Source organism: Oryx dammah, unplaced genomic scaffold, assembly GCF_014754425.2.
Source record: "Oryx dammah isolate SB20612 unplaced genomic scaffold, SCBI_Odam_1.1 HiC_scaffold_2, whole genome shotgun sequence".
Taxonomy (NCBI): domain Eukaryota; kingdom Metazoa; phylum Chordata; class Mammalia; order Artiodactyla; family Bovidae; genus Oryx; species Oryx dammah.
The window spans coordinates 129,333,372-129,477,550 of record NW_024070186.1 but is presented as its reverse complement, the minus strand read 5'-3'; positions in this window follow the sequence as shown (position 1 = coordinate 129,477,550).

Genomic DNA, 144,179 nt, shown 5'->3' with positions numbered 1-144,179 from the left:
ATAGGACTGTGGTAAGTGTGTAATGATGGACTGCTAACTTTTGCTTTGGCTTGACCCTTCCAGCACCTGCCAGTTCAGCTCTCTCCAGCTCAGCTGAGCTCCTGACAGTGGGATGCAAAGACAGTAATGAGCTCCAGGGAGCTTCTTTGCAACTAAAAGATGCTAGTAAAAGGCGGTGCAAAATACAACCGAAAATGAAACATGACCCTGGCTTTGTTGCCTTTGCCATTAATAGACTTATGAGTCATGAAATCATAGCATCTTCAGCATATACATAAAAACTAAAGAATAAAGTTGAGGAATGAAAAAAAAAATGATGGAGCTGATCATTCTTTTATCTTCTGCAGTAAGAGAGGTACCCCACATTGCCTACGGCCATCATCCTTAAAAGTGTGACTTTATTTCGAGTTCTGGTGGTAATTTTCTTCTGCCTGGGTGGTGGGATAGGACATATATAATATAATGGTTACATTTTCTTAGAAAATAATTGAATCTGATATTTTACTATTTTAAAAGTCTAATAAGGGAAGTAAATAGATGCTTGGACAGAAGAGGGGAAGAGATATAATGATCTGGGGTGTGAGTGGACAGTCAGCCTGTACTGTCACGGTGTTTTGAGGATGGTTTGTACTTGGTAATCACTGTTTCACATAAGCTGGGAAATAGGCCGTGGCTCTAAAGCATTTGCCAATACCAAACAGAAGTCAGAATAGAGGTCCATTGAATTCAACCTAAACACTCTAAGCCAGCTGTTATTTTTTTGGCTGTCACTCACATTTGAGGTTTATTCAAGATGTAAGGTATACTAGATTCTTTACATGTCAAAGGGACTAGGGATTGGAGAACCCTGAAGTTGATTTGGGGTATGTTTTTATACCACAAAAAGAGGCAGTAGGGTGCATCTAAAGTTACGTATTTAAACTTCTGTAAGCCATTTATGAGTTCTTTTTACCATAAGCTGAGCAAAGATATTTATATTAGCCTTGCATGAATTAGCATGAGACTCACAATTTATAAATTCTTGAATTCCACCTGGAATTAAGGTATGTGTTTGTAAAACTGATATAATAGTTTTAAAATAGTTTCTTACTGAAAGTCATATGAGTGAGTGAGTGAAGTCGCTCAGTCCTGTCCAACTCTTTGTGACACCATGAACTGTAGCCTACCAGGCTCCTCTGTCCTTAGGATTCTCCAGGCAAGAATACTGGAGTGGGTTGCCATTTCCTTCTCCAGGGGAGCTTCCTGACCCAGGGATCAAACCCAGGTCTCCCACATTGCAGGCAGACGCTTTAACCTCTGAGCCATTCTAAATACTGGTTCCTGTTACACCTCCATAACAGTCATTTCACATCAGAAGCTGAGAGCAAAAGTCAATATTGCTTTGAGTAACTGAATAAAATACAAATTTAGATGTTAATATATAAAAGGAAGGCAGAATACTAATAATTGACAAATTTTAAAACTTTTGAAAGAAAAGGAGTCAAGTATTATTTAAGTCGAATCTTTAGTAAAATACTCCAAAATATATGCCTAAGATGAAAAAGAATTATTGTAGATAAAAATGTAAGATAGTACTTAAAATTTAAGAACACCTTTTTCTTGGTTTAATATCTATTCATACTCCTTCTTAATTATTGGCTAAATTTCAAAAATATATTTCCTATAAAACATTAAACACTATACTGGATTTAGAATTTTAGAGACTCAAAAAAAAAAGCTATTGTTATATTTTATAATTTATAATATATGATGAAACTCTGTACTGAATGTAGGAAAAATGACAAAGGTTAATAAAATAAAATTTTAAAATAACCAACTCATTTAGCAAACATTCTTTAAGCACCTATAATATCAGACATCATGCTAGGGCCTAATAACACATATTTTAAAAACATATTTTCTGAAAGGATCAAATTGAAGTTAAAATTAACTGGTGCTTTCTGATTAAAGTGTTTTTTTTTTTTAATTTTAAATATATCAGAAATTTTTTTAGGAAAATCAGTTTGCCATTTCCCATTAATTTAATAGATGCTTCAAAAATCAAGCTAGTTATAGATTCCATACAAAAGATAAGTTTGATAATCATAGCTGAAATTATAAAAATCTGTCTTACACACATATGACTTTTTGAATGCATCACTCTAAAAGTTATATAAGAACTAAATGTTTGATTTTAAAAAGGCCATGAAGACTATCTGCCAAATGCTAAGAAAAGCAGATTTTGACCTACTACAGAATGTCCTTTCCCATTCCTTCTTGCCTCCATGCCTTACACTTTTTTTTTCTGCAAAGAGACAGTCACTTTCAAAAGTGAGTTTTAAGGAGAAAAAAATCAGGAGAAGACCTGCATCAAGACTCAGAAAAAAAAAAAACAAAAACATGAAACAACAACAACAATCAGTTAAAAATCACCATAAGAGGTTCTTTAAATCAATCATTTTCTATAGCCTCAGCGAGGTTTCAGATATTAAAAACAAAAACACAACAACAACAAGAACCAAAAGGCCTTAAGGAAATATCAAGGGTGGGGGGAAGAAACTACAGAAAGAAGGAAGGAGGTAGTAGTGAGAACAAATTTCAACACAAAAGAAGAGGATCAAAAGTGAACTGACATGGTTTATGGGAAAAAATCGCTGTATTTCAAGGCGAAGAGGAAAGGTAGGGGAAAGAAGAGGGGGAGGATGGGAAGAGAGAAGAAGAAGAAATACAGCTTAACATAGATCTGGGGTACTCAGGCCTGAGGAATTCACACAAAACAAGATGAAAAAGGACAAAGATGCACAGTTACACATTATAGTGCAGCTGGATGACACACTTTTGAAATTTGATTGATTAGTTTTGAAAAAGAAATGTATAAAAATCAAAAGGAAAAGAAAAAAAAATTCAAAATATATAACATGCAATACATAAACTTTGAATAAATGAGTGCTTGAATTGACAAATTGAAAGGAAACATTTATTCTAGGAAAAATTTCTATGAAGGCATCACTTTGCAGACTTTTGCCTACAAATACCCTCATATTTAAATCATTCACACGTCACCTAACAGGGAGGGTGTGCTAATGACTGCATCAGATAGAGTCACTACTGGTCCATGATTCCACACCCTGATTTTTTCTAAAGCATTGATCACTGTCTGACATTAGATGGATAGATAGTAGATAAACAAATAAATAGATGTTTGTTAATTTCCTATCTTCCCAGTTAGAATGCATGTCCCAAGAAGGCAAACTTTTTAAACTACTATTTAATTTCCAGTAACTACACTGATACATTGAAGATATTTCATGAGTATTTACTGAGCAAATAATTAAATATTTTAATATATAAAGAGTCATTTATTAATATGGCCAAAAAAAGAGCAGATCATGTTCAAGAGTGAAAACTATTGATCTGAGTTCTCCAGAGTAGCACCCCTGCTTAAGAACAGTAGCAGTAAAACAGGAGTGTGTTGCCACGCCCTCCTCCAGGAGATCTTTCCAACCCAGGGATCAAACCCACCTTTCTTAGGTCTTCTGCATTATCAAGCCAGTTCCTTACCACTAGTGAAACCTGGTAAGCCCTCAGTGAAATCCTGATAAAGAATGGGAGTGATCTATTTAAATTCAAACATAAGGTTAAACAACCTTGTAGATTCTGAACACAGAATGAAATGGGAATGTTATAAACTTTGAAACCACCCATGTACACCCGTGGTGGATTCATGTCAATGTATGGCAAAACCAATAAAGAATTATAAAGTAAAATAAAAAATAAATAAATAAATAAATAAATAAAAATAAATAATTAGAATAAAAAAATTAATGCTAATTAAGATATAGGGAAGGGACAGTTTTATGCAAAGGCTCTAATTTCTATCATGCATTGCTGGGAACTGATATTATTTAAATTTGAAATATAAGGTTAAAATAATTTAGTTTTTAAAAGTTCCTTTTAATCTTATTTTCTTAATTTTAGGGGTGTCATTGGGATTGTAATAATATTGTATCTATTTATTTGTGAATGTTTATGTATCTCATTATATATATATATATATCTTTATTCTACCAATTAAATGTATTATTAAGATAGATGCCTCCATTTCCTCATCTAAGAAATGGAAATAAAAATAGTATGTATTGCACAGGGAAGTACAAGGATTAAACAAATGATAACTATTTAAGAACTTAAAACCTGATCTACCTAACATCTATTTGTATAATATTCATGTTAATGCCTGGTTGGATGAATCAAGCTGGAATCAAGATTTCTGGGAAAAATATCAATAACCTCAGATATACAGATCCTAATGGCAAAGAGCAAAGAGGAACTAAAAAGCCTCTTGATGAAGGTGAAAGAGGAGAGTCAAAAACTTGGCTTAACAATCAACATTTACAAAGATCATGGCATCTGGTCACATCACTCCATGGCAAATAGAAGGGAAAAAAATGGGGTGACAGACTATTTTCTTGGGCTGCAAAATCACTGCAGCTGGTGACTGCAGCCATGAAATGAAAAGACATTTGCTCCTTGAAATGAAGCCCCACATGGCTCAGATGGTAAAGAATCTGCTGGCAATGCAGGAAACCTGAGTTCAATCCCTGGGCTGGGAAGATCCCCTGGACAAGGGATGGCAACTCACTCCAGTATTCTTGCCTGGAAAATCCCACGGACAGAGGAGTGTGGTTGGCTACAGTCCGCAGGGCTCACAGTGAGCAGGACACGACTGAGCGACTAATACTCCTGACACTGCTCCTTGAAAGAAAAGCCGTGACAGACCTAGAGAGCACGTTCAAAAGCAGAGACGTCTCTTTGTCGACAACGGCCCACGTAGTCAAAGCTATAGTTTTTCCAATAATCGTGTATGGATATGAGAGTTGGACCATAAAGAAGGCTGAGCACTGAAGAATTAATGCTTTCAAACTACAGTGCTGGAGAAGACTCATAAGAGTCCCTTTGGGCTGTAAGGAGATCAAACCAGTCAATCCTAAAGGAAATCAACCCTGAATATTCATTGGAAGGACTGATGTGGAAGCTGAAGCTCCAATACTTTGGCCATGTGATGTGAAGAGCTGACTCACTGGAAATGACCCTGATCCGGGGAAAGACTGGGGGCAGGATGAGAAGAGGGAAACAGAGGAAGAAATGGTTTGATGGCATCATTGGCTCTATGGATATAAATTTGTGCAATATCTGAGAGACAGTGAAGGACAGGAAACCTGGCATGCTGCAGTCCATGGGGTCACGAAGAGTCGGGCATGACTGAATAACTAAACAAATACAACATGTTAAGAATGATACTTTATCAGGGAATGCTTTGATTATAGTGAAAATAATTCTTTTTTTTTTTAATAAAATGAGCACCTATCATTTTGAAGATAACAAGATAGCCTTTCTGGAAAAGGTCAGTTTTCATTCCAATTCAAAGAAAGGCAGTGCCAAAGAATGTTCAAACTGTTGTACAACTGCACCCATTTCACATGTTAGCAAAGTAATGCTCAAAGTTCTCCAAGCTAGGCTTCAACAGTATGTGAACTGAGACCTTCCAACTATTCAAGATGGATTTAGTAAAGGCAGAGGAACCAGAGATCAAATTGCCAACATCTGTTTCATCATCAAATAAGCAAGAGAGTTCCAGAAAAACATCTACTTCTACTTTATTAACTATGCCAAATCCTTTGACTGTGTGGATAACAACAAACTGTGGAAAATTCTTGAAGAGATGGGCACACTAGACCAAATGACCTGCCTCTTTAGGACCTGTATACAGGTCAGGAAGCAACAGTTAGAACTGGACATGGAACAACAGACTGATTCTAAATAGGAAAAGGAGGACATCAAGGCTGTATATTGTCACCCTGCTTATGCAGAGTACATCATGAGAAACGCTGGGCTGGATGAAGCACAAGCTGGAATCAAGATTGCTTGGAGAAATATCAAAAACCTCAGCTATGCAGATGACATCATGCTTATGGCAGAAAAAGAAGAACTAAAGAGCCTCTTGTGAAAGTGAAAGAGGAGAGTGAAAAAGCTGGCTTAAAACTCAACATTCAAAAAAAAACAAAGATCATGGGATCCGGTCCCATCACTTCAAGGCAAATAGATGGAAAAACAATGGAAACAGTGACAGACTTTATTTTCCTGGTCTCCAAAATCACTGCAGGTGGTGACTGTAGCCATGAAATTAAAAGATGCTTGCTCCTTGGAAGAAAAGCTATGACCAATCTAGATAGCATATTAAAAAGCAGACACATTATTTTGCCAACAAGTTTGGTCATCAAAGCTATGGTTTTTCCAGTGGTCATGTATCAATGTGAGAGGTGGACCATAAAGAAGACTGGGCACCGAGGTATTGATGCTTTTGAACTATGGTGGTGGAGAAGACTATTGAGAGTCCTTCGAACTGCAGTGAGATTAAACCAATCAATCCTAAAGGCAATTAATCTTGAATATACACTGGAAGGACTGATGCCAAAGCTGAAGTTCCAATACTTTGGCCACCTGATGCAAAGACCTGACTCATTGAAAAAGAACCTGATGTTGGGAAAGATTGAAAGCAGAAGAAGAGATTGTTGATTGTACCACCAACTCAATGGGCAGGAGTTTTAGCAAGCCCTGGAGATGGTGAAGGACAGGGAAGCCTGCTCTGCATAGTCCATGTGGTCACAAAGTGTCTGACAGGACTGAGTGAACGAACAACAAATTAACTAAGCAAGAGCTACTCAGGGGATAAAACACTATTTTATTGCAATTGGTGACAATTATGTCTATTCCCATATAATATCTGTCATAGTTTTAAAATACACTATTCTGTGTATTTTTTAAATAATTATTTTATCTCTAAATATGAATCTATTAGAATCCACAAAATCATTTTCCAAAGCTGGTTATGTACCTCCTCCCCCTCCCTTTCAATATTTCTTTGCTCTCTTGTACAGAAAGTATGGCATCACTGACTCAATGGACATGAGTTTTTGAGCTAACTCCAGGATATAGTGAAAGACAGGGAAGCCTGTGTGCTGTAGTTCATGGGGTTCCAAAGAATCGGACATGAAAATGACTGAAAACAACAACAGAAAATGTATTTGGAAAATATAGCATTATGCTCTTGCTATTATCAGTGTCAGTGACCATTAACTCTATGTAGAATTTTTCTTTAGTGATTTTAATGAGAATTCGAGAAGTAAGGAATTGAAGAGGACTGGCTATAAACAGTGGTGTTTGGGCAGGCTTCTAAAACGTGGAGATGCCGCCAGCTGTAAGCAGATTCCACTTCTCAGCAAGGATTAAGAAAGCTAACCCACACCACTGAACCGATCTTCCTACTCATGGTTAAAATAATCTCTGAGGATGTATAATGAGCAAATGCTTTTATTTCTTCAAAATTGAATTTCAAATTTACGACCAGTATCTCCTATGGGTTTTACTTTATTTTTCTTTAATCTAGAATTGTTTATATATATTTACAACTTAAAACACATATGGCCTTAAATAACTCACCCCATGAACTCATTACATATAAAATAATGCTTTTTTATTTGTTATTTATTCTAGTAATTATGGTAACTGAAAAGTGTTGATTACAACTAATTAAAAGCAGATAGAGGAACACCCATACTACTGTTTTAGAAATGAGACAGTATTCACTCACACCACATGTGCCTCATAAAGATAACAATTAATACTGAATGTGCTAAATATTAAAACAATGACATTTATTCACGGTAAAGAATAAAACTGGATATTTTTCCCCCTTTGAAACAAGTGACAAAAACCTTGGTACATGTTGCCCTCTAGTGGAATTTTTAAAATCCACAGTCAAATTATATTTTGATGCCGTTTCAGTATCTGCAGTAGAAAGTTTACTAACAAGAATGATTTTAAAGACAAATTAACTTATTTCTTTAAACTGTAGCCCACCAGGCTCCTCGGTCCATGGAATTCTCCAGGCAAGAATACTGGAGCGGGTTGCCATTCCCTTTCACCAGAGGATCTTCCGGAGCCAGGGATTGAACCCGGGTCTCTCTCATTTAAGGCAGATTCTTTACCAACTGAGCCACCAGGGAAACCCTTTAAAATGATTAATATTATAAAATGATTTTCCATTAATTGTTTGCAGTTGATAGTTTTACTTTCAAAATTTAAGAATTGGAAAAGGAAAAAAGTCTCTTCTAGCCAGTAAAGACCAAGAAGGTATGATTCATGTAGAATGGAAAGGAGAAGTAGAGAACTAGGTATATAATTTTATTTTCTTAGGATCTTTGGAAATAAATGTTATCAAAGCTGACTATAAAGCTATCATCAAAAATTTACATCTATAACTAGGATGACTAAAACTGTATTTTACTTTCTTGGTGGAAAGTAATAATTTGAAAAGCTCATAATTTGAACAGATAAGAAATACTGTTCACTGAAATAGAAAAAAAACAATTTTCAGAAACATTTGTGTTACATTTAGATTTCTTGCAAAAATATTTCATTGTGCTCTATTTCTGTAAATTAATTTTTCTTTTGTTTATAACTTCAATAGATATTACCAGATATATTTTTAAAATTTACATTATAGTACAGAAGAGTTAAATGTATCATGTATACAAAACATATTCTGTTTATAATAAGCATTTAGGATTATGCATCATTAATCCACCATTTTACATCACTGCTTGATTCCTATTTTATTACTGCTTGTATAATGAAGTTTCCCAGGTGGCTCAGCAGTAAAGAATCTGCCTACCAAAGAGGAGACTCAAGTTCAATTCCTACGTCAGGAAGCTCCCCTGGAGAAGGAAATGGCCACCCACTCCATATTGCCTGGGAAGTCTCATGGACAGAGGAGTTTGGTGGGCAATCGCCCATGGGGTCACAAAGAGTCAGACATGACTAAGCGAATAAACAACATCTTTTACAACACATAAAAGTTTAAATGTGCTTAGAATAAGAATTGTAGTTATGTACTTGTGTCCATTTCCATTCACTAAAAATTAATTGTAAAATATGGTACCCCAAGTAATTGTAGAGATGCCAAGATCTGTGATTCAACATACCCTAAGAAAAATTATGTGATGAGTGTTTGATCAATTATATTTCTTATTTATTCATTAACACTCCCATTCAAAAATAAAATTTAAAGGCAATTTAAGCTAGTGAACACAGTTATATCAAGAAATTATAAAGTCATTAAAAATAGCCCAGGATTATTTGATGAATGATAAATATATCTTAAGAAATCTGTATGTAGGTCAAGAAGCAACAGTTAGAACTGGAAATGGAACAACAGTGTGGTTCCAAATAGGGAAAGGAGAATGACAAGGCTGTATACTGTCATCTTGCTTATTTAACTTATATGCAAAGTACACCATGTGAAATGCCGGGCTGGATGAAACACACACTGGAATCAAGATTGCTGGGAGAAATATCAATAACCTCAGCTATGTAGATGACACCACCCTTATGGCAGAAAGAGAAGAACTAAAGAGCCTCTTGATGAAAGTGAAAGAGGAGAATGAAAAAGTTGGCTTAAAATTCAACATTCATAAAAACAAAGCTCATGGCATTCGGCCCCATCAGTTCAAGGCAAATAGATGGGAAAACAATGGAAATAGTGACAGACTATTTTCTTGGTCTCCAAAATCACTGCAGGTGGTGACTGCAGCCATGAAACTAAGAGACGCTTGCTCCTTGGAAGAAAAGCTATAACAAACCTAGACAGCATATTAAAAAGCAGAGACATTACTTTATTGACAAAGGTCCGTGTAGTCAAAGCTATGGTTTTTCCAGTAGTCATGTATAGATGTGGGAGTTGGACCATAAAGTAAGCTGGGAGCTGAAGATCTGATGCTTTTGAACTGTGGTACTGGAGAAGACTCTTGAGAGTCCCTTGGACTGCAAGGAGATCCAACCAGTCCATCCTAAAGGAAATCAATCCTGGGAGTTCATTGGTAGGACTGAATCTGAAGGTTCAATACTTTGGCCATCTGATGAACTGACTCATTGGAAAAGACCCTCATGCTGGAAAAGATTGAAAGCAGGAGGAGAAGGGGATGACAGAGGATGAGCTGGTTGGCTGACATCATTGACTCGATGGACTTGAGTTTGAGCAAGCTCTGGGAGTTTTGAAAGACAGGGAAGCCTGATATACTGCAGTCCATGGGGTCGCAGAGTCGGACATGACTGAGTGACTGAACTGAACTGAAATATATCTATAGCTAAAATTAAAGTTAAAAACTCATTTTTAACTTATAACAATGTATAAGAAAATTAGTTCAATCTGCAGGTCACAATCTGTAGGTCATTTTTTCTCTTTTAAATAATAAATGTCATTTTCATTTTATATTTTACATTATGATATACTTATTATGGATTAAATGTCCACAATCTTTCTCTTTGTTCAATTCATTTTAAAACAGTGAATACAAGGATAAAATAAATATAGATATGATTAGAATTTTTTAAAAAAATAAAGCATAGAAATGAATAGTTTTATTATGGGTTTTCTCATGGGACATGTTGAATATTTTCACTAGGTACCAAAGGTAGCTTTTGATGGAACTAGAAAGTTTTAATTTGTCCTCAGTGAGTAGTTGAACTTCATCTTGTCAGTACTTTGATCATTTTCCACTTAAACTGCTCCTATGAAAGACCTGCTCTTGCAAGACCCTCACCCTGCTGTCTCCCCTTCTGTGGATGCCCTGACTCCATGTCATCGTCTCTACTGAAATCTGACGTGAGTCATTTTTGCTAGTATGAATTAGAGTTCTATTATTCAAAGCATATTTTAGAAAACATTTCAATTTTTTAAACTGAGAAGGGCAGGAAGGGATGGTATTAGTGAGGTCTACAGGGACAGAGGAGCCTGGTGGGCTGCCAACTATGGGGTCGCACAGAGTCAGACACGACTGAAGCAACTTAGCAGCAGCAGCAGCAGCACATTCATATAAGATTGAGAAACTCCAAGTGCTTAACCATAGCTTTCTATTAATACTTAACATACTTTCAGAAAGGTTAAATATTAAATGGGCTAATATAGCCTCAATGTTAAGGTTCTATGCATTTTATACTAGGGGGCCTTAGCAAATGAGTAGGGCTCTAATGTGAAATTTCAAGAGATCAGGTCAAAAGAGCTGTGTAATACTGATATATTTAGAATATAATATGTGCATCTCATCTCCTCTGCTCTTCTCTTCCCTCATCCATCTTTCTCTCCTTCCTCACCTCTCACTACCCAGGTAGATACCCTAAATCGTGACATGCACCATACAGTAGTCTAACTAATTTTGGAAGACATCAAAGCGTAGGGCTTCCCCGGTGGCTCAGTGGTAAAGAATCCATCAGCCAAAGCAGGAGATGTGGGGTTTGATCCCTGGATCAGGAAGATCCCCTGGAGAAGGAAATGGCAATCCATATCCAGTAGTCTTGACTGGGATATCCCACAGACAGAGGAGCCTGGCAGGCTACAGTCCATGGGGTCTCAAAGAATTGAGCACAATGGAGCACGCAGGACGATGCCTTCAAGCAAGGTTTGGCAAAGCATGGATGGCACAGTTCTTCACCTCTTTTGGTGAACACATACCTATTGCAACACTGTGAGACTCTTTTGTTTATGTATTGCCCGTGGCTGCGTTCTTGTTACAATGGCAGATTTGAGAGGTTGTGACAGAAACTATGGCTCACAAATTCTAAAAGATTTACAGATAACATTTACCCCACTCTGTTCTAAAATAGTTTTGTTATCTCAACCAACCCATGAGGCTTTTCGTGGATGACTCTGTCACCGACCTGACACAGCTCTAGAGATCCTCTCTTCTCTCTGAACAGAACAGGGCAGATGTTAATTCAGGGCCTTGATGTCATCTGAGGGTCTCTGGAGTGAAATGTACATCTGACACCAGGACTACTAAAGCTGATAATGCTATTGACCCTTAGAATGGAGTCTCTACACCAATTCATCTACTCTGTCAGTGGACAGAGCATGTGTGTGTATGTGTGTGTGTGTGTATGTGTGCTCAGTCACATCTTTTTGCAACTCTGACAGATAGCCTTGAAGATCAAATGAAATGAAAGAAAAGCAGTCAGCTGTGTTCTCTCCCTTGCATCAGAACTTTTAGAAAAAAATTTCATGCGCTGAACTCAGTTAAAGGTTTAGTTTGTTAACCTAAACACATTTGCATTCTTTTTCATATTAGTTTTAGCCGACTCATTAGAAAAGAAACTGATGCTGGGAAAGATTGAAGGCAGGAGGAGAAGGGGACCAAAGAGGATGAGATAATTGGATGGCATCACTGACACAATGGACATGAGTTTGAGCAAGCTCCAGGAGATGGTGAAGGACAGGAAAGCCTCGCATGCTGCAATCCATGGGGTCACAAAGAGTCGGACACATCTGAGAGACTGAACAACAACAGAGGCAAGAAGTATTCTTCATCTTATCATTGAAGCTGTAAAACATTTTTTTTCTTGCAAACCCAACCCCTATATTTCTTAAGTTACTCGATGTATGTTTCCAAGGCTATAAGACTTTCACATATACCAATAATGCTCATTATTAGGTTTGAGTATATTCAACAATGGTTTCTCTGTAGTTGAGTTTAAGAAATATGTAATATGTAAAGTTGTTTTAGGTTACTATGACACTATGTTGACTTAAAAAGGTAAGGTTGGACTTAGCAATTTGAGTCAGAGAGCTCTAACTGTAACACATATCAACTCAGAGAAAGTACAGTCTTTTGCTTACTTTATATAGGATGAAGCTACTAGTAAGGTTTGAAGGAATAAAGCAAGATGTTGTCCATTGATAGAGCGTCTCTCAGAAAACTCAGGTCAATTGACGCTGGGTACCCTCAGGTAAGGTACTTCAATGTGTCTTCAGTTATCCCCTTTCTATAAATAACAAAATCATAAGCCCCCTCTAGTGGAGGCTATGCGTGTAGACGGAGTGATATGATATACTCAGAGAAAGAAATAAGTGAAAAAGCAGCAACTACCAAGTCATGTTTATAACTTCATAATTTTCCCTGGAAAATCTGTTTTCAGTCTTACTGTATAAAATCATGATGAATGGAAGCATGTTTTTCCCATCGTATTTTAAAACAATGGTCATTGTCTGGATTTGTCTAAAAAAGTCAGAAACTGCTGTGATTTATCCAACAAAGACTTCTGTCATTTGGGAAAAACACTGACAGAATGGCCATCCTACGGTTTGTGAAGGAGGCTTAGTGTTCTTATTATTTAAATTTATGAGCTTTACTTTCTCAAAACACAGGAAGAATTTGATCATAATTAATAGAATTTCCAATGTCCGGGCTCACTTTGAGGTTCTGTAAAACTGTGTCTTTACATAAGCCAACATGTGATGGTGTACTAAAAGTTCTAAGCTCGGGTCATATTCCTAATATCAAGGAATGAACAAAAATTATAAAAATCACATTTGAAAAGCTATAAGTTGAATTTATATGTAACATTATAATGTTATGGACTGATTATAATACTTCTAATGAACATTTATATTAAAATAACTTCATATATGTATATCTATATATCTATATCTATATATCTTTTTTATCTTTCCCTTAATTTTGTGAGGTAAAATTTATTGTACTTGGAGCATAAACTTTTGTGGAAATATTTTGTGCTTAAAAGTATTTGTTGTTCAGATGAGAAAATAATAGCAAAATTCATATTGCAATATAAATGCATAAATATGTTTTCAAACTTTTGTAAAAATATGAATGTACTATAAAATGGCATACATAAAAGGCTTATTTTCTGATTATTTTTGCCCTAAAGAATGCAGAGAACCTAAAACCAAAGAAATTGTAAAACTAGAATTTAAAGCTATCTTTTGTTCTGAACTTGAAAATTTGAAAACTACATGCAGAGTGGTTATCTTTTCTAAAGAAACATTTCAATGAATTAATTTAATGATTATTACAGATTATTGTATTTCAGTATTGTTTAAGTTAAAAATGAAAGGACCCACAATTTGAACTGATAACTTATTTTTTAATTGTCTTAGCATATTGGAATGGACAATACAAAATTTCACAGGACAAAAGCTAACAATTTTGTCAAGTGAGAACAGTGGTCATAGCAAACACTCTTATCCAACAACACAAGAGACAGCTGTACACTAAATATTCAATACTGAAATCAGATTGATTATGTTCTTTGCAGCCAAAGATGAAAAAGTTCTATATTGTATGCAAAAACAAGACCTGAAGCAAACTGTGGCTCAGATCATGAGCTCTTTATTGCAAAATTCAGGCTAAGATTGAAGAAAGTAGGGAAAAACCATGAGGCCATTCAGGTATGACATAAATCAAATTCCTTATGATTTATACAGTGGAAGTGACAAATACATTCAAGGGATTAGATCTGTTGACAGAGTGCCTGAAGAACTATGGACAGAGGTTCACAACATTGTACAGGAGGTGTAGATCAAAACCATCCCAAAGTAGAAGAAATGAAAAAAGGGAAAGTGGTTGTCTGAGGTGAAAGTTGCTCAGTTGTGTCCATCTCTTTGTGACTCCATGGACTATAGCGTCCATGGAATTCTCCAGGCTAGAATACTGGAGTGTGTAGCCAGTTTCTTTCTCCAGTGGATCTTCCCAATCCCGGGGTTGAATCCAGGTTTCCTGCATTGCAGGCAAATTCTTTACCAGCTGAGCCACCAGGGAAGCCCAAGAATACTGGAGTGGGTAGCCTATCCCTTCTCCAAGGATCTTCCTAAGGCAGGAATCAAACCGAGGTCTTTGGCATTGCAGGCAGATTCTTTACCAGTTGAGCTATCATGGAAGCCCAAGGAGGCTTTACAAATAAGTGAGGAAAGAAGAGATGCTAAACGCAAAGGAGAAAGGGAAAGATATACCCAACTGAATGCAGAGTTTCAGAGAATAGCAAGGAGAGATAAGAAGGCCATCTTAAATGAACAATGCAAAGAAATAGAGGAAAGCAATAGAATGGGAAAATCTCTTCAAGAAAACTGGAGATAGCAAGGGACCATATCATGCTAGGATAGGCACGATAGGGCTTTCCTGGTGGCTCAGCTGGTAAAGAATCTGCTTGCAATGGGGGAGACCTGGGTTTGTCCCCGGGGTTGGGAAGATCCCCTAGAGAAGAGAAAGGCTATCCACTCCAGTATTCTGGCCTAGAGAATTTCATGGACTGTATAGCCCATTGGGTTCTAAAGAGTCAGACATGACTGAACGACTTTCACTTTCATTTTCACTTTGGGCACAATAAAGGACAGAAACAGTAATGACCTACCAGAAGCAGAAGAGATTAAGAAGAGGTACCAAGAATACACAAAAGAACTATATAAAAAAGGTCTTAATGACTGGGATAATCAGGATGGTGTGGTCAGTCTAGAATCAGACATCCTGGAGTATGAAATCAAGAGGGCCTTAGGAAGCATAACCATGAACAAAGCTAGTGGGAGTGACAGAATTCTAGCTGAGCTATTTCAAATCCTAAAAAACAATGCTATTAAAATGCTGCACTCAAAATATCAGCAAATTTGGAAACTCAGCAGTGGCCTCAGGATTGGAAAAGGTCAGTTTTCATCCCAATCTCAAAGAAAGGCAATGCCAGGGAATGTACAAACTACCATACAATTGTGCTCATTTCACATGCTAGCAAAGTAATGCTCAAAATTCTCCAAACTAAGCTTTGACAGTACATGAACTGAGAACTTCCAGATGTACAAGCTGGATTTAGAAAAGGCAGTTGAATCAGATCAAATTGCCAACATGCGTTGGATCATAGGGAAGCAAAGGAATTCCAGAAAAACATCTACTTCTTCTTCATTGACTATGCTAAAGCCTTTGACTCTGTGGATCACCACAAACTGTGGAAAATTCTCAAAGAGATGGGACTACCAGGCTTAACCTGCCTCCTGAGAAACCTGTATATAGGTCAAGAAGTAACAGTTAGAACTGGACATACAACAACAGACTGATTCAAAATTGGGAAAAGAGTAGGACAAGGCTGAATATTGTCACCCTGCTTATTTAACATATATGCAGAGTATATCATGGGGCATGCCAGACTGGATGACACAAGTTGGAATCAAGATTGCAAGGAGAAATATCAACAACCTCAGATATGCCGATGCTGCTTCTGCTGCTAAGTTGCTTCAGTCGTGTCCGACTCTGTGCGACCCCATGGACTGTAGCCTACCAGGCTTCTCCATCCATGGGATTCTTCAGGTAAGAGTACCGGAGTGGGGTGCCATTGCCTTCTCCTGTTACGCAGATGACACCACGCCTATGGCAGAAAGTGAAGAGGAACTAAATAACCTCTTGATGAAGGTGAAAGAAGAGAGTGAAAAAGCTGGCTTGAAACTTAACGTTAAAAAAAGAAAAAAAGAAGAAGAAGATTATATCATTTGGTCCTATCACCTCATGGCAAATAGAAAGGGAAAAAGTGGAAGTTGATAGATTTTATTTTCTTTGTCTCCGCAATCACTGTGGACAGTGATTTCAGCCATGAAATCAAAAGCTGTTTGCTCTTTGAAAGGAATGCTATGACAAACCTAGACAGTGCATCTAAAACCAGAGACATCACTTTGGTAACAAAGGTCTGTATGGTCAAAGCCGTGGATTTCTAATAGTCATGCACAGATATGAATGTTGGACTATAAAGAAGGCTAAGTGCTGAAGAACTGATGCTTTCAAACTGTGATGCTGGAGAAGACTCTTGAGAGTCCCTTGGACTGCTGAGAATTCAAACCAGTCAATCCTAAACTAAATCAATCCTGACTGTTCACTGGAAGGACTGATGGTTAAGCTGAATACTTTGGCCACGTGATACGAAGAACCAACTCATTGGAAAGGGCCTTGATTCTGGGAAAGACTGAAGACAAAGGAGAAGAGGGGCAGCAGAGGATGAGATAGTTAGACAGCATCATCAACACAATGAACATGAATCTGAGCAAACTCCAGGAGATAGTGGGGAATGCTGAAGTCTATGGGGTTCCAATGAGCTGGACATGATTTAGTTACTGGACAACAGCAAAGATAGATATTTACAACTGCAAAAATTCTACCAATAATACAAAACCTTTAATAAGAAAAAAGAGCAGTAGTTGTGTGCATGTGTGTTCACCTTTGTCTTTTTTTTTTTCTGTGTTTGCATGTGTGTGTATTTATGCAAGAGATGCTTAATAAAGCATCTGAAAGTTCTGAATACTTTCTCTTCTCAGTAAGGTAAATTGTCAGGTGATGGTAATGAGAGGTATATTCCAATATAGGTCTTCAGACACTTCATAGGTGCTAGGAATGCCCCCCTAACAGCCTTTTAAATATTTAATTCCATGAAAATTGTGTTCCTATATTGAAATGAATTCCTGTGTAATCCATTGTTGAGGTGGAATTAGTGTGAATTTGCTGCATAAAGTGTCATCATTAATGGAAAAATTCATCTCCAGACAAAGACATTTTAATTTATTAAATTATTTCAATATATATTTCCTTTCTTTTAATTGACTTTCTTGTTTTGTTCAGATCCTTTTCAGTCTTCTAATAAAGAAGAAATATGAAAAAGGAGAGTGAGGTGAAGGAGAGGAAGAGGAGGAAAAACAGAAAAGTGGAGGAGGTGTTAAGTGAAGGAAAAGGAAACAGAGGGAAAAAGCTAGGGGATGGGGGCTTTACCTCAGCATGCAAAATTTTGTGATTTGGGGTGAAAAAAGAATTGCTGCCTAATAACAGGGAAAGCAACTCTAGCTCTGAGGAGTGTGTATCATCTTTTAAAAAAATGTATTGATTTATTTGTATGAGTCTTCATTTTGGTCTGTGGGCTCCTCAGTCTTCCTTATGGCAAGAGGAATCTTTAGATGGTGCATGTGGGATCTTTAGATGCAGCATGAAAACTCTTAGTTATGACATGTGGGAGCTAGTGACCCGACTGATTAAAGCTCGGACCCCTGCATTGGGAGCTCTGAGTCTCAGCCACTGGACCATGAGGAAAATCTCTCTTATGCATCAGCTTAACAATTCATCTATTAGAGAAAAGATGTAAGAGGAGCAATAAAGTTGAAAGAGAGATATAGATTATGCCTTCCATAGACTTCAGTTCAGTTCAGTTCAGTCGCTCAGTCGTGTCCGACTCTCTGCGACCCCACAAATTGCAGCACGCCAGGCCTCCCTGTCCATCACCAACTCCTGGAGTTCACCCAAACCCACTTCCATCAAGTCGGTGATGCCATTCAGCCATCTCATCCTCTGTCATCCCCTTTTCCTCTTGCCCCCAATCCTCCCAGCTTCAGAGTCTTTTGCAATGAGTCAACTCTTAGCATGAGGTGGCCAAAGTACTGGAATTTCAGCTTTAGCACCATTCTTTCCAAAGAACACCCAGGACTGATGTCCTTCAGAAGGGACTGGTTGGATCTCCTTGCAGTCCAAGGGACTCCCAAGAGTCTTCTCCAACACCACAGTTCAAAAGCACCAATTCTTTGGCACTCAGCTTTCTTCACAGTCCAACTCTCACATCCATACGTGACTACTGGAAAAACCATAGCCTTGACTAGACAGACCTTTGTTGGCAAAGTAATGTCTCTGCTTTTTAACATGCTATCTAGGTTGGCCACTACTTTCATTCCAAGGAGTAAGCGTCTTTTAATTTCACGGCTGCAATCACCATCTACAGTGATTTTGGAGCCCCCCCCCCAAATAAAGTCTGACACTGTTTCCCCATCTATTTCCCATAAAGTGATGGGACCAGGTGCCATGATCCATAGACTTACTCTCTAGTAAAGTAGCTCAAGGATTTTCTTGGTAGTTCAGTGATAAATAATTCACTCGCCAGTTCAGATGTGGGTTTGATTCCTAAATTGGAAAGAGCCCCTGGAGAAAGAAATGGCAACCCACTCTAATATTCTTGCCTGGGAAATTCCATGGATGGAGGAGCCTGGCAGGCTACAGTCCATGGGGTGACAAAGAGTCAGACATGACTTAGCAATTAAACAAAAACAACAAACTAGATCAGATGGGTAGACAAAGGATGATAACAGAAGAAAGATTTCTTTCAGTAACACACACAGTGATGGGTTTACAGAATCATAAGGTTATTTACTGTTGTAATTTTAAGATACAGTTTCAGGGAAGAGAGCATTTGAGGTATGTCTTAAAGGTTGGATATGACACTAGGTATGGATAACACAGGGGATTCCAGGACACAGGAGCAAGCGCATGAATGCACAAAGCGGGGACCACTAGCACTTGGGGAACTTGCCTCAAGTAGGACAAAATATAAACTAGAATAAGAGGGTGAGTGACTGGCAATACATTTAAAGAAGAGTTTGAAGAATGTCTTGTTGAGCAAATAAAGAATCTGTATTTTATTAAGACATAAAAGGGGGTTTCAGAAGGCTTTGTTTTTATTAATTTATTATTTTCATATATTTGTTCTTAATATGACGAGTGTGTTGAGATTTCACGATCAGATATTTGTTTTTCCAAAAAAGGTTCTTCCTCATGGCAGTGAGGAAGATTTGAAACAGAAAATGACTGGAGGTAGTAATAGTAATTAGAAGATTAAATATATGGATGACAAACAGTTACCTCCACTAATCAGCATGTAGTATGAGAAAAGAAGATGGAAGAGAAGTGATGCTAAAGAAAGATTAATTAGAATTTACCATTAGACTGAAAGTAAGAACAAGAAAAATGGGTTACATGTAAACCCACAAGATGCCAACACTAAGTTTCAGACAAAAGAGATAGGAAAATAACAAGACAAAGCAAATTTAAGGAAGAGCTGGTGAGTTTGATTGTGAATATGTTGAGTTTCAAGTGTCATGGAGATATACATGCACCGTTTGAATTTTATGTAAGTGAAAATATGCAACTTGTGAGTTAAGAGGAATTTTAATTTGCTCTGCATTAACCAAATATCTAAGGCTCACACCTGAGAAGTTACAGAGGCCATAGGCATTTATGTGTCAGGAGAGGACCCAGGGCCAGTACTTTATGTAGCATTTTCACCCACATTCTGTGAGTGTCAGTCATTCTCTCCATTCACTCAAACTTTCTAGAGCTCCCTCTTGAGACCCAGCACTGTTTTAATCATGAGACAAAAGCTTGAATTAGATCAAGACCCTAGTAATGTTTAGAGTCCATGAACCAGCTTGTTAAAAATAAGAGAGTGAGGGACATGATGGTGTACAGAATTAGGACTGTGTCACTTGAAATCTAATATGACAACTTGGAAGTGGGCCTTTTGATACAAATGCAGCTCATTATCAGCTATACCCCAATAGAAATAAAAAGTTTAATGTTAAAATATGAAGCTCAGAAGCAGCCACCTACCAAGGTCCCTACAGACCTTGAACACAACTGTGCAAGAGCCCCAGGTACATGTAAAGCAGGTTTTCCCAGACACAGTGGGCAGGGGAGAGGACTCTGTGCATTGCCAGCACATCATCGTAAGTCTACCAGTGGCTTCTGAGTTAGCCATTGTATGCCTATATTTAAGTTATAATTTAAGGTATTTTAGATGTATTTGGTCTTCAAGTATTACAAACACTATCCAGACTACTAGAAATAAAGAAGGGGAGGGGTTTACTTGCTTATCTCTCTGTTCAAATCACTGCATAGCAATGCTCCAAAGATAGGACTGAGCAAAAGGATATAAATTTGCAGGGAAAGTCTTCGTAACCTTTCAGTAATCTCCCCAAATATTCATCCCTTATACTGTGAAAATTAGAAGGGCAGAACAGTTTTACTAGTCCTTAAAAACACTTGATCAATTTGTCATATTGTTTGTCAGAGAGAAAAATTGGTTTCTTAACATGTTTAACATTGCATATCCGTGTACTGCCAAAGCTTGGTTTCTTTGCAACAAAGTGAGTATGATTCTACGAGGTAAGTAGGTAGTGTCATGGATTTACCAATCTATAATTTCTCTTTAATTAATATTGTTTAATAATGCTTATGAAGGTAGTTTACCAAAATCCATGGTGTTATGGGCTGAAATGCGTCCCCTACAAATTCCTGTGTTAAAGCCCTAACTGCCATTACCTCATGGAGAAGGAAATGGCAACCCACTCCAGCGTTCTTGCCTGGAGAATCCCAGGGACGGGGGAGCCTGGTGGGCTGCCGTCTATGGGGTTGCACAGAGTCGGACACAACTGAAGTGACTTAGCAGCAGCAGCAGCCATTACCTCAGAATGTGAGTGATAAACTCCTTAAAGGTGATTACACTAAAGCTTGGAGATAAAGTCTTTAAAGGTGATTATGTTAAGAGGAGGTAATACAGGAAGGGCTCTAATCCATATGATGAGTGTCCTCATTAGAAGAAGTGAGGACATAGATACAAACAGAGGAGACAAATGTGTATAAACCAAGGAAAGAGACCTAGAGGAAACAATTCTGCTATCACCTTGATCTTAGACTTCTAGCCTCCAGAACTGTAGAAAATGAATTTTCATGTTGAAGCCACCCAACATGTGCTCCTTTGTACAGCAAAGTACCCAGCAAATATAATATACAAATCCTAGCAAACGAATATACATGACAACAAAGATATACTCTTTGAACTACCATTCCCCAATAGAATGCAAGGAATATGATCAGTGTTATTATATTGTTTAAATAAAAGTAATTTCCACAGAAATATAGATTATCATTACCCTAAATGAGAATTCTTAGAAAATATGTTCAATTAAAACTTGTGTTAGTATAACAAAACAAAATGTAGTATCAAGCACTATTTCTATCTCTAAAAAATAAATCAAAATTATACACGAAGCAATTGGATTTAGCTCAACAAAATGAGTGAGCTTGCATTTAGCATAGTTTTTGTTGGAAGCTGGTCAAGAATTACATAGCATCCTCTTATTCAGTAAACAGCCAGTGATTCATAATAAATGTTCTTTATTGGCATAACTGGTTTGCTTTTATTAGAATTCAATTATTTCATTCAAGGAAGAAGCTGATAAAGCAAAGTGTAAATGTACTACAGCACAACTGAAATGAACATGTTAGAAAAAAGAGTAGTTATTTTTTCAGGGTACTTCAAATATCTTTAAGTATTTTTAATAATATATTCATAACTCCCTAGTAAATGTAACTTCTACATGTAGGGGCACATCACTAATTTACTACAAAAAGATAAAATGCTATTTTGGGGGGACTATTTTTATCATGGAATGAGAATTATCTCAAACCTGAAGCAATCACCTAGACTTGTCTTTGTCTTCTGAAAGAACTAGTCTAACATATCCTGTGATTATGGCTGGCTCTCTTTTACTTTTTTTCCAGGAAGGCAGCCAAATTTCAGTAATTAAAAATATTTATGGCTGGGTTCAATCTCACTTGCTGAAGTTTAAACACCTTTCTCTTTAAAGTCCTTATTTATGCTCATTTTAAATATGATCTCTTGTTTACATCAGAGATAGTATACAGGCTGTGTCCTGCCTGAAGAAACTCCTGGGAAAGTCTGAGGAAACTCAGACTTTAGACATTCAGAAAGTTCACTCTCCACATGATCATGTACAGTAAACGTTTAGGAATATTGTTGAATTTTCCACTATTTCTCATCATTTCCCCTTTATTGCATATGCAGATTTTAATTCCATATTCACTTATGAGATTATTTGATTACCACTTGTCTCCCTTATATACTAGATCACATATATTTTTGCTTAATCTTGCTCAAGACTTAGCTCAAACTGGATACATGACAAGCCCTCAGTACATCCTGGTTTCTAAACTAGCTTGTACAGTTTAATAAATAATGTTGAAGAAACTCTTCCTCAGTCTTAACTTCCCTCCATAAACCCCAGACTAATGTATTTCTTTGAAAAACAGACTTGGATTGTGGACATATTGGCAATCTTTCTTTTTGTTAATTATAAATTTAGTCTATTGAAGGATATTCACTTCAGGGCCATAATATTCTTTCCACTTATTGAATATTTACTAAATATCAGGCATTGTGCAAACCATGTATTATGACACAAAGCATCTGAGGTGTGAAATAGTACAATCCCTAATAAAAGCAAACAAATTAAAAGTATATTCATATTTAGAAGGAACAGGTAATCTTTAAGACCATACATGTAGGAAATAAGTACAAGATGGGAAGATAGGATCAACAATCAAATAGCCATGTCTGAGTACGTGGTTATTTTAAACATCCTTTATTATTATTTTTTTTAATATTTTGGATGAGGAGGGTTGGAGAGCATCTTAAATTCCTTTATTGTTCCAGCCATCCATAGCCTTTTGCAGTAACTGGGTCATTCCATTTTGGGAAAAAATATTGCCGTTGATTTCTAAATGCCCCCAACAGAATCAAAGGAGCTGGAGAAAATGAAATTTGTGCAAGATCTAAAATGTCTATGCAATATGAGGAATGAATCTGTTTACATCACATGAATATGTGGGTAGAATTTAACTTATGAAAAAGAAATGACTCCAACTGAAACTCCATTTTTGTGAACATGGCTAACATGAACTGAAAAGTCCCACTAAGATTTTATAAACTATGAAGAAGAGATTAAGCTTATTTAAAATTATTTTTTGATAACTAAAATTTTTTTGTGTTTTGTGATTATGCCTTAAATTGTGAAAGCAGAATACCTTACATATTTATTTTAGCTTACCTTTTTCAGGGGGTGTTTTTGTGTGTGCTAGTTGCTCAGTTGTGGTTGACTCTTTGTGACCCCATGGACTATAGCCTGTCAGACTCCTCTGCCCAGGGGATTCTCCAGGATAGAATGCTGGAGTGGGTTGCCATGCCCTCCTCCAGGGGGTCTTCCAGATCTAGGGATTGAACTAGAGTCTCCTGCATTGCAGGCAGATTCTTTACCATCTGAGCCACCAGGAAGCCCCCTTCAAGGGGTTTACCTATGTTAATTAACTTGGTTCTCGCAAACCCTTGATGTAGCTTGATGCTCTGGTTCTGTTTTCACAGATGAGGAAAAGAAATTCTGAGAATCTTGGTGATTTGCCAAAGATCAGTCATGCTGCTGCTGCTGCTAAGTCACTTCAGTGTGTTCAACTCTGCAACCCCATAGGGGGTGTTTCAGGCTTCTCTGTCCCTGAGATTCTCCAGGCAAGAACACTGGACTGGGTTGCCATTTCCCTCCCCAATGCATGCATGTCTGCTGAGTCACTTCAGTCATGTCCAACTCTGTGGGACCCCAAGGACAGCAGCCCACCAGGCTCCTCTGTCCACAGAATTCTCTAGGCAAGAGTATTGGAGTGGGTTGCCATCAAGATCATTCATAATAAAGGGCAATTAAGGCTTCTGCTGCTAGAATTCTTTACGCTATATCTCACTCCTTTTCTAAAATCTGAGTGTTATTGCTAATCAACCTTACAAAAGGGAATAAATGAAACAAATGCTAATGAAAATATCCTTTTCCTAAACAGGAAGTATTTTATCAATAGACTTTAATTACTATCATCACAATAGGATAATATATTCCATAACAAAAAATAAATTGGCATCACACTGAAGGAAGAGAAATAAACAAAAGACTGAGAACTTACAGGGAAAACCTGGTGCTAGACATTCAGAAATAAACAGTCCTAAGCTATAAACAGTACCATAAAAACAAAATATACAGTGCTGGATCTTAATCTAAGCCTTTCAAAGATTTCCTTAGAAAACATGATATGCCTTTCTTCAATAATGCAAAAAACAGAAGTTAAAAATGCCTGTTATGAATGAAAAGAAAGAAAGAAAATAAATAAAGAAATCATGATTTAAAGGCACTGCAAGCTGCTGCTTGTATCAAGTACTATGAATCAACACTAACCTGACCTTCACATGGAATATTTAATATCTAGCAGAGGACTTGGGCTTTGAACATCAAAATCTCATTTCAGATTACTGATCTGTGAAATTCTAGCAGACATTAGAAAATCCCATGGAAGATAACAAATAACCAAAAGGAAATATCAGCAAACAAACCAACAGTGTATTTAATGGAGCATAAGAGACTGTTTTGAAGTGTTCTGACTGATCTGTGGAAATTTGTCTCATATTTTATGAGAAAATATATTAAAACATAATAAAATGTTATATATTCTACCACTGAAAACTAGGAGATGACCTAAAGTAACCAGAATATGTAAAAATACATCTATATATCTACAAAAATATATTCAAGGTATTTCTTCTAGAGATATAATGCTCAGCCATTTTTAAATAACATAATTTTTAAGTTTCAAGAAACATCAATAAAGAAAAAAAACATTGCAGTAAAATGATTATTATGAACTCAGACCATATTGTCGGTTATAGGAAAAGTAATTAAATTACCAGTCTCCTGCAAGTCACCCCCTTTCCACCTTCTAGCAAAATCACAAGATTCACTATATAACTGAGAAGTAATTCAATTCATAATGACATCTTTATAGAATAATTAAATCACTTTTTGACCTACATAACCAAGGAGAATGTTGCCTTATCAGAGTCAGCATTTACATTGAAGAAAACTTAATAAGAATAATCTGAATTAACCATTGTACGAAAGAGAAATCCCACTCTTTGGGCCTGAGAGAGCTAATGGAGTTATTGGCTTGTCAACTTATGTTAGTAGAGATTTTTAAAGATAGTTGTACTATTTAATTTACATGAAACTTAGTAACAAGTTTGAATACCTCTCTGGCAAAATTATATTACTAAAAGAGCCCAAAGAGATCAGTAGTTTTTCTTTTGTAAATTTTACTGGAATATGGTTGATAGTCAAAGCTATGGTTTTTCCCGTAGGCATGTATGGATGTAAGAGTTGGACCATAAATAAAGCTGAGCACCAAAGAATTGTTGCTTTCAAATTGTGGTGCTGGAGAAGACTCTTGAGAGTCCCTTGGACTATAAAGAGATCAAACCAATCAATCCTAAAGGAAATCAACCCTGAGTATTCATTGGAAGGACTGATGCTGAAGCTTCAATACTTTGGACATTTGATGCAATGAACTGACTCACTGGTAAAGACCCTGATGATGGGAAAGATGGAAGGCAAAAGGAGAAGAGGGCAGCAGAGGATGAGGTGGTTAGATAGCATCACCAAGTCAATGGACATGAATTTGAGCAAACTCTAGGAGATAGTGAAGGGCAGGGAAGCCTAGTGTGCTGCAGTCCATGGGGTTACAAAGAGTCAGACACAACTTAGTGACTGAACAACAACAATAGTTGGTCTACAATATTGTGCAAGTTTAAGATATACACTAAACTGATTCAGTTATACATAGACAGATTATTCATTCTTTGTCAGATTCTTTTCTCACATAGATTATTACAGAATATTGAGTGGCGTTTACGCTGCTATACAGTAGGTCCTTGTTGGTTATCTATTTTATAAACAGTGGTCTATGTATATTAATTCCAAATTCCTGATTTATCCCTATCCCCCACATTTCCTGAGTTTTTTAAAATGGTGGTATTTCAGAATCTTTAGGGTAAAATCAGTTCAGTTCAGTCATTCAGTCATGTCTGACTCTTTCTGATCCCATGGACTGCAGCATGTCAGGTTTCCCTGTCTATCACTAACTCCCAGAGCTTGCTCAGATTCATGTTCATTGAGTCGGTGATGCCATCCAACTATCTCAGTCTCTGTCATCTCCTTCTCCTCCTGCCTTAAATCCTTCCCAGTGTCAGGGTCTTTTTCAATGAATCAGTTCTTTGCCTCTTGTGGCCAAATTATTGGAGCTTCCACTTCAGCATTAGTCCTTCCAGTGATATTCAGGACTGATTTCCTTAAGATTGACTGGTTGGATCTCTTTACAGTCCAAGGGACTCTCAACAGCCTCCTCCACCACCACAGTTCAAAAGCATCAGTTCTTTGGCACTCAGCCTTCTTTATGTTCCAATACTCACATCCATAATGACTGCTGGAAAAACCATAGCTTTGACTACAGACTTTGTCAACAAAGTAATGTCTCTGCTTTTTAATATGCTGTCTAGATTTGTCATAGCTTTTCTTCCAAGGAGCAAGCATCTTTTAATATTTCATGGCTGCAGTCAACATCTGCAGTGATTTTGAAGCCCAAGAAAATAAAATCTGTCACTGTTTCCATTGTGTCCCCATCTATTTGCCATGAAGTGATGGGATGAGACTCCATGATCATTGTTTTTTTAATGTTGTGTTTTAAGCCAGCTTTTTCACTCTCCTCTTTCACTTTCATCAAGAGGCTCTTGAGTTTCTCTTCACTTTAAATAATCCTGTACAATGGGCTTCCCAGGAGGCACAATGATAAAGAATCCACTTGCCAATGCAGGAGACATGAGGGACTCTGGATTCATTCCAGGGTTGGGAAGATCCCCTGGAGAAGTAAATGACAACCCACTGTAGTATTATTGCCTGGAAAATTCCATGGACATAGCAGCTTGGCAGGCTATAGTTCATGGGATCGCAAGAGTCAGACATGACTGAGCGCGCACGCGCGCACACACACACACACACACACACACACGCACACACACGCACACACACATACTCTAGTACAGCACAATAGTAGATACATAGCTTCCTGAGAGCTTCTTCCTACACTTTTCCTTAGTAAACACAATTTAAATAAAACCTTTATCCACCACCTCTCATCAGGATTCTAAGTACTTGCCCCTTATTCTTTGGGACAGAAGGATCCACAGGAAAGTGGGTCTGGAGGGTGAGAGATGCAAAGAAAGGTGCACTTTCTAGGATGCGAGCAGGGGTCTGGGAGATGGAAGGAGATAGGTCAAGGATGAAGACAGATTTCATAGAAAAGGCCTGCCTGCTCCTTTGGAAAGGAGAGGAATACATATTTGTGGCTTCAATCTCAAGGTGTCTCTTGAAGAATTCAGATAAAGCAGAAGTATGTTCAAGCTGTAATAGCAAAGTGGTAGATATGATTGGAGAAGGAAATGGCAACCCACTCCAGTGTTCTTGCCTGGAGAATCCCAGGGACGGCGGAGCCTGGTGGGATTGAGGCCGTCTTTGGGGTCGCGCAGAGTCGGACACGACTGAAGCGACTTAGCAGCAGCAGCAGCAGACATGATTGACCTGTTAAAAGTTCAGTTTGGCCAATTTCATGTTTTACTTTTTTATTTTAATATTTGGGGCCTGGACCTAGTCTTTGGTTTGCTGGGGTCCACATACCCTCTGCTGTCTTATACTTAGTCCTCTTCAAAAGGGCATGAAGGCATATGAGTTTGCAATCCTTTTTCCAGAGCACTTGACAAGGAGTTTAGTGTCTGAGGGTATTAATGCTAGAAACACTATTATCACTGGAAAACCTTTAATCTTTTGGGGGGTGTGTGTGGGGTGGTGGTGGTGCATGGGTGTGCGTATTTATGAACCTATAGTGATTTCCATGTAATGTTGAATGCTTTATCCCTAGAAATGTATAATACCAAGCAATAAAGAAGGACAAATTACATTTTTTACTTAATCTGTATATTTAGCAAATTCATACAGAGAGGCTAAAATGTATAGATTTAAAACATGCACATAATATTTTTAGCTACTCATTGAACTTTTACAGAATGTAAAGAATCACACTTTTGTTCTTAGGGTTCCTTCTCTCTGTATCACAGAATTTTCATTATTTAGCTAATTTTTCATGTTAAGCTATCACATTTTCGACTGCATTTCTCTGTAAGACAAAGGTTTCTGTATAACTCGTATAAATGCTCAGCCACAGTCTTACTATTCCTTCCTGAGTACTTTTGATTGCAAAACAGATTCCCTGCTACTATCTGTAAGCTTTTCCAAGCCTTGTTTTCTCACTTCTCATTTGAAGCCTAGAGATAGGATGCTTGGTGGCTGCAGTGAGCGCAAGAACCTAAAAAAATAGCCCAGGCCCGTCTTTCCCCGCCTCTCCCCTACTACCCTTGCCTCCTCGTGCATTATTAACGCCAGCGGAGCTTCCTGGACTGCTGAACAAAGCTCACCATCCTCCACCAACAAATTCTGTCCACAAGCTTCTGAATGTTTTCCAGTGCCCTGTGTTGCCTGCACATGGCAGATATAATTGGCAAACTGAATGAAAAATTTCCTATTCTTACCAGGCGGTATTTCCGATAGAAGATAAGAATAGCCTGAATAGCTAAGCTGGCATGTGAAAGCAGCTCTGCTTTTCACATAACACTTATTATGAAGATGCAAATTTCCTCTCAACCAGAAGAGGTATTTGTGGCTGCTCAGAAGACATTCCTTTAGCTAGTAGCAATTTGCATCCCCAGTGTCTTAGTTTTCAGTATTTTCCAACTCTGTTTTGAGACAATATAATAACATCATCTCAGAATTCTCTATAGACATAGATTGACAAACATCTGTAAATCATATCTAATCATATCCTCCGTGTTGTGTTGTCTGTTCAAAATGCCATAACCAAGGATTTGTCCTACTCCATGTTCACTTCACTGAAAGTTAAGTTAGTAAAACTGAATAAAATCATTGGTTCAGATGTACATTTTCATTATGTAACATTTCATAAAAGAGTTACTAAATATCTGTGCATCATTCTGGCCAATTTGTATGTAGACATTTTTTAAAAGTATCTGGCTGATGTGTTGATATGTGTTCACATAAGTGATTTTTTAGTTTCATTCCCATCAGTATATTTCATTCATTATATACTCTGTGCATATACACTCAAAAATAATCATTAAGCTTTTACAAGACTAAGAAAATATCCTTGGCCAAAATATTTGACTCTCACTCTCCAAATTTCTTCCGTTGGTATTTTCAAATACTTGGTTTTCCATCTAGAAATGGTCAATGCATATAAAGGAAAGGTCATAATTTCAGGATTTTATACTAAATTTCCACTTCTTCAGTTTTTCACTGTAACCAGTTTTGAAACGTGACAGTTCATATCAAGTTGACAACTAGATTTACTGTTAGCATAGTTGCTAAAGTTTGTTCTTAGATTGAAAGCAGACATATAAATATGAATCCAGTAGACACAGAAATGCTATTCACTCATTCTTGAACTCAATGCTCATTCAAGATCCGGCGTGTCGTATGCCAACTATTGCAAAGCCTTTCACTAAGCCTGCTGATAATATACAGTTCTACAGGTCACCCTCTGCTGTCCAGGATCTCACAGGCAGAGGACAGACACCTCTAACTGACTATCTAGCATGTCAAGTTTCTTTGTAGGTCATCTGGTCTCCCATCCCTCCCCTTCTCACTCCCCCTACAAGGCTTCATTCCTTCGTTCTCTGTCCCTGAGCACATGCCTTTCTCATCCTCGGTGTGGCGCTGTGTCCACAGGTAGGTGTTTCCTTCTCTCTTGCTTCTCTTTCTATCTTCCTTTACCTCTTTCCAGCTCTCTGACTCCTCTCTTCTCCTTCTGTCCTCTTCTGCTCCATCTTCAGAAACACAGCGTCTCTCCATCCTCTTCTCACTATTCCCACTGTCTGTCGCGTTTCCCACATCTGTACTCCCCTTTCTCTGCCTGCCTCTCCTTTCTTTGTAAGTAAATCACCACTTGCTGATCACACTCATCGCCCCCACTCCATCTCACCTGGTCGACTGCTACTTACACATCAAGTCTTAGCAGAAATGGTACTTTCAGAAAGCTATCTCTCTCATCCAGATTAAATAAAATTTAAACCCCTAATACCATACTCTTTCATTTTTTCTTCAAGGTTTCAACTCATTTATAATTATTTTTAATATATTTTTTAAATTTTTGAAAGGAAACAATTTTAAAATATAAAGGAATGAAGTGGAAAGAACCCACCTACCCATGTTCCCCACCAGCCAAATTTCCACACAATTTTCCATACCTCCATCCATCCACCATAAAAGGTGACCCTCAGTTTTAGTTACTTCTGAGTCTTTGCATAGCCTCTCTGTCTCTATACAAACAAAAATGAATATCTATTCTGATTCCATTTTCATTATACACGATGTATAGTCAGCTTATACATACCATCACTCACTATATTTTTATCATAAGGTGTCCTGGAAATCTCTCTATACTAGGAAGTATACAGCTTAGTCATTTGTTTCCTAAAGCTGTATTCTATTTTATTGTTTGTATGCATCATGAATTGGTTAAATCACTGACTATTGATAGGTATGCCACTTTACCAAATATGAACAAATTAAATAATCTTGAGTATGCATTGTTTCACACATGTGTGAATTTGGGATAAATTTCTAAAAGTGGATATGCTTAATAAAAGATGGTGTGCATTTTTAATAAGAAAAATGTCCCACTGTTGCCTTAAATGGAGGCTGTGAGAATTTTACACTCTCATGGACAATATATGAGAGAAGCGTTTTCCCCAAATTTTTGTTAAGAAAGCAAACTTAAAACATTTTGTCAGCTTAATGAGTGAAAAGCTGCATTGCAGTATATTATCCACTCTCTCCAACATACCATAAGACTCTCTGATTCTCTTGAATTTTTTCTCTTAGTCTAAAAATATGCTCAGCCTTTCCTTACATTAAACAAAGGAAAGTATCTCTAACTTGATTATTTCTCTGCCTAGCTATCTCTTTCTCATTTTCCTTCACTTCTTTACAACCATTGACTCTGGAATCCATTTTAATCTGACTAGTATTCTTATCACCCCACTGTTATTGTTACCAATAACATCCCAATTTTCAAATGTATGGAGGATTTTTCTACCTTATCACACTTGATTAAAAAAAAAAATATTTGAAACTAATCATCATGCTCTCCCTTCAAAAATTTCTTACCACTGACTTTTGGGGAAAAACTTTTCTGATTGTTCTAATATCTTTGGTTAATTCTTTCATTGTTCTGTGTCAATCTCTTTGATAGGCTTGTATTTAAACCCCTTTAACTTTCTGATAGCAGTACAATTTCTTCTTTCTCTTTTTAATTTAGAATTCCCCCTGGTACACCTCTTTTACATTCACTGCTTCCAATACATGAGTATGATAGGATCAGTGGCCCCAAATCTTTACCAAGGAGGTAAAGAGCATCTGCTTACACCCTGCTCTGGGTGACTGTATGATACAGCAGGGCACAAAGTACAAACCATTACTCAATTATGGACTTGTTACAAAAATGAGTTGTATACGTTATTAATAATAAGTAACACGGAGTACTTGGGACATGGCTGGCAAGAACTAAAGTATGAGTTGGAGACATTCTGTTATTATGCTATGAAACAGGTTACACAGCAGAGCCTCATATAAGCCTTTAATTATTGAGAAATAAATGACTGAATCAACATTCAGTATTCTAGAGAGTGATCATTTAGTCTCTTCCAGAAAAGTAAAAATGTGATCTTCTGGAAATACTGAGAATATATACTGTATATATAAAGTAGACACCTAATAAGAACCTACTGTATAACATAGGGAACTCAATACTCTATAATGACCTATAGGAAAAGAAACTAAAAAAAGAATGGGTATATGTATGTATAACTGATTCACTTTGCTGTATAGTATAGCAGAAACTTACACAACATTTGTAAATGAATTGAACTCCAACAAGAGTTAATTATAAATAAATATAGAATTTTACAAAAAGAAAGTATATACTGAAAGGATCGCTTGTATTTATTGAACTGGTAGGTTTGGAGAGCCACCTGGTGGTAAGAGAATATGTGAGGCAAGGTGGAGCTTGCACTGAACCTAAAAACACATGCCATGAGTGGTGTACTGCTTTATTAAGAGTGAGGAGGGCAAGAACTGTTAGGCTCTGCCTAGATTTCATACAGGATTCTACTCTTCCAGTTTTGCTCTACCAGCATGTTTGATTTTCTTTACACAGTTTCAGAAAAGTATTTATTTTTCTATGGGTTTAATTTATCAATCTGGCAGTAGATACTCAGAATTGGAAGAAAAGATGCATGACCCTGAGGTATGGATACAGGATTCTTGGGGCTGGTGCACTGAGATGACTAGGAGTGATGGTATGGGGAGGGAGGTGGTTCAGGATTGGGAACACGTGTACACCTGTGGTGGATTCATGTTGATGTATGGCAAAACCAATACAATATTGTAAACTAATTAGCCTGCAATTTAAAAAAATTTTTAAAAATGTAGACTCTTAACTGTTAAAAAAAAAAAAAAATGATGGTGAGCTTATCCCATCAGAGGGTTAGCGATGGAGGCAGTAATAGCATAAGTTGCTACTAAAAGCCTCCTTCTCTTCCTTGTTTCCCATCCTTCTACTGTCTGATGTGGTTTCAAAGTTAACTCTTGCCTAACAACATGCTGCTTCCTGGTGTATGCCAGAAATAAGTACAGAATTATTCATAAAAAAGTGAATCGAACACCCATGAGGATTGCTTTTAAGATTTAAGAATCAAGGGATAATAAACAAATAAAGAATTTTCTGATACATGATTCTAGAGTACTAAAAAAAATCTCCAAATCTTAGTAGTTCTCAATCATATACATTTGTCATTCATGCAACATGTGGATGGCAGCTTGTAGCTGTAGCTTTACTCTGATCCAGAATGAAGTGCTTCTCAATCCAGAACTCAGGCTGAAGGGACAGCTCTAATATGAAATAGGCTATTCCTGTGGCACAGAGATAGATCAAAAGATGTCAAAGAAACTTGCACTGACTCTTAAAACTTCTCAGAGCCAGGATTGGTCTCTTTAACTCATACCTCATTGGATAAAACATGTCACATGGTCAAACCTGATACTGATGGAGATGTAAGTATACTCTCACTTAAGAAGTAAATATATATTATACTAAGTGTAATATAATTTATTGTCCAAATCAGGACAATGTTGGGAATGAACATGTTTTTCAATAGTTGAGTCAGCATAATAGGCGTAATTTGGGATTGTCCTGACAAACTTGGATATATTGTCACCTTCTTATAATCCTCTTACAGGGGAAGAATGAACAGGCAATTGAGATAACTGAGTTGATCACAAGCTTCGATTAAAAGATCTGGCAGATATACATGGATGCACACACTCATGCTAAGGGACACAAGGGGAAATCAGACAGGAAGAAAGACTAGACAAGCACATCAAGAAGTCGGATATTATCCTTGGGCGGTGAGATCGTCCCTGAAAGAGAAGTGAAGACAAAGGATGATGAACCAGAGTGCCGTCCTGTACTGTGCTGCTAAGCATTCAGTCGAGTCTGACATTTTGCAACCCCATGGTCTGTAGCCTGCCAGGCTCCTCTGGCCATGGGGATTCTCCAGTCAAGACTGCTGGAGTGGGCTGCCATGTCCTCCAGGGGATCTTCCCAACCCAGGGGCTGAACCTAGGTCTCCCACATTGCAAGCAGATTTGTTACTGTCTGAGCCACCAGGGAAGCCCGATGAACCAGAGTAGTTCTATTTAAAAGTCCTACTTCTCAAAGAAGCATGCTGGCTGCGACGGATCGTGCAGAAGCGTGGCCAAGAGGAGCTACACCTCGCCCAAGGTCAGGGACGGCGGCCAAGAGGAGCTAACCTACGTCCGAGGTAAGAGAAACCCAAGTAAGACGGTAGGTGTTGTGAGAGGGCATCAGAGGGCAGACACACTGAAATCATAATCAGAGAAAACTAGTCAGTCTGATCACATGGACCACAGCCTTGTCTAACTTAATGAAATAAACCATGCCGTATGGGGCCACCCAAGACAGGCGAGTCATGGTGGAGAGGTCTGACAGAATATGGTCCACTGGAGAAGGGAATGGCAAACCACTTCAGTATTCTTACCTTGACAACCCCAATGAACAGTATGAAAAGGCAAAATGATAGGATACTGAAAGAGGAGCTCCCCAGGTCGGTAAGTGCCCAACACGCTACTGGAGATCACTGGAGAAATAACTCCAGAAAGAATGAAGGGATGGAGCCAAAGCAAAAACAATACCCAGCTGTGGATGTGACTGGTGAGAGAAGCAAGATCCGATGCTGTAAAGAGCAATATTGCATAGGAACCTGGAATGTCAGGTCCATGACTCAAGGCAAATTGGAAGTGGTCAAACAAGAGATGGCAAGAGTGAACGTTGATATTATAGGAATCAGCAAACTAAAATGGATTGGAATGGGTGAATTTAACTCAGATGACCATTATATCTACTACTGCAGGCAGGAATCCATGAGAAGAAATGGAGTAGCCATCATGGTCAACAAAAGAGTCCATAATGCAGTACTTGGATGCAATCTCAAAAATGACAGAATGATTTCTGTTCATTTCCAAGGCAAACCATTCAATATCACAGTAATCCAAGCCTATGTCCCAACCAGTAACACTGAAGAAGCTGAAGTTGAATGGTTCTATGAAGACTTACAAGGCCTTTTAGAACTAATACCCAAAAAAGATGTTCTTTTCATTCTAGGGGACTGGAATGCAAAAGTAGGAAGTCAAGAAACACCTGGAGTAACAGGCAAATTTGACCTTGGAACACAGAATGAAGCAGGGCAAAGGCTAATAGAGTTTTGTCAAGAGAACACACTGGTTATAGCAAACACCCTCTTCCAACAACACAAGAGAAGACTCTACAATGGACATCATCAGATGCTCGACACTGAAATCAGATTGACTATATTATTTGCAGCCAAAGATGGAGAAGCTCTATACAGTCAGTAAAAACAAGACCAGGAGCTGCCTGTGGCTCAGATCATAAGCTCCTTACTGCCAAATTCAGACTGTAATGGAAGAAAGTAGGGAAAACCACTAGACCATTCAGGTATGACCTAAATCAAATCCCTTATGATTATACAGTGGAAGTGAGAAACAGATTTAGGGGACTAGATCTGATAGATAGAGTGCCTGATGAACTATGGAGTGAGGTTCATGACATTGTACAGGAGACAGGGATCAAGACCATCCCCATGGAAAAGAAATGCAAAAAAGCAAAATGGCTGTCTGGGGAGGCCTTACAAATAGCTGTGAAAAGAAGGGAAGCAAAACACAAAGGAGAAAAGGAAAGATATAAGCATCTGAATGCAGAGTTCCAAAGAATAGCAAGGAGAGACAAGAAAGCCTTCCTCAGCGATCAATGCAAAAAAATAGAGGAAAATAACAGAATGGGAAAGACTAGTGATCTCTTCAAGAAAATTAGAGATACCAAGGGAACATTTCATAATGATGGGCTCAGTAAAGGACAGAAACGGTATGGACCTGACAGAAGCAGAAGATATTAAGAAGAGGTGGCAAGAATACACAGAACTGTACTAAAAAGATCTTCACGACCAAGATAATCATGATGGTGTGATCACTCACCTAGAGCCAGACATACTGAAATGTGAAGTCAAGTGGGCCTTAGAAAGCATCACTACAAACAAAGCTAGTGGAGGTGATGGAATTCCAGTTGAGCTGTTTCAAACCCTAATAGATGATGCTGTGAAAGTGCTGCACTCAATATGCCAGCAAGTTTGGAAAACTCAGTAGTGGCCACAGGACTGGAAAAGGTCAGTTTTCATTCCAATTCCAAAGAAAGGCAATGCCAAAGAATCCTCTTACTGCACAATTGCACTCATCTCACAAGCTAGTAAAATAATGCTCAAAATTCTCCAAGCCAGGCTTCAGCAATACATGAACCGTGAACTTCCTGATGTTCAAGCTGGTTTTAGAAAAGGCAGAGGAACTAGAGATCAAATTGCCAACATCCTCTGGAACATGGAAAAAGCAAGAGAGTTCCAGAAAAATATCTATTTCTGCTGTATTGACTATGCCAAAGCCTTTGACTGTGTGGATCACACTAAACTATGGAAAATTCTGAAAGAGATGGGCATACCAGACCACCTGACCTGCCTCTTGAGAAATCTGTATGCAGGTCAGGAAGCAACAGTTAGAACTGGACATGGAACAACAGACTGATTCCAAATAGGAAAAGGAGTACATCAAGGCTGTATATTGTCACCCTGCTTATTTAACTTATATGCAGAGTACATAAATGAGAAATGCTGGGCTGGAAGAAGCACAAGCTGGAATCAAGATTGCCAGGACAAATATCAATAGCCTCAGATATGCAGATGACACCACCCTTATGGCAGAAAGTGAAGAGGAACTAAAAAGTCTCTTGATGAAAGTGAAAGAGGAGAGCGAAAAAGCTGGCTTAAAGCTCAACATTCAGAAAATGAAGATCATGGCATCCGGTCCCATCACTTCATGGGAAATAGATGGGGAAACAGTGGAAATAGTGTCAGGTTTTATTTTTTGGGCTCCAAAATCACTGCAGATGGTGTCTGCAGCCATGAAATTAAAGGACGCTTACTCCTTGGAAGAAAAGTTATGACCAACCTAGATAGCATATTCAAAAGCAGAGGCATTACTTTGCTGACTAAGGTCCATCTAGTCAAGGCTATGGTTTTTCCTGTGGTCATGTATGGATCTGAAAGTTGGACTGTGAAGAAAGGTGAGCACTGAAGAATTGATGCTTTTGAACTGTGGTGTTGGAGAAGACTCTTGAGAGTCCCTTGGACTGCAAGGAGATCCAACCAGTCCATCCTAAAGGACATCAGTCCTGGGTGTTCATTGGAAGAACTGATGCTAAAGCTAAAACTCCAGTACTTTGGCCACTTCATGTGAAGAGTTGACTCATTGGAAAAGACTCTGATGCTGGGAGGGATTGGGGGCAGGAGGAGAAGGGGACGACAGAGGATGAGATGGCTAGATGGACATGAGTTTGAATAAACTCTGGGAGTTGGTGATGGACAGGGAGGCCTGGTGTGCTGCGATTCATGGAGTCGCAAAGAGTTGGACATGACTGATTGACTGAACTGAACTGAACTTCTCAAAAGATCAACAACGGTTAAACAAGCAAACAAACAAAACACAGAGTTTCTCTAGCCACAGTGGTTGAATCAGATGCCCTGGGGCTCAAAGTCTTCATAGGAGCAGAGAGGACAGGAGGCTATCAAGTATCCAGGTTTGTTGGTTCAATGATTTCAAATGTTTAATATGTGAAACAATAATGTTTATTCAAGTATATCCCCAAATGAGGGAAAAGAATCATTTACACTAGGAGAGACTGAAGAATTAAGATTAAAAACCCCCCAAATCTTCTCAGTCTAGGCTACTTTTTTAAACAATTAGAAATTCAAAATAAAAGAGATTAATTACCTAGAGAGTATATAGGTAGATATGGAGTAGAGTAGTGATAGGAGCCTGTGAGGGAAGATCAATTAGCCAGCCAATGAATTAGAAGTTAATATATTTCTATTGTTAAAATTTTTTTCTAATGAAATTAATGTTTCCTAGCTCTGAAATAATTTTAAAGCATAAACTCAAAAGCAATCCAGAGCCACTTAAAAACAAGTACCTTTTTGAGGCAAAAAATACTATTGAGTGAGAAGGTTAAAATCACATCTTTTGTTCTTATGTGGATGTAGGGCAAAAATATGTGGGTGAAAGACAAGACAAACAGTTAAATGAAATTCTCTAGGCTACAATTCATGGTGTTAAAGAGAGCATATGTATTTCAGATATTCTCTAGACATTAGCCTTTGTCTCTGAATGAACTCAGCTTTGATCTTGATGCCACTGTATCATTTTTCTGACAGCATTGAAATAGCAAGCCTAAACAGATGGTGGTCTTGGGAAAGCATCACCTCCCTTCAATTGCTCATTTACTAATTGCAGCATTTAATTACATTAGCTTTCTATCCTTCAATGTATCCCAGGAACTTAGAATTAAATTTGCTGTCCTTTCTTTACATGTCAAAGAAATCACTGTGTGTGTGTTAGTCGCTCAGTCGTGTAGGACTCTGCAACCTCATGGACTGTGGCCTGCCAAGCTCTCTGTCCATGGAATTCTCCAGGCAAGAATACTGGAGTGGGTAGCCGTTTTCTTTCCAGGGGATCTTCTTGACCCAGGGATCAAACCTGAGTCTCCCACAATGCAGGCAGATTTCTCACCATCTGAGCCCCCAAGGAAGCCCCAAAGAAAGCACTATATTACCTTAAATATCTACATATTTATCAAAAAACATATATTTAAAAACAGTGTTCTTAGTGATTCCTATTTATGAAATACTGGAAATTTCCTAAGGTAAAAAAATACTTTATTTGGAAATTGTTGGTGTAAAGAGTTTACTATTTTATCCACAAGGTGGCAGAATAAGCTAGGGGCTTCATGTGCCTTTTTCAAATTTCTCAAAGTGACTTCAGATGCCTAGTTTTACAAAATTCAGATGAAAAATGCTGAAATAAATGTACGACATGCCTTCTTTGACCTGGACACATGTTTAAGGCAAGTACCTATATGTAACAGTTTCTGAAACAACTTAAAACAACTGAATACTCTTTCATGTCCTCAAGGCAAACCTCATTCAAAAGGTATTTTTTAAAGTTGGTTTCTAGTGTAAACATTTGAGTTGGTTTCAAGTAAACACTTTCCCTTAGCATATTTTTCTTTCTTTTTTTTTTTTTTAACACCATGACCCTACTTGGCCTCCTGCACTGTGAACCCAGGGACTTGTTCTCTCCACAGTCTGCCCCTGGGGAGGGGTCACTGAAAGATGTCCTTGAACATCTGTGCCAGCAGAGCAAGGAGGTTACCTCTCTTGTGAAAACACAAAACACACACTTACCTTTGGAAACTCATCCAAAGGCAATAACACAGTCATGCTAAAATAATAAAAGATACTATAATTTATGATAACCTCCAAGATAGCCAAATGTATGAAGGTAACAAACAAGATGTCATCAGCTGGCATATTTCAGTGCATGTGAAGCACTGTTACTCTGTAGAAATCATAACTGAATCATTGTTTTGGTATAACAAATGCTGATTTCTGTATTTTAATGATTTGTTGGTAATTGGATTGCCAGAAGAAAATCCAAACTTCAAATGGCATCCAAGACCCCTGATTACCTGTTGTTCTTAGGCAATCAGTCTCTATATTTAACTAAACAGACTGAAATCTTTCACACCACTGTCTTGGGCAAGACTCATACTTCTTGGAATGTCAGCTCCTCCTCTGTTCCTCTAGAGCAGGTGAACCACATCTAGTGAGCCCGTACACTATAACTAGTGAGTCCGTGCAGTACAATTAGTGACTCTGCGCACCACAACTAGTGAGTCTACACACGACAACTACTGAAGCCTGCACGCTCTAGGGCCTGTCCACAAGCAGCAACTACTGAACCTGCCTGATGCCACTACTGAAGCGCATGAGACTAGATCCTGTGCCCTGCAACAAAAGAAGCCACCACTAAAAGCTAAATTGTATTATTTAAATTTCAAAAATCAAGAAATGCTTAAAATTAACATATATATATTGCAAAAAGAACTAAAAAAAGAGAATATCTTTTACAAGTTTCTATGCTCTTGGACAATAAAAAACAGAGAAAAGCTATACATGGGTTAAAAAGCTGTCTGTGCACTAGTTCTGTGACCATTTGGCAAGTGCCTATATGTGGCAGCTTCCCTCATAGCCCAGTTGGTAAAGAATCCTCTTGTAATGTAGGAGACCCTGGTTTGATTCCTGGGTCAGGAAGATCCCCTGGAGAAAGGGAAAGGCTACCCACTCCAGTATTCTGGCCTGGAGAATTCCAAGGACTGTATAGTCCATGGGGTCACAAAGAGTCGGACATGACTGAGCAATCTTCACTTTATATGTGGTAACTGAGACTTAGCAGGCACACATACACGTATGCCATGAGTTGGGTACAGTAACTCTTGCCTTGTATAGAGGATTGTTAAGTGCAAGAAAAAGTGAATAAAGTTAATAGCATAGTGCTTACCAGGTAGCAGGTATTTTTAAATGTGATAACAAATATCACAAGCTCTCTGTTACTAGAATATGTATGTCATTTGATTTCAGCAGTTCTATTCAGAAACAAAAGTTCAGAGATTATGGCTTACTTGCATTTAACAACAAATGAACACACATTTTGTATCCAGGAGTTTGTGATTTGTATCCAGGAGTTTGTGATTTAATGCCAATACTGCAAACTCTTTTATAATTCATAAGAATTATATGAATTATAAACTATTTCTTTCTAACTATTCACTGATCTAGTAGACTAGGTAGATTTTCTACTTTTAAGGGCTTTAATTTATAAAATAGGCTCAATTCAGTTGCAATTATGATTCTAAAGAGGTAAGATAAAATTTTAAGAAGATAAAAATAAATCCAGGTGTTAAAAATATGTGAACCATCATTACAGATTTTCTCCCCATGTTGCAGTCTAACAACATGTGGTCTAAATATGATAAAAAGTTTACCTAGTGTAAATATTGGAGAAGGCAATGGCAACCCCGTCCAGTACTCTTGCCTGGAAAATCCCATGGACAGAGGAGCCTGGTGGGCTGCAGTCCATGGGGTCGCTAAGAGTTTGGCACTACTGAGCAACTTCACTTTCACTTTTCATTTTCATGCATTGGAGAAGGAAATGGCAACCCACTCTAGTACTCTTGCCTGGAGAATCCCAGGGGTTGGGGAGCCTAGTGGGCTGCTGTCTATGGGGTTGCACAGAGTCGGATATGAATGAAGCGACTTAGCAGCAGCAGCAGCAGTAGAAATATGAATTGGGTTTTATCATTCTTTCTATGGGGTTCCTTGGTGACTCAGACAGTAAAAGCGTCTGCCTACAATGTGGGAGACCCAGGTTCCATCCCTGGGTTGGGAAGATGCCCTGGAGAAGGAAATGGCAACCCACTCTAATACTCTTGCCTAGAAAATCCCGTGGACGGGGGAGCCTAAGGGGCTACAGTCCATGGGGTGGCAAAGAGTCAGACACGACTGAGCGACTTCATTTTCACTTTCATTCTTTCTATGTATTGAAATCAATTTCTTTCTGAATCCATCGAGGTTTCCATGCATGACTTACATTAAACCTAAGGTTAATTATTTGAAGGACTCAGTTTTATAGCTTCCTTGGAACATATTGCTAAACCAAATTGAATAGATATTGATTTATTTAATTTTACTCAAATAAATCCATTCAACAAGAAGCACATTTTTTCCCACAGAGATAAGCTGAGGTCTATAGCTCAATATTCATGTCAACACTTGATCTTTTTTTTTTTTAACTTTCAAAGTATTTTAGAAATCTTTACCAATAATTAAAAGAATAATTTTTAGAAATGGAATATTCCCTGCCATTTCAGTAAACAAGAATGTCATCATAGTCTTCAGAGATTCCCACCCTGCCTCCTAACCCTTCTGAGCTGGTGAGCCCTGAAGGAACTCAGGAAGGAGAAGGATACCTGCCATCTAGCAGCCCTTAGACAACAGCCACTCCCTTCAGTGAGCCCCTAGGAGCTCAGGATATGAAAACACAGGATACAGGTCCAGGTAGCTGAGGTACATACCAAAGGGATGATTTCAATGAACCATAGACTTGAATCTTCCGTGCATGAAAAGTGTTAAATCCCTTAACTTAGGTTATCTGGTTTTCTTAATTAATAATAATCTGATGCTCATGCTACCTGCCCTGTGTTGCAAAACTTCTATGTACCCTGGCTCCTACCCATCTCTCCACCCGTCTCCTTGAAGCAGTTTTCTCAGGATTACTTGAGATGCGGCTGCCTCCTAGGCTTGAAATTCTCCATATTCCCACCCGTTAAAAGATAATTGTCAACTTCTAGGTTGTGAAGTTTTTTTAAGCAATATTTTGTTTAAAGTACTATAAATCATGTCGATTATAATTTGATTCAGATTTGCTACTACAACGACACAAAATAATTCAGTGGCTAGTTTGGTAACCTTTCTTATAAATCAAATTCCTCCGAATATCTTATGATTAACATTATTTGTAAAACAATAAGATCTAAAATACAACTTTAACATGTCTCTACACAGAAAATTCTCCCATTCTTATGCATTAAATTCATCTACATTTCAAGGAGACAGCTATTATTTCAATGACAAAAAGAGAGAATTACAGTTTCTTTGAGATTATGAAGGTCCTTTTGGACAGCTAATCTCAGCAAAAGGAATAGTAACACTTATAGAAATATTACCAACCTTCAAACTAAAGTCTTCAAAAAGAAAAGTAATTGGATTTACACATTTTAATAAAGCACTTACAAGCTGTATGAAACAGCTAAATGTCCCTTTATACTCAGAGATGACTAATATGCTTACATGCAAGATTAAGTCATTTCTTCTGTTTTAAATCTAGCCTTTCCATAAATGGCTGATAGAGCCTCTGGAATGATATTTATGCCAATTTAATGATAATATCAATTTTCATGGAATTGTTTGAATATAAGGCTGTGGTATGTTTTAGTTTAGAGATATTATAACAAAATGCAGTAGTTACAGGAGAAAGGAGTCTTGACTTTGTTGTATCCTGGAAATATCTATCCCCTGATCCTCAAAATTTTTCAAATCCTGAAAGATGATGTTGTGAAAGTGCTGTACTCAATATGCCAGCAAGTTTGGAAAACTCAGCAGTGGCCACAGGACTTGGAAAGGTCAGTTTTCATTCCAATTCCAAAGAAAGGCAATGCCAAAGAATGCTCAAACTACACAATTGCACTCATCTCAAATGCTAGTAAAGTAATGCTAAAAATTCTCCAAGCCAGACTTCAGCAATATGTGAACCGTGAACTCCCTGATGTTCAAGCTGGTTTTAGAAAAGGCAGAGATCAAATTGACAACATCCGCTGGATCATGGCAAAAGCAAGAGAGTTCCAGAGAAACATCTATTTCTGCTTTATTGACTATGCCAAAGCTTTTGACTGTGTGGATCACAATAAACTGTGGAACATTCTGAAAGAGGTGGGAATACCAGACCACCTAACCTGCCTCTTGAGAAATCTGTATGCAGGTCAGGAAGCAACAGTTAGAACTGGACATGGAACAACAAACTGGTTCCAAATAGGAAAAGGAGTATGTCAAGGCTGTATATTGTCACCCTGCTTATTTCACTTATATGCAGAGTACATCATGAGAAATGCTGGACTGGAAGAAACACAAGCTGGAATCAAGATTGCCTGGAGAAATATCAATAACCTCAGATATGCAGATGACACCACCCTTATGGCAGAAAGTGAAGAGGAACTAAAAAGCCTCTTGATGAAAGTGAAAGAGGAGAGTGAAAACGTTGGCTTAAAGCTCAACATTCAAAAAACGAAGATCATGGCATCTGGTCCTGTCACTTCATGTGAAATAGATGGAGAAACAGTGGAAACAGTGTCGGACTATTTTTTTGGGCTCCAAAATCACTGCAGATGGTGACTGCAGCCATGAAATTAGAAGACGCTTACTCCTTGGAAGAAAAGTTATGACCAACCTAGATAGTATATTCAAAAGCAGAGACATTACTTTGCCGACTAAGGTCCGCCTAGTCAAGGCTATGGTTTTTCCTGTGGTCATGTATGGATGTGAGAGTTGGACTGTGAAGAAGGCTGAGCGCCGAAGAATTGATGTGTTTGAACTGTGGTGTTGGAGAAGACTCTTGAGAGTCCCTTGGACTGCAAGGAGATCCAACCAGTCCATTCTGAAGGAGATCAACCCTGGGATTTCTTTGGAAGGAATGATGCTAAAGCTGAACCTCCAGTACTTTGTCCACCTCATGCGAAGAGTTGACTCATTGGAAAAGACTCTGATGCTGGGAGAGATTGGGGGCAGGAAGAGAAGGGGACGACTGAGGATGAGATGGCTGGATGGCATCACGGACTCAATGGACGTGAGTCTGAGTGAACTCCGGGAGATGGTGATTGACAGGGAGGCCGGGCGTGCTGCAATTCATGGGGTTGCAAAGATTCAGACACGACTGAGCGACTGAACTGAACTGAACTGAACTGAACTGAACTGAACAGGAGAAAGGAGTCTTGACTTTGCTGTATCCTGGAAACATCTATCCCCTGATCCTCAAAATTAGGCCAGAGAGAGTGACAGTTGCTTAGTCGTGTCCAATTCTTTGTGACCCCATGGACTATACAGTCCATTGAATTCTCCAGGCCAGAATACTGGAGTAGGTAGCCAGTTCCTTTCTCCATGGGATTTTTCCAACCCAGGGGTCAAACCCAGGAATCCCACATTGCAGGCAGATTCTTTGCTACCTGAGACACAAGGGAAATCCCAGAATACTGAACTGGGTAGCCTATCCTTTCTCCAGGGAATCTTCCTGACCCAGGAATTGAACTGAGGTCTCTGTCATTGCAGGAAGATTCTTTACCAACTGAGCTATGAGGGAAGCCCAAAAGTGAAAGTGTTAGCCTCTAAGTCGTGTCCGACTCTTTTTGACACCATGGACTGTAGCCTGCCAGGCTCCCGTGTCCTTGGGATTCTCTAGGCAAGAATACTGCAGTGGGTAGCCATTCCCTTATCCAGGGGATCTTCCTGAGCCAGGGATAGAACCCAGTTCTCCCACATTGTAGGCAGCTTCTTTACCATCTGAGCCAGGAAGCAAGCCCAGATTTACTATTAATATATTTAATATAACTCTGTTATAGATGGATTTAGTCATTTCTACCCAAATATCCTGTCCCATGCCAAAAGAAAACAGAGCAAAACAAACAAAAGAATAAAACAGGGAACTCCAGTCATGTATAAGTAGGTTTATGTTATTTGATTTCTCCCATTCAATTGTGTTTGCTGTAAATTCCTGTGACCAAAATCGACCTATGAAACTTATCATCGTAGACTAGGAGAGAGGGGCTTCTTAAACTCTCAATAAAACATAGTCTTGAAAATTATCTTTGATTTTTGATGAGAGAAATGGTTACATTTATTTATCATCTTCCTTAGCTGATTAGGAAATAAGCCTGGGAAAAATACTCCAGAATAATCTACTTAATTTAAAAATGTCAACTACAGATTGGCACTCGCCATCTACCTCCACAAAGAATAAATCATGTACTGCTGCAGCTGCTGATTTTCAACACCCCTTGAAAGGAGTTCAAGGCAGAGAGCAGAAATGAGGCACTCTGTGCTGGGGGAGGAGGAGGTTATTACAACAGGCAGGACAGGTCTTCAGAGAGTTAGATGTCAGAAGCTGATTTTAGGAGCCCAATTCTTATACTTCCTCATATCTAGAAAAGCACTAAAATACTTCATGGTGATGAGACTAGGAGAAACCTTCTGCTCAAAATATGTACTTGATTGCACGCACTCCCTCTTCAACAAAATTACATATATACTGACCATTCCCCCTGACGCTTTAGAGTAGTAGAGCTATCTGAGATGGTGTCTCCTAGGCGATAGTCTTTATTTTGCCCCAAATAAAACTTGATTCACAACTCTCTTTTTCTGCAACTTTTTTTTAAAGTAGACAAAAAAAAAGTATACTTACCCACTCCTAACTGGAGTCAAGAAGAAAGAAAAGTATTGTGTAAGGAATGGAAATTAAAATCCAACTTCTTCTCTGTCCCTAGAACTTTTTTTTTTTTTAATGAAAGGGAGAATGAGGAGTGAAGTGAAGTCCCTCACAAACATCAAAGTTTTTCTGATTCAGAGATGACACAGACTTGTAAAATAATTAAGAAAATATGGTTATATGTTACTTCATGGTACTTTGAAGAAAGACATTTTTGTGCAAAGGAGAGCACCTTAAGTTTAACTTTCCAAGGTTATTCTCAATCTCTTGTGATTTAAACACTGAGCTTGGGCACTTATGCTTTGGCTCTCCATTCAGTTGAAGGACAGTGATTGACTAGAAAGTGAGGCAGATATTCACACTCATGTGTGAGTTAAATAACAGGTCTCTGCTACACATGGTGAGAAAATAAAGTATGTGTGAGAACTGACTCTCAACAATCAAACTAAAAAGATACTGTACTGTCCAAAATATAAGAATAATTTTCTGAGTACAAAGGTTCAGATTTCATTTCTCAGGGTTTTGGTTGATGATTGTGGAAGACTAGATTACAAGAATATTTTGATCACAATATATAAATATATGTCCAATTATTTATATCTTATAGTAAGTTCATAAAATGCACATAAAAACATTCTTATAATTTGTATTAAAGCAAATGAATCCCAACAAATTACTTATGCAAAATTACAGTCCTTTTGGATCACATTTAGAGATCTTATTGACCTTATATCTGTTTTTCCTTACTTTTTGCTTTGCTTGCTTTCACTGATTCACTTTACAGAAGGTGTTTTCCCAGTTCTTATAAAGACTTTGGAGAAGGAAATTGCAACCCACTCCAGTATTCTTGCCTAGAGAATCCTGTGGACAGAGGAGCCTGGTGGGCTGCTGTCCATAGGGTCGCGTAGAGCCGGATACAACTGAAACAACTTAGCATGCATTCATGCGTTGGAAAAGGAAATGGCAACCCACTCCAGTGTTCTTGCCTGGAGAATCCCAGGGACGGAGCATCCTGGTGGGCTGCCGTCTATAGGGTCGCACTGAGTTGGATACGACTGAAGAGACTTAACAGCAGCAGCAGCAGCAGCAGCATACAGACTTTAGTTTTCCTAACATTGCCATGAGTTTTGTATTAAGTAAATTCAGATGAAAAGGTATAATCCATGTTCCTGGCAATATAAACACTATGGCATTTGCTTCATCTACATTTTTCACTATTTTGAATACCTCAGATTGATAGCAAAATAAATATGCATATATAAATAGGTTGTGATTTTATCAAAATATTGCACATTCAACTATTGAAATAGTTTGGTTATTACAACAAAGCAGCTAAATCCTTCAGTCTCAGCACTGAGAATCTTTCATGTTTTTAATAGAAATTTGAGGCCCAAAGATTAGTATTTACTATCTCCATATAGTATTTGAATCATTGCAACAGTTATTATCTGTTGAAATAAACAAGGTTCCTGCTCCTAGATAGCTTCCTAAACCAAACGACAAGGCTTAAAATGATGCTCATTTGTAACCACGTAATTTAAAAATTAGTTAAAAGAAAAAAGCCTCACACTTTTCCTGATAGAATTCAATGTCTTTTGGAAATATTGTCAGTGATACAGTTGAATGCCCCAACCACAGAAATGGGGAGAAATATCTTGATATCATAAAGAAGAAACAACTATCTTTCTATAATATCCTATTTAAAAAACAATTTATGATAATCCTTCTTTATACATTATATATCTTAGACACATAATACCTCCATTATGCATAATTAAATGCATAAAATTATTTCTTCAAAACATATTCTAACTTAATAACAGTAATATCATTTCATAATACCTTTTGTTGGTTTTCAGACAGTGCCTTGCATAATTTAATCTACTGTTAAAAATTCTGTGGCCTCTATTTATGTCAAATACAGCAATAGATTTTTTGGTTTCAATAATGTCTTACCTAAAAATATTTTGAGAAAGGTCTCTCCTTATTAGGGATATTATTAAAAAGAAAGAATTCAAAGTTTGAGTAGGATTTAAGGGAAACTGGGCATTACAGCAGCAGCAGGGCATTAATTCAAAATTAGCTAATAAACAATCACCAAAATTTCCATAAAATCTAATCAGAGTAGTAAACATGTATTATTGATTGCAATATAAGTTATTAAAATCTTTCAATAATAATTTTAATAAATAAATTTATGATATACCTGTTTACATTTATAAAGAAAATGTGATTATTTTCATTTTAAAATAAATATTTAAGAACAAGGGGTGGATACTTGGAGAATTCACCCTTCCTTACCAGTGTAACCAGAGAGACTTTTGTTCATATAAGCGTAAAATATTCACATTATACTTTGCTTTAATATAATAGTACAAAATAACACATGATAAAATTGCTATAAAATAATGATACTTTTGATTCATAATTTCATACTTTTTGTAATATATAACTATTTTAATATTGCATTTTACTACTGCCAGAGCACTCACAGCGCTGTATTTTTGTCCTTATTTTATACCCTCTTGCAGGTCCTGATGCAAGAATAGGTTTGGCATGAGATTGTACCTACAAACAACATCCCTCAAATAAATATCATCACCAAATAGCTCTCTTCTGAATCCAAAAGAGTTATATTTCCCATGTATCTGTTTGGCATTGCTAATGGGATTTGACATTCTAGACTCAATAATACCCCAAACCAAACTTAAGATCAAAACATACATTGAAAGAATGGCGTCACCATCTATCCATAACACACGTAGAATGTTTCAAGTGATCCTAAGATTTCCTTCTTTATCACACCCATATCCAACTATAACCAATTTTGGTCAATTTTACCCCCTAAACTCATTTCAAACCCATCCACTCTTAGTAAACCCTCCCACAACAACTCTGGTCAAAACTGGGTCATGGTTATAGTATTTCTTAGATGACTTGGCCTCCCCTCTGGTCCCGTCTTGAGCAGTGAAGTGTGTTAGTCGCTCAGTCATGTCCAACTCTTTCCAGGATCCTCTGTCTATGGAATTCTCCAGGCAAGAATACTGGAGTGGGTAACCATTCCTTCGTCCATGTGTGAGCCACCAGGGAAGCCCCACAAATACTGGAATCAGTGCCATTCCCTTCTCCAGGGGGTCTTCCCCACTCAGGGATGGAACCTGGGTCTCCCTCATTGTGGGCAGATTCTTTAATGTCTGAGCCTCAGTGAGAATGACGTTTTTGAATTGCAAATGTTTAACTATGCAGACTGACACTCTGCAAGCACACAAACACAACTTTTTCCATGGATGTTCATTTTCCTTATAATAATGATAGAAGTCCTCTACATAATGTACCTGACCTTGCATGACATGTCCTCAATTACTCTCTAGCCTCATTTTGCAGGACATGGCCCTTCCTTTATTCTGCTCAGTTGTACTAATCAACTTTCATTTTCTTAAATGCATCACTCTTCCTCTTGCTAAATGTTCTGTGTTGCTTCTTTTACCTCAAAACTCTTCCCTGACGAGTGACCCAGACTTTTTTTTTTTTTTTAATTCTCAGATCAGAATTAATTTCTCTAGGAAACCTTTCCTTGACCTCTTCGTCTCTGCTGGTGACTTTTGTTTTCCACTTGCATGTCAACAGACATGCTCTGCAGTATATCAAATCTTTGTATCCCTCCAAAAGTCTTATGTTGAGATTCTGAGCTGTAACATGATGGTATTAGGAGATAAGGTTCTTGAGAGGTTGATCAGGTCATAAAGGTAGAGACTCATGAATGGGATTAAATTCCTTATAAAAGAGATCCTTGAGAGCAATTTAGCTCTCTCCACATGTGAGGATTTGGAAAGTAAGTAAGAAATAAGATGGCCATCTATGAACAAGGAAGTGGGTTCTCATCAGAAGCCAAATCTGCTGGCAGCTTATCTAGGACTTCTTAGCTTTTAGAACCATGAGAAAGATTTGTCTGATATTCAAGCCACTTAGACTATGAAATTTTTGTTTCATAACAGGCTGAATGGACTAAGCTAGTCTTCATATTATTTATCATACCTCCAGATGATATCAATTTGTATGATCTACTGATTAATTTGGGGCTTCCCTGGTGGCTCTGAGGGTAAAAGAATCCATCTGCAATGCAGGAGACCCAGGTTTGACCCCTGGGTTGGGTAGGTCCCCTGGAGAAGGAATTGGCAACCCACTCTAGTATTCTTGCCCGAGGAATTCCATAGACAGAGGAACCTGGTGGGCTAAGTCCATGGCATCGTAAAGAGTTGGACACAACTGAGCAACTAACACTTTTCACTGATTAATTTTCCCTTAAGTCCTAAACTTCTCAAGAACAGGAACCATTAGTAGTTCTGGTAGATACTCAATAAATATACTGAATGAAATCAATGAAATATTATCTAGCAATGAAATATTATCTATGTAATGCTTAACATAAAATTGTAACATTCAAATTGAAATATGGTGAACTTTTACCTGTGTCTTAATATTTATATGTATATACACAATGTGAATATTATGGTACAATATTGACAATATTGGAAACTCTGAGAAATATACAAATTGATTCTTGACCTCTATTTTGTGTTTTTTACAGGAAGTTATAATCCCAGCGCCTGTTTCAATATACTGGCAGAATTTGATGCTCCTTTATTCAATATGTAACGGAGAAGGCAATGACACCCCACTCCAGTTCTTTTGCCTGGAAAATCCCATGGATGGAGGAGCCTGGTAAGCTGCAGTCCATAGGGTCGCTAAGAGTCAGACACAACTGGGCGACTTCACTTTCACTTTTCCCTTTCATGCATTGGAGAAGGAAATGGAAACCCACTCCAGTGTTCTTGCCTGGAGAATCCCAGGTACAGAGGAGCCTGGTAAGCTGCTGTCTATGGGGTCACATAGAGTCGGACACGACTGAAGCGACTTAGCAGCAGCAGCAGCATTCAATATGTAAACATGTTATATTAAACATGGTATATGCCTTAAAATGGCATATTGACATATATGCCATTTTTACAGACGTAGAGAACACACCTATGGACATGAGGGGAGGAGAGGAGGGAGGAGAGATGTATGGATAGAGTAAAGCAGAAATTTACAATACCATATGTCACAGATAGCCAATGGTAATTTGCTGTGTGACTCAGGGAAACCAAACAGGGGCTCTGTGACAGGCTGAAGGGTGGGATGGGCAGGGAAATGGGAGGGAGGTGCAGGAAGGAGGGAACATGGATGTTCCCTACGGCTGCTTCTTGTTGCTATATGACAGAAAACCACAAAATTTTGAAAAGCAATTATCCTTCAATTAAAAAATTAAAAAAGAAACAAACAAAATAAAATGACATATTGATCTAGGAAAATCAAACTTCAAGCAAGGAACATTAACCATACTATGAGTTTGAAAGTATAAATTAAAAGCTAACATCAGGGAAAGACCTGAATTATTATCAGAAAAGTATACACAGATTGACAGAGGAGAAAGGGAATAAAAACTGATAGAACTTGAGAAGGTGGTGTGCTGGAGAGAGGATTTGAAATATGTCCCGAAACACCAAGATGTTTCACTGGCACTGAACTTTTAGTCAAGGTGGATGGTATGCAAATAGAAGGTCTGACCAGAGCTAAGGTAGTTGGTTGACCCTGGAAGCGAGTTTGAATGATATAATTTGAACTTATTATAAAATGATAAGGCATATAAGTAGAAATATTTAACAAGTAAAAATATGAATCTAAAATTTGGTAATTAGGCCGGGAGTGAATATTATTAAATTCAATCTGGAATTTCTCAAACTTTAGAACTGTTAAAGAGAGAAAACCATCAGGCAGTACATAGAGTGAGTCCCTTTCATATGAATGAGTTCCATTCTGAGAGCACACTCATAAGTCCCATTTGCTCATAAGTCCAACAAAGTTAGGTTAGGTACCCAAATAACACAATCAGCTATATAGTACTGTACTGTAATAGGTTTATAATACCGTTCACACAAACAATACATAAAAAACAAACACAAAAATGAGGAAAACATATTTAATCTTACAGTACAGCACCTTGGAAAGTACAGTAGTACAGTACAATAGTTGGCATATGAGGCTAGCATTGAGTGAACAGGCGAGAAGAGTTACTGACCGCAGGATGTGGGAGATGTGGAGCTGAAGGGGCACCAGTAATGGGAGTCAGAAGGCAGGTTGCAGTTTCACTCACACCTGATGTAGACGGCACAGGTTCTGAACCCGTGCTGGATTCAATTCTATCTACTCTCTTGACAAAATGATCCAGTAATGTCTGGGTAATAGCTCTTTTTTCTTGTCATAGAAGACATGGTAGCATTCGATTGTATTCTGAATGGCTGCAGAAAACTTCATATACCATTCTATGTTCAGGTCCTGTGTCTCAGATCTAACAGTGCCTCCTCAAATAAAGAAAATCCCCTTGCCATTTCCTGTGTTATGAATCTCTTTAGTTCTTCAGCCAGATCAGCTACCTCACTGCTTTTTTTACACTTGCTTCCAGACATCCTGGGCTTAAGCAAAAGACACTGTACTACTATATTCTGCAAGTACTGAACAGTAAAGTACATAAAAGCACAACCACTTGAAGTCCTCCAGTACACCAGACATGTGAGCTAAGTTAAGTGATTGGACGCACAAACTCATGAGAGTTCATATGTAGGGGACTTACTCTATTTAAACCACTGATATTTTCTCATATATTGCACAAACATATTCAAATACAAATGCACATCTCTGTTCGGCTCTCAATCTTTGACTGGCTTCACAGGTGGTAAAGAGTCGGCCTGCCAATGCAGGAGATGCAACAAACTTAGATTCAGTCCCTGAGTAGGGAAGATCTGCTGTAGGAGGAAACGGCAACCCACTCCAGTATATTTGCCTGGAGAATCCCCCTGGACAGAGGAGCCTAGTGAGTTACAGTGCACGTGGTCACAAAGAGTTGGACATGACTGAGAGACTAAGCACATATACACACACTGTCAAATAAACTTGGAACTTTAAAAGAGTCTACATGTTCAGAGAAAGAAGAAACAGGAAGCAAAAATCAGGAACAGTTCAGAAAAGGACTTGTTCTCAAACGTGGCCGACTCAAAATGCTTTCCTTCACTTCAGAAGCCATTTCACACCAATATCCTGTGTTGTCATAAATTCTATGATTTGTGGTTTTATTTAATCATTTTACATTGAATTATGTTTCAGTCAGTTAAGTTGCTTAGTGGTGTCTGACTCTTTGTGACCCCATGGACTACAGCACACCAGGCTTCCCTGTCCTTACCACACCCGGAGCTTGCTCAAACTAATGTCCATCGAGTCAATGATGCCATCCAAACATCTCATCCTCTGTCATCCCCTTCACTTCCTGCCTTGAATCTTTCCCAGAATCAGGGTCTTTTCTAATGAGTCAGTTCTTCGCATCAGGCGGTCAAAGTATTGGAGTTTCAGCTTCAGCATCAGTCCTTCCAATGAATATTTAGGACTGATTTCCCTTAATATTGACTGGTTTGATCTCCTTGCAGCCCAACGGACTCTCAAGAGTCTTCTCTTCTCAGTCATCATTACTCTGTAATAGTTAAATTAATTGGGTTGGGCTTCTAAAAATATGCTGTAAGTATTTTGAAGAATGATTAGTTTCCTTTAAATATAAGGGGACCTCTTGTAAGAATATTTCCAGGTGCCTGGGTAGGTCTGGGTCATGGAAAGGGCATAGGCAGTGGGTACTGTACCTTTGAGGGAGGGATGGCACACAAAAGGAATGGGAAAGGAATAAAGTACAATTCTTTTGACTCTAAATTTCAATATTTGGGGATCACAATGGTTATTTATATTTATGAATATTTATAAGACCTTCTAGAATAATAAATTTACATTGAATTATGTAAATAATTTACATAATTTACAGTGAATTATGTTTCAGTCAGTTCAGTTAAGTTGCTCAATCATGTCCGACTCTGCGACCCCATGGACTGAGCACATTAGGCATCTTTGTCCATCACCAACTCCCAGAGCTTGCTTAAACTCATGTCCATCGAGTTGGTGATGCCATCCAACCATCTCCTCCTCCTCTGTCATCCCCTTCTCCTCCTGCACTCAATCATTCCCAACATTAAGGTCTTTGCTAATGAGTCAGTTCTTTGCATCAGGTGGTGAAGAAGACCTTATTCTATATTTACAAGACCTTCTAAAACTAATATCTACAAGACCTTATAGAACTAACAACCAAAAAATGTCCTTTTCATCATAGGGGACTGGAATGCAAAAGTAGGAAGTCAAAAGACACCTGGAGTAGTGGGAAAATTTTGCCTTGGAGTACAAAATGAAGCAGTGCATAGGCTAACAGAATTTTGCCAAGAGAACACACTGGTCATAGCAAAGACCCTCTTCCAACAACATGAGAGATGACTCTACACATGGACATCACCAGATGGTCAATACCAATATCAGACTGATCATATTGTTTGTAGCCAAAAATGGAGAAGCTCTATAGAGTCAGCCAAAAAAAAAGCAAGCGTGCTGACTATGAGTCAGATCATGAACTCCTATTTCAAAATTCAGACTTAAATTGAAGAAAGCAAGGAAAACCACTAGACCATTCAGGTATGACCTAATCCAATCCCTCATGATTATACAGTGGAAGTGACAAATAGATTCAAGGGGTTAGATCTGATAGACAGAGTGCCTGAAGAACTACAGAAGCAGGTCTGTGACATTGTACAAGAGGCAGTGATCAAGACCATCCCCAAGAAAAAGAAATGCAACATGGTTGTTTCAGGAGGCCTTAGAAATAGCTGAGAAAAGAAGAGAGGTTAAAGGCAAAGGAGAAAAGGAAAGATGTACTCATTTGAATGAAGAGTTCCAAAGAATAGCATGGAGAGGTAAGAAAGCCTTCCTCAGTGATCAATGCAAAGAAATAGAGGAAAACAATAGAACATCAAAGACTAGCGATCTCGTCAAGAAAATTAGAGACACCAAGGGAATTTTTCAAGCATAGATGGGCAAAAATAAATGACAGAAATGGTATGGATCTAACAGAAGCAGGAGATATTAAGAAGAGGTGGCAAGAATACACAGAATAACTATAAAAAAAGATTTTCATGACCCAGATAACCATGATGGTGTGACCCCTCACCTAGAGCCAGACATCCTGGAATGCAAAGTCAAGTGGGCCTTAGGAAGCACCACTACTAATAAAGCTAATGGAGGTGATGGAATTCCAGTTGAGCTATCTCAAATCCTAAAAGATGATGCTGTGAAAATGCTGCACTCAATATGCTAAATTTGGAAAACTCAGCGGTGGCCACAGGACTGGAAAAGGACAGTTTCCATTCCAGTCCCAAAGAAAGGCAATGTCAAAGAATGCTCAAACTACTGCACAATTGCATTCATCTCACACGCTAGCAAAGTTGTGCTCAAAATTTTCCAAACCAGACTTCAACAGTATGTGAACTGTGAACTTACAATGTTCAAGCTGGATTTAGAAAAGGCAGAGGAACCAGAGATCAAATTGTCAACATCCGTTGGATCATGGAAACTGCAAGAGAGTTCCAGAAAGACATCTACTTCTGGTTTATTGACTAGGCCAAAGTCTTTGACTGCATGGATCAAAACAAACTGTGGAAAGTTCTTCAAGAGATGGGAATACCAGACCACCTTATCTGCCTCCTGAGAAATCTGTATGCAGGTCAAGAAGCAACAGTTAGAACCGGACATGAAACAACAGCCTTATTCCAAATTTGGAAAGGGCTACTTCAAGGTTTTACATTGTTAACCAGGTTACTTAACTTATATGCAGAGTACCTCATGCAAAATGCTGGGCTGGATGAAGCACAAGCTGGAATCAAGATTTCTGGGAGAAATATCAATAATCTCAGATATGCAGATGACATAACCCTTATGTCAGAAAGCACAGAATAACTAAAGAGCATCTTGATGAAAGGAAAAATGGAGAGTGAAAATGTTGGCTTAAAACTCAACATTCAAAAAATGAAGAACATGGCATCTGGTCCCATCACTTCAAGGCAAATAGATGGGGAAACAGTGGAAAGAGTGACAGACTTCCTTTTGGGCGGCTCCAAAATTTCTGTGGATAGTAACTGCAGCCACGAAATTAAAAGATGCTTGCTCCTTGGAAGAAAAGCTATGACCAAACTAGACAGCATATAAAAAAGCAGAGATATTACTTTGCCAACAAAGGTCCATCTAGTCAAAGCTATGGTTTTTCCACTAGTCATGTATGGATGTGGGAGTTGGATGATAAAGAAAGCTAACTGCTAAATAATTTATGATTTTGAACTGTGGTGTTGGAGAAGACTCTTGTCCTTTGGACTGTAAGGAGATCAAACCAGTCAATTCTAAAGGCAATTGGTCCTGAATATTCATCGAAAGGACTGATGCTGAAGCTAAAACTCCAATATTTGGCCACCAGATGTGAAGAAATGACTCAATAGAAAAGACCCTGATTCTGGGGAAGATTGAAGGCAGGAGGAGAAGGGGACGACAGAGGATGAGACGGATGGATGGCATCACTGACTCAATGGACATGAGTTTGAGGAAGCTCTGGTGATGGACAGGGAAGCTTGGTGTGCTGCAGTCCATGGGGTCGCAAAGAGTCAGACACGACTGAGCGACTGAACTCAACTGAACCATGATTATTGATCTTTATGAATATTTGAAACATTTTCTATGCCACGCATGTGATCATTAATTATGTTATACGTAGGATTTTTTTATCACTTGCTTTAAAACATTTATCCTATTATTATTTCACTTCTCCAATAGTTTCTAATTCAACAAGATGATGTGATAGGATAAAGTTATTTAAATTTTCTTACTTAAAAATTTTTTTTCTTATAATAAATCAGTGTTTGAAATAATATCATATTACTAGTAAACATTATATTTACTTATGAGAGTGATAATTCATCTATTGTATTAATTTCTAGAGAAAACTGGAAACATACTTTTATGTCTGTTAGAACGTAAGGATAAATATTGGGTCAATTCTGAACTTCCTTTCATCCCCTTAAGTATTTAACATGATTCTGTAGATATGATAGCCCTTCAGTAAATAATAACAATGTACTTTACTTCTGGCCCTCATAATATATTTTAATCAATTTGTAAGCTCTTTTGAAATACAAAAATGTGTTTTAAGTATAGGACTTTATTATATGTACAGTTTTCTATTCAAGTTTCAAAACAACATGCTGCTGCTGCTGCTGCTGCTAAGTTGCTTCAGTCATGTCTGATGCTGTGTGACCACATAGATGGCAGCCCACCAGGCTCCCCTATCCCTGGGATTCTCCAGGCAAGAGTACTGGAGTAGGTTGCCATAGCCTTCTCTCAATGTGGAATAGAGGTTTACATTTTGGCAGTTTTTCCACCGTGAGAAGCATTAAGACATTTACCCTCTAATTCCTAAAACCTATAACTGCTATTTTACATGGAAAATGGGAAGTAAGGTAGTAGCATAAGGAATTAAGGTTGATATCCAGCTGATCTTAAAACAAGGAGACCATTTGAATCAGTTCTGATGAGATGGATGAAACTGGAGCCGATTATACAGAGTGAAGTAAGCCAGAAAGAAAAACACCAATACAGTATACTAACACATATATATGGAATTTAGAAAGATGGCAATGATGACCCTGTATGCAGGACAGCAAAAAGACACAGATGTGTATAGCGGATTTTTGGACTCAGAGGGAAAAGGAGAGGGTGAGTTGATTTGGGAGAATGGCATTGAAACATTTATAATATCATGTAAGAATCGAATCGCCAGTCTATGTCCGATGCAGGATATGGCATGCCTGGGGCTGGTATACGGGGATGACCCAGACAGATGTTGTGGGGAGGGGGGTGGGAGGGGGGTTCATGTTTGGGAATGCATGTACACCCATGGTGGATTCATGTCAATGTATGGCAAAACCAATACAGAATTGTAAAGTAAAATAAAAAATAAATAAAATAAAACTGCGAAAAAAAAAAAAAAAAAACAAGCAGACCATCCTAGGTTACCTGATAATCTGGTTATCTGGTAAATCTAGTATACTCACAAGGATCCTTAAATGTGGAGCAAAGTGAAAGTGAAAGTGAAGTCGCTCAGTTGTGTCCCACTCTTTGCGACCTGTGGACTATAGCCCACCAAGCTCCTCCATCCACGGGATTCTCCAGGCAAGAATACTGGAGTGGGTTGCCATTTCCTTCTCCAGGGGATCTTCCTGACCCAGGCATCGAACCCGGGTCTCTCACATTGCAGGCAGACGCTTTTAACCTCTGCACCGCCAGGGATGGAGCAAAGCAGAAAGTAAATGTCACAGTGATGAGATAAAAACTCAAAAGCTATTGTTGAATTTGAAGATGAAATATGGGTTTGGCAGACTCTAAAAACGGAAAAGGCATGACAGCTGATCCTTCAAAAAGGAATACAATCCTACTGATAAAGCTGAGTTTAGCCCAAGAAAAGCCATATTGCATTTCAATTTAAAGAAGTATAAGTTAGTAAACTTGTGTTGTTTTAGGCCACTAAGTGGTTGGTAATTTTTCACAGCAAGAATAGAAAACTAACACATCATCATTTCATGTAGAGCGTAAAGGAATTCTAGTATCTTCCACAGCTGGCACTGTGCAGTCTGCTCATCTCAGTAAGTTTCTGAATGTCCTTCCTAGTTTTTCCCTGGATAATTATTGTCATAAGTCTAGTAGAAATTGCTCAATTCTTCTCCTAATATCAGCTAAGCTAAGGCTTAATTAGTATATTGTTCCATTCTGTCCTTAGATAGAGCCTGAAAAATATTGTAACTCTGTTTTAAAGAAAGGAAGAATGGAAAAAAAAAAAAGGAAGAATGTATGTTACTTGGTGCTTTCTCTAAAGTAGGAAATCTTAATCTTTCCTTTAATATCAGTGCTTTTCTTTTGGGTGGTTCAAAGAATTAAATGTACAACACACTCATATTCAGTCCTCAGTCTTGGGGGCTGCTGTTCCCTCACCAAACAGCTCATCCATCTATTGACAGATTTATTAGGGCTATTCTAAAATTTAAGCCTTCTAGATTCCCTGTCTCCAAGTAGAATTTGAATCAGATCCTGCAGGCACTCACCTGACCTCCCCTTGAACCATGATCAGGGGCTTCTTTCTAGCTCTGCATTTGACTCCCCGAGTATGCAAGCTAATAACTATAGCTTTACCTCTGACAAGGTTTAGTCGGTTCTCTGCTTCATTTGTCTTTTGGTTCTTAAGATCTATTGTATTGCTTGTTTATACTTTTCTTAGTTAAATGTTAAGGTAAATCATCTTTTACACAGTCTCTCCTAGAAGACACTGTAGGACTCTCAAATCTCTTACTCCATGAGGTTCATCACTATTTTCCAGAATTAAAAAAAAGGGGGGTTTAGTGAAGATTTAACCAGAAGTCTTAAATAACCATTCAGAATATTTAGAGAAGTATCCACTTTCAATAAGCAAACTCTAAGGGATACATTGGGAATCCAATTGCTATCCATTTTAGGGATCCATTAAAAAAGTTTGGCACATTTGTACAAAGCAAAATTAAAAATTCACTAATAAAATTTAAAATTCTATTGTAGAGTTTGGTGTTGGATTTCTTACAGTAAATTGCAGATATCCCTTTTCTGAAAGTGCATTTAAACATTTTATTTAAGATACCAAAATTCAGTGTGAGCTACTGAGGTCACACAGAAGAGAGAGGAAACTGGTATTCTTCCTCTCAATGTGTATGAAATAGTAATGAAATATGGCAACATTGCTGGTGGCCAATTTGATAACTAGTCTTCACTGCTTTCTTGTTGCCAGAGCTTCCTCATGATGATGGAGACTGAAATTCCCAGTTACTTGCCTTCCTAGTCTCTTTTTGCAACAAAGTCATAGGATTGGGTACAATCAATGGGATTTTAGGAAAACTGTGCTGAAGGTATCTCAGAAATATATATATATATATATATATACACACACACACACACACTCATATTGTATGTTTCTGTAATAAAAAAAGGTGTAGGAGATTTATTCCCTCTCATTCTTCACAAGTATGTTGACAGATAAGGACGTGATGCCCAGAGCTGCTGCGGTCATTTGTGTCTATGAGGGAATGTCAGGAGACTAGTTAAGCAAATTCTTGGCTCTTGATTTCCTCTCTCTCAATACCACTCCTTTCATCACTTTGGGGGTGCTATGCACTGAGTTTTTGTGTCCTCTCCCCAACATCAAAGTTCATATGTTAAATCCTCATCCCCTAAAGTGATGGTGCTAGGATATGAGACCTTTAGGAGATGATGAGGTAGAACCCCCATGAATGGGATTAAAGCCCTTATAAAAGGGGCCCCCGAATATCAGAAAGAGAAGACGATAGGCTACAAATCAGGAAGTGGGCTCTCACCAGCCACCAAATCAGCTAGAATCTTGATCTTGTGCTAACCAATTTCCAGAATTGTGAGAAATACATTTCCATTGTTTATAAGCCACCCAGTCTATGGTATTCTGTTACAGCAGCTTAAATAGTCTAAAACAGAGGGTGACTGATTTTTTTATCTTTGTCTATATATGTATACATTTATTATATATGTATACATTTTTTATAATGTGTTGAGATTAAATACTACCTATCAGTCATTGGTCTATGACTTGATTTTTCTGTTAATAATGTATCCTGGAGATCTGTCCATCAATATGTATACACACATATACTTTTAAAACTGCTACATAATATTTCAAAATACCTTTGTATAAATATATATATGCAACAAAATATCTTATTGGTATAGGTGAGAGATCTTTTTCAATCAGGTTATTCTTAAAGGCTCTTCACATTTTCACATTTCAGATATATATCCCAGAGAGCTTTCTAAATTGATATGATCTGTATATACTGATACAAATACACACCCATGCATACGTCCACATACATATATACACAAATGCATCCAGATATACCTGAATATCATAAACTAGTTTGTCCCAAGTCCTATTTGTCTGTATTTAGCTACATGAACTGTAGCTTTATGAAATGTTTCTGAGGGAGTAAGGTCCATAAATAATATCAAAAACATGAAAAAAAGTCAGAGATTACACACATTACATAATGTAACATTCTTACATCTGTGTTTGGTAGCCTTCAGGACTTCGGATACTTAGCAGTTTCATTTCTGGAAGAGTTAATACAGATTTATCCAAGTCATAAGCTAGAAGTAGCACAATAACCAAGAGTGCCTGGTTCATTTTCCCTTAATTTGAAGATGTTAAAGGCAATGAAGATACACTTCGATAAAGCATCACAAGGATATTTTAAAAGAATAGTATATCATTTGATAATGCTAAAAATACCTCACAATTTTGTCTATATGAAAAAAGTAGGGTATATTATAATTGCTATGTACTCAGTCCCTCAGTCATGTCCAACTCTTTCTGACTGCATGGAATGCAGCCTGCCAGGCTCCTCTGGACATGGAATTTTCCAGGCAAGAATTCTGGAGTGGGTTTCCTCTTCCTCCTCCAGGGGATCTTCCCGATACAGAGATCAAATTTGTGTTTGGCTCTTGTATCTCTTGCATTGGCAAATGGATTATTTACTGCTGTGCCACCTGGGAAGCCCCATATGCTAACTGACACTACAAAAAGGCATGACCCAAATCAAGTTGTGTTAGCTGTGCTCAACTTAGGCAGTTACCTTCATGCTTCTAATATATTCACTGTTGGGCAACTGCAACCCAAAATGTACGTTACTGACCCTGCACATCAGTGATAGTAAGACCATACAGTGCATTAACAAATCCTATATGACAGCTTTATAGGATCTCTCCTTTCAAACGGCTAAACTTTCAAATGATTTTGTCCCCTTTCCCTGCCACTTGATGAAAGGTTATCATTTTTTTTTAGAAACCGTTGTTCCAGTGCTTAAAAATAATGCCTTTTTATTTCTTGAATGCCTAAAACTTATTAATAATGTTTAATTTTAGAGTTGTATGTAAATGCCATGTAAGGTTTTATTTTTTGTAATCTCTTTAATCAGAAACAAGGGAATTAGCCAGCTGTTTGGAACTCATGTTAAGATGTAATTAAACATCTGATTGAAGTTTTGTGCATATCAAATAGGAGAGGCTAGTGTTTATACACAAGACATACCATGCTCATTAGAATAAAAAAAAAAAAAAGGCCCTACCTACCAAAGGACAATGGTGTAGTGTTGGTGGGTGTTTTCATCCAATATTTTGTCTGTGATAATTTTCCTCAAAAAAAAATAACCATTTTTTAAAAATCAATTAGAACATCTTAACAGCTGACTCCCAATGTATTTTCTGTTATGAAATCTTTTCAAAGAAATATTTCATGTTTTGCAAGTTTTAAAATATTGAATTATTAGATATTATGGAGACATTCTTCAATACCTCTTTCATTTTAGGATAAATAGAAAAATGGAAAAATTTTGAAAAAAATACTAAATTAACATTTGTATTAGTTGTTTTAGGGAAGATATATGGTGTGTTATCATTTTAGACATGTTGAATATGCTGTGACCAGAATAATTAAGGAATAATATAATTTTAGGTCTTTTGCTAAAGAACCATGCTGCAATATAACCTGGATTTTAAAGTATATGTTTTAACAGATAAATACAAAAAAATGAAAATAAAGTGTGCATTTTAATTCTTTATGGTAATAATACTAAGACTTTGCTTAATTGATATCATGCTTGGACAAGTAAAGGCTGTTTACTTGAATCATTCAAAGTTTGGAAAAAAATAAAAATGTTATTTCTTTGAGCTTTATATTAGGATTTGCATAGTACATCAGGCTATTAATTTTTTTAGTTTAATATCATATATGGGACAATTTTTCATGCTTAAGAAGAAGATAAATTCTACAAAACAGATATACCTACTCGTGCAGTGAAATTTTGTTTCCTGGACTTCTTCAGAGTAAAAAGTGTCTACTCATCATTATGTTTGATTTTATGACATAGGCTATTGCCCAGAGGAATTCTACAAAAATCTAAAGGCTAATTTTACATGTGGCATCAAGTTGGATTTAAATCTGGGCTTTGAAACTTATAATAATTCTTTCCCTAATATGATTACTTTTCATAATTCTTTAGAGGTTACTGTAATTCTAGTTACATGAGCCAACACTGTTTGATAAATTGAAGTGATGACTTATTTCAGAGACTTGAAATTTAGCACATGTTACCAAAGATTTTCAGAGTCTACTCTTACAACAGTTGATAAAACTATAATAACACAGCAGTTCAAAAAGTGTCTATCTTGTATTTGTACTATAAAATATAATGGAGAGGAGAGTTTAAGAGTACTCAGTAATATTTTCACAATTTGTGCTTTAGCTTATAAGCTCAGAACTAGAGAGCTACATATTGACGATAAATTGTCCATTGACTATGAATTCAAAAATGTATCTAATAATAATGCAGTGCATGTTCAGTTGATAAAATAGACATTGGTTAAATTATTTTATTTTTACATGTTACATCTAAAGCATCCTAAAGGTGAAGGTTTTCCAGGATTTTTGGTATCCTCAAACCTCTTTAATTGTGTAAATGTATCCAAGTTTTTACTTTTCAGCTCTAGGCCCAATATGTAGTATTTACACGCTAGCATGACTTCTTAGAATGCCTACTTCTTCTATTTCTTCAACAAAAAGGTCAAGTGAGTTTCTGTATCCAACTAGACTGTCTTGATCTTAACTAGGTTGACAAGGGGAGGAAGAGGTTCAACAATGAGAAATTCACTCCTGGTTGATTATATTCTACTGAATACTGTGGTCCTGTTGTCTTTTAAATTCTGCCAATATTGATAAGCTGCACCTGATGTAGATTACATGGGCTCCAGCTCACATCCTGCCTGCATAAAACTGGGCTTGGGAGTGGGGCACAGATGAGCTTTCAGGAGGTCTGGTATGACCCTGCTCATTAGGAATATCATTAGCAAAAATGTGTTGATGTGACTATTCCATGAATGCACTTCTGTACCTTTTTTATCTGTAAATGTCAAATGAGATATTCTTATCTGCTTTGTCTCTCAGCCTGGGCTTACTACTTACACATGTCACTGTAGTACGGGGCTAAACCTGGTGACTCAGACTATAAAGAATCTGCCTGCAATGTGGGAGACCTGGGTTTGATTCCCTGGGCCAGATAGATCCCATGGAGAATGGAATGGCAACCCACTCCAGTATTCTCGAGCGGAGAATTCCCATGGACAGAGGAGACTGGCAGGCTACAGTCCACGGATTACAAAGAGTCAGAAATGACTGAGTGACTAACACAACACTGCTATGGACAATAGCTAAATCCAGTTTCCTGGTACCCCTGAGTGTGTGTGTGTAAGTGTGTGTGTATCTGTACTGAATATTACAATTTCAAAAAGTTTAAAGGATTGTGTAATAAGCCCTCATGGATCCATTCTTCAGTATCAACAATTATCAACTCAAATCCCAGATACCACTCCACCATATCCCCCACTAAGAAATATTCATGCTCAAGTCATAATAATCCACTTTCTGATAAACACATGCATTTCAGACATTTCTTATACTAATTTATGTCTGAAATGCTTTTACTATTTCAGGTCTTTATTTCCAGCTCAGGAGATTTCTTTACTGTCTAGTTTCACTTTTATCTTCTTTGAGAAGTATGACCTGAAAACCAAATATGTTCTTTAATATGCCCCCTCAGCATTTTGAAGTTATTCACTAAGTTTTAAGTTACAGTTTTTATGTGCCTGGTGGCTCAGATGGTAAAGAATTTCCCTGAAATGCAGGAGAGCTGGATTTGATCCTCAGGTTGGGAAGATCCCCTGAAGAAGGGATACCATTCCAGTATTCTTGCCTGGAGAATTCTATGAACAGAGGAGCCTGGAGGGCTCCAGTCATGGGGTTACAAAGAGTTGGACATAACTGAGCTACTAACACACACACTATGCTTTTATTAGGTAGTGCTTATTGAAGGCCATGGGGATTATCCTGCCAATGTTTTAACTCTCAGTGTATAACACTCAGGGTTCAAAAGTGTTTGAATCAGTTATTATCACAAATATTTAATATTATCACAAATCTTTAATAATATAGTATTTATTAAGTTTTGTGTAACAATGTATATGAAACTCTCTACTATATTTCTCTTTATTTTTTTATGTTTCTCTTTTAGATGTAATGAATGAAATATACTTGTATTTGAGTAAATTTCTTGTGAATAATTCTTCATCTTAATATCTTGGCTAAAATAAAATTATAAAGTAGTATCAACTTCTTTTTGCTTATAAAAATACATAGGTAATTATATGCATACTGGCTTCACTTTAATCAAAGTTTACGTTTGAAACTAAGTCTAAAAATGGCATCACAATACCAGTTACAAATTCCAATTATCTAACTCCACATACATTCACCCACATTTCACTACCTGGTTCATAGGGTTATTGAACCACTCCTTGTAATTTAAGTGAAGTGACAGGTCAGTTCAAGCAACTGAATTGACCTTGTTTCTGCTACTTGATTTTGATTGAAATTACCCACAACAATGTTTCAAACATGCTTCCTCCCCTTACCCAGTGGTGTCTCTGACACAGAGCTGGGAGGACATTTAGAGGGTTTGAGAGGAATGTGTGTTTAAGAATAGGGGTAATGTGATTTCACCGCTTCAAGAGAGATATAGTATTCATTTTAAGAAACTGAAATGGCTGCAGTCATATACTTGCAAATATAATGTTTTCCTTCATAATGTATCTTATCAAAATTTAAAAGTTGAGGTTAAAAAGCTGCAAAGATTTTGCTGAGAATCTTATCCACTTTCTTTTGTTTCCTCCCAATTTAGCTGTGCATTGTCTAGAGGAAATATATCTCTATATGTAACTTCTATAACTACCTATAATATATGTACTTATTAATTTACATATTATTTTAAAATATATATGATTTTCTAATTAAAAAATAATTAAGGATGATGATTTTTAGTGGTTGGTTTCCTAAATTACACTTTAATAGAATTTCTAAGCACATTAATCAATGAGGTCATCAACTCTGATTTTATAGGGTTTGCTCTTCAGCTACATTAGATCATCCACTAGTGAAGAATAATATTTTTTCACAGCCATTGGGCTAAACCTGAAAATATAATGATCTTTCATCTCTAAAAGATTGTCAGTAGCAATTATTGAAATTTATTATTAAAGAGTCTCAAATCACAGATTCTAATTTTCTGCTTCAGTGTATGAGTCTGTACTATTATATTTGCCCACAAATCTACATGATGAAAAAATTTAAGACATCCCCAAACTTAAAGTATTTATCGTCTGTCATCGCAAGTGTACTGTCACATACTTCTCTTTTGTTTCTCCAGGTTACAAAATTGTGCCAAGAAAAATTCTCACTGTAACTTTCTGAATAAAGCTATTTACCAGAAATGCATTAAAAAAAATCTTGACTTTTTTTCAAGGTAAATTTAGCTAATTAGAATGAAACGAAATTCTTTCAAGGGTCATCCACATCTATACATAATATATATTCAGAGGCTTGCAGTTGACTCACATTTTAAAATAAATAAAATTACTACCAATAATGCATGATTTTGCTTATAAATTAAAATACCTGCTACTCAATTAAACAGCATGTCTCATTTAATCCTCATGAAAACTCTATTATTTGCATTTAATGGATGAGGTAACTGAGATTTAAAGCCTCTGAGTTCTCAATTATTCAGCTAGTAAGCTGATGAGCCAAGACTCAGACATTGGTCTAATTTCATAGTTTATTTCTTCCCCATTGCTTTATTTTTCAGTAGCCAGGAAGGTATACAAGTGGCATTTCAGATAGTTCTATGTGCCAAATGATCAGCCTATAATTTAAAAAATATATTAAAAAGTATTAGCTAAATAAGATATGTTTAAACATAATGACCTTTCACAGGGATATATCACATAATAGAGTATGACAATTCATAACTATCCACGAGAAAGATGTAAAAATGAAATTTAAAAATTTTTTGATATTTATTTGATTAAAATACCAACCTCTGTGTGTATTTATTTCATACAATGAATTGCATATTTAAGATTTAGCTTGGAAAACATTTGTTCATTACACAGGCAGGAGGGAGAGAAGCTATTCATTAGCTATCATTTTCCCCAAGTAATTATAAACTGTAGAACATACTTGGAGTCACTTTTGGGAATATTTTTCTAGGGGAAAATATATGTATACATAATGGCTATAGCAATCTTAAAGGGTGAGATTCTCCAGATTTACTTTTTTCAAGGCTTTAAGTTTAGCCTTAGGAACTGTCATTTCTCTTGTTCTGCATAAAATATGGCATTAAACCAGGCATACTGTTCCTTTCAAGTTGATTTGTGTTCCCTGACACAGGGGCATCAAATTACTGTGAGATACCCCCTGCTCTTGATTGCCTGGGAGAATAAAATTGGTAAAGAGATAGTGCATAACTGGAAAACCCAATTGAAAGAAAGCGTGAAGCAAAATCATTGATTTGACCTGTTAAATGGATTATTCAAGCTGCATATAAAATTTTCTCATATTTTAAAGTTGTCACTAAATTGATTTATGATTAATGCTGGGTGAATAGTTCAGAATAATAAATCTGGACTTAATCCATACAAAAGCATACATATATATTTTGTCCCCTAACAGAAGCAAGCCCTTTTTATTAGCAGTGTTCAACTCTGACTTCTGAAATCCTTCACTCTAAGCAACTCATGATTCAAAGAAGGAACTCATCTAGTTCTCATTCCATTGCTTTGGAGTCCCCATGAGGTTTTCTAAATCTATTTGTGGAAATAGACTCTAGGATTCAGCATAATCATGTGTACGTAAATGTGGTGGTGGATTTTACAGTTTCATTCCAGAGTTCTTTCATATATTTATTATATTTATTGTCTTACCTTCTAAGCTTGATGAAAGCAGAAATAAGCAAAAATATCTAGAATAAAAGAAAAACATGACTCCAGAATGCATGGAAATTACACACTATCAGGTAAGACCCTATGGTACACACTGCATTGAAGAATATTTAATATAGTACAATGTAGTATTCAGTTGGAGAAGGTAATGGCACCCCACTCCAGTACTCTTGCCTGGAAAATCCCATGAACAGCAGAGCCTGGTAGGCTGCAGTCCATGGGGTCGCTAAGAGTCGGACACGACTGAGCAGCTTCACTTTCACTTTTCACTTTCATACATTGGAGAAGGAAATGGCAACCCACTCCAGTGTTCTTGCCTGGAGAATCCCAGGGATGGGGGAGCCTGGTGGGCTGCCATCTATGGGGTCGCACAGAGTCAGACACGACTGAAGTGACTTAGCAGCAGCAGCAGCAGTATTCAGTTGGGTTTTCATTAGACTTACCCAACTGAAGACTGAAGAACACAAGTAGTATTAGTAATTCAAATAAATAAAAAATTCATATTTATAATAAATAAAAGTTTCTTTTTCCCCCTTTAACCTACTTAAAGGTGCTGGAGAAGCACATGGCTACCCACTCCAGTATTCTTGCCTGGAGAATCCCATGGACAGAGGAGCCTGGTGGCCTACAGTGCATGGGGTCACAAAGATTCAGACACGACTGAAGTGACTTAGCACAGCATAGCATAAAGGCTACTTTGAAGAAGTATAAAGAAAAAATTTATCATATTCTCTCAGAAAGTATGATAAATAATGTTTTTTTGTGAGAAGACTATTTTATGTCTCATTTTAAGGTTTTAACCTATAATTTATTTTTCCTTTTTATGGTTTTAGTCAACTAGATTATTTCAATATTCATGAAATTTCAGTATTTATATTAATTTCAGTATTTATATTAATAATTTGAATACTTAATCCACAGTTTATACTAAATAAAAATTTAAGCCAATTTTAACCTACCCATATAGATTACTTTGTTTGCAAAGTTGACTTGAAATTAATAAATTAGGAAAAATGTTTAAATATAAAGTATTTCACTTGTAAACAACATTGCAAATATTAATACAAGTGCAGAGATGGGTACGTTCACAAATCTTAATATCTATTGTGGGAAACTTTTGAAATGTAATGTTGGGTAGAAATTATACTTTGTATGCTTCCTAAATTTTCAATATATTTTTCCAAAAAAGTAAACAATATATTTTTAAGTTGCAGAAATATTAATCTAAAAATGTACATATATTGAATATTGCAAATTGTATTTTCTTGACCAAAAAATTTGCGTCTAAATACTCCTTCTTGTCACGGTACAGAATAAGGAGTAAGGCAGGAGTTATGAGCTAATTACTTAGCCTTGGACTTTGTATTGTTAATTAGCATGAACCTTAAATTTCTATCTCTAAAATGACATGATTTCTGTCCAATTTGCCTAATAATAGGCTTTTTCTGAAACACAAAGGAAACTTAAAGGAAATGGTAAAATACACATTATATTGTTTTCTTATCTCTAAAAAGCTATTTGGCGATGGTGTCTTAGAAACTGATATTTAATATAATATAGTTCTAACTTACATAGATATCTAAATATTAGCATCTCTCTAGAAATTGATACACAAAGCAAATGTTACTCAATGAGCAGCATGTGAGCAGAAACAAAACAAACTGCGGAGCTCCAAGAAAACTGCTAGTGGTCACTGAATAAAGCACTGCAGAGAGTGGAATGATAATTGAAAAACAGTGATGGATAAGGAGAAGTATGCATCAGATAAAGTCCTGAAAATCATATACATGTATTCTTCCAATCTGCAGTCTTCTCAATCACTAAAGCAGTCTGCATGGGAATGCTATTTTCTATTTCCTCACAAACAGATGGGATGCACAGATTAGACAGTAAGAAGATGTCATCTACCCCTTCCTTTGTTAGAATTTTTCTTCCAATTCTTTATAGTATGTAAATTTAACCTATTTTCATGAATATATAGTATTTGTGCTACACGAAATGTGTGTATTTTGTCTGGTTCTTGAATACACCAGTGATGCCCTAGTTTTGAGGGGATCAAGAAAGGAGAAAAAGAAGTGGCGGAAGATTCTGAATTACAGATTCCAAGAATGAGGTAAAGATGGGAAAATCATCTAAGCAAGTCCAATTGGTAGTTAGAGACTTGTTATAAGAAAACCAGGCTTAATCCATTTAACAAATAATTCTACTTAACTATGGGAATTACATTCAATGATTTTTTTTTTCACAGTACACGTGGATTTTAAAATAACTACATTTTCTTATTCTCAATCAAAACAACACAGAAGTATCAACTAGTGTTTATTGTTTTTATTTTCTTAATAAATAGAGCAGTAGCTCTACTTTCTCGTATTTCCCTGGGATTGATTACTAAGGAACAGAACAATCTACTTTGTGAATGACATATTTGATTTAAGAAGACTTATGGAATAATGCTACATCTATAAAAGTGTTCTTTTTTTATTCTTGCAATTTTTATAACTTTTTCATTCATTTTCAGTATAAATTAAGAACTAAGCAATGATTGAGATCGTTGAATGAATGAGAGCATTCTTTGAGAGCAATGAATGAGATCATTCCATTTAACAAGGATGGAATGACAATTTTTGATGAAAAAGCCTGAAATACTTTTCCAGCAAGCATTTGAGCACTAATCAGAGTAATAATAATAACAACAATAATAAGTGCTATTGAACTTTTAATGAAAATCTAGAGATTCAATCATAGATTGGCTTGTGTCTCAGTCTACACTCTCCATTTGCTGAGACTCATTAGAGTTCATGAAAGTCATTAAACCAGAAATTTATCATGGAAAATCTACTCATTGCCTTCTTTGCTACTTATAACAAAATACCAGTGGCTTTCATAAGAAGGCCCTTGTCTTAGTCTAATAAAATACTATAGACTGGTGGCTTAAACAACAAAAATGTATTTCTCACAGTTCTGGAGGCTGGAAATCTGAAATCAGGGTGCCGGCATAGCTGAATTCTGGTGAGAACACTCATCCTGACTTGTGGATGTCAGCTTTCTCTCTATATCCTTATATAGTATCCTCTTTTGTGTATTTCTTTTCCTATGAGTCCACTAATCCCATTATGAGAGCCCCACCTTCTTGACCCCATCTAAATTGAATTCTGTCCTAAGGACATAATCTTTAAATACCACCTTATTGGCAGTTAGGGCTTCCAATATGAATTTTCACGGACATAATTCTGTCTATAGCAGATATATAGGATTCAGGTCCCCAAAACATCATGATGCATTACCATCAATTTTGCTTAGTAGAGTCCAGCCTCTTTGGCTTGTTTTGGTTCCAGGAACACAAGTTGCTCTTTCCTGTCTTGGTGCCTTTCTATGTGTACTTCTTTGCCTAGAATACTTCCTCTGGGCCTGTGCTTGCTTGGTCCTTCTTCATTTGGTTCTCTACTAAGACAGCCTTCTCTGCCAGACTTGCTGATGCCTAACCTCCTCCAGCCTCTCTCATATCACATTATCCTGCTTTGGTTTCTTTACAGCACTTATGAATACCTAGAACTGCCTACCTTGCATTCTGTCTTTCAGATTTTTTATCTATTTCTCTCATAGATGTGGGTTTCCCTTGTAGCTCAGCTGGTAAAGAACCTGCCTTCAATGCGGAAGACCTGGGTTTGATCCTTGGGTTGGGAAGATCCCCCTGAAAAGGGAAATGCTACCCACTCCAGTATTCTGGCCTGGAGAATTCCATGGACTGTATAGTCCATGGGGTCGCAAAGAGTCCGACACGACTGAGTGATTTTCACTTTTGCATAGATGTAAATTTCATGACAGCAACCTACTCTATTTCCTTGTCCTTTGTTCTTTTTCCCAGTGCTTAGTACATAGTAATCACTCCATAAATGTTTACTGAACTAGTTAATAAATAAATGTTATGAATTACAAACAATAACAACAACAGAATTCTGGACCTTAGTATTGGAAACTGGATTCAGATATAAAAGTGATTTCTCTTCCACATCCTCTCAAAAAATCAAGTAGTGAAGCAACATTTCTATACTCTCAGCCACAGCAAGCTTGGCATTTGCAAAGTATAAAAAGCAACAAACTTATATCCAGTGTCACGTGACAGTTTATTTACTGTGCAAAAAAGAATGAATTCTCTTATTGGTAGACACTTTTTAAAAAATCAATTTAGTTTATTTTAATTGGAGGATAATTGCTTTACAATATTATGTTAGATTTTGCCATACATCAACATGAATCAGCCATAGGTATCCATGTGTCCTCTCCCTCCTTCCCACTTCCTATCCCATTTCCCCTCCCACCCCAGGTTGTCACAGAACACCAAATTTGAGCTCCTTGCATCAAACAGCAAACTCCCACTTGCTATCTGTTTTCAACATGGTAATGTATATGCTTCCATGCTACTGTCTCAGTTTGTCCCACTCTCTCCTTCCGCCACTACTGTATGCTCAGTTACTCAGTTATGTCCGACTCTTTGGAACCCTATGGACTGTAGCCTGCCAGGCTCTTCTGTCCACGGGATTTCCCAGGCAAGAATACTGGAGTGGGCTGCCGTTTCCTTCTCCAGGTCCACCGTTGTATATTAACACATATGTATGGAATCTCGAAAGATGGTACTGATGAACCTATATGCAGAGCAGCAATGGAGACACAGACATAGTGAACAGACTTGTAGCAGATAAACTAAGGATTTTTTTGTGAAAGTGGAGAAGAATGAGAAAACTGATACCACAAAATGTAAAGAAAAAAAAAGCAGAATGTGGAGAGAAAGACCTCTGTTTGCACTGAGGATGATTAAAAGAGATTGGTGGGCATGCATATTACTATGCCTGAGAATAAAAGACTAAACAATAAAGAGAAATTTAAACCTTTAGTTTGGGCGAGAGGAGATAGGGTCCCTGTACCTCCACATTTTCACTCTTGCTGCCCTTGGCAGAAGACGTCACATGACACCAAGGAGAGATTATGGTCTCCTCTCAAACAGGACTGACTTCATTCTTAGCTCAACCACTTACGGTATCACTTAATCGTCCTGAACAAACATCTTCCATCTGTGAAGTGGAGATTATATCTTGGGAGGCTATCTTCATGAATTTTAATCTCAACACTTTATAGCATTAAATAAGTGATTATGATTTTCTAACAATATTTAGTCAACGATGAATAAAGAGCAGGGGGATAGGCATATTGCCCATGATTACAGAACTTGGGATGGTAGGGTTTTTGTAGCGGCCACAGATATAAAAATGATGTCATTTATGATTTTATTTCTTTCCTTTTAGAAACGATCTGAATTCACTAAACCCAAGCAGTGTCTGTCAGAAGGCCTGGACTGGAGTTTGCATGGCCTTCCTATGTGGCACAATGGTAAAGGATTTACCGCCAGTGCAGGAGATACAGAGACACGGGTTCGATCCCTGGGTCGGGAAGATCCCCTGGAGAAGGAAATGGCAACCCACTCCAGTATTCTTGCCTGGAGAATCTCATGGACAGAGGAGCTTGGTGGACTACAGTCCCTTGGGTAACAAAGAATCAGACAGGACAGCAATTGAGGACACAGGGGTTTTCATAGATGGCTTGGCCAAGTTAAGAATGAAGCATATGACAGAACTATTACTAGGATTATATTCAGTGAAAGAACTGGTCTTCCAATAGGAAGAAGGTAAGACTTGGAAAGTACAAAAAAAAAAAAAGACAAAGTTTTCATTTCTGATCAAATGACGATTAGAACATGATTTGTAAAAGTCAAGATTGGGTAAGTATTTAAGAAGTTTTCATTATTTCATGACTAGGCATCCTACTGCTGCTCAGGGCACACTCCACTTTTCTCAGGAAGAGAAAGATGACTGAAATTCTTACTGATAATGGGAAATTTGTCTTTGAAAGCAAGTTCCAGGGCAATCATTACCGGATGTGTCCACTCAGCATTATGTTCAGGCTGTCGACAGCAGATCACTGTAACAGGTTATTTAATGATGGCCTCGAGGCAGTGAACAGGTTATGACTAGAATGCTCCCGTTACAACAATTATGCTTAGAAATACTTATCAAGAGTAATTAAAATAGAAAAGTGCTTATTCTTGAAGTGAAAAAACTGAACTCTGAACTAACTGGCATCTTGGTAAAATTTTATTATGCAGTATATACTGGAGTGGGTTGCCACGCCCTCCTCCAGGGCATCTTCCCAAGCCAGGAATCGAAACTAGGTCTCCTGCATTGCACGTGGATTCTTTATTTTACCATCTGAGTCACTAGGGAAGCCAAATAGAACATGCTAAGATTTTACTTAAATATACTAAGATTATTTAATACACTAAAATTTTATTATGCAGTGTAGAATATACTTGATTGGGATTAAACCAAAGCTGTTTAGTTTAGAATTTACGGTAAGAAATGCAAGCAGTTCATTATGGCAGTTGCTAACGCAGGTTTAAAAGGTAGTGAATGATTCAGTGATGATGGGTTTTGACCTAGATTTGGAGCACTTTGCAGGGTATTTTTTTTTTTTTTAATATAGAATGGAGGAAAATGAGAAGTAAGTTTATCGAGTGTTGATCAAGGTCCTTCCATATCTTCTTACATTTCATTTCTTCTAATTCTGATGTAGTTATTTTTAATTCTACCTTGCAAATGATGACAGTGAGATTACAAAATTTTAGAAAATTTTCAAGTGTGTGTGTGTGTGTGTGAGAAATCTACCAACATGGTTCACATAAAATTAGACAACTAAAGTGGAACCACACTGTTAAGTGCTTCATAAAGATGAGGAGCATAGCAATGACCTGAGAATAGCAAACTTGCTTATTATAGGCTAATGGGTGCATTCATGCAGTAATAAATGGAAGTGAAAGTGAAAGAGTTAGTTCCTCCATCATGTCTGACTCTTTGTAACCCCATGGACTGTAGCCCGCCAGGCTCCTCTGTCCCATGGGATTTCCCAGGCAAGAATACGAGAGTGGGTTGCCATTTCCTTCTCCAGGGGATCTTCCCAATCCAGGGATCAAACTCAGATCTCCCACACTGCAGGCACATTTTTTATTGCCTGACCCACCAAGGAAGCCTGTAGAAATGAATAGTACAGCAAAATTGGTACTTCTTTCTCAGTGATAACTTTCAATATAACAAATTAAACACCGAAGATGTTAAGGCAACTTTTATGGTGGAAAGGCTGAAGACTTACTCGATGTGAACACGACTGGGTTGTATGTGTGCTGTGTTGTGCTAAGTGCTTCTCTTCAGTCATGCTCAGCTCTTGGCGACCCTATGGATTGTAGCCTGCCAGGCTCCTCTGACCGTGTGGATTCTCCAGGCAAGAACACTGGAATGACTTGCCATTCCCTCCCTCAGGGGATCTTGCCAACCCAGAGACCCAGCCCACAGCTCTTATGACTCCTGCATTGACAGTCAGCTTTATTTTTTACCATTAGTGCCACCTGGGTTGTGTATGCTGCTGCTGCTGCTAAGTCAGTTCAGTCGTGTCCGACTCTGTGCGACCCCATAGATGGCAGCCCACCAGGCTCCCCCATCCCTGGGATTCTCCAGGCAAGAACACTGGAGTGGGTTGCCATTTCCTTCTCCAATACATGAAAGTGAAAAGTGAAAGGGAAGTCGCTCAGTCAGGTCTAACTCTTAGCGATCCCATGGACTGCATCTACCAGGCTCCTCCATCCATGGGATTTTCCAGGCAAGAGTACTGGAGTGGGGTGCCATTGCCTTCTCCAAGGGTTGTGTATAGATTTACCTATAAGCACTAGATTCTGTGAAAAGAAGAGGCACATTCTCTAATTCCAATGTGGCCATTCATAAGAATGATTTTCTGCTACTCTTTGAGACTGGTGACCAGACTTGGATGTCAGTACTCATGCTTGGCAACAGCAGGATTTTGAATCATGGCCTGCCTCTACCATTGAGGGGCAAGAGCTCAGCAAGTTGAGAGTGCTGGCCAGTGCACAAGTAGAAGGAAGTGCTGTAAGGAGATTCTTGTGATGCTGTTCTTCTCAGTTTGGTGGAGAGTCTGGGGTCATTGCCAGTGGATATTGAGACAGGGTTTCTGTACTCATTGTTATTAATCGAATTGCTCTTTGAAGGGAAGGTTTGCTTTAGAAAGGATTCTGGTCTCTCATTGGCCAAGAAATACTGTACAAACAATCCAGCTGTACCAAAATAAACATGAGGAGGGAGAATCAAGATTTCAGGCAGAGCAATTTTGAGTACATTGATTTTGCTTGTATTAAATCCATCGATTCATTGTATCTTTACGAAGCATCAAGTATATTTAGGGGTTTCCCAGTTGGCACTAGTGGTAAAGAACCCATCTGCCAACACAGGAGACATCATAGACGTGGGTTCAATCCCTCGGTCAGAAAGATCTCCTGGAAAAGGAAATGGCAACTGATTCCAGTATTCTTGCTTGGAGAATCCCATGGACAGTGGAGCTTGGTGGGCTACAGTCCATAGGATCACAAAGGGTCGGACATGACCCAAGCGACTTAGCAGCACATGTGCAGTTATACTTAGATATGAAAAGAACGGGAGTGAGAAGAGGAAAGACATACTGCCTTCAGAAATCTATACAATTTTTGATATAGAACACACACAAAATAAAATATGTAAATATTATTTTATTATATGTTAAGTATATGTGTATATATATATCTATATACACTAACACAGATATAGCACCTAACTTAGCTATCTACCATATTGTGACTATCGTACATAGCGTTACAATGAACACAATGGTACATATGTCTTTCCAGTTAGTATTTTCATTTCCTTCAGATAAACTAATGTATGTGAATGTAATGTACACACAGTGAATATAGCCAACAATATGTACCAGCTTTGTATGGTGACAGATGGTAACTGACCCTTTTCATATTTAAGAAAATATCAAATCACTACTGATATCCTAGTAATATATTGTATACCTGAAAATAATATAGCATTATACGTTAATTATAATTCAATAAAAATAGGGTCTCAAAATTAAGGATCTGTTTTCCTCTTCATCTTGTATATAAGAAACACTACTCCAAAACATTCCTAGGCACAACCCAATTTCACTGAAAAGCTATTGCTGTCTGAATCAGCAGGGCTGAGTAAGCCAAAGTACATACAAGCACAGCTTTTATAGAGCTCTCTTACAGTATGAAGAGAATAGGAAGCACTTTAGAAAACATCTCTATAGAAGTCATTGATGTTATTTGGAACATGAGATAACTTTTATTCAACAGTCAGGTCTGCAGCCTTTGTAATGTGAACATATTTAATTGTTTTAGTAAACAAAAACCACCTTCTTCCTAAAGTTATGGTTTATGTTTCAATACGTGCTTAGAAAATTTGAATAATTTATTGCACAATGGTGAAATATTGGGGAAAACTCATTCCTACTACTGGTAAAGACTGAAATGAATAGTTCAGTCACTTTAAAGCATGACTCTTGGAATAAGAATTAATAGAACACATAAGAAAATCCTCCTCCTAAAGGGTTGATAATATATAAATATTTTCTAATCAAGAACTGGATTTTGGAGATGGGGTGGCAAAAAATAGATTCACTTAGTAAGAAATACTTTCACTTTGCAGTTAGAGTGAACACTATTCTAGATTTACACGATCCTAAGTTTTGTAAAGTAAAAATGTATTGCTGAGTTATCTTTACTCTTTACCTCCAGTCAAGGATGGAAAATGCAGATCCTTTTGGATAGCAAAACAAGCAATGTCTGGGCAGGGGGAGAGAAAGACAGTATTAATCAAGACAAAGAAAAATTCTTAACTATTCAAGATGTATGCCCCCATCTGTGGTATCCAGCTATCGGCAGAAGAGCAAGTTCTTGGTGACTATGATATCCCTGAAGTAACAGTAATACATAAACACCTTGTCATTTATGCAGCAAAATAAATGTTATGTAAACCAGGAGTTAAAATATCTTTGAAAGGAAGATTTTATGAACCCTCTCGTTTTAAACATATAAAGTGGAAGAATCATCTCATTTTATAGATGAGTAAAGTGAGGGCACATAGTAATTAAAATATTTTTTCTCTCTTTTTGCACTTGTGTGTGTGTGCTAAGTCACATCAGTTGTGTCCGATTCTTTGTGACCCTATGGACTGTAGCCCACCAGGCTCCCCTGTCCCATGGGGTTCCCCAAGCAAGAATACTAGAGTGGGTTGCCATGCCCTCCTCCAGGGGATCTTCCTGACCCAGGGATCGAATCCGCGTCTCTTACGTCTCCTGCGATGGCAGGTGGCTTCTTTACCACTAGTGCCACCTGGGAGGCCCCTTTTGCACTCATATATTCCTATAAACTAACAATATATGGATGATGGGGTAGTTCATCTCACATCCTGTGATCTAAGAAGAAAAGGATCTGAGACTATTTACCCATAGACTACAATTAAAGTGACAGAAAGGGCCTTCTTTCATCTTACAACTGTACTCGGACTTAAGAGGCTACCTACTGCAATGGAGAAGTCACTAAACACTGTCACCCAAAATTTGTTCTGCAGCACAATAATTGTGCCCACAGCCCCTTCCCCCCAACACTAGACTTCTGGTCAAATGTGTTTCAACAAGAATACATACGTTCATGAATTTTCATTGTGAATATTAGCATATTTGTGATGCAATAATATGCATATATTTCCTTCTGTGGTTCAAGTTTCACCTGTGAGACTCAATGCAGCATTCACACAAACTAGTGATTTTTCCTTTCTATGACTTGTGCAATAAGAGTATCCCCTCACTCTCAGATCAATTCTTATGCATTTTATCTTTTTAAATTGACTGTGAGCAGAAAGAGAACGTTGTCTTGATATACAGTTTTATAAAAGCAACCTCTATTCTCTTACAGAATGATAAATTCAGAAATTTAATGGAGAGATAAAGAACCAGGCATTTTAAATATGCAAAGTATAACCATGTGAAACATTCTAATATTAATTCCCAACTGAATTCTCTGAACCAAAAAGAAATATTTTCCAATTTAATAGTTCATGTTACCCAAACGTTAGCTTGGCATTGGCAGATAGTTAGCAGTTTATGTAGAAAATAAGAAGCAGATCATTTCTGTTTGTTAGGCTTCGATTCCTGCCTGTGTGAGTTAAACCCTAAGAAAAGGCAGCAGTGCTCAGTATATGCATTTTGTAAACTTTCATATTGCAATTTCCTAGGGGCTCAGGTATTTATTACTGCTACAGTCAGTACTTAGTTAAAAAGATATAACAGATAAATGTAATAACATAAATATATGTTGAACATTCAGTATTATTAAAGCTATTATGGCTCACAGAAACAAATGGAAATACAAACCTCTGCATTATTTTCTAACCACCATAACTAAAGAAACAGACTGCTCTCCAGTATGTGTGAAATTCCACTTTAGGTTCAAGCTACTACAATTTCACAGTTGAATCTTAAGAACTGTCACAGAGCCCCATTGAGTAAATCTCATCTTTGCATGTATTCAAAGTCACTATTGAATGTGACTGCAATGAGATTCGACACCTTCGTTTATTTGTCAGGGAGTAGGTTTTAAATTTGAACAGACTTTAATTGTATTTATTCCATAGCAAGCTGGGGTGACTTCTGTCCTGATGACTTGTCATAACAAAATTTCCACTTTTAAAACACAGTCTTTCAGCAATTCTACTCTTTGATCAGATTTCCAATGTGGCATTCTGACACATATTGAATTTATATCATGCCACATAAATAGAACACAGGTTTCTCATTTCATGTGATTTCTTTCTGAGAAGATAAGAATATGAACACTTATTCTATTAGAGTATATGTAAAATGCTCATTCAAAAATGAATCTTAATATCAGTTTCCAGGAATTTAAAATAGCATTTAAAGAAAACTTTCTCACTCTGTGGTCAGAAAATGCTCTACGTCAGATATGTACCAAAAGTCATTTCTTGAACAGTACAATTGATGTAAACAGAACTGTCATTAAGAATAACTAGTATTGGAACATTTATTAAGCCCTACATTACTACTAAATACAATAAAACTTAAAAGGACAGTTTCCTTTTCAGTGTCAAACATTAAAAAATTACAACTTCTTAATAATATTATGGCCAACATAATTTTACATATTGTAATGTTGATTCCAATGAAGATGTCAGTTCATACTGATTATTATTCCTTTTTATATGTTAAGGGCCTAGACTGTTGCTTTTTGACTATTTAATGTATATTGGTTCTTACTGCACTGCAATTACAAAAAACAAAAATTCAGTTCCCTATTGTTCATTATAAAGTTTTATGTTGAGCTAATAAGTAAACAGTGAATTGATGAGTGAGAAATCAATAAACTCAGTGATTTCAAGCATTTTTGGTTGCATAGATAAATAATAATAGAAGCCATAAGTCATTTTCTATTAACACATTTTAAGAGTATTTATTAGCTTCACCCTAATATCTACTTTAGTAATTAAATAAGATTGTTAGCTCAAAATGTCTCAATATGTACATTTAATTTCACATAACACATTTTATATCCCATATGCACTTATTTTGTGCAAGTTTGTGATTTTTTGAGCTAGATATCATAGGACCTAGAAAAGGGGAATGATACTGGTACTTAAACAGCTTACAGTTTACTGAGTGATAACTTAAAACTATAAAAACAATAATTCTTTCAGAATAATACAGTATTAAGTCCTAGAAGTGTTGCACATATAAAATGCTTTGGAAATGCACAGAAAGAATTATTCCTAATTGATTACAGTAAAGCAAGAGGAATTATGGAGAAAGTGAACATTTAAGCAGTGTATTAAAGGGTGGTTTAAATCTATATTTAAGAGAAATGTACAGAAATTTATCCCAGCAGTGAAAGTGGCATTGGTAAAGACATGGAAAAAGAAAGACATAGCACATATATGGGTAATCGTGTGTGTTCAAACTTAAGAAGCACAGTAAAAGATAGATTTGAAAAGAAATGTCAGGCTCTAGAAAAGCAGAACAACACTGTAGGAAGACTTAACTTATTTACAAGGCCAGATTGATGAAGAAGGAAAATCTGGATAGGCCATTTGATACAGTGGAAAGAGCACTGCACTTGGAGCCAGAAGATGTGCACTGCAATCATCTCAGAGATACGGACAGAGCCCTTAACCGTTTATTTATTTTTTATTATTATTATTTTTAAATTTTTTATTTTTACTTTATTTTGCTTTACAATACTGTATTGGTTTTGCCATACATTGACATGAATCAGCCACGGGTGTACATGTTCCCAATCCTGAACCTCCCTCCCACCTCCCACCCCTTAACCTTTTAAATGCCTCAGTTCTTATCTGCAAAATAGAGCACCTCAGGACTTACTGTGAGAGGTAACTGAAAGAATAAAGGTTTAAAGTTCTCTGAATATGGCATGAAGAAGATATATCTCAAAATGTATTAGAGCTTAGCCTTAAAACACTTAAACTCGCCTGTAAGGTATGGAATGACTGAATTTGGGTTCAGAAAGACGCTGGGGTTAATTGGTCCTAAGTCTTGATATTACAATGGCAAAAGAAAATAAAAATACTACTATTGTGTGTCTACAAAGCCTTTAGTCACTGCAGTTTCATGTTGTTTCAAGAGAGGTAATTTGTTATTAATTATATTTCATATATTGCCATATGCAATGTTTTACATACTTTTACCACTGAGCCACCAGGACTCCCCAACAATGTTTGACATATTTTAAAAATATAAATTAGACTGTATTTGAGATTACCCCTCTTACTGCCTCATGTTATTTGATTCAGCTTCAGAATGCATACTGAGCTCAGAACCATGGTTGGGAGAAATGCCAAGATTGACCACATTCTTGATGACCCTTGATAGCCAAAGCTATATGAAGCAGGAAGAAAACTGATTATTGGGCAGTCAAATTATAGCATGAATAATAACTAATCAAGCTAGTAAGGGTATTTGTATTAATGTCAAATGTGAGATATAGAGCTGGTAGGGGGAGAAGAGGGGTTTCCCAGGTTGTTCAGTGGTAAAGAATGCAGGAGCCACAGGAAACATGGGTTCGATCCCTGGGATGGGAAGAAGGAAATGGCAACCCACTGCAGTATCCTTGCCTGAGAAATCCCATGGACAGATGAGCTATAGTCCATGGATTAGCAAAGAGTCTGATATGACTGAGCTACTGAGCACACACATACATATGGGGAGAAGAAGCAGAAAGAGAAAATAAAGACTAGGTTTGCTCATTTACATTAATGATTCAGTAGAATAAAGATGGGGTTTCCCTGGTGGCTCAGTTGGTAAAGAATCCAATTGAGCCATCTGCAATGCTGGAGACCTGGGTTTGATCCTTGGATTGGGAAAATCCCCTGGAGAAGGGCATGGCAATCCATTCCAGCGTTCCTGCCTGGAGAATCCCTGTGAACAGAGGAGTCTCGGGCAGGCTGCTGTCCATCAGCTTGTAAAGAGTTGGACACAGCTAGGCAAGTTTTCTTGTCCATTCGATATAAAATCCATTCAATATAAAACTAGTAAAACAGTATCATTTCTATTATTAAATGAATGTTACTTCTCACTTCTACTGATAGTTTTTGTCAGGTTATTCATATTTTAATAAAATTTAGAACATATATTTTAATTTCCACTAAATTATAATCAACTCCTCACTCTGCTCCATATATAAAATTTAGACAGTCTCTTTTATAACTATTGTTTATCTCACTTATGTGTTACTATGGACTCTTAGTTATCTCTAATGTTTATAGAAAATTAATCATTGTGCACAAAGATTTTGTCACTTAAGCATTCCCATAACTCTTTAACCACTGTCCATGACTTTTGACTCAAAAAGTTTCAATGATTCATTCTCCTTTTATTGTTAGAGAAACAATAAAGTTCCTATAGTTGAATTTAAGCTGTTTTATTCTATAAAAAATGAAATAAAACTATAGAGTTTTTGCCTCTCTTGATACCTGGTACTATATCTGTGTGGTATCAAATTCTTTGGTCAGGAAATTTCAATATTTCAACAATTGACATAAGAAACACTAACTTCAATAGGAGTTTTCTTAATTTGAAAAAGGAAAACATTTTTTATTATAAAAAATTTGAAATCTTGAAACAGAAAAAAAAGTAGTCCACAATGTCGGAATATGTTTCAATAAATAAAGCAATTCAATTTTCAAGAAGTATCTTTGTACATACCTTAATCATACTATTAGAGGATCTTTCTGACTAATGTTTAGTCTAGTGTATAACTCAATTATCTGTATATATAGAGAGAAAATCATGTGGATTTAAAAGGCATATTCTCTGTCATCTTCATTCAGTTTGACTTTAAATTTATTATTCACATAGGACTTAGTGGCTCTTCAGATACAAAATGTAAAAGAATCACTTTGCTGCATCTTTGTCCATATTTCCTATTAGACTTGAAAAGACAGTATTTTTTTTTTCTATGAAATGGTTTTCAGAGCCCTCAAGCCAGTGACAGTATGACCAATGAGGTAAAGATACACAGCTCTGTTAAATCTCCTCTTTGATAAGCAATCCATGGGACTCATGGTTTGAACCTATAAACTTTAACAGACTTCAAATTCTTCATTCAAGCATTCAATGTTTGATTCATTGTTACTTAGTTATTATGTAATAATGAGCCTGATTAGAAGAGCCTGTCAAATCTGTAAATTGTTTGTGTGAATTTCCAGCTAACATAGTCTAGTATTAGCTCTAAGTAAACTGGAGCTTAGGGAGAAATATTGCTGTATTTTCATATTTAAACTATATTAGGTATGTTAAAATAATATTGCTTCAAATTATATAATCATACTTTTCTGCTAAAATATGGTCTTGGGTTAAATTAAAACTCTATAATATAATCAAATATAATTTCAAATAAAATTATATTACTGTGTCATCACATTAGGATAACATATGCAGAAGAAAATGTACAGAACACCTAAGTTATACATCTGTCAAAATACCATTTTCCCCCTTTTGAGTGAAACATTTGTTTGGCACACAACACAGGAAATTGATATCTAATTATAGACCATTAATACACCTAATTTGTCATACTATGTTATAAACATAGACCTTTAAATTACATGATGTTATATTACCAAATAAAAAGAAATTTTGAGCAGATACATAGATTTAAAAGTACTAAAATTTAATACTTAATGATATGGACCTCCTGAAAGATAGATAAGGCTTAGAGTAAGATTGTAAGACATCTCTCACAGTAAGAGACATCTAAGCTGAGTCTTGTGACAATGGGGGCATGGTAAGATATTCAAGGCAGAGTATCAGGTTATGTGAAGCCCTAGAAGTAAGGAACATAAAGTTGGGATTGAGAGCTTTCATCAGTGTACTGCTGTTGGAGTTTGGATTGAAGGCAAGACTGAAATGTGAGGATGTAGATTTAAACATAGATGAGATCAGGACATTGTAAGTCATGCTATGCATGGTATATTTTATCCCTAAAGTTCCAAGAGACCTGTAAGTGATTTTGAACAGGAAAGTAACTTGGTTGGATTTACAGTTTAGAAGACTGCCTGTGACATTATTTGGAGAATGAGTTGAAGTTAAACAAGACAGATGGCAGGTTGCAGTAAATCCAAGTGAAAAATGATAAAAGACAAAACAAACAACAGTGTGGATGAAGAGAAAAGAGGTTTGGACCATTGTGTTCAACAACAGCTAAATGAAGACTGCAGTGATACAAATCACTGGGGTTTAGAAGATTCCCACTTGTCTATTAGACATAAAATGCCTGAGGTGAGAACAAAGGGGTAGACAGGAGAGAGCACAAAGATGATCACTATCATCTCAGGGTTATTTGTTGACCTCCTGAGGACCAACGTCATTTCTATATGATTAGAATTAATAACCCTTAGGTGACAACTGGCTTTACTTCTTAAATTCCCAATCTAAAGCTTTATACATGTGGCCTCCATAGATAAACTCAGCCATTAATCTTTATACTTCGATAGATAGCTACTTCTTGTCAGGAGGTTCAGTGACAAAGGTCAGAGGCCAAAATGTTCTATCTGAATATAGTCTTTGAACTATGTCATGCGCTGTTATCATAAGATGTCACTTAGCCATAAGTGAAATGTACTTTTGCCACTTTATTTTTTCCTAAAATTGTCCACATCTGTAATGTGGCAAACATTTCACATATGTATGTATATATGTATACACACACACACACAAAAGGAATTAAAAAAAAAAAAAAACAGAAAAATAGCACAGGAGAAGATTTGAATATCCATTACTATTTTTTAGTATATAACATCTAAAGATGATCTAACAAAGGGTGCTAGATTGAAATATGTCCAAGACAACAAATTTAAGACTAGTTGAATCCTCTTCTGAGTTGATGGATGAATATATTCAATGAATATTCAGTTTAATTAAATAGTAATGGGATGCAACCAAAAAAGTCATGCAATCAAAACAACAAAATACTGTTTCAACAGATTCCTGAACTGGTTATTTTTAAGGTGCCAAATTTATTTCTCATTGGTTTTCTCAGTGTAATGATCACAATAAACTGTGGACAATTCTGAAAGAGATGGGAATACCAGACCACCTGACCTGCCTCTTGAGAAATCTGTATGCAGGTCAGGAAGCAACAGTTAGAACTGGACATGGAACAAACTGGTTCCAAATAAGAAAAGGAGTACGTCAAGGCTGTATATTGTCACCCTGCTTATTTAACTTCTATGCAGAGTACCTCATGAGAAACACTGGACTGGAAGAAACACAAGCTGGAATCAAGGTTGCCGGGAGAAATATCAATAACCTCAGATATGCAGATGACACCACCCTTATGGCAGAAAGTGAAGAGGCACTAAAAAGCCTCTTGATGAGAGTGAAAGAGGAAAGTGAAAAAGTTGGCTTAAAGCTCAACATTCATGGCATCCGGTCCCATCACTTCATGGGAAATAGATGGGGAAACAGTGGAAACAGTGTCAGACTTTATTTTTTTGGGCTCCAAAATCACTGCAGATGGTGACTGCAGCCATAAAATTAAAAGACACTTACTCCTTGGAAGAAAAGTTATGACCCACCTAGATAGTATATTCAAAAGCAGAGACATTACTTTGCCGACTAAGGTCTGTCTAGTCAAGGCTATGGTTTTTCCAGTAGTCATGTATGGATGTGAGAGTTGGACTGTGAAGAAGGTTGAGCGCCGAAGAATTGATGCTTTTGAACTGTGGTATTGGAGAAGACTCTTGAGAGTTCCTTGGACTGCAAGGAGATCCAATCAGTCCATTCTGAAGGAGATGAGCCCTGGGATTTCTTTGGAAGGAATGATGCTGAAGAGTTGACTCACTGGAAAAGACTCTGATGCTGGGAGGGATTGGGGGCAGGAGGAGAAGGGGACGACCGAGGATGAGATGGCTGGATGGCATCACAGATTCGATGGACGTGAGTCTGAGTGAACTCCGGGAGTTGGTGATGGACAGGCAGGCCTGGCGTGCTGCGATTCATGGGGTCGCAAAGAGTCGGACACGACTAAGCGACTGAACTGAACTGACTGAACTGAATGTGGTAAGTAAACACCTCCACATTTAGACTGAATTTCTCATAGTAACCTAAGGTAATATTAATTTCAAAAAGCAAACGAAATGAAAAACAAACCTCCAGTGGGTTTTGACCTTCCCATGTACCTCAAATAGTTTATTGCTATACAAATATCCACAGCAGATTGGTGATAAGTGAATTACAGAAACTTTGATATATTTGAAGAAATTCACTTTAAAAATGATAGTTATAAAAGTGTTTGAGATTGTATTCCCAGTATCCAATTTATTTCATCAGTATATGGTATCTCATGGTTCAGACATTTTCACCTGGGAATACAAATGTGGGTACAGTGAATTACTATACTTGATCATCTATGAGGGCATGATCATCTATGAGCAAGAGATTGTCCCTGGACATTTCACATCCTTTTCTTTTTGGTGTTGCTTATTCTGTTCTATTGTAACTCCCTTCCACTTGCAGCACACAAATCTGATCTTGAAAAGTACAAAATAAATAAAATTGACAACAGGAAGTTTCATAAAAATGATGCAGATAAATTAGTTCATGTTTCTAAACAAAAGAGATGAATGTCAACTATAATGACTAATGTAATCAGAAATACCTCAAAAAGCAAGTCCATCCATTTATGCCTACTGTCTTGCTTATGCTTCAGTGTTTACCGCTTATACTTTTGGTGATAGTAATTTATTTCATTGGCACTGAAAGTCATTTTGGTGATAACTGTGCTTATACCACGTGGCTTTTTACTATCTTTATTCAAAAAATAGCTAGGCTTGTCATAGACTTTCTGTAAATAAAATGCAAATTATTGAATAGAGTAGAAAAAAAATCAGCAAAATCTGTTAAAATAGCCAGTAAGAAAGACATTACTATTTACAATTTAGAGCTTAATCATACAACTTAAAAAATATCATTGTAGAAAATGAAATCATTTTTGTTCATATTACAAAATTACTTACTTTTTCATGCATTGCACAATATACAGGGAGTAAATTTGGACAATTTTACATAAAAAAACACCTCATCTCAAAGTAAAATATATGAATTAAGCTTATATTTAATTTTTGGCAGAAAACCAGGTTTGTCTTGATTTGATGACATTTTAAAAATTAAGATTACTTTATCAATATTTATTTTATAATATAGATCTTAAAAAATTAATACTGAACTTTGAAATAAATATTTTACAGTGGAATGCCATTCAAAAGATACATGTGACATAGAAAAAATAATGAAAAGTGGTAAGAATTGGCAAGGACTCCAATTCCACAGTAAACACACTTAAGTGGAAAATTGTCCTTATATATAATTATAAAATTCAGGCTTTACAACCACAGTGCATAAGGCAAAACTGAAAAATATATTTTTTTCTGCAATTTTTCATGTGACATGGCACATTTCTAGTAGAACTCTGAGGTTTTTGTGGTGAACTGATTCTGCCAAATTTCCCTTTACACCAGGTAGTCTATCCCTGGGGTAGCATAGAACATGTGGGTTTTCAGTATGGAGCATGGTTCACTGCAATGCCTGCTACTGTACCTCTTATAAGAAACAGTAATCATATGTCATTCTGTGATCTACTGCTGTGTTTTGCTACCAGTTTCATAAATAAAGTTGAGAGGTCATTTCCACCATAAATTTCTGTTTGTCAGATATCTTCAGTCAAAAGAAACTATGTATTGCAAGATGGAAGGCCAAAGTTAAACACAAATTTTCCACCAAGGTGATCTTTTATATATCTAATGCTGGTCAGTGTAATTGTGAAATTAGAGACTGTATCAAAATTATTTCTGTTGTAATTTTGCAAACGTATGTGTTTTCAGAAAGCATGTAATCAGATACCTTTGTGAGAGATTTTACAAAATCCTTTTTTTGTATAAAACCATGCTGCTTTGTATGAGTACAAATTCACTTAAAATAGAATGCCAGAGATCTGAGAACACTGACATACTAGTTAGTAAATTAACTGCATATTTCATGCTTTTAAATTTAATACCTACGTATATTTACCAAGTGATATTAGTTTGTATTTAGAAAAAAATAATGCCCTGGTAATATATCTGATGGCAAGCATAGTCAATGGGATAGAATTCACATCATTTGCTAGGTTTCCATCAATAAAGATGAAAAAGCAGTTGTCAAGTAAAATGCTAGCTCATGAACTTCAAGTTTCTAAAAAGAATGATTAGGTTCATGTTAACTTATTTATGCTCCAGAATATTTTTAAATTAATCTAATCAGACCAAATCCAATAGAAAATTGAAGAGCTTTAGCCACTAAGTTGGCACCAACTACAAAATTTAACTGCTAGAAGAGATTGAGAAATTCTATTTTCAACTCCTAGAATCCAGCCTATCAAGATATTGGATTAGGATCCCTGTTAATGGTAGAGAAGAGCACTGCATAGTCATCTTGCTCTCTACCACCAAGAACAAGAAACATGAGAAGCACAGAGTATGGTGGGATGAGCACAGTCTCAGCTATTAATATCAGAAAGACTCATTACATTTCTCTACTCCACCTCTTCTCCATGTGTCTTGGAAAGTGACATATTGTTTAACTTCAGTTTCCTCAAATGAAAAATTAAGAGACTAATACTTAATACATAGAAGAATTTGGAAAATTAAATTTGAAGCTATATATAAAATGCCTCTTGTAACACATGGCAAGTAATTGAAAAAAATGCTGATAATAGTTATTAATATGACCCTAAAGTGAAAAATTTGAGGTGGATGAAGTATAGGGTCACAAACACACACCTGTTCAAATCTGCTTTATGTCTTTAGAGATAGGTCTTAGAGAATAAATCTGCAAATTACTTTATATCAAAGACTGTATCATACAATGAAAACAGCAAAAAAGGAAACACACCTCCAAGACCAAATGGGACTCAAGAGACTGAAAATTCATTCTGTGCTCTGTTCAGAAAATGTCACATCTGTTGAGAAATCCTGAAAGCCTGGACAAGCTCCTGAAAACTGTATTCTCTACCAGCCACCATATGGGCTTCCCAGATAGCTCAGTGGTAAAGAATCTGCTTGCCAATGTAGAGATGCAGAAGACGCAGGTTCAATCCTTGGGCCAGAGAGATCCCTTGGAGGAGGAAATGGCAACCCACTCCAGGATTCTTTCCTTGAGAATGCTCATGGACAGAGGAACCAGGTAGGCTACAGTTCATGGGGTTGCGAGAACACATTCACATGCACACCAGCCAGCATAAAGCATTGCAGTTAGGCTGCACTCATAATCAAACCACATCTGTTACAACTTTCCCATTGCTAGTAGAAAACATCATGGGACCACTTTGATATGGAGCTATCTTGGAATTTTTGCTGAAGTGACAATATTTCCTCCAAATTCTGCTTAATTCTAGAGTGATTAAAGTCAGAAGACATATGAAAAGACTGAAAAAAGTGCTACAACAAAGAACTTTTATAGAAATATTTGACTTGAACCCGTGTCTCTTGTTTTTAAACAAACATGAACCCTTGGATTTTCCTTTTGAGTATTAAAAGTGTTTGAAGTCGTCATCAAAACATTATGGTACTGGCACAAAGACAGAAACATAGATCAATAGAACAAAATAGAAAACCCAGAGATAAATCCATGCACCTATGGACACCTTATCTTTGACAAAGGAGGCAAGAATATACAATGGAGAAAAGACAATCTCTTTAACAAGTGGTGCTGGGAACACTGGTGCTTGTAAAAGAATGAAACGAGAACACTTTCTAACACCATACACAAAAATAAACCCAAAATGGGTTAAAGATCTGAATGTAAGACCTAAAACTATAAAACTCCTAGAGGAAAACATAGGCAAAACACTCTCTGACATAAACCACAGCAGGACCCTCTATGACACACCTCCCAGAGTAATGGAAATAAATGCAAAAATAAACAAATGGTACCTAATTAAGCTTAAAAGCTTTTGCACAACGAAGGAAACTATAAGCAAGATGAATAGACAGACTTCAGAATGCGAGAAAATAATAGCAAATGAAACAACTGACAAAGAATTTCATGTCAATGTATGTCAAAACCAAAACAATATTGTAAAGTAAATAAATAAATAAAACTAAAAAAAGAAAAAAATAATAATCTCAAAAGTATACAAGCAGCTCATGCAGCTCAATTCTAGAAAAATAAACGACCCAATCAAAAAATGGGCCAAAGAACTAAATAGACATTTCTCCAAAGAAGACATACAGATGGCTAACAAATATATGAAAAGTTGCTCAACATCACTCATGATCAGAGAAATGCAAATCAAATCCACAATGAGGTACCATCTCACGTTGGTCAGAATGGCTACTATCAAAAAGTCTACAAACAATAAATGCTGAAGACGGTGCAGAGAAAAAGGAATTCTCTTACACTGTTGGTGGGAATGCAAACTAGTACAGCCACTATGGAGAAGAGTGTGGAGATTCCTTAAAAAACTGGAAATAGAACTGCCATATGAACCAGCAATCCCACTGCTGGACATACACACCGAGGAAACCAGAACTGAAAGAAACATGTGTACCCCAATGTTCATCACAGCAGTGTTTATAATAACTAGGACATGGAAGCAAGCTAGATGTCCATCGGCAAACAAATGGATAAGACAGCTGTGGTACATATACACAATGGAATACTTCTCAGCTATTTTTAAAAAATGCATTTGAATCAGTTATAATCAGGTAGATGAAACTGGAGCCTATTATGCAGAATGAAAGTGAAAGTGAAGTTGCTCAGTCGTGTCCGACTCTTTGCATCCCATGGACTGTAGCCCACCAAGCTCCTCCGTCCATGGGATTCTCCAGGCAAGAATACAGAATGAAGTAAGTCAGAAAAACTCCAATACAGTATAATAACACATATATATGGAATTTAGTAAAATGGTAACAATGCCCTTAAATGCAAGACAGCAAAAGAGACACAGATGTAAAGAACAGATTTTTGGACTCTGTGGGAGAAGGCGAGGGTGGGATGATTTGAGAGAATAGCATTGAAACATGTATATTATCATATGTGAAACAGATCGCCAGTCCAGCTTCGATGCGTGAGACAGGGCACTCAGGGCTGGTGCACTGAGATGACCCTGAGGGATGGGAGGGGAGGGAGGTGGAAGGGAGGTTCAGGAGGGGGAACACATGTACAACCATGGCTGATTCATGTCAATGTATGGCAAAAACCACTACAATATTGTGAAGTAATTAGCCTCCAATTAAAATAAATAAATTAATTAAAACAAAAGTGTTTGAAGTCAAGAGAGCACTCTTCAGCTCTCAGTTTATTCTTTTTAAAAAACATTTTTTAATATTAATCTTTAATTGAAAGATAATTGCTTTACAATATTGTGTTGGTTTCTGCTATACATCAACATGAATCAGCCATAGGTATACATATATCCCCTCCCTCTTGAAACTCCTTTGAACAACAAAACAAATTGAATAACAATGAATAACAAAAGAAAATATTTTCTCTTGTGTAGAGTGATCAGGAACAACTTAACCATGTTAGTTGATTCAACTTAGATCATAATGTTATCCACTCTAACTTAAGTCTAATCATGTAGCATCAAGTATTTCATGGCAGACCTTAACAACTACACATTTGGAAAAAAAATATGTAAGTAGATAAATAGAAAAACAAAAGAAATTATAATATGCATTCGTTTTTAAGGTCATCTATTTCACTAATGAAACTAACTTAGTAAATATATTTGCCAGATTTGGATTTAATGAAATATAAAAAATCAGTGCTATTTGGTTTAAACAGACTGACAATAATCTTCAAGCCCTCTAACACAAACCATAATGAAAAGGGGAAATGCTTACCCTCTTTTCTCATCACTAATTTGGAAGTTCTGAATATTGAAAGAAAATACCTGTGCTCATGTGATATTTTCTGCAAATATCATTAAATGATATATACCTGGTGTTCTTACCACTTTAAAATGTATTGACAAACTAAATTGATTATTTTGGTCCTACTTAAAGTCTTTTCATTAAGGCCATGAATTGTTATAACTTCTTAAAAAGCTAGGGCAAAGGATTTGATGCCCTTCCTTCTAATGTGTTTCATTCAGAATTTTTAAATTAAGAGATTGATCAACTATTTCTTCCTACAAAAGTGGGACTTTTATTCATATGAAAAGAAAGTGAAAGTGAAGTCGGTCAGTCGTATCGACTCTTTGCGACTTGGACTGTAGCCCACCAGGCTCCTCCGTCCATGGGATTCTCCAGGCAAGAATATTGGAGTGGGTTGCCATTTCATATAAGTCTACATAAATATATTTTAGACATTAAGTGGCCCAGGACTTCTTTCATAAGTAATGAAAATGGTTCTGTTAAGTGTAATGTTTGATGCAGTGAACATAAATCTGATTCATTATATTGTGAATGGTCAACAATCCCATCTCTCTATATAAATAATGCTTTAGAAAGTAGACCGATTCAGATGTTATTACTATTTTAAAAAGGAACACAGTCAACCTGCAGTTAAATAGAAATAAAATCTATAAGTAATTCATGCACTAAAAATTAATAGAAAGATAAATCATTTCTTGTCAGTCAGCAAAGTAGAAGACAAGAAGATGGACTTACAGAAGGACAAAAGGAAAATTGATTTGAATGTCTTAATGAACCATAACCAAATCATTCTATTTCAAGCCTTCAGACAATTAGAAAGTGAAAAAGTTGGATTTGGTGATTGTTGATGCCTGAACTTCAATTTCAGTGTTGACTAGCCCATAAAGTTTTTTCTCCTCTATTTTCTACATGAAAAAAATCAGACCACTTGCATAACTTTTTTCTAATTTTAACTCTAGCTTTCTCTGACTCATCATTGAATAAATAGGGGGATCCAGGAACCAACTTTATGACACTCTCTCATCCTCTTGAAATTGTATGTAAAATTGTAAAAAATCATGCCTGAATATCCTTTGTTCTGGGATTTTAAAAAACACAGTTTCTAGAATTTAATTAGCATCGATCCCTGCCCCCAAAAGGCAAGAAGTTGGAATGACTTGCCATGTCACTGCAAAAGTAAACTTTAAGTTATCCCAAACAGGAATTTGCTTTTTAAATTAAAATGGTTATGAATATAGTATATTTAATTACTATTATTTTATATTCTGAGTTTTACAAACAGAAAGTCCAGCTACAAATTTAGAAAAGGTGTTTGCAATACTTAAAATACTTTTATTTTATGTTTTAACTCAACTTTTTGAATAATATGACATATTAAAAGAAGTTAGGCCACATACCTAGCTATTACATCTTTCAGAAGAATGTGGTATCACATTTTACCTTATTTTAAAACTTTATTGGAATATAGTTGATTTACAATATTGTGTTAGTTTCTGCTGCACAGCAAAGTGAATTAGTTATACATATACACATATCCATACTTTTTAAGATTCTATTCCCATATAAGTCATTAGAGAGTATTAAGTAGAGTTCCCTGTGCTATAGAGTAGGTCCTTATTAGTAATCTATTTTATATAAAGGAATGTGTTCATGTCAATCCCAATCTCCCAGTAGTATCACATTTTAAATTTGCTCCAATGGCCTTGCGTTTGGAGATCTATAAATTCTTCTCTTCTTTATTAATCAGGCTAACCCCCCAACACAGACTCTTGAGAGTCCTTTGGACTGCAAAAGCCCTGGGTGTTCTTTTCAAGGACTGATGCTAAAGCTTATTGGACATGAGTTTGAGTGAACTCCAGGAGTTGGTGATGGACAGGGAGGCCTGGTGTGCTGCAATTCATGGGGTTGCAAAGAGTCAGACATAACTGTCTGAACTGAACTGAAGTGAACTGAAACCCCCAACACACACACTCTCACTCTCTCTCTCTCTCTCTCTCACACACACACACACACACATCCACACACCTTTTGAAAGAAAACAATGCATATTGGGATAGTTGGGGGCATCCTTTTGATTGAAATATTAATCAAATATTTTAGTTTATTTGCACTATTTATTCACCAAAGTCTAAAATTTTTAAAAGGTTGATTTCTTTTGCTAACAATTTATTAAATATATAGTCTATCAAGCTGATAAAACTAATTCTGAGTCAAAAACCTTTTTATTAAAACTAGGGACTAACATGAATTGAAAAAGGTTGTGAAAGCTTAAGCCAGAAATGTAAAAGCACTGCTAATAGCCTTTCATTATATGCTGACAACGGATTAAACCATTAAAATTCTCATAGGATAATAATTCAATTTATAGTAGAGTTTTCAGCCTTATTTTTATATTTAAAAATTATTATATTTCCACATCTAGAGAATATTCGGTGTTACTGTATGAACTCAAGTCACTTAAATGCCCATGTTTCAATGTTTAGACGTATAATATTTTGCCCAAAACGAAACACTTTTTTAAGGTGCTACAGTTTAAAGTAAAATAGGTCAATGCAACCAATGAAAGAACTGGAAAATACTAGTAAGATCAAACCAACTCACCTGAATCATGTCATGTAAGTAGATACTTCCGGAAGGTCTGCTGTGCCAGACTTCTGGGAGGCAAGCTGAAAGCTGAGGAAGCAGCCAAAAATGATGCCAAGCATCCTCCTCATGACTGCATAACTAGATTCACTATTTAAACAGATGAGCTATTTTCTATTACCTCTAGAGAACTGAACTACTGAAATGTGTGCATGTGTGTGTGTGCGTCTTGTGTGCCTGTGGAAGTAAACCTGATTGAAAATTACAGTTAATAGGATTATAATATGCAAAACCTATTCTCTGATTGCAGCTATTTTTATATCCATGTGTAGTCTCTGAGAAAGTTTTCATTTTTTGATCAGAGTCATGAAGCTAACAAACTGCGGATTACTAGAAGCACTCATGTCATCAAATATTGATTGCCATAACACATCAAAAAGGCAAATGTTGAAACTCACTAATAAATGAAGCATGGACAACAGATCTCTCTTATGAGTGAGAGAGATCAGAGCATTTGTGTGTAAAATTAAAGAAAAATAAAATCAAAAATCTCACAAAAGTAAATTAAAATATTATGAAAAGAGTGAAAGTAAATAATTATAAAAATACAGCAGTAAAAATAAAAAATGTATATAATAAGCATCACACATTGCTTTTGATTAAGAAAATATAACTATATGGTAATAAAATAACTAGACAGGATCAACACTGTGTTTTGCATTAGTTTATAATATTCTCTATTACAAATTATTAGTACTAGTATGTGCCTTTTTATAATTACACTGCTGATTATTGTTAATTCACACTACCCTTTGAAAATAAAGTGATTCATCTTAGAATAATTTGAATCAAAGGAAAATTTAGATTTGATTATTATAGTGCAAACCCATGATGAGTTACTTCTCTGGCCTTGAATAGAACTGAGTGATAACTGTCAGTAGAATTCCTAGCTATAAATTAAAGATTATAATAGTGCTGAAATAAAATCAGTCAAGCAGAATCTTGTTTCATAAATAGTACCACAAGCTGAGGGCTAATATCACATGTATATTATTGTTATGTCTGCAGTGTTGGGTGATAACGATTTTGACTGTAATTCATGGTGTGTTTTAGGTTGTAGAAGCAATAAAATATTGATCATAAGCATGTCCAGCCATTATTCAGAAGATTAGATCAATTTATGAGAGGCAATAATGTGTAAATGAGTGACCTTCCAAAGGCCACAAGTAATTCTAAGGTAAAACTACCGTCTATCTAGGGCTCCAGATGAAACTTAAGTTACTAAAAGTCAGATATTGGAATAATATATAGTTTTGAGCTCAAATTATATAATAAGTTATTTAGGAACCATTACTCTATAAATATAGCATCAAATATGTTGCCAATCTTTGACAGCATGTGTAGAAAGTTAAACATTATAGACTATTTTTTAAGATAAATACCTTTTAAAACTCAAAAGGGAAAATAAAGCTAGTAAGCTATATCATTTAGTGCAATTCAGATTCAAATAGTAAATTTATAAAAAGATGCAGTTTTCTAAAATTATGAGAATAAATGGAAAAGTTGATTTAGAAAATATACTACTACTACTTCATTTATAAAAATGGAAAAAGATTGCAGTTAGTTTCAGAAAATAAAGTGAAACAAATGCCCCCAAACATGTTTTGGTTTAGCAAAAATTTCAGTTTAAATTGGTTCATTACACAGTAGACTATTTTAAATTAAAATTAATGCACATGTCTATGTGATGCATGCTCAATTATTAAGCCTCAATGGAAGGACAGCCAACTTACTTCTAGTAACAACACTATGATACCTGCTGACAAAATTCATTGTATACTCTGAAAAATCATAGAAAGTATTTTTGTAGGCTTTCCAAGTTTACCATGATTTTTGAGCCTTTTGTATTGATACCAGAGACTTAATGGCTTAATACAAGTTAGCAGATTAAAAAAAAGTGGGGGGGAGTAGTTAATCAAAGAAATACACTTTCACTTGAAAATAAAACTGTGAAATAAAATGTGTCACTCTCATTTTAAAGTAATTTTTGATAGAAAAAACAAATGATATATAAATATATGTCAAATAGCATATGTTGAACATTAAAAGTTATATTAAAATAATGTGATTCTTCAAAAAGACTAAACATGTAATATTCAATGAAAAACCTTACTGTGTATCAGTATGTGTATTCAACACATAATGCACTCAACACAACCCTTGTTTGATTGGATGAAACATGTTAATTTGATCCATATAAAATATTGACCTAAATATTTGTGACATAATTCTAGAAATGTTAAGTCACAGTTGTTTGGTAAATATACTAACATTGCTATGGTTGAATTTTTAAAATGACAGAAAATATATGATTAGGTAAGGAAAATTCTATGCAATGAAAGTTTATTATGATTATAAAAATTTAGCTAAAACTATGCTGATAGTTTTTTCTAAAGTTGTTATGAAATGGTATCTAAGGGAAAACACATAGCATTCTGAAATCATAAAATGCTATCTTAAATTAAACATAAAGTATTTTAAGGCATGTGTACTCTCAATCATAATACCCATTGTCCAGCTAAAGAAGAGATAGTAAAACAAAGAAGTAGTAAAACAAAAGAGTAAAGGTTAGAAACACCAAAGTAGGTTTCTAGATAAGAAACATAGAAATCAAGGAAATCCAGTTAAAAATAATGAAACATGATCCTTTTTTTTTTTTTTTTTCCCTAGAGGAAAAGAGACAGATTTAGCCCAGGAGGGAATCTTTCACCTTTCTAATATACTGTATAGATTATATCCTATCCTACCTGCAGTTAGATGTATCAAACAAGATTGGAAAATCCTTTGTGACATACTGAGAGATACAGAATGGACTGACATAGGATGGACAATATCATCATGAATTTTGGAGTCAGACAAACCAAGGCAGTTCAAATCCTGGTTTTGTTAATTGTTACACAGAAATTAATTCTCTTTCATAAAGAGTCTTCAAAAATTGAATGAAATCAGTGCAGAGAGAGCACAAAGTGAGTGCTCAAGTAGTGATATCCATTGATGATAAATATTATTTGTTACTCACAAATTAAGAACACAGTAAACTAGATAAATTATACTCCTATTTATTATTAATGTGTAAAGTTTGTTTATAAGATTTATCAACTGCCAGTGTCTAAGCAGTGTAACAATGAAGAGAGGTTATCATGGAAATGTTATTTTGGAAAAATGTCACAAACTTGTCATTTAATTATTAATATGAAATTATTGATAATTTAAATAAAAATGACAAATTACCAACACATTCAATCTAAATCAGCTTTTAGTTTTCATTTCAAATATTTATTTCTGCAAATCACCCAAATAATCTCAGTCACCTCATTAAAATTACCTTAAATCCTCACTAAATAATTTCCAAGGTATATTTTATCAATTAAAAATCTAATATAGAATAAACACCTATCACATAGCAAATTCTACTATATAAAGACCAGATGAAGAGCAACACACTGTCCAAATATGTTATGGGATTTGGCTTTGTTTGGTTAACTTAATTTACAGTGGAAATATAAATATAATATGGAAGCCCCATTATATATATGTGTATGTGTGTATTGGACATATATATACTTACACATAATGTTATAAATATAATAGAAGATATATTATATAACATATATATTATATTATGCAGGAACACTTAGCAAAAAATGAGGACTATCCAGAGAAACCTGAGACACGTGTTCATTTGTTTCCACTCATCCACAGTGTTATTTTTTTCGTACTAAAAGAATTATATAACAGATAAGCCTTGTCCCTTTTTTTTTTGTTCAGGTAGTTATGTAAAATTGTTCCTCATAAGCTTCGTTGTTACATGACTTGGCTTTTCATGTAATGTGATACATTTATAATATATAAAATAATAACATTTTTAGGTCAATGTCTCATGATTTTAATACAGCATTTTCTATATTTTAACTGAATGAGTCAAAGTGGTTCCAGTGATTCTAATTTTCCCAATGATTTGTGCATTTTGATACACTCTATTCATCCATGTTACTACCTGTTTTTCTGTGTTGTACAAGAAACACTTTTTTCAGCATTGATTGAAATTTGACAACTCTAGTTATTTCAACTAACTGTACTAATTAATACTTTCATATTAAACTATACTTTTCTTCTTCTTTTAGTGGTCATTCAATTAAAAATGGTATTATTTTCTAATTTTTATAACTAATAGGGTCATAAAAATTTAATTAAGTCAATTGAAATTCTACCAAGCAAATAATTATTGTAGTCATCTTTACTTTTACTTTTTATTATCTACTTTAATCAATCAGACTGTATTTATAAATCAAAGATCCTCCTATACTGTGTTCTCTTCCTTTCTATTAATAATATTTAGGTTTTGTGGATCTGTGACTTTTACATCAATTAGAACACTCAGGTTAACCACATAATAAATTTAGCTAAAAAATGCCATTCTTAATAAATTATAGTTTCTTTCCATTCATTACAATCAAAGTATATTATGATATACCATAAAAGTGAATTAAATTTTGTTTCAATAATTAAAATTCTCCAGAATTCACATGGACTAAACACAAATAGCTACACATTGATAAACAGACATAATAAAACTAAAAAATTACCTCCTACCAGACAGCATTTGACTAAACTTTTCTTTGTCCAATTCTAGTCAATATTTCAAAGTTGCATTGTATGCTTCTCTAGCTTTTTTAGACTAGTAATTTTCAGTTTTTTTGCAACTAGTATAAATTTTATGTCTTTTTGTGTTTCTTAATGAAGAAATGCAAAATGATACAAATGGTATATGTGTATAGTTTTCTTGTTGTAAAATACTTCACTAAAAAGCAGTACAAAATTATGAACCTCCTATCACCAAGATATCTGAGAAAATAAATGCTAACTTCTGAGCACCCTTCTGGTTGTTTTGTGGCATACTTTCAAAAACTAGAGATCTGGGTGACATATTTATAACTTTAAAATACTCATTGTATTAAACAATCCACTAATAATTACAACAAAGTCACCACTCTGGTCTGAAAATATGTCACAGTGCACAATACAAGCATTCACAATTGTAACTTTCCCCATATTTGCCCTAAAGCATTACTGTTTGAGTTGGACTGTCTAATATTTATGACTTATTCTTATATATTTATAAGCCAAACTTGTACATAGTCTGTTCAATTTGCATTCCTTTCCTTTTTTGATAATGAAGTTGTGTCACATCTGTTTATCACAGCACAGCAAATTATAACTTCCCTATACTGTTTATCACTAAATATTGCAACTGACATTACACACTAATGGGATCTCAGAGAGGGGCCCAAGGCACTGTGTAAGATCCACTGTTCTGGAAAAGTAGTTAATTATTCTCACATCCATTATCCACATTAAAATCCATCTCTTTTAGGTCACACTGTTTTCTCTTTTAATTCTTCCATGCATCTGGAGCAACTCACCAAGTACTGTTGGTTTCAATCATTAATATCATCTGGGTTCAAAATTATCTGATAATTTTTCATTCATCTATATCACCTGGACCCTTCATATAGGGCTTCCCTTGCGGCTCACTGGTAAAGAATTCATCTGCCAATGCAGGAGACTCAGGTTTGATCCCTGGGTCAGAAAGATCCCTTGGAGAAGAAAATGGCAACCCATTCCAGTATTCTTGCCTGGGAAATCCCATGGACAGAGGAGCTTGGCAAGCTACAGTCCATGGGGTGGCAAAGAGATGGACACAACTTAATGACTAAACAACAACAACAGCAACCCTTCGTATTCCAAAAACTCACTAGCAACACATGTTTTCAAATGACAGTGGCTACTATTCACTGGGCACCCTCTGTAAATGAGATATCGTATTAGATACTTCACCCTCTTCATGTAACCTTTACAATTGGACTACAAGGTAGATATTATTTCCTTTAAAAAACAAAATGAACCAAAAAACCACTCTGTATATTCCCCAAATTCATACATTTCATACAGAATCCAAATAAGCTTGACACTAAATCCAATGCTTTGTTTAATATCATCTAGTTTATTTACTACAATAAAGCAATCTGTTAAAATGATTGATTCCTACATATACTTGATAAATCTAACAAAAATGAAATAGGAAAAAAGGCAGCTCTTCTTGAAAGAGGCAGCATGACACAGATAGAAAATGAATTGAGAGAAAGATTAAGTTTAAACCTGTGGTTGAAACTTGAATAAACAATCTACCTTATAATGATTTCATGTGCTAATCACTCACTCATGTCCAACTCTTTGCAATGCCATGGACTGTAGCCCACCAGGCTCCTCTGTCCATGGGATTCTCTAGGCAAGGATACTGGAATGGGTTGCCAATTCCTTCTCCAGGGGATCTTTCCAAGCCAGAGATTGAACACAGGTCTCCTGCACTTCAGGCAGATTCATTATCATCTGATCCACCAGGGAAGCCCTTAAAAATCAACTTCCAGACATTCCCAGAGGGTGTGGAACTGCTTCCTTGTGCACCCAGAACACATTAACCAATTTGACCTACATGAATTTGTTCTACCTAAATAACACTTCTGAATTTTCTCTCCTGTCTCCACAAAACTATTGGTTTCTTAAAGAAGTCTTTCCATACATCAACATGAATCCACCACAGGTATACACGTGTTCCCCATCCTGAACCCCCCTCCCTCCTCCCTCCCCATACCATCCCTCATGTTGATGTATGGTAAAACCAACACAATATTGTAAAGTAATTAACCTCCAATTGAAATAAATAAATTTATATTAAAAAAAGAAGTCTTTCCTTTTCACATAAATTTTCTCTGGTCTTTCTTTTCAAACTTAATTTTGTTTCTCCTTTTTCCAGCTGCATTTAATATTTTACAATAATAAAAAAATCATTTAGTGATGACATAGACTATTATTTCCAATTAATATATAAATTATATTTTATGGTTATCTTGACTAAAATAACATTAATATTACCATTTTCACATATAATTCTGATTTCATCAGTCAGATGATATTCTCTCCAATATTATTTCTTTACAGTGAAAATATTACAAGGAAAATACTATTCTATATAGTCAAAATAAACTCTTTTGTAATGTGGGGTAATGTCACAAATTTAAAAGTTCTTATGGGAAAACCTATGTGATTTTGGATTTGACAATGCATTTTAGAAACAACATGAAAAGCCTGATCCATAAAGGAAAAAAAATATATATACGCTGGACTTCATTAAAATTAAAAACTTTGGCTCCACAAAAGACAGTGCTAGGAGAATAAATAGATAAGTCACATACTGGGAGAAAATATTTGTAAAAGACAGAACTGATAAAAGACTGTTTCCAAAATACACAAAGCACTCTTAAAAGTCAACAATAAGAAAACAAACAACTTGATTAAAAAATGGACAAAAGTTCTAAACAGACACCTCACTGAAGAAGAAATACATATAGCAAATAGACATATGAAAACATGCCCAACATCAGATATTATTACAGAACAGCAAATTAAGGCAAAAATCAGATACCATTACACATCTATTAGAATGACTAAAATCCAGAACACAGATGACACCAAATGCTGAGAAGCAAATGGAGCAACACTGAACTCTCATCCACTGCTGGGAGGAAGGCAAAGTGGTACATGGACAGTTTGGCATTTTTCTACAAAGCTAACCTTAGTTTTAACAAAACAATTATCTGGTGGTGATGCTAAAAATAGGATTCAATGCTACAAGTTTTACACCTTTGGCAAGTGAAATAATCTAATATGAGTAATTGATTGACTAGTATGTTGACTAAGGGGTAACACTAATTTCTTATCAGTGTTAGTTGATCTTTGATTATATATCCACTATTTAACATTTAGAAACTTCTCTTCTGTACATAATTTTAGTATACTTTTGAAAATAAAGTGTTATAAGGCCATTCTTATATTGAATTCATATAATTATTCATAATAATTATTATATGAATTATTATTAAAAGATTCAGATTTAGAATAGATATCATTACATTGATATTATCTCACCAACTTGTGGATAAACAGCACAGTAGCTACTATTTTTTTCTACCTAAGAACTTCAGTGAAAAAAATACACAGTTATGTTAATAAAGACGTATAACATTAATTTCAGCACTGTGCAGAGTGCTTAGAAATGTCAACTCTCATTATGGCAGTAGGACTGCAAGTGAATAGGCTTAGTTTTTTGATTAATAGATTTCTAAACCTTAGAAAGACACGACTTCTGGAAGAAAAAAACCATGAGGCTCTGAATGGATAAATTTTAATCATGTTTGTATTCTTATACTATTTTTTTTTCCTTTATGTTTGCCAGGCTTGTGGCTTTAAAATAAGGCTCTATTATAAATACCTGGTTGCCAGTGAGTATTTGTACCTTTACATAAAATAGCTTAGAGGAGCATGTGGGCTACATCAGGCTCAATTTCCCTCCATATATCATATTTCATCAATTTGAAGTCATTTTTCATATTTTGATTCTAAATTATTACAGTTGATGGTATTTTAGAATAGCTGTGAGCCAGACAGTGATTTTGATATGATTGACATTGACTGTCACGCTATTCTTTGGTCAGAACTGTTCACATTGTAGTCATTTCAGTTAAGCTACATTCATTATGGGGATGTACAAGTGGAGTTTAATTATAATTTAAAATGTCTTCCCCAATTCCTCTATAATTGAACATTGTCAGTAAATGCTATTGTTATTTCAAGCTTACAAACAAAAATTTGGGCATAGATTTAACACTGCTGAGAAAGTATTTATTGTTAGAGAAATGGTCAAAAAACTATATTTTCTGTGAAACAAAAATTAAGCTCTTTAATAAAAGAAGGAAGAAACACTTAGGCAGCAAAAAGTGCCTGATTCCTGAGATACTTCAAAAGGATTGTTTGTCACCACCCAACTAAATGCATGAGAAACTGTCTATTCCTTCAGAAAGGATGAATGAAACTTGAAAGTATTAAGAGGTTGGTCTGATTAATGCATCACACAGAAATATCCTTAAGACATTGTGTCATGGCTTAATTGGTGGTACATTTTTTTCTTTAAAGTTAGATAATAGAGATACTACTGTCAAGTTACATTTGGAGAAATTCAGGTTATTTAAAGAACATAAAATAAGCTATAAATTGTTAAAAATAAATAACACTTCCTCTTCTGAAACTACCTAAAACCACAGTTTTCTCATATTAGAAAACAAAAATCCAGGAAAAGAAAAAGTAGGTCCAATAGAAGAGACAAGAAGTGATTAGTGTCACAAAGTTACAAGAAAAATCTCTGACCCAGTGACAAGGTGAATAATGACATCATGAAGAAGAACAACAACATAGGATGTGGGACCACTACCCACAGCTTACTACTTACATTATGCTTATGGTAGTAGTTATACCATGCTTTTGCTTTTGATTGAATTGCATGTCAAGCTGTGAATCTATAAGAGTAAAACATTAATTTACAGAATGACTATTAACATAAATGGAAAAAATGCCATGTCATGATAGATTTTATCTTACTTCTAAGAGGATAAAAAATAATTTATAACCTATAGCAGCCTTTATGTATATAAAGTCTATATGAATAACTTAGAATAATAAACACAAATACTATTTTATATGTGTATTTGTACTTCAATATAAGTATTTTATATATATACATTCATTCATACATATGTGTGTTATGACAATTATTTCATAGGTATGTATATATATATACACACATATATAGCTATGTCATATCACTAAATGTCATGTCTTTCAAAATTTGCCCTGTGGATTATTTTTTAGGAAGAATGTCAGTTTTTATACTTTCAAGGCCCACATGCAACTTTTTATGTTGATTTATTTATATGTTCTTTTTAATAGTCTGGGATACCCATTTTATTTACTAATTATTGAATCAATTAAAAAAATCATCTTCCAAGCAATTGTCCCATGTGAAAATATAGCAGAGGCTGAGACCGTTTCTATAACAAAGGAAACAGGTGTGTGAACAGAAGAAAAGCGGCAAGTAAAAAGAAAGAAGAAATGAATGCATACTAGGCAATCTGGGGAAAACAGCTGAATGAAGTAAAGACAGTGTCTCTGGCAAATAGAGAATTTTTTACGACAAGCTTTTTCTACCCTCTGGCACAATTACAACAGCTGTACGATATAGCCTCTATCAGTCATAATCTAGAATAGCGCCTCTTTCTATTAACCAAGCAATAGAGGAGCAAAATTACTTAGACCAGTCCATATGAGACACTCTGTTTGCTGCAATGCATTCTAATGGCTTAATTAGGTGAAGCGTGTCACACATGGGGTTTTTCAAGCCAAGTTCATCACAAGGGCCATATCATCAAAGCAGAATGGTCCTGGGCACTACAGCTAGATTACAAAGATGAGCTTCTTCACTGAGTGGCCTATAGCTAACGAGGTCTGTTGGTTTGCTTCCATCTACTTAAACAATTAGAGGAAGCCTTATACTAGTAGACCAAGGCTAATGCAGAGCATGGAACTGAGTGCAGCTGGCAAATTCTCTCAAGATCTCATCTTTAGTTGAGTGACATTCTCTTGAAAATAAGGAATGCATTTTATATTTTAAAGTATTTCTTCTCTTTAGACTTGACACTTCTATTTCCTATAGAAATAAGATTTCCAAGCCTATTTAGCACCCACAAACAAACATATATAAACAATAAGTAAACAAAGGTCACATCATGAAGCCAAATAACACTCAGTCAAGGAATATTTTAAATGTGCTTGTGTCAGTGAAGTGAGGAAAAAACCTGAGAAACACAATTACACTAAGAGAATAAATCATACATACTAGACATCTTAACAATGATTTATTCCATAGTTTGATTGTAATATTGATCTTATGAACACTAACTTTAACTTAATTGTCCAAAAATGTTTGAATGGCATTAATATCTATACAAAAAATAATGGTAAATAATGTACATATATGCATATATACATGAGTGTATATATGAATGGTGACTTTAATAGTATTATAAAGTCATTCAACTAAAGTCCAGCAAAAAACATAAAGCAAATATTGGTTCTAAAAACCAAATGGAAGTATACCTGAATACCTTTTCTATTTGATCTTGTAAAACAACTGTATATTGTAAGTCAACAAACAATAAATATACAAAAATAAAATCACCTCATAGTATGCTCCTGTCTGCCTAATTTCATTAATGATGTCACCATTGGCCTATCTTCCAACAGTGAGTCTTGGAGTCATTCATGATGTCTCTCTCTCCTTCTCACTTTCTATCATCACCCAGTTTTTCTGACTCTACAGCCTACACGTTTTATTTTCAAACCTGTTCCTTTCCTGTCTTTGTTGTGTGTATAGTGAGACATCTGCCATAGTTTTAGCAATCTCTTCCTCTTGTTAATTTATTCATCTATAAATAAACATTCCATGAATAATTTCTATGCACTGCTTAGATTTTTTTTGTTATGATAATAATTCTACAAACCCCCAACAGTGCTTTCCTCTCTTCTATCATAATGATAATTTATCATTAAAAAATTAGATGTACAATTTTTTTTTTTACTATATTTTCCTTTACAGAGAAAGATAAAGTAAGAAGATACAATGCCTGTTTACATTTACATTGCCTCCTCCAACCTTAAAAAGTACTGCGCAGTGTTAGAAGTCAAATAGGTGTTGAATTAGTAAATAAAAATGAAAGAAATAATTTGATGATAAATAAATGAAACAATTAGATGGACCACATTTCCACTGAATTACAGTTAAGGAAAAAAAAAACTTATTTGGCTACTTCCCACCTTAAACTCTCCTATCACCTCCCTTTGGACCAGAGTTTATATTTAAAGATGCTTAGCTCAGTATAAAAGCTTCCTGAAGATTTGAATTTCAAATTACTCTCTGTACTATCTGCAAACATCCCTTAATATACACTTTTCCTTTCTACCAGCCAAACAAGAGTTCTCATAGTCACCATGACTCTGTCTCCTGGCATGAGCCCCAAATTTTCTTTCCCCACTCAGAGAGAACTCCTAAAACTTAGGTACCTACCCCATAGTAGGAACTTAATTAATGGACTCTTTTTGTTCACCTGCTCCGTGAGGTCTTTCATGAGCTCCTCGAATTGTTCTACAGATAAGCTCCTCCTTACTTACTGGACATGTCTTTTTTCCCCCTCAATGGCACTTGTAATTAGCTACTGTCCCACTATAACCATATAGTTCAGACTAGGCTAGTGACATTTGATTTTAGACAATAATGAGACTATTATCAATGTTAGTAAGAGCAACTCCTTATAATAATATCCAAATTATTTGATCATTTAATCTATAATTCAGATAAAAATAACATGGGATAATTCTGACATTTTTCCTGAGGGGTAAACTGACATAAGGAGAGATGAAGTAATTGGACAAAGTAACATAACTAATACATAGCAAAGACATGGTTTATATATAGCCCTTCTGAGCCAAAAGTCACCTTTTCTCTGCTATGAACTTTTGATACTCTTGATGTTTCCTGAGTCGTCCTTCTTCTCTTCTTTCTTTCCCATCTTTCCTCCTTTCCTTTTCTTCTTGCCATCCACCCTTTCTCTTTATGGGTGTGTTCTTTTATTATTTTTAAACAAAATTTGGAAAGCAGTATACAGAAAATATCTGGTTTCTTTTATCTAATGATTTTCTTCTAGTTTTCTATCTTATAGAAATGTGTAAAGTTAACCTTTTATTCTATTCTATTTAATTTGTAGTGACTACTGGTTTTAGATATCATATTCATGCATAAGTCATAAATTCATACTTTGTCTTTTTAGACAAAGTCCTTAATAGAACTAACTTACTCACTAAACACAGTGACATAGTGTCAGCCAACAATTCAGCTGGGGCTCATGAAAATACTTCATTCATTTGAAAATCAAAAGAAGAAAATAAACATTTACAGTCAAAGATTATATTCATGTTGATACCAACACAATTTTAATAAACAATGTTTTATACTCTTTCACGGCAAGAAACTCCACAAAGGCAGAAGTACCTAAGGCTCCTGTTAGTCATAATGCAACTGTGATTCTTAGCCTTTTTTTTCAGAAAGTTTGCATAACTGATACGTTATTCTAATTTGGATATAAATTCCCAGCCACTTAATGTCTGAGACAATACTTTATTAAGACTAGGACGAAGTTTAGGAAACCTTTAACCTACTAGGCAAAACTAAGTTAGAACCCTGTAAACACATTTTTAATTATACAGGTTAATTTTCATGATTGATTTCCTCAGTGGCTATTTTCTTGAGCTATTGCCTCAAAATTATATTTTTCAAACTAGAAATAATAAGACAAAATAGCAAGGAATGTAAGTAAAAACAATGTAAAAAAACCAGCATTAACTTTAAATCTGTTCCCCCAAATCCTTGCAATATATATAAAATAAATATCTTCAAAAATTTTCATCTCTTTATACAGATAATACGAATATTCAAATATTTTCATCTCTTCATACAGATAATACGAATAGCAGCAGCCTTGGTTGCAAATCAAGGGCATGATTGTAGCTACACAGAGCTCAGCCCCGGTGGTAACTGACACAAAGGGTGAGCCCTAAATGAAACTGTGAAGATGGTAAAATTCATTTCAGTGCACACAGCAGTGTCTTTCTCCTTCACCTCTCCTCCTCTGAAAGCTTTCTTAATGCTTGAAGTTTTCCCCTTCTCTGACAACACAAACTCATTTAATCATGTATTCACTCAATGAACAACTTGTAAGAGTCAAGTGCCAGATGCTAGAATTATTAAGATACAGAAGGCATAAATTATGAACTTAATAACTCATCATCTAATAGGGAGAAAGTATAAAATAAATCATATGATAAATACAATTATCAGAGTTCAATACCATGCATAAACATGACTCAAAGAAGAAAGATTTCAAAGTAAGAAGATTCAGAGAAAGTTCAAAATGGGAAAAGACACTAAACCAGGTCTTTAACCATTAGGTGTGGGGAATAAGAGAAGGGGAAAGAGTATTCCATGAAAATTAACTGAATGTGCAAAAACAGAAAAAGTTATAGCAAACTGCTCCACACTAAGGTATGAAACTGCTAGGATAAAAGGCAAAATTTCAGGTCTATGGGATAAATCCTTAAAATATGAGTTTATAGAACCTGACAAATTGGAAACATTATTTGGCTTTGCAGGGAAACCTTTCCAGAAACCCCAACAAATAATGCTGTTTCCTCTTAAATATAGAAATCCAGTCCTAGTTCTCATCAGGCTTCGCAGGTTTGTGTGTCTGTCTCTCCCCCCCATTGCCATCTCTCTGTTTTTCTACCTTTATCTCCATTTTAGAACATACAAACACACACACTCATTCTTACACACAGTCACACGTGCATAGTAAGCAACCCTTGACATGGAGCACAGTGCTATAGAATATGTCATTCCAGGATGACAAAAGTGTTCAGAACATTTGTTTGCTTCCCTGGTAGCTCAGATGGTAAAGCGTCTGCCTCCAATGCGGGAGATCCAGGTTCAATCCCTGGGTCGGAAAGATCCCCTGGAGAAGGAAATGGCAACCCACTCCAGTATTCATGCTTGGAAAATCCCATGGACTGAGGAGCCTGGTGGGCTACAGTCCATGGGGTCGCAAAGAGTTGGACACAACTGAGCGACTTCACTTCACGTCATACAGATGACAAGTAGTTTTGAACCTGTTTAACTATTATGTCAAATTAACTTTCTCAAAAGCTATAGTTCTTAAATGTTCTGTGTACTACATTAATAGAGGGTATTTGTAAAACTTCTGGTTCCTTGGGTCAAAACCAGGCTCTCTGCTTCAGTGATTCTATTATGGGCCATTGGCAACTTTAGTTTTAATAAACATTCAAAAAATATATTTCTGAAAAAAATATATGGAAAACATTGAGAAACCCTTTTCTGGTCATACAGATTTATTGAGTTGCATTTATAATCAAACCATGTTTTTAATAGTAAAAATTCTATCAATGCATAATTGGAAGAGTTAAATAACATTTTAAAGTAATTTTAAGTCTGAATATTTTATTCTAGTAGAAGAGACAAGCACCTTTGTAAATTTTTAAAATTAATTGATACATTTCTGAATAGTCAGTGCAACTTAAAAAAAATTCCTAAGAACAAGCAATGCTATATTCTCCAAATAATATACATTTTTCTTATCAATTTCCCATGGCTACTGTGCTATAGAAACTAATAACAACTTTTGAAAAAAAATTGTGGATAAAACCCTTTGTGGAATGCATAAATGAAACATTCTTAGTTAAATAAATTAGTCAGATAAAAAGATTCTATCATATTTTAATTTCAGAAACTTACTTTCTTCTTCTTTTTTTTGCATTATACAGATTTTTAAAATTTGAAATAATTCCTCAAATCTATTGAAAATCTGCTGGGCATTTAACAAATAAAACTAATCACAAAACTTAGGGATGTTTTGGAGTTGTATGTACATACTTCCTATTATATCTAGAATTTTGTGTAAAGAATTATTTCATTAACATTTACAATTTATCCATGGATGATTCAAGCCCAGATAACACTTAGCTCCCTGCGATTACCATCCTTTGACTAAAGTATCAAGGAACTGAAGTGGTGGTGGCTGGAGATGGGTGGATGGGTGGGGAGGGTAAGGAGTAAATCATTTCAGACAATTTCACACTCAAGGCTTGTTGACATGAGGCCGGGCAAAGGAAATAACCCTGTCAGCACCTGCATCTTTAATGAAGGACAGTACTGCTGCACATTCAGAGAAGAGAGAGGGAAAAATAAATCACATTTAACTCTAAAGTGGGCTGTCAGATTTATTCAAAGAGAAATGCAACCCTGTGTGCCTGCCCATCCTCACATATCTCCATTTAAAATCTTACAATATATACTTAGAATTCAACATTTTCATCACTGATGTTCTTCCGATTTTCAATTCAGCCCACTGTATATGAAATGTATACTTTTAAAACATATCATTTAACAATTGTCTTTCATTGTCTTTCTGACATTCGTTGCAATCAGAGGTAGATATTCAAAACGGAAGATTGGTAACTGTCAGGATTCTTTGTAGCAGAGATTAAATAAACATCTGGCTTAGTCCAGGTAAGCATGCCTCAAGAGATAAACACAGTTGGTTTAAGAGTTTTTTATATGTGAATAAGAGATGAGGAAAATTGAAAAGATGAACATCTAACTGGTATATTACAGAGCATTTAATGGACTCTCTATACACCAAAGGCAACAACTCAATGGGAGAGGGTCAGTCATTCCTAGGATCCACCTCTTAATTATTCCTTTCTTTTAAAATGGGTTAAATTTTCACTAATAAGAGTATTTTTTTTCATTTCAAATGGACATGTAATTTCCAGTCATTTCTGATCTACCAACCACTTCTCAGACAATATTTTAAAACATAACAGCAGTTTTAAAAATGTGTTATATAGGGGAAAAAATAGAAAAAGAAAAAAAATGCTGAGCTGGGTAATCCATCAATTCAAGCATTCTTTTAATATTGAATCACACCTAGTAACCACATCATTGGACTTCCCTGGTGGCTCAGCGGTAAAGAATCTGCCTGCCAATGCAATAGGTGCAGGTTTGATCACTGGATCAGGAAGATTCTCTGGAGAAGGAAATGGTAACCCACTGCTGTATTCTTGCTTTGGAAATCCCATGGACAGCAGAGCCTGGTAGACTACAGTCCATGGGGTCACAAAGAGTTGAACTCAACCTACCAACTAAACAACAACAAAACCTCATCACAGTGTGACTGAAAACCTCTTTATTAATGTGACAATGATATAATCTTCATTATGATAGCTGTCTTCATAGCTTTTTAATTAGGTATCTTGTACCCTGAGGGATCTTATTCTGGTAGACGCTCTAGTCACAGCTCACCAAGTTATATTCTAAAGACCATATACTCCTCCTTAGTTTTTTAGAAACATGGTACTTTTGTTTTGTTTTGTTTTACTTATCTGACTTTTGAAATTAATTTCTTATGAAGGAGGATATTCTTTCCTAAGGGAAAGATTGGAAGCAAATTGGCTGAATGAGAAACTGCGTTTTGAAAAAGTCACTAGTATTCAATCTTCTGTCTTTGATCTCCTGAGCTATGTTAAACTCAGTTCAGGGCAAGGGCCTCTACTGAACATAATAATGCTGGAACAGCAACAGGAAGAATCAGGATCTCACTTCATGTGAGATCTCACTTCACTTTACTGTAAAGGAGGAGAGATTCTGAGACTGATGACCTCTTTCAGTAGGTTTTCAATTCTCCTTAGCCTGAAACCAATGCTTCTGGATGGATGCAGTTAAGAAAATCCACTCTGCAGATGTTTCTTTTCAAAGCTAACAGCGTATTTCTTTTGCTAGGTAAATCACTTTGAAATAATTCTTGAACTCTCTGGTCCTGAACAGGAAAGACATTTAGGTTTATAAATCCCAATTTGGGGGGTATCCTTGCTTCTTTTCAAGGCATTGTTTCAAAATAGGCCTTGAGTTTCTAATCAGTATAACATATTTTTGCTAACTGCTAGCCTATTGATCATCTATGTACCTGATCTATAGACTGTATTAAATAAACTCACGCATTTCAAGCTCTCTTTAGTCTTGAAATGCTTGCATGTAAGATAGTAAGTTTTGATAAATTTTGGAATTAAGTGTTCAAGTTGATATGTCTTCTCTGAATTTATATATCTTCTTGACTGAAAAGGTAACTTTATGTTACACAGATAAATCTTATACCCCTTACTTACCATATACTTTGTACACACAATCTAGATATGTAGAAGTAATCTACATATCTAGATTAATAAAGATGACTAACACCACACTAGACCATTTTGAGATTTGATTACCTGGTCAAAAACTATATTATGGGCTAAATTTGTTGACCTGGAGCAGTTATTACCTGATATGGACAATTGCATCAACACTGTACCTAAAACTGTAGTCACATCTTACAAAACACTTTCATATAATCTTTTTAATCCTGATACTTTGAAATACAACAAACTATTTTATACTTATATTTGCATTTTTAATACACTTAAAAATGTTTAAAATTTTTTCATATTGTCATTTTTTGATATTGGATTCATTCACTAACTTTAGTCAGTACTCAACAAAATAGTGGCACGAAAATAGAATGGACAGGTTAAAATTAAAAACTTTAGTGGTTTAGTAGTAATTTCAGAGTCAACCTGTTAGAGTACAAGCAGCTAAATGGACTTCGCTACAACAGACTTTAAATTTGCTATATACTTCCACCCTCTGGAAATACTTTTAACAGATCTAAATACACTTTTTGTTAATAACTCCTTATCCTTGAAATAAAAATATCAATTTTAACCCACCAGGGGAAAATTCAAATTCCAAGATTATAAATATTTGAAAATCTGTTTTGTATGTGGATATGCATGATAAGTTACAAATAGTTATGAATATTAAAACAAGGAGAAAAGATAAAATAAAACTCAGGCTTCACATTTTGGTTTAATAAAACATCAAATGTCATTATTTTACAGATAACTTAGCTAAATTATGATGATGTATTAAAATATATCCAAGTTAACTATCATATTCCCATAGTTTTAACTATGAGGAACATTGACATTACATTCTGATTAGTGTGTTAATACATTTTTCTATTTTTCTCTACCTTAACATGGAATTTAATCAAGTTCCTATAAAAGAGCTTAAGGAAAGCTTTATACAGAACCATTAATGAAATTATGATATCAAGGAACAAGATTTCTAACATTATGAAAAACAACAGGAACCACAGCAGCAACACACAGCAAGTTTCGTTTTTATTCTGACATTGTTCAGCCTGTGAATTAGCATCACTACTCCAAAGGAGTTTCATGTATGTTTTCCTTTTTCTGATATTTCTTTCCTATGGTACTAACATGTATAGGGACTTTGCTATTCTTTTTGTGTCACCCACACAAGTACTTTGTTCCCAACTATAATTGTTCTTCCACTACTCTAACTCACTTAATAATTTTTAACACATTTTAGTAACAGTAGATTTTTGTGAATCTTCTTAGTTTCTCTAGGAAATTAACAAAGTGCTCTATACTCAAGAATAATATTTGATTTCTGAAATTTCTCAGCACACATACTTAAGAAATCATTCACACAGACTTACAAGTTCCAAAGAAAACAAACAAATTCAATTTACAACACACAAAATAAAAATGAATTTAAAGCAAAGAAGAAATGGTGATCAAGGTTTGATGAGACAAACACATGGCACTTACCTGGAATAAGCTGTGCCAGGAACAAATGACTCTTTGACAAGCTGAGGAGTGATATTATGGCCAAAAAAGGAGCATGTGTCCATTTCATCTTTGTCCCTTCCTTGCATTACACCCAGCCAGTTATACAGATATGTTTTATCTAGGGGGGAAAAAAAAAAAAGAATTGTTTTCATGGTTAGCTATGTTGAGATAGAGACAATATTAAAATATTTTGTGAAAAATCATAGTTGAAATACCTTTAAAATGTCATTTATGAAAATTATAAAACATAAATAGTTAAAATGAATAAAACATATACAAAATGTATTTTGGGATATACCTTTTCAACAAGTATAGTAATTATTAATTTTGAAAATTCATTTTTAGCAGATATCAATAGCAAATGATTCCTTGGTTTTCTCTATCCTTTCAGTTCAGTTTCTGTTCAGTCGCTCAGTCATGTCCAACTCTTTGTGATCCCATAAACTGCAGCACGCCAGGCCTCCCTGTCCATCACCAACTCCCAGAGTTCACTCAAACTCACGTCCATCGAGTCGGTGATGCCATCCAGCCATCTCAATCTCTGTTGTCCCTTTCTCCTCCTGCCCCCAATCCCTCCCAGCATCAGAGTCTTTTCCAATGAGTCGACTCTTCGCATGAGGTGGCCAAAGTACTGGAGTCTCAGCTTTAGCATCAGTCCTTCCAAAGAACACCCAGGACTGATCTCCTTTAGAATGGACTGGTTGGATCTCCTTGCAGTCCAAGGGACTCTCGAGAGTCTTCTCCAACACCACAGTTCAAAAGCACCAATTCTTCAGCGCTCAGCTTTCTTCACAGTCCAACTCTCACATCCGTACATGACTGTTGGAAAAACCATAGCCTTGACTAAACGGACCTTTGTTGGCAAAGTAATGTCTCTGCTTTTGAATATGCTATCTAGGTTGGTGATAACTTTCCTTCCAAGGAGTAAGCGTCTTTTAATTTCATGGCTGCAGTCACCATCTTTGGGGGATGACAGATCAGTGTTTCTGATTTCCTATCACCTGAGTCAGAATGCTCTCATTAAGCCTAGAAACTTCTACTGTTATTCATTCAGTAAATAAATATTTACATACTATTCATAAAAAGCCAGTTACTATGCTTCTTTGAGGACACAGCAAAAGAAAGAGAAAAAAGAAACTAAAATTTATCTTCATTTAGGTACATAAATATAACGTGAGGCCATTTTAGTTATGTCAATTTATAAACAAAGAGAAAAAAGAACTTTTATAGCTGATCTATTCTAAACAAGGCACTGTGTATCAGTTGTGAATGGTCCAAGAAACACCAGATAATGCTTGGTAGAAAACAGTATGGAGAAGGAAATGGCAACCCACTCCAGTGTTCTTGCCTGGAGAATCCCAGGGACGGGGGAGCCTGGTGGGCTGTCGTCTATGGGATCAAACAGAGTCAGACACAACTGAAGCACCTTAGCAGCAGCAGCAGCAGCAGAAAATAGTATTTTTAGTTAATAGGGATTTTGACAAGATGCTGATGCTAAAAAATGGCAGAGTAAAACTACAATATACAAAGGTAAGCCTGATCCATTTTGCCTGGGAGAACTGACCAAACCTACATTGAAGAAATGGCATTTGAGATATGAGATAACAAAGTGATGGAATTCCAGCTGAGCTATTTCAAATCCTAAAAGATGATGATGTTCTTCACTCAATATATCACAAATTAAAAAAATGCAACAGTGGCCTCAGGACTGGAAAAGGTCAGTTTTCATTCCAATCCCAAAGAAGGGCAATGCCAAAGAGTGTTCAAACTACCATACAATTGCACTCATTTCACATTCTAGCAAGGTAATGCTCAAAATTCTTCCATCTAGACTCCAGGAGTGTGTGAACCAAGAAATTTTAGGTGTACAAACTGGGTTTAGAAAAGGCCAAGGAACCAGTGACCAAATTCCCAACATTGCTGGATCATAGAAAAAGCAAGCATCATCCATAAGAACATCTGCTTCATTGACTATACTAAAACCTTGACTATGTGGATCACAAAAATTACTGTGGAACATTCTTAAAGAGATGGGAATACCAGAACAACTTACCTGTCTCCTGAGAAACCTGTATTCAGGTTAAAAAGCAACAGTTAGAACTGGACATGGAACAATGGACTGGTTCCAAATTGGGAAAGGCTGTCAAGGCTGTATATTGTCACCCTGCTTCTCTAACTTACATGCAGAGTAACCTATGTGAAGTGCTGGACTGGATGAAGCACAAGCTAGGATCAAGATTATTGGGAGAAATATCAACAACCTCAGATGTGCAGACAATATCAACTCTAATGGCAGAAAGTAAAGAGGAACTAAAGAGCCTCTTGATGAAGGTGAAAGAGGAGACTGAAAAAACTCGCTTATATCTCAACATTCAAAACTCTAAGCTCATGGCATCCAGCTCCATCAATTCATGTCAACTAGAAAGGGAAAATGTGAAAGCAGTGACAGATTTTTTTTATTTCTTGAGCTCCCAAATCACTGTAGATGGTGACTGCAGCCATGAAATTAAAAGATGCTTGCCTCTTGGAAGGAAAGCTAAGATAAACCTAGATAGCATATTAAAAAGTAGAGACATCATTTGCCAACAGAGGTCCTTAAAATCAAAGCTATGGTTTTTCCAGTAATTGTGTATGAATGTGAGATTTGGACCATAAAGAAGACACAGCACTGAAGAACTGATGCTTTCTAATTGTGGTGTTGGACAAGACTCTTGAAAGTCCCTTGGATTGCATGGAGATCAGACCAGTCAACCCTAAAGAAATCAACTTCAAATATATTGGTCGGACTGGTGCTGAAGCTGAAACCCTAATACTTTGGCCACCTGATGTGAAGAGCTGACTCATTGAAAAGGACCCCAATGCTGGGAAAGATTGATGGCAAAAGGGGAAGGTGGCGGCAAAGGATGAGATGGTTTGATGTCACCACCAACTCAGTGGACATGAATTTGAGTAAACTCCAGGAGATAGTGGAGAATAGGAGAGCCTGGCATGGTGCATTCATGAGGTCAAAAAAAGTTGGACACAATAGTGACTGAACAACAATAACAACCACAACAACAATACATGCGTGTATGTTTTTCCCTAATCATATATTTATACATTCAGGGAACTCTAAGAGGGGCTGTTTAGCTTGTGATATTAGCCAGGATATAATAAGATAGCAAACTGAAAAGATAAAGAAAGGTAATGAGGAGCCAGTATAGAGTTTAATGATAATGATAATATGATCTAAACCACACCTGTCCCTAGGTATCCACAGGGGATTTGTTCTAGGAACCCCCATGGATACCAAAATCTGTAAATGCTCAAGTACCTTATAAAAAAATGGCATAACATTTCCTGTATTTTAAATCATCTCCAGATTACTTATAATACCTAGTACAATATAAATGCTATGTAAGTAGTTGTAAATACAGTGTAAATGCTATGTAAATCACTGCCAGTACAGAACAAATTCAAGTTTTGCTTTTCAGAACTTTCTAAATATATTCTTTAATATTTTTGATCTTTAGTTTAATCCACAGTTATGGAGTCCATGGATATGGAAGATTGACTGCGTTTAGAAGATAACTCTGAGAGGAATGTGAAGGATAAAGAAATTATGAGGGAAATTAGCACAGAGGCCATGCTGAAATATATAATGGATGCTTACAAAGGACAATGGCAGACAAAACAGAATATATGCTGGCATTGAGGTGGGAGGCAGGTAGGTGACATTATGCAAATAGACTTTGTGGAACTTGGCAATTGATTAGATTTGGGAGATAGGAAGTGGAAGGACATTTATTCATTTATTCAAAAATATATATATAAACCTATTGCAATATAAAATGTAATTTATTCCCAAAGAAAAATAAAATTCTGTCACTCCTTTTTGTGACACTCTGAGTTCCAACTTGAAAAAAGGATGACAAACTTCATTCTGTCAGTTTATCTGCACAAAGCTATCGTCAATCTGCCTATTTGAGCTGAGCTGTCCTTACTTTATTACTTACCAGTGCAGAGTTAATTGCCAAGTTTTCCTTGAGCAAAGCTGCCTACTCCTCCTGCCAGACAGCTACAATCATCTAACCGTACTGAAGATATTTGAGGATTATTTCTTCTCTCTTAAAAATTCTGCAAGCAACTACTGTCTGAGCTAGAACTCTGCCTCCAAAGAAATATTCTCAATTACTGTCGGTTCATATTTGTTGTCTTATCTTCCTTGTTTGGGGTTAATGTCCTTGTAACTTTTTTTTTCTAGTTACTTGTTATTGGACTATAATTGATTTATTTTGTAACTATTTTTATCCTGGCATAGCATTCATAAATGAAATTATATACCCACATTATCTTTCACACATTATCTTTCTTTCTTAAGAGTCAAATGAGACCAGAAAGTAGATTAGATTTCTATAGATAGCACAAGCCTAGAGGTACACCTCTACTCTTCAATTCATACTATGCAGTTGTTAGTTTGTCTAGAGGCTCTTTTTCAGGGTTATCCGTTGACTGTTTTGGCTTATAGTCACATTTTTCACAATGGTCACACCGACACAATGTGACCATAATTAGTTCTTCCAGACATAATGTGTAAATATAAAGCATTCTTCTAGGGGGTTCCCTGGTGACTCAGAAGGTAAAGAATCCACCTGCAATGCAGGAGACCTGGTTTTTATCCCTGGGTTGGAAAGATCCTTGGAAAAGAGAATGGTTACCTCTTCCAGTATGCTTGCCTAGAGATTTCCATGGACAGAGAACCCTGGCAGTCAATGGGGTCATAAAGAGTCAGACACGACTCTTGGTTGAACTCCTATAAGTTACAGTAAGAGGCAGATATTTATTTCAAATTTCTAAAATGTTTTAGAATGTTGTTGTTCAGTTACTCAGTCATGTCTGACTCTTTGCAACCCTATGGACTGCAGCATGCAAGACTTCCTTTTCTTTCACCATCTCCCAGAGCTTGCTCAAACTCAAATTTTTATTATCCAAGGACAATTTTGTGAATTTACATAGTCAGTGGCTAGTATTATAATATGATTTTGAGTTGGGACCCACAAATCCAAAGTGGCAACTGCATTATTCGCTATATACACACATCACAATACATTGAAGTTTTGATCTTCAAATCTTCTCTGAAAAGGAATGTTCAGTTCAGGTCAGTTCATTTATTCAGTTGTGTCCGACTCTTTGGGACTGCATGGATTGCAGCACGCCAGGCCTCCCTGTCCATCACCAACTCCCAGAATTTACTCAAACCCATGTCCATTGAGATGGTGATGCCATTCTACCACCTCATCCTCTGCCGTCCCCTCTCCACCCAGCTTCAATCATTCCCAGCATCAGGGTCTTTTCAAATGAGTCAGTTCTTTGCATCAGGTGGCAAAAGTATTGGAGTTTTAGCTTCATCAGTCCTTCCAATGAACACCCAGGACTGATCTCCTTTAGGATGGACTGGTTGGATCTCCTTACAGTCCAAGGGACTCTCAAGTCTTCTCCAACACCACAGTTCGAAAGCATCAATTCTTCAGCGCTCAGCTTTCATTATAGTCCAACTCTCACATCCATATGTGAGTCCTGGAAAAACCATAGCTTTGGCTAGATGGACCTTTGTTGGCAAAGTAATGTCTCAGCTTTTTAATATGCTGTCTAGGTTGGTCCTAACTTTCCTTCCAAGGAGTAAGCATCTTTTAACTAAATGGCTGCAGTCACCATCTACAGTGGTTTTGGAGCCCCTCCAAAATAAAATCTGTCACTGTTTCCCCATCTATTTGCCATGAAGCTATGGGACTGGATGCCATGATCTTCGTTTCCTGAATGTTGAGTTTTAAGCCAGTTTTTTCACTCTCCTGTTTCACTTTCATCAAGAGGCTCTTTAGTTCCTCTTCACTTTCTGCCATACGAGTGGTGTCATCTGCATATCTGAGGTTATTGATATTTCTCCCAGTAATCTTGATTGCAGCTTGTGCTTCATCTAGTCCAGCATTTCTCATGATGTACTCTGCATATAAGTTAAATAAGCAGGGTGACAAATATACAGCCTGATGTATTCCTTTTCCTATTTGGAACCAGTCTGTTGTTCCATGTCCAGTTCTAACTGTTGCTTTCCGACCTGCATACAGACTTCTCAAAAGGCAGGTCAGGTGGTCTGGTATTCCCATCTCTTTCAGAATTTCCCAGAGTTTGTTGTGGTCAAAGGCTTTATCATTGTCAATAAAGCTGAAGTAGATGTTTTTATGAAACTCTCTTGCTTTTTCCACGATCCAGTGGATGTTGGTAATTTGATCTCTGGTTCCTCTGCCTTTTCTAAAGCCAGCTTGAACATCTGGAAGTTCACAGTTCATGTACTGTTGAAGCCTGGCTTGGAGAATTTTAAGCATTTCTTTGCTAGCGTGTGAGATGAGTGCAATTGTGCAGTAGTTTGAGCATTCTTTGGCATTTCCTTTCTTTGGGCAAAGGAAAGTACCCTGAGGTAAAATATAAGCTTAATAGAAAATACAATTACCCCTTATTTAAAATCACACCTTTTGACATAGTAACGATAGGACAATTGATACTAGTGAAGAATGTGATGTAATGGTGCATAGATTCTGAGTATTACAATATAGTGACGTCAACAACCACAACCCCTTATAAGAGCACCTCTACCCTTAGATGTGTGTATATATATATATGTATATATATATACACTGCCCACTGTCAAGGGATTAAAATGAAAATACACATAGTTTTGAATTAAAAAAACTATGATAATATGATAAAAAGGAAGAAGCTATTTATCCCTTTCTGTTGTGAAATATTACTCTAAATATGAGATTACAGAATTATTTAGTAATATATATGCTTTGAAAATTAATTTACTTGTGAATGATAAGTGTACAGAAGTAAGTGTTTTGTAAGCTAAGATCAGAGAATAAAGCTATTCAAATGTGAATCTCAGCTCCACAAAAGTGAAAATTGAAGTTGTTCAGTCGTGTCCGACTCCTTGCGACCCCATGGACTGTAGCCTACCAGGCTTCTCCGTTCATGGAGTTTTCCAGGCAAGAATACTGGAGTGAGTTGCCATTTCCTTCTCAGCTCCACAACTCACATGTTGTTTGATTCTGAATAAACAACTTAAGTTCTCTTAGTTTCATCTTTCTCAAATATAAATAAAATATGAAGTAGTTGTAATAGTTACAATATTGGATGAGCTAATATGCATAGTGTTATAAGATTCTGCTTCATCAATTGATATCTATAACTTGAAATTGCATCCAAGAGGTTCCCAGTGACGATGAACCCAATCTTGGATTTGTATTTACAGGTTGCTTTATATTTGAATAGGCTTTCCAGATGGCTCAGAGAGTAAAGAATTTGCTTGCAATGCAGGAGACACCGTTCAATCCCTGGAGAAGGGAATGGCCATCCACTGCAGTATTCTTTTTTTTTTTTCACTGCAGTATTCTTGCGTGAGGAATTCCATGGACAGAAGAGCCTAGTATAGTACAGTCCAGGGGGTTGCAAAGAGCTGGACATGACTGAGTGATCAATATTTTCACTTACATTTGAATAGTGTTATGTTTTAGATTTAATTAGCAAACATCAGTGGTCTTGATTTATTGTAATGAACTCTTGGGTGGCCATGCATGGCATGGCTCATAGCTTCAATGAGTACTCAAGCCCCTTTGCCATGGACAAGTTGTGAGCCATAAAGGGGAAGATGATATCTATATATGATAAAATAAACCGACTTAAAGTGTGCAAGGTTCAAATTTGACAAACATAGAGACGCAAATGAGTTCCACTCCAACCAAGATGCAAATGATTTCACAGGGGCCTTGATATTGAAAGTTAATGTGTTACATACATATGCTGTGTATATGTACATGTTGTTTATGCAGATTTTCAAATAAGAATAAAGGTAGGAGGCTGGTCTATCCCCTACTTTTAGGAGGATGATTACCTCAAAGAGAGTTTTCAAAAATATATTTTGAGATAATCATGTTCCCTTGATTACTAATGACATTTCTTGGAAAGTAAAAATGTTTCATAAAAAATTAATTTTGGAGAATGCATGGCTCAACAATATAAAATCATTTCTTTATGCACACATTTGGAATTACTTAAGAGAACATGAACATTTCCTTAGCTTATCAGTGCCTAATGATGATTATTTTTCAGATTCTTCTAGACTTCATCATAGGTAACTTGCTCCTCCTCCTCCTCCCCATCTTCCTTCTCTTTCTTCTTTTTTTTTTCTTTAAATTTTAAAGAGACAGAAACTATTTACTGAGGCTTTCTTTGTTATAAACCAAATTTATTCTCTAAGCTATACTACTTTTGCTCCAAAGAATCAACATATTTTTGGAGTCTTGTCTTCTCAGTCTTTTCATTTTATTCAACTTCACTTTTAACTGATTATCATCTAATAAGTCAAAAGTTAGGGAAAAGTTAGAAATGTTCAATAATATAGTAAAATCAATAATTGCTGATTATTTCTCTCCTCAGTTCAGTTCAGTTCAGTCACTCAATCGTGTCTGACTCTTTGTGACCCCGTGAATCACAGCATGGCAGACCTCCCTGTCCATCACCAACTCCCGGAGTTCACTCAAACTCATGTCCATTGAGTTGGTGATGCCATCCAGCCATCTCATCCTCTGTCATCCCCTTTTCCTGCCCCCAATCCCTCTCAGCATCAGAATCTTTTCAAATGAGTCAACTCTTCGTATGAGGTGGCCAAAGTACTGGAGTTTCAGCTTTAGCATCAGTCCTTCCAAAGAACACCCAGGGCTGATCTCCTTTAGAATGGACTGGTTGGATCTCTTTGTAATCCAAGGGACTCTCAAGAATCTTCTCCAACACCACAGTTCAAAAGCATCAATTCTTTGGTGCTCAGCTTTCTTCACAGTCCAACTCTCACTCTTAGATAAAAGAAATAATGATGACAAGTGAAGGCACAGCTGTTTCTCAAAACTGTTTGTCTCTGTAAGATTAATGATCAGTCAGAAACCCACATGAGGAATAGAGAGATATTCTCCATGTTTACAAATAGAAGAGATGGAAGCTTGGTTTATGAATTTGTTGTTATACAACTGCAAAAACTGGTTAAACATATTTGATGAGAGGACACACTCAGTGTGTAGATAAGTGCAGCTACAGTGAAAGGTTTGTGTAAAAAGGTAAAAATAAATAATACATAATATATATGTAGTACTTCAAGATTTACTTTACTTTTTTATTAGCTCATCGGATTTAATATTAGGAAAGTAAGTCATAAATTCTACCTTCACGTGAGAATAGAAATCAGATCTTTATGAGAGTTATCTGCATAAATGCATGTAGTTAGAAGTGAACTGGAATCAAATCCATTATTTTTTTATTACAAAATAAAAATGTCAAGGAATTGCAGTCTTGAATGTAAGACTAATTCAAAGCTTTTCTTATCCACAATGTGATGACATAAAGGGAGATGAAGCTTGGTTACAGTTAAATAGCTTGGAAATGAAAGGGAATTAAGACAAAGGAAACTGTGTAGAAAATTATTAATATGCTCTAGTAAGTATGGTGAATAGGATCTTACATAAAAGTCTACTAAGTGGATGAAAAAATGGAATACATATTAAGACATTGCAAATAAAAGGCAATGGAATTTGACGCTGCACAGAACACTGGAAGTGAAAAAAGAAAAAAAAATGATAAATGTATAGTGCTATTCCTAAAATTTCAACATAGAAAACAAAAGTTTAATAAGATGTGTATGTGTATATGTGTGTTATCTTTGTAAGTGACAGGATAATCTACTCTTACTCTAGAGTTCTCTAGAATGATATGTGTGTGTATATATATATATATATATATGCTGCTAAGTCGTGTCTAACTCTTAGCAACCCCATGGACTGCAGCACACCAGGCTCCTCTATCCATGGAATTTTCCAGGCAAGAGTACTGGAGTGTGGTGCCATTGCCTTCTCCATATATATAGTTTACCCTACTAATAGGTTGCTCTTTGACAGTTAGTGTGGGGGGTCCTAAAAAGGCAGGGCATTTTCTTTAATTTCAAGATTCTTCAGGGCCACAGCTCCTGCCCAGATGCCCAGACTGAGCTGGGACGTGTCCAGGTTCACCGCATATTCCCCCAAGAACCGGTTCAACATGACAACCGACTCGAACACCATCTTCCTCAGCCGCGGTGGACGCGGTGCTCCTTCATCCTGAGCCTGCCCTCCCGAGGTGGCCGAGAGGAGCTACCCCATGCCCGAGATCAGAGGCAGCGGCTGGGAGGAGCTACCCCACAACCAAGATCAGGGGCAGCGGTGAAGAGGAGCTACCCCATGTCCAAGAATCGGCGGCTGCACAGACGCAGGAGGGCTGAGAGTAGCTACTCCACGTTCAAGGTGAGGAGGGGCAGCTGTGAGGAAATATCCTTCATCCAAGGTAAGGAGCAGTGGCTGTGCTTTGCTGGAGCAGCCATGAGGAGATACCCCACATCCAGGGTAAGAGAAACCCAAGTAAGACGGTAGGTGTTGCAAGAGGCATCGGGGGCAGACACGCAAACCATAATCACAGGAAACTAGTCAATCTAATCACATGGACCACAGCCTTGTCTAACTCAATGAAACTAAGCCATGCCATGTGGGGCCACCCAAGACTGGTGGGTCATGGTGGAGAAGTCTGACCGAATGTGGTCCACTGGAGAAGGGAATGGCAAACCACTTCAGTATTTTTGCCTTGAGAACCTCATGAACAGTATGAAAAGGCAAAATGATAGGATACTGAAAGAGGAACTCCCCAGGTCAGTAGGTGCCCAATATGCTACTGGGGATCAGTGGAGAAACAACTCCAGAAAGAATAAAAGGATTGAGCCAAAGCAAAAACAATGCCCAGCTGTGGATGTGACTGGTGATAGAGGCAAGGTCTGATGCTGTAAAGAGCAATATTGCATAGGAACCTGGAATGTTATGTCCATGAATCAAGGCAAATTGGAAGTAGTCAAACAGGAGAAGATGGCAAGAGTGAATGTTGACATTCTAGGAATCATAGAACTAAAATGGACTGGAATGGGTGAATTTAACTCAGATGACCATTATATCTACTTCTGTGAGCAGGAATCCCTTAGAAGAAATGGAGTAGCCATCATGGTCAACAAAAGAGTCCGAAATGCAGTACTTGGATGCAATCTCAAAAATGACAGAATGGTCTCTGTTCATTTCCAAGGCAAACCATTCAATATCACTGTAATCTAAGTCTATGCCCCAACCAGTAATGCTGAAGAAGCTGAAAGTGAAGTCACTCAGTCGTGTCTGACTATTTGTGACCCCGTGGACTGTAGCCTACCAGGCTTCTCTGCCCATGGGATTCTCTAGGCAAGAGTACTGGAGTGGGTTGCCATTTCCTTCTCCAGGGGATCTTCCTGACCCAGGGATTGAACCCGGGTCTCCCACATCGGAGGCAGATGCTTTAACCGAAGAAGCTGAGGTTGAACGGTTCTATGAAGACCTACAAGACCGTTCAGAACTAACATCCATAAAAGATGTCCTTTTCATTATACGGGACTGGAATGCAAAAATAGGAAGCCAAGAAACACCTGGAGTAACAGGCAAATTTGACCTTGGAACTTAGAATGAAGCAGAGCAAAGGCTAATAGAGTTTTGCCAAGAAAACGCACTGGTCATAGCAAACACCCTCTTCCAACAACACAAGAGAAGACTCTACACATGGACATCACCAGGTGGTCAACACCAAAATCAGATTGATTATAGTCTTTGCAGCCAAAGATGGAGAAAGTCTATACTGTCAGCAAAAACAAGACTGGGAGCTGACTGTGGCTCAGATCATGAACTCCTTATTGCCAAATTCAGACTTAAGTTGAAGAAAGTAGGGAAAACCACTAGACTATTCAGGTATGACCTAAATCAAATCCCTTATGATTATACAGTGGAAGTGAGAAACAGATTTAAGGGACTAGATTGAACAGAGTGTCTGATGAACTATGGAGGGAGGTTCATGACACTGTACAGGAGACAGGGATCAAGACCATCCCCATGGAAAAGAAATGCAAAAAAGCAAAATGGCTGTCTGGGGAGGCCTTACAAACAGCTGTGAAAAGAATGGAAGCGAAAAGCAAAGGATAAAAGGAAAAATAAAAGCATCTGAATGCAGAGTTCCAAAGAATAGCAACAAGAGATAAGAAAGCCTTCCTTAGCAATCAATGCAAAGAAATAGAGGAAAACAACGGAATGGGAAAGACTAGAGATCTCTTCAAGAAAATTAGAGATACAAAGGGAATATTTCATGCAAAGATGGGCTCGATAAAAAACAGAAATGGTATAGACCTAACAGAAGTAGAAGATATTAAGAAGAGATGGCAAGAATACACAGAACTGTACAAAAGATCTTCATGACCAAGATAATCATGATGGTGTGATCACTGACCTAGAGCCAGACATCCTGGAATGTGAAGTCAAGTGGGCCTTAGAAAGCATCACTATGAAGAAAGCTAGTGGGGGTGATGGAATTCTAATTGAGCTATTTCAAATCCTGAAAGATGATGCTGTGAAAGTGCCGCACTCAATATGCCAGCAAATTTGGAAAACAGCAGTGGCCACAGGACTTGAAAAGGTCAGTTTTCATTCCAATCCCAAAGAAAAGCAATGCCAAGGAATGCTCAAACTACTGCACAATTGCACTCATCTCACAAGCTAGTAAAGTAATGCTCAAAATTCTCCAAGCCAGGCTTCAGCAATACATGAACTGTGAACTTCCAGATGTTCAGCTGGTTTTAGAAAAGGCAGAGGAACCAGAATCAAATTGCCAACATCTGCTGAATCATGGAAAAAGGTAGAGTGTTCCAGAAAAACATCTGTTTCTGCTGTATTGACTATGCCAAAGCCTTAGACTGTGTGGATCACACTAAACTGTGGAAAATTCTGAAAGAGATGGGAATACCAGACCACCTGACTTGTGAAACCTATATGCAGTTCAGGAAGCAACAGTTAGAACTGGACATGGAACAACAAACTGGTTCCAAATAGGAAAAGGAGTACACCAAGGCTCTATATTGTCAGTCTGCTTATTTAACTTATATGCAGAGTACATCATGAGAAACCCTGGGCTAGAAGAAGCACAAGCTGGAATCAACATTACTGGGAGAAATATCAATAACCTCAGATATGCAGATGACACCACCCTTGTGGCAGAAAGTGAAGAGGAACTAAAAAGCCTCTTGATGAAAGTGAAAGAGGAGACTGAAAATGTTGGCTTAAAGCTCAACATTCAGCAAACTAAGATCATGGCATCTGGTCCCATCACTTCATGTGAAATAGATGGAGAAACAGTGGAAACAGTGTCAGACTTTATTTTGGGGGGCCCCAAAATCACTGCAGATGGTAACTGCAGCCATGAAATTAAAAAACACTTACTCCTTGGAAGGAAAGTTATGATCAAATTAGATAGCATATTCAAAAGCAGAGACATTACTTTGCCAACAAAAGTCCATCTAGTCAAGGCTGTGGTTTTTCCCATGGTCATGAATGGGTGTGAAAGTTGGACTGTGAAGAAAGCTGAGCGCTGAAGAATTGATGCTTTTGAACTGTGGTGTTGGAGAAGAATCTTGTGAATCCCTTAGATTGCAAGGAGATCCAACCAGTCCATTCTAAAGGAGATCAATCCTGGGTAATCTTTGGAAGGACTGATACTAAAGCTGAAACTCCAATACTTTGGCCACCTCATGTGAAGAGTTGACTCATTCGAAGAGACTCTGATTCTGAGAGGGATTGGGGGCAGGAGGAAAAGGGGACGACAGAGGATGAGATGGCTAGATGGCATCACTTACTCGATGGACATAAGTTTGTGTGAACTCTGTGAGTTAGTGATAGACAGAGAGTCCTGGCATGCTGCAATTCATGGAGTTGCAATGAGTCGGATATGACTGAGTGACTGAACCAAGCTGAACCGAACTGAACCCTACTAATAAATTATTATTGCTTCTGATTATTTGGGATACATTTAATATGAAATAACAAGTTAGAGGTGTATAATACTGTGTAAAAATATAGTTTTAATGTTTTCAAATAGACAAGGAAACTGTAAAATTATAATTTGTAAAAATTGTAAATTATAACCATTAATTTTTCACATCTCTTATAAAGACTGTATTATTTGAAAACTGCATAGTACATACAAAAGTCAACCACTTAAAGCATAGATTTAGGGCATATATTCATAAATTATAGTTATTTTACAACACATTTGACTCCTCATATACTTAAGGAACACTTCTATCACAGAAGGAATGTTTAAAGTATCCCAAACCCCAGATTTTAATTCCTTGGCTTATTGACTTAATCTCTATTAATTTTCTGACTTCATTTATACATATATATTTGTAGAGGGAAAAAGGAAAGAAAACAATCTAGAAACCAAAGACTCTAGAAAGTAAGTATTAAATCAATATGAGAATAAAGTACATGAAAAATATAACAGTCATTAGATAAGGTTAAGACATACCTGGAAAATTGGGCAGAGAGTTAATCAGGAGTAGTAGAAATAAGAAAATTTGCAAGATTCTCAGTGGGTTGAGAATTTCTTGAAGATCCTGGATATGTATGCAAAACTTCATTGCTATTCACACATCAGTTTTATGTGAATGGATTATGGACCCCATATCCAATTTTGGCTTTATTCATTTCACAAGAGATTAATTAATTCTTATCAGATTTCCAGGAAACAAAACATTTTAAACATACTGTGAGGAAACTCGGGGCATGGTGATAAACCTCAGGTTGCATATAAGGAATGAGGTTTATTCTATGTCCAAAATGTACTAAAATAGCTTATCAAGTCCAGATGAAGATTCAGAGAAACTTTTTTTTAAAAAATTTACTTAGTTCACTTAACATATTCCTTCTATTAGCCCCAGGTGGATGGATGTGTGCTAAGTCGCTCAGTCGTGTCCGACTCTTCACGACCCCATGGACTTTGCGACCTCACTGGGCTTCTCTGTTCATGGGGATTCTCCAGTTAAGAACACTGCCATGCCTTTCTCCAGGGGAATCTTCCCAACCCAGGGGTCAAATCCAAGTCTCCTGCATTGCAGGTACATTTTTACCATCTGAAACAACAGGGAAGCCCAGGTAGACAGATATGTTACAATAAATTAATAGAAAATAAAGAAAGTTATCTGAGATACACATTCTTTTAGAATTCTTATTCTGCAACCTATATCAAATTCAGAGAAACTTCCATAGACTGTATCTGCTCAAAATTCTTATGTTGAAATCTAACCTCCACTAGAATGTGGGGCCATTGGGAGGTGATAAGGTCATGAGGGTGAAGTCCTCATCCACAAGACTAACATCCTTATAAGAGAGATCCCAGAACAGAAGTGAGAAGAGAAGATAGCACTTTAAAAACTGGTAAGTGGGACCTCATTATACATCAAGTCTGCCTTGAACTTCCTAGCTTTGGGTCTGTAAGAAATAAATTTCCATTCGTTAAAAGCCATCTACCTAAGACATTTTGTTATAGCACCCTGAACAGACTAACAGTAAGCATTTGGCCGTACTGTTGTGGTTCAGTCGCTAAGTTGTGTTCCATTCTTTGCGAACCTGTGGAGTACAGGATTCCAGTTTCCCCTGTCCTTCACTATCTCCCAGAGTTTGCTCAGATTCATGTCCATTGAGTCAGTGATGCTATCTAACCATCTCATCCTCTGCCAGCTGCTTCTCCTTTTGCCTTCAATCTTTCCCAGCATCAAGGTCTTTTCAAATGCGTCGACTCCACATCAAGTAGTCAAACTACTGGAGCTTCACCTTCAGCATCAGTCCTTCCAATGAATATGCAGGGTGGATTTCCTTTAGATTTGACTGGCTTGATCTCCTTACATTCCAAAGGACTCTCAAGAGCCTTTTCCCTAGTGCCACAATTCAAAAGCATCAATTCTTCCACGCCCAGCCTTTATGGACCACTCTCACATCCATAAGACTACTGGAAAAAACCAGAGATTTGACTGTATGTATCTTTGCCAGCAAAACGATGTCTCTGCTCTTTAATATGCTATCTAGGTTTGTCAGTGCTTTCCTTTCAAGGAGTAAGGAAATTTTAATTTCATGGCTGCAGTCACAGTTCTATATTTTGCCATATAGAACTATGTAAATATAATGAGTCTGCTATATTTTTAAAGATTTCCAAAATTCTGAACTTCTGGTTTGTACATTTCACTGATTAGAATGTTTAAAGACATAGCAATGGAATGTATTGTTATTATTTCTTGAAAAGAAAACATTAAAATAAATAATAATAACTAGCAGTTAAAATTAACATCATCATTTCACCAGCCCATTTTGTGTACTAAAGATGTCAATAATTTTAGGAGAATCATCACAAAGCACGGACAAATAATTATTTTATTACTACAAAATGAGAATTGGGAGCATTATATGGCTCTTAAAACACTGTGCTTGGAATATTCAAAATATTGACTGACATTTTCAAAGAAAGCACTGTGAGCAGTCCAAAGACAGTTTAATTAACAGTCATTAAAAGTTCTAGTTATTGCTTGCTTTTCTTTCAGCATGTTGAAGCTGACACTTCAGCAGGGGTTTAAACCCATGCTAGCATGACTTTTAGATTAGATATTTTAATATAGTTTGTTCCAAGAATTCATATATGTGTTTCAAGATTAAAATAGAAAATCAACAATAACAGTAAAACGGTTGTCAACCACTGACTACACTGTGTTATCAAAATGATGGAAATGTAGTTATATACAAAAATAAACATTATGTGCTATCCACAGGGCATGATGAGATAAACACCAGTTTCTCTCCTATAGCTACCATAATCATGAAAGAATCGATGGCAAATTAAACTGCACAAATCCTTAAGGGGAGAGGAGGGGAAAAAAGCACAGTACTAAATGCAGAAAGGTTCAAATCAATTTTTCACGCTAAACATAGTGAGTTCATTAGTAGTGCTAACATAAAGGCTAAGGTAAATACAGTATAATGGAGATTTTTATCTTCTATTCACTTTAATTATAAGGTTGCCTAAGTCAACCTACTTTTTTAACTTTTACAAAAGAGTGTATTCATATAGTAGTGGAACTATATTATGAATTAACAAAATAAAAAAGATGATTTTATGTAAAGAAATTCTTCATGTCAAGATGTAGAATAAAAAGGGATTCTACCAGGGTTTTCTTTCTTTCTTTCTTTCTTATTTTGCAGCTAACATGAAAGCTGTATAAGTCAGGCAATCTTTTCAAAGTGAATGTTCAAATTCACAAAGCTGGTTCCTTAAAAGTATACTCATGTACACAAAGACAAAAAGAAAGCAATTTTCAAACAAAAGCAATTTTCAAAATGCTGTGCTCACACTGCTTCAGTCAGATGAGTTCTATGCCCACTTGACCTTCAATCATATTTTTCATTTCATCATTTTGATGAAAATTAGTGGGGCAGACGATGTTTGGTCATACTCCTTGAAAGTGAATCCAGTTGCAGACATATTTTTCTGGAAAATATCATTTTTCAAGTAATGTAACATGGACATAAACATTCATTATCCTAAAATAAGTATCGCCTTTGATGTTAGATTTATCTCAGCACAGATAACAAAAATAAAGGAAATTGTCTGGGCATTGGTTTGGTCAAAGTAAAGTTACATATGAAGCTGGTGTGCCTCAACACCTATGTGGAGAGGGAGAAATGTAGAATGATAGAGAGGGCAGGGGATGAGAGAGCCCAAGAATGAGAGAAATTAACAGTTGATCTAGCAAGCATGTTCTGCTGACAATTTCTGGAATGAACAACAAACCTATTGTACAGCAAGTGAGCTAGTCATTTTCTGAACATCTTCAGCTTTTAGAAAGTGCAATGCTGATAATTCTCTTCTCTGTTTAATCTAATTGAAAAACAATGTCTGGTGACTGATTTTTCACTTTAAACACCAAGACTTAAAGCTAGCTAAATTTCCAAAATAAAATATCTTATGAGGTTAAAAAAAAAGTATAATTAATGAAATAAAAAGTCACACTGAAGAATTGATGTTTTTGAACGGTGGTGCTGAAGACTCTTGAGAGTCCCTCGGACTGCAGGAAGATCAAACCACTCAATCCTAAAAGAAATCAGTCCTGAATATTCATTGGAAGGACTGATGCTGAAGCTGAAACTCCAATACTTTGGCCACCTGTTGCGAAGAACTGACTCATTTGTAGAGACCCTGATGCTGGGACTGAAGGCAGAAGCAGAAGTGGGCAACAGAAGATGAGATGGTTGGATGGCATCACTGACTGGATGGACATGAATTTAAGCAAGCTCCGGGAGTTGGTGATGGACAAGGAAGTCTGGCGTCCTGCAGTCTATGGGGCTGCAAAGAGTTAGACATGACTGAGCAACTGAACTGACTTGAATGTCATGATCAGATTATATAAAGCCAATGCAAAACAAAAGCTACCCCCCAAAAAGATGACGATATTCATGACCCTAGAGTTGATTCATCTAATACTTTATCTCCAAGAACCTCTTATGTGGCATCTTAAGATCAAATATTAATGGGACATAGTCCTTACCCAGGAAGAACTTAGAGTATGTCAGCAAGAAGAAGATCCAGGTAAACTAAGTACAGCATGGTTTCCATAACAGAGGTTAAATATTTTTCTATAAGATCAAAGAGAGAACAAAGCAACCAGCCTTTTGGTAAACTGGAGAAAGTGTTCATCACAGAAGTAAACATTTCAGATGGATTTTCAAGGAATAATAGCTGTTGATTGAGCCAAAAGAGTTTAGGACTGGAGTGAAATATAATTCTAAACAAAGCAACAACTGTGCAAAACCGTGAAGGAATGTGTCTGTCTGTTTGGAGAACAATAAATAATTTTATTTGGATGGGTTTCCAGATGATATACATGTGTGAGGCTGTGATTGGACAGGATGCTGTAAAAGTAGAATTAGGCCAAAATGTAAAGGGCATTGTATGAAAAAATATATATATATATTTAATAAGAAGAATGAAATGAACAAATGTGGTTTCTAGAGCAAAAACTGAATGATGAAATGGGAAATTTTGGAGACTGACCATGAGGCTGCATGGGTCCCTACTGCAGTATTCTGCCATCCAGCACCACACCTGCTATGTAGCAAACACTAAATATTTGTTGAATTAATGATGAGTGAATGAACACAATGATACTAACACAGTGAAATGCATCTGAACTAATGTACTTATAGAGAAGGCAGAAACACAAAAGCTATAATGTTCACGAAGTCAATGTCTATGAAAATGGCCATTGTGTTAGGTAAGAAATTGTGATGATTAAGACAGAGAATGGTTACAGAGTCAGCACTACTTATGAATATTAAACACAGCAGAATGCCTTCAATTTTCATTGTTACTTGCCTTTATTTTATACACAAATTGATTTTAAACACACTGCCTTGACTGTGAAAGGAAGCCTAAAATTGGTTCAATTCTATTGGGAGATGAGTCACAGCATCATTTTTAAATGTATGTGACATTTAAATTAAAATCTACAACTTCAGGTTTGAATTTTTTAGTGCCTAAATAATTATTTTTTTACAGCTATTCACATTAAAGCTCAATATTAATTTCCAAGCTGTGAATACATTGCACATTAATACTTAAATGGGCTGCAAATTTTTAGACTGCTTAACAGCAAGTCACTTTAGAAATATCATTATCCAAAATGTACATAGAGCCTAGTCAATCTTAGCAAATGCCTTCATGTATGTTGGGTTAGTTTATGAAGATATTGTAGCAGAGAGGGGACAGAAGGAGCAATCAAATTTTAGAGAGAATATAAGCAATGCTATAATAAAAAAGGCACTAATGAAGTAACAGAAAAGCAGGCCAAATGTAATTTTAATCTGTCAACGTGCACAAAGGTGCAACAAAAAAGATTCACACACAAAAGTCTTTGTATACAAGATTGAGGTAAAGGTCTGTGGCTGGGAATTGTGTTGCATGCATTCTAGGAGGTAAGGGTTTTTGAAAGGCATTTAGCTTTAAACTACTCAATGTTCCTTTGAATGTCCTCAGCAGGACCAGAAATGGAGGATTCAATTTTCAAAGATAATTGTGTCAGATAACTGCCTCATGTCTTTTCAGCAAGAATCTGATAAACACCTAATTACTAACCAAGTGATTTTAGAGCTACATTGCTGGGCTGATGGGAAGGCTACCTACAAATACCTGGTCATTCAATGGATCAGGAGGGAAATGCAGTTGGATTGTAAATTAATTTCATTTATTTGGCTAATGAAATCTTATCAACTATCCTAAAGAAACAATTTATTATTGTAACAGAAGAGCAAAAAATTTCATCATAAAATCAATTATAACCCCCCAAATAAATTCTCACTACATCACATCTAAAACATCCAACTGAAAATAAAAATAGGTCCATTTGGAGTTTCTTGTCGTTTATCTTCTTTGGCAAGCTTTGTGTAACTTGTGGATGCTGTCTATTATGCTGAGAAAAGCACATTTTAATAATTTTGGATATTGGAATTTTGTACAACACAATAAAATATATTAGCCATAAATGCAGGACTATTCATCTTCAAATCTATATGCATGCATACTCAGCTAAACTCTTGACTATTTCTTCATATGATTTCCTTTTATACCCCTGGCCTTTACTGGCTGTTTCATGTTGTTATATACAGTGTAAGATCTCAAATCAAGGCCTAAGAGTATATGCTTCCTTGACATCTGGTGAAATCAGGATAGCCTCAAATGGCCTAAATATAAGTAAGAGAGTTAATTCTTAGGTAGGTTGATAAGAAGCTGGGGTCCCCAAGGAGAAGAAAGGGGTCTGGGACTCTCCAGGAGGAGATAGGTATCTGGGGTTCTGAAGGAGGAGAAAAGAACAAATTTTTTTTCTATATTTCTTAGCCTTAGTCACATAAAACACTTTTTTATTTTCCTTTAACCCCAGAGTTGATGATTACACCACAAAATAACTCAATTTAAACTCTGTACTAAGGATTATATAACAACAATGTATCCTGCTTGAGGACAGGTTTCTTCTTCTTGGAACCTTCTGACTAATCCTATTTTCTTAAAATACAAAGTGTGGGAATGGGTCTGGTAAAATGATTACAACCTTGAGACATTCTTTTGATTTACTGTGACAACCAACTGAAAAAGTATATAGCTCCCTTGCTAGACTAGTGAGAGGGCACTCTCCACCTGATGTCTATGTCAGAAGCTTTCTCTGTCTCTTTTCACTGTAATAAAACTTCTACCACACAAGAGCCCTGAGTGGTCAAGCCTGGTCCCTAGTCTGGAAGCTAAATCTTCTTCAGAAATCATGAATCCAACATCATTCACTCTTAGCTATCATAAACTTCCCTTTCCACTCCTGTGAATAAGGTCCTGTATACAGACTGCGAGAGTGTCAGGCTGGGACAGCACAGGAGCAGCCTAGAGGAGCTACCTCTGCCCAAGGCCAGGGATGGTGGCCGGGAGGAGCAACCTTACATCCAAGGAGCAGTGGCGCCAGAGGGCCTAGAGGAGCTATTCCATGTTCAAGGTCCAGAGGGGCGGCAGTGAGGAGATATTCCTTGTCCAAGGTAAGGAGCAGCTGCTGCACTTTGCTGGAGCAGCTGTGAAGAGATACCCCACGTCCAAGGTAAAAGAAACCCAAGTAAGACGGTAGATGTTGCAAAAGGGCATCAGAGGGCAGACACACTGAAATCATAATCACAGAAAATTAGTCAGTCTAATCACACTAGGACCACAGCCTTGTCTAACTCAATGAAACTAAGCCATGCCGTGTGGGGCCACCCAAGACGGGCGGGTCATGGTGGAAAGATCTGACAGAATGTGGGCCACTGGAGAAGGGAATGGCAAACCACTTCAGTATTCTTGCCTTGAGAACCCCATGAACAGTATGAAAAGGCAAAATGATAGGATACTGAAAGAGGAACTCCCCAGGTCAGTAGGTGCTCAATGTGCTACTGGAGATCAGTGGAGAAATAACTCCAGAAAGAATTAAGAGATGGAGCCAAAGCAAAAACAACACCCAGCTGTGGATGTGACTGGTGATAGAGGCAAGGTCTGATGCTGTAAAGAGCAATATTGCATAGGAACATGGAATGTCAGATCCATGAATCAAGGCAAATTGGAAGTGGTCAAACAGGAGATGGCAAGAGTGAACATCGACATTCTAAGAATCATAGAACTAAAATGGACTGGAATGGGTGAATTTAACTCAGATGACCATTATATCCATTACTGTGGGCAGGAATACCTTAGAAGAAATGGAGTAACCATCATGGTCAACAAAAGAGTCTGAAATGCAGTACTTGGATGCAATCTCAAAAATGACAGAATGATCTCTGTTCATCTCCAAGGCAAACCATTCAATATCACAGTTATCCAAGTCTATGCCCCAACCAGTAATGCTGAAGAAGCTGAAGTTGAACGGTTCTATGAAGACCTACAAGACCTTTCAGAACTAACACCATAAAAGATGTCTTTTTCATTGTAGGGGACTGGAATGCAAAAGTAGGAAGCCAAGAAACACCTGGAGTAACAGGCAAATTTGACCTTGGAACACAGAATGAAGCAGAGCAACGGCTAATAGAGTTTTGCCAAGAGAACGCACTGGTCATAGCAAACACCCTCTTCCAACAACACAAGAGAAGACTCTACACATGGACAGCACCAGGTGGTCAACACTGAAATCAGATTGATTATATTTGCAGCCAAAGATGGAGAAGCTCTATTCAATCAGCAGAAACAAGACTGGGAGCTGACTGTGGCTCAGATCATGAACTCCTTATTGACAAATTCAGACTCAAATTGAAGAAAGTAGGGAAAATCACTAGACCATTCAGGTATGACCTAAATCAAATCCCTTATGATTATACAGTGGAAGTGAGAAGTAGATTTAAGGGACTAGATCTGATAGATAGAGTGCCTGAAGACCTATGGATGGACAGGGATCAAGACCATCCCCATGGAAAATAAATGCAAAAAAGTAAAATGTAAGGAGGCCTTACAAATAGCTGTGAAAAGAAGAGAAGCAAAACACAAAGGAAAAAAGGAAAGATATAAGCATCTGAATGCGGAGTTTCAAAGAATAGCAAAAAGAGATAAGAAAGTGGCTCAGATAGTAAAGCGTATGCCTGGATTGAAGGAGACCCGGGTTCTATCCCTGGGTCGGGAAGATCCCCTGGAGAAGGAAATGGCAACCCACTCCAGTACTCTTGCCTGAAAACTCCATGGACTGAGGCGCCTGGTAGACTACAGTCCATGGGGTTGCAAAGAGTCGGACACGACTTAGCAACTTCACTTTCACTTTCTTTCCTCAGCGATCAATGCAAAGAAATAGAGGAAAACAACAGAATGGGAAAGACTAGGGATCTCTTCAAGAAAATTAGAGATACCAAGGGAACATTTCATGCAAAGATGGGCTCGATAAAGGACAGAAATGTATGGACTTAACAGAAGCAGAAGATATTAAGAAGAGGTGGCAAGAATACACAGACGAACTGTACAAAAAAAGATCTTCATGACCAAGATAATCACGATGGTGTGATCACTCACCTAGAGCTAGACATCCTGGAATGTGATGTCAAGTGGGCCTTAGAAAGCATCACTATGAACAAAGCTAGTGGAGGTGATGAAATTCCAGTTGAGCTATTTCAAATCCTGAAAGATGATGCTGTGAAAGTGCTGCACTCAATATGCCAACAAATTTGGAAAACTCAGCAGTGGCCACAGGACTGGAAAAGGTCAGTTTTCATTCCAATCCCAAAGAAAGGCAATGCCAAAGAATGCTCAAACTACTGCACAGTTTCACTCATCTCACATGCTAGTAAAGTAATGCTCAAAATTCTCCAAGCCAGGCTTCAGCAATACGTGAACCATAAACTTCCAGATGTTCAAGGTGTTTTAGAAAAGGCAGAGGAACCAGAGATCAAATTGCCAACATCCTCTGGATCATTGAAAAAGCAAGAGAGTTCCAGAAAAACATCTATTTCTGCTTTATTGACTATGCCAAAGACTTTGACTGTGTGGATCACAATAAACTGTGGAAAATTTTGAGAGAGATGGGCATACCAGACCACCTGACCTGCCTCTTGAGAAACCCGTATGCAGGTCAGGAAGCAACAATTAGAACTGGACATGGAACAACAGACTGGTTCCAAATAGGAAAAGGAGTACATCAAGGCTGTATATTGTCACCCTGCTTCTTTAACTTCTATGCAGAGTACATCATGAGAAACGCTGGGCTGGAAGAAGCACAAGCTGGAATCAAGATTGCCGGGAGAAATATCAATAACCTCAGATATGCAGATGACACCACCCTTATGGCAGAAAGTGAAGAGGAACTAAAAAGCCTCTTGATGAAAGTGAAAGAGGAGAGTGAAAAAGTTGGCTTAAAGTTCATCATTCAGAAAACGAAGATCATGGCATCTGGTCCCATCGTTTCATGGGAAATAGATGGCAAAACAGTGGAAACAGTGTCAGACTTTATTTTTCTGGGCTCTAAAATCACTGCAGATGTTGACTGCAGCCATGAAATTGAAAGACACATACTCCTTGGAAGGAAAGTTATGACCAACCTAGATAGCATATTCAAAAGCAGAGATATTACTTTGCCGACTAAGGTCCATCTAGTCAAGGCTATAGTTTTTCCTGTGGTCATGTATGGATGTGAGAGTTGGACTGTGAAGAAAGCTGAGGGTCGAAGAATTGATGCTTTTGAACTGTGGTGTTGGAGAAGACTCTTGAGAGTCCCTTGAACTGCAAGGACATCCAACCAGTCCATTCTAAAGGAGATCAGCCTTGGGATTTCTTTGGAAGGAATGATGCTAAAGCTGAAACTCCAGTACTTTGGCCACCTCATACGAAGAGTTGATTCATTGGAAAAGACTCTGATGCTGGGAGGGATTGGGGGCAGGAGGAGAAGGGGACGACAGAGGATGAGATGGCTGGATGGCATCACTGACTCGATGGACATGAGTCTGAATGAATTCCAGGAGTTGGTGATGGACAGGGAGGCCTGGCGTTCATGGGGTCACAATGAGTCGGACCCGACTGAGCGGCTGAACTCAACTGAACTGATACAAACCCCTACCTTATCAGCCACAGTTCCTACTTATCATTGGGGAGAAGATTTCATCACCCAGTCAGCCTCTGGAATTATTCCGAGAAGCCATCACACCCTCCTAAGAGAACCAGTGCACCTCACTCTCTTGATATGACATAGCATGTGATGTCCTCGTGCCCTCAGCTGGGAGTGTGCGTGATAAATTCCTGTTTCATCTGTTCAGTATTAGGTGTCATCTGATCAGCCATCCCTAAGATTCTTTGCTGACAATCTCTTGCTCAACAAAGGGGAGAATACAAAATGATTAAAATTTAAAGGGCCACTCAGATTGGTCTAAAGCATAGACTTTCCCTTTCTTTACTATGTCTCATGTGATTTCTGTATTCCCAGGGTAACTGCCAAATTGTGGAGATCTGGAGAGACAAAAGGATTGGAGGCTTTGAGTAAAATGCTTTCTTATGTTAATGAATAATATAAACTATATTTAATATTTTCTCTGCTTCTCTCAGATAGTTCCTATTGGATTAGTAGCCACTTATGTAAAACCATAGAGGATCAAGTCAAAAGAGGAATACATTCACAGAAAAGAAAAACAAGACACTCCATTACCAAAGGATAACCAGAAAAAGGATTCATCCACTGAGCAGTTGAAGCTTACTGCCCCTAAACAAGTTATACATAATAGATTAAAAAACAGGCTTCATTCTTTAAACATTTACATCTCAATGGGTGAAGCAATAGTCACTCAGTCTTGTCCAATTCTGTGACTCCAAGGACCACAGCACTCCAGGCTCCCCTCTCTATGGGATTTCCCAGGCAAGTGTGCTGCCATTCCCTTCTCCAGGGTATCTTCCTCGCATAGGAATTGAACCTGGGTCTCCTATATTTATTGAACATGCCAAAGCCTTTGACTATATGGATCACAACAAACTTTGGAAAATTCTGAAACAGATGGGAATACTAGACCACCTCACAGGCCTCCTGAGAAATCTGTATGCAGGTCAAGAAGCAATAGTTAGAAATGGGCATGGAACAACCGACTGGTTCCAAATGGGAAAAGGAGTACATCAAAGCTGTATATTGTCACCCTGCTTATTTAACTTCTATGCAGAGTACATCATGAGAAATGCTGGACTGGATGAAGCACAAGATGGAATCAAGATTGCTGAGAGAAATATCAGTAACCTCAGATATGCAGATGACACCACTCTTATAGCAGAAAGCGAAGGAGAACTAAAGAGCCTCTTGATGAAAGTGAAAGAGGAGTGAAAAAGTTGGCTTAAAACTCAACATTCAGAAAACTAATATCATGGCATCTGGTCCCATCGTTTCATGGCAAATAGATGGGGAAACAGTGGAAACAGTGACAGACCTTATTTTGGCGGGCTCCAAAATCACTGCAGATGGTGACTGCAGCCATGAAATTAAAAGACACTGCTCCTTGGAAGAAAAGCTATGACTAACCTAGATAGCATATTAAAAAGCAGAGATATTACTTTGCCAACAAAGGTCCATCTAGTCAAAGCTATAGTTTTTCCAGTAGTCATCCAGTATTCTTGACGGGAGAATCCCAGGGACAGGGGAGCCTGGTGGGCTGCCATCTATGGGGTCGCACAGAATCGTACACGACTGAAGCGACTTAGCAGCAGCAGCAGCATGTGTGGATGTGAGAGTTGGACTATAAAGAAAGCTGAGCACCAAAAAGAGTTTATGCTTTTGATCTGTGGTGTTGGAGAAGACTCTTGAGAGTCCATTGGACTGCAAGGAGATCCAACCAGTGCATCCTAGAGCAAATCAGTCCTGAATATTTATTGAAAAGACTGATGCTGAAGCTGAAATTCCAGTATTTTGGCCACCTGATGTGAAGAACTGACTAATTTGAAAAGACTCTGATGCTGGGAAAGATTGAAAGCAGGAGGAGAAGGGGACAACAGAGGATAAGATATTTGGATGGTATCATTGACTCAATGGACATGAATCTGAGTAAACACTGAGAATTGTTGAGGGACAGGGAGGCTTGGCATGCTGCAGACCATGGGGCTGCAAAGAGTCGGACACAACTGAGCAACTGAACTCAACTGAATTGAACTCCTATATTGCAGGCAGATTCTTTTCCATCTAAGCCACCATCTTACAGATAAGAAGATGACTGTTTAGCAGTGTCAATTTTGTTTTCTTTTCATTGCTTTTACATTCTACCATACATGGTCTCTATCTGCCATTTTGAAATTGTTAGTTTCAAGACACTCCTATTCTGGGCCATTTTGAGATCAGAGGGTAAAGCCTGATTGGGGTAAAGATAGGAAAAAATCAAAACAAAAATAGCTACAGGTAATAGAAGGAAAGTATATATGTTTTCTTGTTGAAATTGGGATATGATAATTATCTGAAGTCCCTTCATGGACCACAGTCTTGTTATGGTGAAGGGGCTTATGAAACTCAGTGAGCCATACCATGTAGTGCTTTACAAATAGCTGAGTGAAGAAGAGAAGCAAAAGTCAAGGGAGAAAGGGAAAGATATACCCACCTGAATGCAGATACAAGAGAATAGCAAGGAGAGATAAGAAGGCCTTCTTAAATGAACAGTACAAAGAAACAGAGGAAAACAATATAATGGGAAAGACTAGAGATCTCTTCAAGAAATAGGAGATATCAAGGGAATGTTTCATGCAAGGATGGGCATGATAAAGGGCAGAAACAGTTAAGGATCTAACAGAAGCAGAAGAGACTAAGAAGAGATGGCAAGAATACACAGAAAAACTATACAACAAAGGTGTTAATGACTGAGATATTCATGATGGTGTGGTACTCAGCTAGAGCCAGATATTCTAAAGTGTGAAGTCAAGTGGGGCTTAAGAAGCATTAGTATGAACAAAGCTAATGGAGGAAATGGAATTCCAGCTGAGCTGTTTAGAATCCTAAAAGATGATGCTGTTAAAGTGTTGCACTCAATATCTCTGTAAATTTGGAAAGCTCAGCAGAGTCAACAAGCTTGGAAAAAGTCAGTTTTCCTTCCAGTCCCAAAGAATGGAAATGGCAAAGAAGGTTCAAACTACCAAACAATTATGTTCATATCATAGGCTATTAAGGTTATGTTCAAAATTCTTCAAGCTAGGCTTCAGTAGTATGTGGATTGAGAACTTCCAGATGTACAAGCTGGGTTTCAAAGAGTCAAAGGAATCAGAGATCAAACTGCCAACATTCATTGGATCATGGAGAAAGCAAGAGAATTCCAGAAAAAACATCTACTTCTTCTTTATTAACTATGCTAAAATCTTTGACTGTGTGGATCACAACAAACTGCGGAAAATTATTAAAGTTATGGGAATACCAGACCACCTTACCTGTCTCCTGAGAAACTTGTATGCATGTCTGGAAGCAACAGTTAGAAGCAGACATGTAATAACAGATTGGTTCCAAATTGGGAAAGGAGTACGTCAAGGCTGTACATTGGCACCCTGTTTATTTAACTTCTATGAGAGTACCTCATGTGAAATGTCAGGCTGGATGGATCACAAGCTGGAATCAAGACTGCCAGGAGAAACATCAATACCTCAGATATGCAGATGACACCATCCTTATGGCAGAAAGTGAAGAGGAAACAAATAGCCTCTGGATGAAGGTGAAAGAACAGAATGAAAACTCTGGCTTGAAACTCAACATTAAAAAAAAAATAAGATCATGGCACCCAGTTCCATTACTTCATGGCAAATAGAAGGGGAAAAATGGAAGCAGTGACAGATTTTTATTTTCCTGGGCTCCAAAATCACTGTGGATGGTAACTGCAGCCAGGAAATTAAATGGTGCTTTCTCCTTGGAAGGAATGCTATGACAAATCCTGACAGTATATTAAAAACAGAGACATCACTTTGCCAACACCTAAGGTCAAAACTATGGTTTTTCCAGTGAAAGTGACAGTCACTCTGTTGTGTCTGACTCTTTGCAAACCGATGGCCTATACAGCCCATGGAATTCTCCAGGCTGGAATACTGGAGTGGGTAGCCTTTCCCTTCTCCAGGAGATCTTCCTGACCCAGGGATCAAATCCAGGTCTCCTGCATTGCAGGCGGATTCTTCACCAGCTGAGCCAAATGGTTTTGCCAGTAGTTACATACGGATATGAGATTTTGACCATAAAGAAGGCTGAGCACCAAATAACTGTTGTTTTGAATTGTAGTGCTGGAGAAAACTCTTGAGAGTCTCTTTGACTGAAAGGAGATCAGACCAGTCAATCCTAAAGGAAATCAACCCTGAATATTCACCATAAGGACTAATGCTTTTGCTGAAGCTCCAATACTTTGACACTCTGATGCGAAGTGTTGATTCACTGGAAAAGACCCTGATGTTGGGAAAGACTGAAGGCAAAAGGAGGAGGTGACAGAGGATTAGATGGTTAAATAGAATCACTGACTCAATGATCACTCACTCAATTGACATGAATTTGGAGACAGTGAAAGATGGGTAGCCTGGCATGCTGCAATCCATGGGGTCATGGAGAGTCAGACATGACTTAGTGACTGAAAAACAACAACAACAAATATCACTCGGGATCTCGGGCCCATCAGATTACTATTTTTTAGATCACTAAGGGATCCTGCCATGATTTATATCAGTATTATTAGATGTTTCAAGTTTTAAAGCATTTACAACTCAAATATTTTAAAGAAAATGTATTCCTCAGTTCAGTTCAGTTGCTCAGTTGTGTCCAACTCTTTGCGACCCCATGAATCGCAGCATGCCAGGCCTGTCCAACACCAACTCCCGGAGTTCACTCAGACTCACATCCATCGAGTCGGTGATGCCATTCAGCC